This window comes from Nelumbo lutea, chromosome 4 (genome assembly GCF_056320005.1).
Source record: "Nelumbo lutea isolate HS-2025 chromosome 4, American lotus-T2T, whole genome shotgun sequence".
Classification (NCBI taxonomy): domain Eukaryota; kingdom Viridiplantae; phylum Streptophyta; class Magnoliopsida; order Proteales; family Nelumbonaceae; genus Nelumbo; species Nelumbo lutea.
The window spans coordinates 38,253,761-38,384,320 of NC_142687.1; the positions used below are offsets into that span (position 1 = coordinate 38,253,761).

The 130,560-nt window shown below is 37.5% G+C and overlaps 1 protein-coding gene and 1 long non-coding RNA gene across 3 annotated transcripts; both read right to left on the reverse strand.

Moving 5' to 3' along the window:
* Window positions 1-19,893: 19,893 nt before the first annotated feature.
* Window positions 19,894-21,197, reverse strand: LOC148855295 (uncharacterized). The gene is made up of 2 exons (XR_016095124.1): window positions 20,950-21,197; window positions 19,894-20,082 (listed from the first exon to the last, which is right to left on the reverse strand). It is a non-coding gene; the product is annotated as an uncharacterized LOC148855295 (long non-coding RNA).
* Window positions 21,198-23,054: 1,857 nt separating this feature from the next.
* LOC148855296 (NAD(P)-binding Rossmann-fold superfamily protein) lies at window positions 23,055-77,858 on the reverse strand. Of its 2 annotated transcripts, XM_088941269.1 has the most exons (11): window positions 77,394-77,858; window positions 77,089-77,135; window positions 69,789-69,897; window positions 67,341-67,488; window positions 63,008-63,220; window positions 61,903-62,037; window positions 48,038-48,172; window positions 47,344-47,559; window positions 37,702-37,826; window positions 36,432-36,489; window positions 23,055-23,470 (listed from the first exon to the last, which is right to left on the reverse strand). In XM_088941269.1, the coding sequence occupies exons 1-11, from the start codon at window positions 77,483-77,485 to the stop codon at window positions 23,360-23,362; spliced, it is 1,389 nt and encodes a 462-aa protein (XP_088797395.1). In that variant the 5' UTR covers window positions 77,486-77,858; the 3' UTR covers window positions 23,055-23,359. The 2 variants fall into 2 exon arrangements, with proteins under 2 accessions (XP_088797395.1, XP_088797396.1); XM_088941270.1 differs by lacking the exon at window positions 61,903-62,037 and having other exon boundaries at window positions 77,394-77,749.
* Window positions 77,859-130,560: the final 52,702 nt, after the last annotated feature.

Here is a 130,560-nt window from a genome sequence, read left to right on the forward strand (position 1 = left end):
CGACACTTTGGCTAAATAACATCGACTTGCCACATTAGCATGAAGAATGTGTTTTCGGGCACTCAATGCCTCCGAAATCCCTAGGAACGTGTCAAGCGACTAACGGTAATAGTAATAGCCTCCCCACTTCTTAGGGAAACAACGAGTGTCTCATCTAGAGAACGATCCCATGTGACCCTAAGAATCCGGTCAACCAAAAGCCATTACTTCCAAGAATCTCGAAAGAGCCTTAATCACCCCCCATCTCTATAAAGGGGGGGGGGGTAAATTCGGCTTCACAAGTTACGATCTCTAATAGTAACTCTAGCTTACATTGCTCTCTTTGCTCAGAACTCTCTTTCAATTTGTTTAGCTTGGCACTAACTTGATCGCCAGAGCCTCTGTGCCTAGTGTAAGTTAGGTGGTAGTTAGGCTGAGGGTGGCGGTCTCCTTGAAGGACAAAGGAATACCGTGGATGAGGGAACAAACAGGCGGTTGAGACGGAGAAGGTAAGGAGACGACTAAGCAAGGAGTCTAAGGATAGGGTTAACTAATGACTAGATTCTTGAGTTTCATTACGAGGAGAATCTCTCTTTATGGGGGAGATCCCGAGATCCTGAAAGGAAGGAGCCAGAGGTGTTCGTTGCCTACCAGGAAAGGGAATATTGGATTCACTGTCAATCATTAAGGGCACTGTTGGGGTCTCGCCACATGTCCCTATGGGGATCTATTCGAGGATTGGCTTTCCTTTCACTCAGGGATCCTCATAACTCATGTGTGCTACTACCTTTTACGCGCCTTGCTTAACTGACATGGCGCCCATGACATCACCGTTTGGAGGGTGGCGTCTCATTAGGTCTATGTGGTTCCTTGTCATGTTTGTCCCTTCGACATTACATGCATAGGTGGCACCTGTACACGGTTCTCAGCGGACTAGGGTGCCATAGTGATTGAGGATTTATTGAAGAGTCGAGTGCGTGTGAACCTCATCGCAGGCTGAACCCGGGTTTGCATTGGCTCGAGCTAAGAATTTTTTCATCGCAAATATGCGATGAATTGCAAGTTAATCGTAGTCTTGCGATATGCGTCGTAGATTCATCGCATGCCTTCGATGCAATGTGGGTTAATCTCAAAGGTAGGGTTAGCTACAGATCAATCGCAAGCGTCCATGTGGTATTAATTTGGTGTTAACTATGCTCTGAGGGTCTGAGTGAGCACTATATACCTACACTTGGGCTCACAACCCAGGCTCTTTGACATCCTCTCTCTTATAGGACTCGCGCCACTATCCACTCTCACACAAGGACCTGAGTAAATCGAGCATCATTAGGATTTATATTTGAATTTGAACAAGATCTTCTCTATTGGATTTATGTCAGATTTGAGTTTAGTTTAAATTATCAGATATTGAATAGTATAGATATGTTGAATTATAAATGATCAAAATATTATATAATATTAATAAGATTAAATAAATTTGACTTTATATATATTTTATGAATAAAATTAATTGAAAATTACTTATATAAAACTTAAAGTTATAAAAATTTAGTAAAGATACAACGTTCAAATTTTAGTTCTGTTTTGTTTGTCCTTGTTTTGTTTTTGTTTGATTTTTGAGTGGGGTAAAGTGGGTGAGGGAGAGTTTTGTAAGCTGGGTTTATGGGGGCAAGGCGGGCTATGTTCTCGCCTGTAATGAGAATGATGTAATTTATGAATTTGATTTAATAATTTTTTAAGGTGGGTATCCCACCTGGAGTAAAGTTTGAGGCTCTAGATTAAAAAAAATCAATTTTATTAATAGATACAATATAAATTTTAAGTAATATATTTATATCAAATGGGATAAGAGTGAATCCATATTTTATTAATTATAAATTGATGGAATATGGGTCACCCTTAATGGAGTCACATTCAAATTCGAGTTGGGACAAATAGATACTGTTTGCAGCCTTATCCTCATTTGAATGGAAACTTTTTAGCTAATCCTATTCTAATGCCACAGAAGCTCCTTCCATAGAAGGGACTAGCTCCTCCCATACCAGGGACTATTGGTCTGTGTTTGGTTTGATAGAAAATAAAAAAGGTAGAAAATTGATGGAATTTCTATAAGGAATCTTTGAAGTACCATGCTACTTATATATATATTTTTTATCAATTCAAAACAATAGCTTTATTAAATAGGGAGAATGGTATTTAGCTCAGAGTCAGAATTTGTAAGTTCAAAATACATTTGAAATAGTATCGGTTCGGAATTGATGCCAATTCACATATGGATATGGATATGGGTGTATAGAATGTGCAAGGGTTTTGGACTTTCTACTAATAACTAATTAATGGATAATTGACTTTTGAAATATTGTAGATCTGTAACGAATTTGTCCGTACTTTTCCGTATGCTAGTGCTGTGTTCCATAACCCCAAAAACCTGTGAAACACGAAAGGACAAAAAAATCCGACGAGGTACTAGGTATCAACTCCCATAAACTGTAAGCATATAAAATCAGTTTACAGTTTTCTTTTCGGCTTTACCGATTTACAAGGGTCTTTGAATTTATGAGATGTGAAGTGATGACGTGGCAAATCGAGGCCCTGCATCTGATAAGAATTTGAATAGAAAGCACGGTTCTAATAAGTATTGTAAAAGCAAGAAATCCAAGCTTGATAAGGAACAAATGGGGTGCCATAATTGATGTTTGATTGTTTGTATTGTTTCCATCCTTCGTGGATGTATCTTCACTCAGAGTCCCAATTCAATGTATCTATCTTGGCGGGTGGAGAGAGATATTTGTGTTTAGACAAGTTTCAGATCTGTCCAATACAAAGGATATCGCATTGATATGCTCTCATGGCTGCCATAAAATATTGTCCACCGGAATAACCTAAATCCTTTTCACTCACAATTATGATCGATGATCTTTCCTGACTGTCCTTCGTAAAAGGGCAAATAAAGCTCCACCTGTAAGAGCCTTAGACAGTTAGACATCTTTTAGGCGGTTAAGTCACAGACCCGATCAGACCCGGTCTAATCTGTCCTGAGTCGATCCAGTTCAGTTCGGGTCAGAAAGCATCTATCTATCTATCAGTAATTTAATGTTATAATTATTTCTATTATTAATATTCAGATTCATTATTAATCTTAATTATCGATTTATAATTACTAACATTATCAATATATAATGAAGATTACTTAATATCAATAATTATAATTAATAACATTATTTTTAGCAATTAGTATTAGTAACACTATTGGCTTTCAAATCATTAATATTAATATCTATATTATAATATCAATAATATAAGTATTTATTCTAGTAATAATATAAGATGATAAATAGGAAAATTTTATTACTAAATATGACTTGTTGAAAATTACTGAGTTTGGTAATTTATTCATTTTACTCGATCTAGTTTCCAACAAACCCTTGTTTATATGTTATACTGATCATTAATTAATATATTATTAATATTAGTGATTTTATAATCACTAATTATATAACTTTGTCGATAGGAAAGTTTAATTTATAGAAATTACTTGCTGAAAATTACTGATTTTGGTACTTTAATTCCATGAAGTGTGTCTAAATTAATTATTGAAATAAATGATTACTATAAATTAATAATTAATCAAAATATTAATTAATATAAATTTCATAATTAAAATTTATTGATAAGAAAATTTAATTCAATAAATATAAATTTATTTCATTTTTAGATTTACATTATTTTTGATATTATCACTAAATTTTTAGCAAAAAGTAGTTATTGATATTTTCAGTAATTTTGTTCAAATTAGTAATAAAAAATTCTACTTTTGGTAATTTAATTTAGTGAGAGTTATATTATAGAACTTTGAATTTTTTAAATAAACAATTGAAAGTTTTAATAATTCTCATAAGTATTGGATAGTACATTTGTAATTACCATACTTATTGGAACTATATTCATGGTGTTGGGGGGATGACCCCCTTGGTAGGAATGGCAATGGGCACGTTTAGAGGGTAGGGATCATACTCCCCGTCCCGACCCCAAGTTTTAAATACATAATAATAATAACAATTTATAAAAACTTAATTAAGTAAAGAAAGCAATTTTAACAATTTAATTACTTAGTAAAGACAATTTAGTTTAATACTTCATAATAACAAATTATTACTTAATAATATTATTAATTATAACAAATTAAATACTTAATAATAACAAATTAAGTAAATCTATTATATATATATATATATATATATATATATATATATATATATATATATATATATACATACGTACATACATGGCATCCTATTAATTGTCGGGCTAAAGTCCTCCCCTTTCAAACACATGGCATCCTATTAATTCAAGAAATAAGATTCAAAAATTGAGTAGTTTCACTCTGAAACATTCTCAATAAATAGTTATTTATTAGCTTAACACATGTTTATCCATAAAATTTAATTAAACGCGTGGCATTCTAAAATTTAATTAAACAAAGTAGCCTCATCCACTCCTAAAAAACTGTCAAAGTGGTTACCTTCAGTTGTAAACAATACTCAGTTATGTAAATTACTGATTATGCATTAAAGTTATGTAAATTACTAGAATTTAGTGTAATTAGTAAATCTATTATAACAATAATACTCAGTAATTGAATACTGATTATTAATAAGAATATAAGAAGATAATCATCACCATTACTAATTAAAAATAATATTAATCTTTAATTAAATAGTTAAGTAAATATTACATTTTGATTAATCTTTAAATTTTTACAATAAATATTTTAATTGTAATAATTATTATAATTAATTAACTAAATATTACAATACAAATAATCTTTAAAAAAATAAAGAAATAATAATAAAAAGTTAAACATTTTTTACTTAAACAAAACAAAAATTATCAAAAAATACTAGCCTCGTACTTGGTGGACGCTTGAGTGTTCACTAAATGGTATCTACACATGCAAGCAAAAAATTGAGTGTGTGAGGTCCATTAAACAGTATCATACATGTTATGTCATTCGAGCATGTGACTCAAGTTTCTACTTTTACCTCCTCCACCTCTCTCTAATATTTCTTTGTTGTTATGCCTTTCTGTTGCCTCCTCCATCTTCTCATCTCCTCCGTCTCTTCCTAATTGGCTTTGCATACTCCGATTCTCTGGTTTGACATTACTTAGTAGCCTGCCCATTCAACGGTGTTCACTCCAGTAAATGGATGTCCTGAGTGTCTAGTAAATGGAATCCCCACAAGCAAACCATAAAGTGTGCGTGCAAAATCCATGAAGTCATATTGCACGCATTACCCTATCCACTCGTGCGGCTCAAGTTTCACATTGTAACCTCCCTCTCTCTCTCTCTCTCTCTCTCTCTCCATCTTTGTTTTGGCAAAGCTTTTATCTCGCCCCCATCTTTCTATTCTTTTCCCTCTTTTTTCTACTTTTTAGGGTTTTTTTACATGGTTTTAAAAACACAACCCGAAAACGGAACTATTTTGGCCACCGGTTTTCGGGTCGACGATTCGACCGTTTGGTTCGAATGGATGACTTGTTCTAACAAAAATTAAAAAATAAGCAAATGGTCAAAAACCACTGAACGGGTCAACTAGTCGATGGTTCGACCGCCCGTGCCAATGGGTCACTGACCAATTCAACGGTTTTTGGACAGGGACCAAGATTGGGGTAAAATGAAACCAGTTGCTTGGACGGTTCCCGAGCCGAAATGTCCTACTGTTCAGGTCAGCAGTTCGAAAACCATGGTCTTTTATACTTTTGGATTCACTATTCAAAGGTTTCTTTTACTGTGGGCTTTATTCGAGCGTGTGCAGTATGTTCCTTTTTTTCATTTTTTGTATTTATTTATTTATTTATTTTTGTGTTTGGTTTCTTTTTCAAGATCCTCCAAAATGGTCTAAGATTTACCACTATTTTATTTCTTCCCCTTTGCTTTTCTTTGGGTTTTCTTGTGCAATGTTTTTTTTTTAATTTTCTTACAAGACAATCTACTTTGTCTCTTTCTTTGACTGCATGTATGTCTAGCTTCATCTCAAAGCGGAATTTTGGACTCGATTTTCTGATTTTTTCCTTGGTATTTCCAGTTTGGTGGATTTATTGTCATTTTTTTTTACTGTGTTTAAGGTCACTTTGGATTTATCTTTTAAGGTTTTGGAATCCCTTGCAATGTCCACCCTTCCCATGACTATGACTACAAAGTTATTTCGTCTAATTATTAACATCTAAAAAAACGACATGGAAATGGAGCCATTTTGGCCACCTGTTTCCAGTCCACGGTTCGACCGTCTAGTTTGAACGGATGACCCATTCTGACAACAAAAATTAAAAAATAAAACGGCCAAAAACCGTTGAATGGGTCGACGGTTTGATTGCCCGAGTTAACGGGTCGTTGACTGATTCAACGATTTTTGGCTAGGGACTGGGTTTGGGATAAAATGGAACCGATTGCCTAGATAGTTCCTGGGATGAACGGTCCTACCGCCCGAGTCAACTGGGAGTTCTCGATGTGAAACAAATGACAACTATGAAATAGAATTAAGAACTATCACTATATGATTGTGTTTAGAAAATGAGCACATGAAGATATCTTTTAAGTCTTTACTAAGCATGACTCCTATACTCAGTACGGAGCAATTAATTTTTTTTCATTTTTTTTAAATTATTTATATTAAAAATTTAGATTAGATTTTTCATTTGTTATTTTGATAGATTTTTATTTGATTTAAGAGACTTACCATATTTTATCTAATATGTGAATCCGTTACGACGCAATCACACATATCTATCATTTTGGTCTTGATACGAATTTTAAGACTTAATTACTTATAATTACAACTTTTTTTATTAACAAACTATTATTTTTTTAATATAGTAAATAACAATATAGATAAATCATATGAGCGCCGGTAATTGACAGCTGGCTGCAACATGACATCAATTAATAGGTGGAAGATTCTAGAATAATTGATATTTGTAAAAGGATGTGATTAATTATATAAAGGTAGTATGCATACACCTTGGGAGTTTGTTCCAACATCAACACCGCACATCCCCATAGGTCGCATTTTTGTCATGAAAGTCCCAATCTCATGATGAAATGTAACATGTCAGATCATTTTGGTAGGGTGACATAATACGAGGAGCCGTTTGATAAGTTGTTAAACTGAAATAATGATTATAGGCATGTTAAATTAATTAATTAATTAATTAATCTTAGCAATTTTATTATATAATTATTTTATTCACTAAAAGACTAATCACTAGGTCGTTGAGTTCAACCACTTCCTCACCCGTTTATCGAAAGGCCTTAAGGGACGCCTAACTTCATTTCATCATTAAACAGCCATATTAAATTGTGGTTTTTGGCTACTCTTTTTTATATACATTAGGGCTCTTCACAAATAAATATAAACCGATCAAACCGATCAACTCGGCCCGATCTAATTCGAGTTGATCGGGTTTTCTCTACTATTGGTTGGTTTCGGGTTGTAAAGATAAATAAAATGATAATTGTTTTGGTTTTAGTTTTCATATGTGAAAATCGAAATCGAATTGAATCGAACCGAGTTGTGTGAAAAAAATATATGTTCTGAAAAAATATCTGTAAAATATAGCTATTTTAGTTTTAAATAATAAATATATATCTGAAAAAATATATATTCTGAAATATATCAGATATATATTTCCAAAATATATATTTTCAAAAATTAAAAAATATATATTTTGATATATTTGTATATATGTTTTGATTTTAAATATATATTTCTAGAAAATATATTTTGAAATATTATATATAATATTAGCACTTTGACTTTATGTGCATTGTACAAGCTCGGAGTTGGTTGAAACCCAAACTGATTCAAATCGATTAGGTCGGTTTTACTTAATAGAGGGTCGGTTTCGATTTGATCTCTAGATAACCCAACTGGGTCGGGTTGGTTGAAAAAACACTAGTAAACCGACTCAACCCGACCCGTAAACAGCCCTAATATACATTGGGTGCAAATGGCGATCTGATTCAAGATCCGATCCTATTTGGTTGGCATCACCCTTGTTTGGATCTTCGGGTTGGGTCAGATTGGATAATAGAATTTGATCAGAAATTGGATTAGATTCAGATTATTCCTATTTGATTCGAGAAGATCCAATCCAATATATATTATATATTTATAAATATAAATATATAATACGTATATATGTGTTTGTTATTTATTCATTTATAAATATATCTCTTATACTATATTTTTATAAATTTGTTATATTATTTATTTTTTATAATATATATATATATATATATATATATATATATATATATATATATGATGAAAATAATTAGAAGACTTGTTTTTTGTTTTTACTTTATTTAAATGAATATATTTAAAATTTGTTTTAATAATTTATAATTAAAAAAACAAGTCAGGTCATATCGGATTTAACATATAAACAGTGTTGGATCGGATTCGAATCCGATCCGTTTGGATCCCTACATCTGCTCCTAATTTATGACTATTTCCGCATAACCCCCTACGTCATTGAATTCTTTGCATTTCTTGCCCCATTAAATAGGGTGCCGGCTGGACCGGTCCTAATGCCTATGATAAGGGATATAATTCGGGCCAAGTTGGGCCAGGCTTTGGACCTATGTCATTAAATGCATTATATTTAGTGCAACTAAATGTATATGTATTCAGCTAATCCGGTCTCCATCCTAAAATAATTCAGTATATTAACAACTCAGGCCAGGCTGGTCACAAGGTATCATGCGTGACAAACTTGGTGCATGAGCTCTCTATCATTTTGCACATCCATTGCTTACTAGTTATCAGCTTTTTTATTTAGTCCATACCAAAGATCCAATAAATTTCCTTCCACCTCTAGATTGAAGAATGTAAAATGAAAAAATAGCCGATCTTTGTGCCACATGATAGTTCATATGAACTCAAAGGCATGGTTGTATAAAAATCTGTCATATAAAATTTTTTGGCTAAGTACCTCGTTATTTGACCTGGTGGTGGCGTGCGTTAGTAATGAGCTACTTGGTGGTGAACTGCCTACTGGCGAACTGCTCGGTGGAGAATTGCCTGGGGACAAACTGCCTGGTGGCGAACTGTCTGGTGGCGAACTGCCTAGTGGCGAATTGCCTGGTGGCGAGCTGCCTGGTGGCGAACTGCTTGGTGGCGAACTGCCTGGTGGCAAACTACTTGGTGGCGAACTGCCTGGTGGCGAACTGCCCGGTGGCAGCTGCTCGGTGGCGAACTGCCTAGTGGCGAACTGCCCGGTGGCAAGCTGCTCGGTGGCGAGCTGCCTGGTGGCGAACTGCTCAGTGGTGAGCTGCTCGGTGGCGGACTACCTGGTGGCGAACTGCCTACTAGGCGACCGATGACTTAAAGAATGCTGGAGCTCCTTGGTGCGGCGCAATCCGATTGCCCTCAGCATGAGGTTGTCTTCTTTCCTTTGTAGGCTGCGGGAGCTGAGGGACCTGCGAGAACTTCATCTTTTCCTCCTCTTTGTAGGTGGCGGGAGCTGAGAAACCTGCGAGAACTCCTTCTTTTCCTCCTCTTTGTAGGCGGTGGGAGCTGAAGGACCTACGAGAACTGAATCAGAGGTCCCGAGGGTATTTTCCTGGTGGGGGCTCTCCGATGCTTAAGTTAGCACTCTTATTGTAGAGAGCTTTGAAGATAATATGAGAGAGCTAGAGAGCAGGGGTTACTTCCCTTTTTTCATCCCCCTCCCCTTTAGGGGGTGAGGTCTTTATATACCGGAGTCCTCGCGGGTTAGGTGGGTGAAAAGCCTCCAAACGGTAAGACTCGTCGCATCCTGTCAGAACCGGGGTACGGTGGTGAACTCCTCGAGGTCGTCAGGCTGGCGCTTGTGTCAGGTGGTCAGGTCGGCGCCTGGGCCGGGTTGTCAGAGGGGCGCCTGCGTTAGTCGGAGAGTCAGTGTCTAGGCTAGGTCGTTAGGTCGGCGCCTGTGTCAGTCGGCAGGTCAGTGTCTAGACCAGGTCGTCAAGCTGGCGCCTGTGTCAGTCGGCGAGTCAGTGTCTAGCCAGGTTTGTCGATGGGCGCCTTATGGGCGGCTTGGTCGGATCATGCGCTAGGTTGGTCCAGGTCGGCCAGGTCGCGCAGGCCGCACGCAGCTCGCGCAGGCTGTGCGCAGTTCGCGCAGGCCACGCGCCCGCCGCGCAGGTCGCGCGTGCCGCGCACAGTTCGCGTAGGCCGTGCGTGCGCCGCGCAGTTTGCGCGTGTCGCGCGCAGTTCGCACAGGTCGCGCAAGCACGCATCAGGCCGCATGCAGGTCGCGCCAGGCCGGCCAGACTAGTGCCCGGGTGGGTCACCAACATCATAAGTTTATTGGTTGAGTGTTTTCCTAGTTGTCACAAGGTACCACATGTCACAATTTCACTGGATGGCAAAATCTGCCCTCATCATCAACATTAAACAAAAGTCGCTTAACCCCAAATATATACATAAGGTACATATATACACTGCACATGGTAGTAATCGTGGATATGATAGATGACAAAAAAGGTATGCATGCTTTATCTAGCCTCTAATGGAAGTGGGATATTGACTTTAATTAAAGATCTATAAATTATCATTTATATAGATACAGGTTGGTGACTAGTACATTCCATGTGTGACAAAACTGTGGTGCATGTACTGTCTCTTTAGTACTTTTGCACATCCATTGCATACTAGTTATTACTACCTTCTTGGAGGGTTGGTCAACATTTTTAAGTCTCGGTTCAGTCTCTCTAAGTTCGTATGAAATATGGGTTATGTTTTGAATTTTGCTAATTTGGCCAGTGGAAATTGGGGTTGGCATGAGAGAGAGAGATGGGTTATGTTCTTAAATTTGTAAATGGGGCTAGTAGCAATGAATTGAGGTTGAGGTTGGCATTAGTTAGATAGTTAAGAGAAAGAGAGAGACGCCTCATTTGGGATCAATCAAATGAATCATTTTCTCAAATTTTTAATGGGCACAATCACTCTCTCAATTGGGCATCAACATCAGTGGCAGGTTGGTAATAGTATTAATTTCTACTTGGCAGCTTGGTTAAGCTTGTATGGATGGGTAGTCCAGACCAAGGTTTTTAAAGCCGGACTGGACAGAGTATTTTTGGGCCCGGTTTTTGGGTCAAATGGTTTGATTATTTGATTCGAATGGATGATCTGTTTTGACTTAAAATGATAAAAAAAAACAAAAAACCATTATTTGAATTGGTGATTCAATTGCCCAGATTAATGGATTATTAACCAAATCAATGGTTTTTGGCCAAAAAAACGATTTTAAAATGAAACAAAAGTGATTACCTGACCGGTTAGTGGGTTTTTTGGTATGATTTTGAAGAAACTTGTAGATTGAAGAAAGGGAAATGAAAAAAAAAATTGGCTGTTTATGTTTGACAGCCGTTTGTTGTTCACAGGGGCAAAAGAAGCCATGGCCTCCCCTATAACTTGAAAAAATTCCCACAACCCCATTGATATGTCATTTATATTTTTATCTCTCAATGCATGTTTATTAACTTTTGGCCCCCATATTATGTTGAGAGAAGTTCTAATAAGGAATTTTTGAAAATCAAAGAACTCTCCAGATCTCCCGGCCCTGCTAGAGTTCTACCTATACACTTTTCCTACACCCCTGCCCACAGCTACTACCGTCCTGTATTGGGAACATCTCCCATGATTGATTGACAAGGGAGATATTCCCAATATACGTTTTGTGGCGTCCGGTGGGTATTCATGTGAGAAGAGTTTGAGGGTAGAAAACCGGGCTCAACTCTCTACGCTCTTTATCAAACCAAACACACCTTATTAAAAAACCAGTAACAGTCCCAACAGGAGATTACATCTCCGCTCCGCAACGTCTTGCCCCACAGCACATACCTGCCGTGTATTTGAACATCTACTGATGATGATATAAGAACTGATGATGTCATCATCAAAAAATGCTCTTAATACACGGCGGGATGTACTGTAAGGCGAGACAGTGTGGGGCGGCGATGTGAACTCCCCAAACAGATATTTTGCTTATAATTTATGCCAGTGCTATAACTCGTGACCCCACAAACCTGTGAAGCACAAAAGGACAAAAAATCCGACGAGGTGCTAGCTAATATGACACCCATAAAAGTAAGCACATAAATCAGTTTACGGTTTTCTTTTTGGCTTTTAGGGATTTTTTTAGGAAAATAACTATTCAGTCTACCTTAGAATTCTTAGCCCTATCGTATAGTAGGATGAATCTAACCGTAGATTGATGCCAAATCTATGGGCAGAATGTGGTTTATAAGGGGGCTATTAATAGATTAGTAGACTATGGGGGCTGTAATTTGAGATCGGCTTTAGTCGGTGCATGGCCCATTCAAACAGCCTTTATAGCCTTGTATCGGGAACATCTCTATACTTCTATGCTTTATTTCATAGGGAGATATTCCCGATGCAAGGCTATGATGGTTGTTTGAATGGGCTTTGCACTGACCAAGTCCCATTTCCTGTAATTTTAGAATTCTGAGTGGACTACAATGTACTCTGTTTTTTTTGGAGGTTTTACTATTCAATCCACCCTCACAAATCTTAGCTCTAGGTACAGTTGGGGCATGTGCCAGTTTAGAATTAATTTCATTACACGAGAGTCAGGATTTGCTCCTCACAATGGGGCACCTCATACTGTCCTCACAAGAGATGGTTGCACTACACGTCTCTGTGATTGCAAAACACGCCTCACACCGTCCTCACACATCCTCTGGAGGTATTTGAAAATTTGAATTGTTGTATGTCTGTCTACTTGGAGTTCGACTTAGTCAGGGAAAATTCCATTCGAGCAGCCTTTACGGCCTTGCATTGAGAATATCTTTGTATTTGTGTGATTTATTTCATGGGAAGATATTCCCAATGCAAGGCTGCAAAAGGCTGTTAGAATGGTATAGGCACAAGTTTGCCATGATGGAAGCCGATTTCGTCTACTTGTCCCCCTTTTTTTTTGTATTAAAATGTGTTTATTAGCATTTTTTTTGGTATTACAGTGACAATGAGTAATGAAGGCATGGTTATATAAACAAGTTGCCACTAGAAAGAGTCGGTGGAGGGAACATAGTCATGGACCTTCAAACCTTGACAACTAAAGCTAAGTGGTGATCTACTCCCAACACCCCGTTCTAATATGTTTCCAACATGATCTGACACCACACATATAACCATATATAACCATGAGACCGAGACCCATCATACAAGACAATATGAGGTGTGGTGTAAGATCATGTTGAAAGTGTGTTGGAACATAATTTGTTGGGAGCTGCAGATCTGGATATGCTAAAGTTTTACTTGAAGAAGGATCGTAAGTGTCATATAATAAAATTAGGGTAAATTTCTTAAATTACCCTTATGGTTTAATTAATTGACTAACTGTACTCTTGCTGTTTGAAAATTAACTAACCCTACCCCTATTGTTTCTAACAATTGACTAACTCTAACCTTACTATTAAATTCTGTTAATATTCTGTCAAAACTCATTCACACTTAATATATATATATATTTAAAACCTAATTTTACCCTCACCTTTCTCCCCTTCTTTTTCCTGTTGGGTTCAACGTGGGAGTGCATTGTCAATGAGTTTAAGTTAATAAAGCCTTTTGCTGTCTCCGTATAGGGGAGGGGATGTGAGAGCGACCTCCATGGCGTATTTGTCTTTCCGCTTATAGGGCTTTGAGATTCTTTTGATTTTCCCCCCTTCTTCTGGAGACGCTTCGGGTGGAATAACTACAATTCTTTCTAGCTTTCTCCTCTTTTTTGTTATTCACCTTCGTCGAATTTAAATTACAAAACAGTCTATTCCTTTCAGTCTTTGGTCTGTTTTTCTTGGGTGCGAGCCTTTTCATGGCTGATAGGTCGCATTTGTGTTTGTAACAGTAGCGGATGTGTCTTTCTTCTAGTCCTTTTTTACCCAGGTGCTGGAGTTATTGGAAATGTGAATTTCCATACGTGGTCTTAAAGCTTTTTTTTTTTTTTTTTTTTTCTACTGAGGAGATAAACCCTTTTCTCTGCAACTTTTCTTTGTTTTAATGTGACCTGCAGTTTCCACGATGGAGCTCAGCCAGTTTTTACTCTAGCATTCGGTTATATTATCCTAGTCCTTTGAAACGAGTGAAAAAAAATGATGTTCAGTTTAGATTCTTAAGAGTTTCCTTTCATTTGTTCCCAAATGGCGTTTAGGTTTTAGATTCTTTGAGTAGGCATGGCTTCTAAGAGGCAAAAGGATTCGCCAGAGGAGGAGAAGAAGCAAGCTTCGTCGTTCCCAGACGAGGTCTTAGAATGTGTTCTTGGTTTCGTGAAATCCCACAGGGATAGGAGCTCTGTTTCTCTGGTTTGCAAGGACTGGTACAACGCCGAGAAGCAGGCTTCCGCCACTCTGGTTAGACTGCCACTGGCAGCCCATTTCCTCTCGCTGTCAGAAATCCTGTTGCAGCGGCGGTGGTACTCGTAAGCTCAGAACACTTCCAGTGTTCAACGGTGGTTTTCCTTTTCCTTGTTTTGTTTTAAAAATTTGAAGAAAAATAGAGGGTAAAATAGTCTTTTTCTGTCTTTCCGTTAACTAGACATTGTTTAGGAGTGTTTAGAAATAAGTGCTTATTTGGGCCATTAAACACTTATTGGTATTTGAGAAATAAGTCCGAAATAAGTTATGTTAAAAATAAGGGCTTATTTTTTAAGCCCAAATTTCCAGCTTTTTCAAGTATTTATACAATAAGCACTTATTCAATTTTTTTCTTCAAAAATTATCCTTAGTCGAATTTTATAAAAGTAATTTTGAAAAAGTTCTTTTATAAAAGTATTTTTATGAAGTATTTTTGTAAAAGTGTTTTAATAAAGTACTTTTATAAAAACACTTTTATGAATGATCGTTTGCAAAAGCACTTTTATGGAAATTCTTTTATGAAAGTATTTTTATGAAATACTTTTACGAAAGTACTTTTTATGAAAGCACTTTAATAAAAACACTTTTACGAAAGTACTTTTATAAAAGTGCTTTCACAAATGCACTTTCTTACAAGTGCTTTCATAAAAGTACTTTTATAAAAATGTTTTTGTAAAAGTGCTTTCATAAAAGTACTTTTATAAAAGTGCTTTCATAAAAGGGCTTTTATAAAAGTACTTTCATAGAAGTGTTTTTATAAAAATACTTTCATAAAAGCGTTTTTATAAAAGTAATTTAATAAAAGTGCTTACAAAGGGTATATTTTAAAAATTTGAAAGAAAATTAAGGACAAAATAGCCACAAATGTTTATTTAATTGCTTATTAGAGAAGATGACTATCAAATGCCCAATATAGAATAATTTGAAAAAATTGGGTACCAAATGCAAATAAGTGCTTATTCAAATAAGCACTTGTTTTTAAGTATTTATTTTTAACTTAAGCACTCCCAAACATGCCCTTAACATCAATTATAGAATTCTGAAATTACAACCCCCCATAGTCTACTAGTAGCCCCCCATGAATTATATCCTGCTTGTGGATTTAACATCAATCCATGGTCATGACTCATCCCTACGGTGGGGTTAAGAATTCTGAGGTGGGCTGAACAGTCATTCTCCCAATATTTTAATAGTATTATTAGCCTCTACTTCATTTACTTCTTAATATACAAGAGGGAAGGTATACATACATTGCACATGATATTAATGGTGGATGGATGACAAAAAGGTATTTATGTATATATGTATGCATGCGTGTATTAGCAACTTGATGTATGCACTGTCCCTTACCAGTTACAGGTTATTAGTAGCTAGGTTGCTCAACATTTAAGTCTCGGTTCAGCCTCTCTAGGTTTGCTTATGGAATATGAGCTATGTTCAGAATTGAATTTTGCTACGGAGCTAGTGGCAATGAATTGAGGTTGGGGAGAGAGAGATGCCTTATTTGGGATCAATCAGATCTATCATTTTCTCAATTTTCTTTTGATGGGTACAATCAATCTCTCAATTGGCTATCAACATCTATTGACAGGTTGATAGTATCTGTCATATATCTTAAATCTCTAGCTGGCTGGTTGGTTACCAAAGATCCAATAAATTCCCACATGTAGATTGAAGAATGTATAATCAAATAAAATAAGCTCTCCATGTGTGACACGTAAAGTCCATATGAACTCTATGCAACATAAATAAAGTGTCACATAGAAAGAGCCTGTAGATTATGGCAGAGACTCTCAGACCTGGAGAACCAAAGGTTTGTTTGAAGAATGATTTGCTTATCTAGTTGTCATATAAATAAAACAAACTTAATCTTCGACGCTGAAGTGGCAATTTATTATAAAGATTTTCTCAAATCACCAAATATTCTAGTAAGTTGTCGATATATGTATGATTATTTCATTTACTTCCTAATTTATACAAGCTTGAAGGTACATACATAACATAGATTTAATAGTGGATAGATAATAAAAAAGGTATATATGCTTTATATACCCTCTCATGAAAGTGGGGTATCTGCTTTAAAGATCATTGTTATTATCATCTAAGCCTTATTCCATTTATACGAGGTTGGTAATTCGCTTTAGAAATCGACCAATCGACAAATTATATTATTATAGATATATGATATGTATGTATTCGTTGATGTATATGGTTCAATCGTATCAATTTTTAAGGTTATCAAGACATAGAACATAAGGAATTAGAGTTAATGAATGTTTTCAAATGTCAATACCTTCCTTGATGTCTTTTTTTGCAATTAAGGCTGTGTTTGGTTGCAATTCGAATAAAATTGTATTGATGCAAAACCATGACAGTGCAAATGATTTGAGTGTAAATTTTGATTTATTTTTGTTTTAAATTTTAGCTTATTTTGTTTGATTACAGTACAAATGAAGTAAATTAAGACATAAAACATAATAAAATAAAATCCAAAACAAAATTAAATAAGAACTTACATTTTTTACATTTGTACTAATACAAATAAATTTGCATACAACCAAATGCAGCGTAATTGACATGATTGATATAAACGAAAAATCAGTATTGAATGTATCAATACTTTGAATATATATCACATTAATCTACCATAATAAACATATAAATTGGGATTAAACATAAAGAATTACATAATTGATGTTAAATCTAAAAATTGTAGCAGAATGAGTTCAGGTGAATCATCTTAGGCAGGAGAATCATCTAATAGATGTACCTTATTGGATTTTTTTAGTGGGTTAAAAAGTTGAACCTTCAAATGAAAACATCCTTATCCTTTTTTCTCTTTTCTCCCTTTATACTTTACACCACAAAGCTAAGGAAAAGGAAACCTCCACGTACTATCTGTTTGTATGGTGTATGTTGCTGTAAAGGGAGTTCCCTAACTTGATTTCTCTTAACCTTTTTGTCTTAATCCTTGCTTTGTTTTAACTTAATTATTTGTCTGATCATTTATGTAGAGATCACCTCTTAATTGATCTACTTTGCCCCCTTCATTCCAGCACTGCTAATGGAAATTTAAATCAGAACCCAAAACCCAAAACCCAATTTCATTCTCCTTTCCTTTAAAAAAAAATCCTGTGACGCTTATCTTTTTAAGGACCCACCACACTCCATTATTAGCCAAAAGATTTGGATATATGAGAGAGAGAGAGATGTGTTCCCACATCTCTTGGAAGCTTTGAGGATCATAATCTTTAGAAGAAAGCCTTCTGATTAGAAAAGTTTTCTTGCAAGTTGACACTACCTGCTCCTCCCCCATTAATTCCATAAGCAAACAAACAAACAAATGGATAAATAAAATAGAAGAGATGGTTCGTTGTTTGGTGAACCTAATTGTCGCACTTGAACTGATTCCATGCAATCCAAATGCATGACGAGTGGGTTGGACTGTCACATCTCATCCTTCTGGAGATGAAGAAGCTCTTTATCTTATCCTCCATCAGATAGAAATAATCTTTAGTTTTAACCACAAACACAAAGAAAAAAGAAAAGATGGAAATAATCATGTCGTAGTGGGATGGGGTCCAGTTTGTTAGTGGTGGTTAGTAGCCAGTAGCACACGTAAGAATAATAGAAATTTGAGTGGGATGTTGCATCAGAGGCACCACAACTACCAGCCCCACGCCATGCATTCAGCCACTAACAAAAACTAAGCTTTCAGTGTCATCTCACAATATGATGTGTTCATGGTTATCGATCTAGATTTAGTCCTCCTTTTCTCTTGGCAATAGATCAAATTATCCACAGTTCAGATGATTTTTAGGTACCTCCGTGAAATTGATGAAACCACCTAATTGGTTACTACTTGTATGATGCCCGTTGATTGGTTTTAAGTTTTTTTGGTATTATATCTTTGAAAAAGACTTTCAATTTAAAGTACTGTTTATTTTGTTATGAATTTCAAAGATGAATTAAAACCATGCGTCAGATTTAAAAACAAATTGGTTCTTAAAACAAAACCATGGAAGACATGTTCTTGGTTGTATGTATGCCTTTTGTTTTAAAAACCGAAACAAAAAAAAAAAAAAAAAGCATGTTCTTGTTTTAAGTCATAATATCTTTCATCATCTTTCATAATAAATCATAGATTGTCGTCTGTACCTTAAAATTTGTTTTTTGTTTTAAAAACCGCCATTAATTTTTATGGTTTCAAAAACATGTATTATTTCCTGCAATAAAATCAATCTGTTTTTGCTTTTCAAAACAAATGAAAACAAAATCATTCACGTTTTAAAACACCCACTTAATTAATAACCAATATTCCACGAGATAGATATTTTGAATTGAACTGAAGGGACAACATGGATTTTGTTTTCTAGCAGATTGGTCCCAAAATCCTTAGATGATCCAAATTCACATTTTGCACATGTTTAGCTTTTTACTTATTTTTTGCCTTGTCTGTGTCCGTAGAGGTGGAGATGAGCGAATGTGGGAATCTTTCTTTGCCTGTTTGGGGACCTTAGGTCGGTCATTATTGAATTAAATAGATCGAAATTCTAGGAAGAAAAACTGAACCAAGGAAATTCTGAAATAACCAAATCGAATTTCTTCTCTAGTTATTTCAGTTAAAACCAAATTTCATTACTAAAATCAGAAAAAACTATTTTTTAAATTGGTCTTTTTGATTAATATGATTCTTCTCAGATTTCGTTGGATCCATATGTCAAGGCCGTTATGAGCAGAGGAGAATATAGTGTTTTGGGTCATGAGGGCAATTGCTGGCCACAAATGGCTGGCATGACAGTCAAGGTTTAAAATTTCGCAAATTATCACATTTAATAACACGCTATTAAAGACAAATTAAATAGTGCATTTAAGCAATGTTCAAAATTGAATTTGAATTAGTATGTTACTGACTATTAAAAATCACAAATAAAAGACAAAGGCATTTAAACCCTAGTCATTTATTAGTAACAACTACAAGTTTACCACTATGCCATACCACAAGTCGCTACAAGAAATTTGACTTCTAACAACGGACAAATCAATTGCTAGAAGTCCTTAAGACCATTGCTACAGACCTATAACAATGGACTATCAACAGACACAAAACCGATGCTTCTTCCACCGTGGCAATAGGTTCTAGCAACAGTTTTTTAAAACCATTGCAAGAGATATCATTTAGCAACAGACATGACCGTTGTTATAATCTTAACCTTTTGCAACAGACAATAGACTAACCGTTGTTAAAAAGGTTATAGCAACGGACAAAACCGTGGCTAATAGAAAATTGTTTGATATGTAACTATGGTCATTCTATAAGACCGTTGCTAAATGATATCTTTAGCAACGGTTCATCATGAAATCCGTTGTTAAAGGCTATTTATAACAATGGTTTTCTTGATAAACCGTTGCTATAACATGATTGCTATAAATTAATCTTCAAAACCCAATACTAGAAATTATCTTGCAAAACTATGATTTTCCATTGTAACCATTACTAAAGGCATACTACTCAAATAAAATTTTTATTCAAATTATCAAATGCAATTACAAAGCACATTTATCATTTGTCAAGAATACATGAATAAGTGTCCTAAATAAATAAATAAATAAATAAAACTTCAACGCCTTGCTCCTATGTTCAACCAATAATGGCTGCTTTAATGTTGTACCACTTCCTTTTGAACCTGCAAGAATTAACAAGTAAAGCATGAGTAATATAGGCAACAAACATCAAATGTCCTTCCCCCCAATAATTTTCTCAAAGAACTACATAAATGCAAAATATTATTCTAATTTGTAAGAGAGGACAGGATAAAAAATGAAGTCATTTGAAGGAACTTGAAGAGTAACTCAGATTGCTAAAACCATCACTAAGAAGAGCTTGACAACAATCTCTTAGGTCATGCTTGGTTCAAAGAAAAAGTAGGGAAACCTATGCTAACCTAGCATAAGGTTCCCTACCTTTCTTTCAAACCAAAATCAGCCTTGTTGAATACAATGTAGTAATACAATAAACTCTGGTGATTCACTCAAGACAAGGTAATCTAAAATAGGAATGTTAGAAAATGGTTCCATGCATTCAAGAATGTTAGTGAAACAAGGGAACAACATGGACACATCCCACAAAGGTCAGGAAAAGAAAAGATACAAAAAGAAAGAAGATAAAATAAGGAATATCTTGAATAGAATCTGACAACCCTAATACATTCCTAATACTAATGGTCCAGCCATGTACCGGAGTTTCATTGTGAAGAAATCAAGTGGGTCCCTCACTTTCCAAAACAACTTTCTTTTTCCAAAAAGAAAAGAAATGGAGCACTTGAAACAACTCTCAATAAACAATAAGATCATTTTAGATTTGGATCTGAGAACAGTTTGACATTAGGTAACAAGGTGGAGATCCATGGGCCTAGGTCTAACAGCATCACAAAACCCAATTTTACAAGGGCAACAAATGATCAGTTTATCTAGAATTGGAATTAAAATCTCATCCAGTTGGCAGAAAAAATAATTAAAAGAAACACCATAACAACCCAAACCAATAGCCTCACCTGTTCCTAATTACCCTTGCTTGTAGCAACCAAGGGAAGTTTATCAGCTTTCCATCCAAAAATACGAAGAATTCCAACTGAAACTACGAGTAAGCTAAAAAGGTACAAGAAAAAGACATGAGAAAAGCTTAAAATGAATTATTGCCAAAACCACAACTAGAAAGAAATTCTTACTTGATTGTTAATATTGCACAATGCATCCCTCCAAATAAAACCATTTTAGTTCTTTTAAATGGACAAAGCAATGAGTTATGATAATAGTTAAAACCAGAAAAATTTGGTTTACTGAATCGAAAAATTCAAAACCAAAATTTTGGTTCAGCTTTTTGATTTCAACTGAAATATGCTCTCCCCTACCACTATTTCAAGTGATAGAGATATGAATTGGGAGTAGCGGCCGGCTGGTTTGAATGTTTATAGTCGTTCTCTAGCTGTTGTTTAGTAAGAGCAGTGACTGAACTAAATGGCTTTTTGTACTATACATACATGTATTTTCTTTAATGCCATACCAAAGTTGAATAGGTAATTCAGTTCAGTAACTTCAGCTGTTATCAAATGGCTCCTCTGAGTTGGACTCATTCCTCGTATGCATACTTGAACCAATATCCAATCAACTTTATTCACTTTAATGAGTGTTTGGCAGCATTGTAAAAATGTGTAATCCAGAATACTGAATTTCACTAGGGCATAGTATGGCTGAAAAGTGAAAACTATCATGCAAACGTCTCAAGGGTGTTGTGTAGTTTGTGGTGTGATTATGTTTTGAACCATTTAACTTCGAAGTCAAAACCAAGGTTCAAAGTATGATAATGGGTGATACAGAAAAGTTGAATATTACCCGATTCTAAAAATGTTGCTAAATATTTCAAAACAATCATTGAAATCTTCATGTGTTCTATATTATATGAAGCAAAAACTTGCATTGAGTTTCGTACAGATCATATAATGGGAAACCATAAAATCTTCATATGTTCTATTTTATATGAAGCAAAAACTCACCGCTGCGGAAACCCCCAAAAGAGTGAAGTCGGCTTTTTATACTTTGGGTGATCACCCTCCGATACAACTCTCGGCCCTATCTCTGCTCGCTGCTATTGGAATTAGACTGCTGTCGCCGGTCTCAGCCACCAAACCACCGGAAACCATCATTGGAAGCATGAATGGAGTGCTTTTACCAAACAGGAAATGGTTGCTTTGTTTTTGAAAGCACATTTTACAAAATTTTTTACACAAACGGTTTCAAAACAAAAATACCAAAATAAAAGCATTTTATGTACTATATACCAAGGTTCAAAATATTGATACGCCTGATACACCGGGGGGTGTATCGGGCGTTTTGATACTCATTCTTTTACCTTTTCTTATTTTTATTTTTTTCAAAAACTGGTTCAGGGGAGGGAGCCAGTCTAAGATCCCTCCATCCTCTGAACTGGTCAGACCCCCAATACACCCACTGTAGGGGCATTATCGAAAGGGTCCCAAAATGATACAAATCAGCCGATACAGGCCGATATGTAATGATATTTTGAACCTTGCTTTATACTTTGATACTATTAAAAATACAAAAGTAGAAGTCTATCCAACAGTACCTTAGTGTGTATGGATGGTAGTGTTCAATGTTAAATATCATATAAGGTGTAAATGTGATGGGCCAACTAGGTTCTTTTTACCAAACGTGAGCTGAAATTTCGGCTATATTGCCCTGAACTGAGTCCCGATCACGCCCAAACCAATCTTGGCATTTATGAAATATTAATATATTACAATGTGTACTCTAGGCCTGGTTTGTTTGAAGTGCAATTTCATTTGCACTGGTGCAAAATTGTGAGTGCAAATGCTAATTTATTTTTATCTAACTTCTGCCTTATTTTGTTTGCAGTGCAGATGAACTAAAATAAAACCTGAACCTGAAGAAATGTAAAGTAAAACCCAAAACAAAATTGAACCAGAATTTGCATTTTTCTCATTATAGTTCAAATAAAATTGCTCGGCAAACAAATGGAGTTTTATGTGATTGGTATATTGCCTATGAGCCTAAAACTCTAGTTATATTTTTGGGCTTGAATGAATCTAATACTAATAAATTCCAATGAACTGGAACAATATTGAAAAGGTCACCAACTCTGCAATTAGAAAAGTTTAGGGCTCTCCCAATAAACAGAACAAAATTTCTGTTGCAACAGAACGTGCTAGACTAGAAATATGGTACAAAATTTACGGCCCCAAAAGCAAGGCCATGCCAAAAAACAACTCAAAGAAAATCCTTACATTGAAAAAAAATAAAAAATCAAGAAATGGGAAGTCCTAAAGGCCTACTGCAAAGGCCTGTAAGCCCATTGATAGTTGATTCATGTCACAAAGAAGTTGAAACTTAATCTGTTCCCATTTGATTGGTGAATGAAAGTTCCACTTATAAATCGTACTCTATTTCAGCTCGCTTCAGTACAGATGTTATCCGCATGAAAAATTCTGGTTCCTCTTTTTTTATGGCATCAAGTGTCCTTGATTCATGTTCATCAGCCTATACCAAAAGCAGAGTCCATTTTAGTATAGAAATTGCAAGTATATTATATTTATTAAAAGCAAATCTACATGAAACCTTAAGCAAAAAACATAGAATGCTGTCAGATGTATAAAATTCTACCAAAAGAATAGTCACAGAAGGTGTGCAGCTTTGTAGAATGGTAATGAGAAGCCCCTCAGTCCAATGTTGTGTTTAAAATGTGCATAACTGACTAGCACTGAAGATGGAAAATAGTTGCTTGGATATATTTTATTTCCACGATGAAAATTATATTTCCACTCTACATCATTTCCAAGCGTTCTTACTTTCTACTCTAAGTAGTGGTTTCCCTGTAACTATGCATGCACTCAAAATAACCAATAAATTCTGTGGTTGTGTTTTTGGCAGTGTTCTTTCCTGAGAGAGATAAGAGAGAGAGAGAGAGAAGAGAAGAAAGAGAGGTTCGATTGAGAACCAAAGACGTGGGCTGGCTCCTACCAGCTTGCTATTTATATTCTCTTAAAATAATATCAGAAATTACAAGAATGCCCCTGGTGGCAATTCCTAATAATAAACAAATAACAGAAAAAGAAAGAAAGGAAAAACTAGCTGACAGCACCTAGGATGACTACGCTGACAGCATACTAACAGCATATTAACAGCAAACCAATAAACAAGTTTCACAACACTCCCCCTCAAGTTGGGCTGTATATGTTTATCATGCCAACTTGTCACACAACTCATTGTATCGCGAGTACGGAAATCCTTTTGTGAGGACATCAGCAAGTTGTTCCTTGGAGTTGACATAAGGGATGCAAATTTCTCTTTTTTCCAAATTTTCTCTTATGAAGTGTTTGTCCACTTCAATGTGCTTGGTCCTCTCATGTAGGACAGGATTATTGGCGATGTTAATGACTGCCTTGTTGTCACAGTAAAGAGACATAGGGTTATGAATAACAACTCCAAGCTCCCCTATAAGATTTTTTAGCCAAAGAACTTCAGCCTCTATACTCCGCTTCAGCACTTGACCTTGCTACCACACTTTGTTTCTTGCTTTTCCAGGTCACTAGGTTTCCTCCCACAAATGTGCAATACCCACTTGTAGACTTTTTGTCATCCACAACACCTGCCCAATCAACATCTGTAAAGACTCTCACCTTTAGATGATTATTCTTACTGAATGGTAGACCTATTCCTGAATACTTTTTTAAGTATCTAAGAACTCTTTCTACTGCCTCCAAATGATGTTTCTTAGGAGAGTGCATGAATTGGCTTAGGACCCCAACTGAATAGGCAATGTTTGGACGAGTCATGGACAAATAAATTAACTTCCCCACTAACCTTTGGAACTGTTTTACATTTCTCATAGGTTCACCATCACAGTTACCCAATTTATGATCAACATCCATAGGAGTATCTGTTGGTCTTGCACCTAACTTGCCTGTGTCTTGTAACATATCAAGAGTGTACTTCCTTTGAGAAATGAAGATACTCCTTTTTGAGTGGGCAACTTCAATCCCAAGAAAATACTTTAGAGGACCTAGATCTTTCACTTCAAATTTAGATGCAAGGAATTGTTTCAATTGTTGTATTTCTGAACTCCAATTTCCTACGATGATGATATCATCCACATATACTATCAAAACAGCAACATGTTCCTAACATCTCTTCACAAAGAGTGTCTGATTGGACTGGCATTGCTTGAACCCTACTTGCTGAACTGCCATATGAAACTTACTGAACCAAGCCCTAGGAGATTGTTCCAAACCATAGAGATACTTTCTTAGCTTACACACTTTATTCTCACTTCCCTTGGCACAGAATCCCGAGGGTTGAACCATGTACACCTCCTCCTCTAAGTCATAATTTAAAAAGACATTCTTAATGTCTAGTTGATGCAATTCCCAATCAAGATTAGTAGTTAATGATAGAAGAACTCGAATTGAGTTCATCTTAGCTACTGGAGCAAATGTCTCATCATAGTCAACTCCATACACTTGAGTATACCCCTTGGCTATTAATCTTGCTTTATACCTTTCAACTGTCCCGTCCACCTTGTGTTTAACTGTAAACACCCACTTACACCCCATTGGGTCTTTTCCCCTTGGAAGATCCACCAATTCCCAAGTTTGGTTTTTATGGAGGGCATTAGTCTCCTCCTTCATAGCATCTGCCCACTTAGGGTATTTTAAGGCTTTTGCAACATTTCTAGGTACAGAGATGCAATCAACTACAGATAGGAAAGCTCAATATGAGAGGAAAATGTGATCATAGGAGACACATTGGGTGATGGGATGTTTGGTAGTGCATGACCTGACTCCCTTTCTTTGAGCAATAGGAATGTCAAGGTCATCCATAGTAGGAGCAGGGGTGTCAATAGGTATAGTAGGGTTTGGACTTACCTTGTAGGAATTTGACGGTGTCAGATGCTCAATGTTTGGTAGCTCCACATCTCTATCAAATTGCTGATCTCTACGGCGTGTACATTGGAAGACAAGGAAGGGGGCCAGGTCCGGAATAGAAGAGAGATTTGGCGGATTTAAACCTGCTTCTCCTCTTCACACTACTCTCCCTCTGAGGAGTAGGGAAGAACAGTTCAGACTCAAAGGACACATCCATAAAGACAAAAAATTTATGAATAACGGGGTCAAAGCACCGATATCCCTTTTGAGAGGAAGGATACCCTAGAAAGATACAAGGAATGGACCGAGGGTCTAACTTTCCTCGAGACGGAGACAAATCATGGACAAAAGCATGACAGCCAAAGACTCTCATGGGAATGGAAAATAGAGTTGAATGAGGGAATAACAACTGATGAGGGGCCATGTAGTTCAACACTATAGAGGGCATGCAATTGATGACATAAGTAGCTGCAATTATAGCATCCACCCAAAACCTTTTTGAAACATTCATGTGCAACATCATCCCTCGAGCTACCTCAAGGTGTATGTTTTTCTTTCGGCAACACCATTTTGTTGTGGTGTTCTTGTGCATGAGCTTCTATGAATAGATCCATGGGAGGCAAAGAACTCATTAAGTTCATTGTGGAAGTATTCATTGGCATTGTTTGATTGAAAGATCTATTTTTAACATGGAACTGCGTAAATACCATTTGCTGGAAGTCTTGCACGATCTTTGGAACTTCATCTACTATGCATCAGGAATACCCATGTATAGCGGGAGAAATCATCGGTCGAAGTGACAAAGTACTTATACCCGCCCTCAAAGATTATAGTAGTACGCCCCCATACATCAGAATACACAATATGAAAAGGAAAATTGGATCTTTTATTACTTGAATGAAAAGTTGTTCTATATTGTTTGCTCAACTGACATGTTTGACACTGAACATGACTTAAAAAAAAACAAAAACAAAGACTTCACTATTTCAAAAGAAACATGACCTAACCAACTATGCCACAAAAAAAATTTGACTCTTATTTGACTGACTATATGACTCCAAGGACGACACCGAAAGACCAACTTTGTTGTCAAGAATATAAAGACCATCCATTAGGCTTCCTCTACCAATCGTCCTCCTAAAAGTTAGATCCTGAAAAACACATGAACCAAGAAAAAATGTTACACTATAGTTTAAAGAGTATGTGATGCTACTGATTGAAAGCAAATTTATAGGAAGTTGGGGAACATGCAACACACTATTTAGGTTAAGGCCATGGGGAAGGGATATTGATCCTTGGCTTGCAATGGAGGAGAATGATCCATATGCAAGCCTCACTTTATCCCTTCCTGACAAAAGGCTATAAGTCTAAAACAAATTTGGCTTACTGGTCATGTGGTTAGAGGCCCTTGAGTCAATGATCCAAGGGGAATCAGTGGTAGTGGTGACATGGAATGCAGAAGCCGCATTACCTGACGTAGATGCAAATGAAGGAGTACCAATAACTGAACTATCCATCTGTTGCAAAGCCCGACCATATGACTCCAAGTGATCTTTGAAGGAATTCATGATATCTTCCTTGGGATTAGAACTAGTAAAGTGATCTCGGGTAGTACCAACAGCTTAAGTATCTTGGGTTGCCACATGTGCTGCATTATGTGTTGTATTCGACTTTTTCTGACCTTGCACTTTACCCTGTTCTTGGTTCTTCACTGCCCACTTGGGCTTCCCGTGAATTTCCTAACGTGTCACATGTATGTCACAAGCGCCAACACTGGGTACAAAATAACTTGTCTTTATCATCAGCCTTTTTGGAGTCACTTTTCTTCACCATATTTTTATTACCCATTGTAGTCAAAGCTATCTGTTGCTCCCCCTCAGTTGTAACCATCACACTCCGCCTACTTTCTTCAGATTGAACAAGGGCATATACCTCTTGAACCGAAGGCAACTCTTTGCTTCCTACGATCTGGACTCTCAAGGGTTCATAAGCAGGGTTTAGTCCCAACAAAAAAGCAAACACCTGCGGCTGAGAAACCAACTTCTTATAGGCCTTAGCACCATCATCATGTTTCCACTCTATGGCCTGATAGTGATCAAATTCTTTCCATACGGAAATAAGGGCTGAATAATAGGCAAACAAACTATGATTTCCCTGTTTGCAGGTTGAGGATTCAATTTGCAACTAGTAACTTTTGGCATAATGCCTTTGCTCAGAATAGGTGGTTTTGGCCTGTTCCCAAATCTCACTAGCGGTGTCTGCCCACATAAAGTTCTTCGCCTTGGGTTCTATGGCTGCAAGGAGCCAAGACATCACCATACTGTTTTCATGGTCCCACCTGTCATATTCAGCTGTCTCACACTTGGGTTCTTCCACTCTGCCATTTATGTAACCAGCTTTTCCCTTTGCTGTTACATAAAGTTTCACACTTTTAGTCCACTCTAGGTAGTTTAGGCCATTTAAAGGGGTAATTGGCATGGGAAACATCATGTTTTCACCCCCCATACCAGCTGTACTACGAGTTGATGTAACTCCAGATGATGTTGAATCATAGCTTGCCATTGAGAAAAAATGGTCATAGATATACCAGACCAGATCCCACACAACAGAATGCTAAGCTTCCAAGAATTTTCACTTCTGGAAAGAGAAAAAATACTGCTGAAAACAGTCCAGCAGTAGTTCAGCCTATAGAATAGCCTAGTAATCAGTCCAGCAACTAGTCTACTAACAGGCTACTGAAAACAGTCTATTAACGGCAATAGTTTGGCCACAGGGAGTCATTAAAAAGGCCTACTAACAGTTCGACAACAGCACATGATTAAAAAAACACATACCCCTGTCCAGCACAAAGATGAAAACCTCAAAACCACGGCCTTCACAGCTCTTCACAGCATAGACCACAGAGAAAGAGGGGACACATACCCCTGTCCAGCACCTGTACGAAGGTGCAAGCCCGGAAAGTCTTTTTCACAGCACCGAAGAACCCAGAAAATAGTCTTCACAGCACTGAACTACCCAGAAAATATTTTTCACAGCATTGAAGAACCCAGAAAATATTCTTCACAGCATCGAACTAAGAGAGGAGAGTCATCCCAGCATCGCCCCTCTTCTATCAAGGTTTCCTTGGTGTTACAACCAAGTTAGAACCCACAGAACAACAGCAGCAAGACTTTGACCAGTCCGATTAGTATTCTTGGTCTTCCATGTCCAAGAGATCAAGAGAGGAAAAAAAACTGAGATTCAGATGAGGAAAAAAAATTTTGAGCCCAGAATTATAGCTCTAATACCATGTGTTCTTTCCTGAGAGAGAGATACAAGAGAGAGAGAAGAGAAGAGAGAGGAGATGAGAAGAAAGAGAGAGGTTCAATTGAGAACCAAAGACGTGGGCTGGCTCCTACCAGCTTACTATTTATATTCTCTTAAAATAATATCAGAAATTACAAGAATGCCCTTGGTGGCAATTCCTAATAATAAACAAATAACAAAAAAAGAAAGGAAAAACTAACTGACAGCACCTACGATGACTAGGTATGTGTTTGGTTTCGTTTATGTTTATTGAATAAATGTTTGTATTTTATTTGCTGGTAAAACCGAGAAATGCAATAATTGCAACCGTTTATGACAATTAGGCACCACTTCAGCGTAACAGTGAATAAACACCTGGCTGTTTGTGGAAGCTTCAAAAAATAACTTCTACAAACGGCTGACATGCACATAAACCAAAGTTTACTTTTTACATTTTCGATATATGCAGAAGAGCGAGAGAGAAAATGCTGAGATGGCGCCTATGTGGCACCATCAATAAACGTTTACTGAATAAATGTAAACGGAACCAAACACCCTGTAGGCTGACAGCATACTAACAGCATACTAACAGCAAACCAATAAACAAGTTTCACAACAGGCAGTATAAGGATCACAAAATGTAAGTGAAACTTTACAGACAGTATTTTACAAGTAGATCTGTTCATGGGCCAGGTAGCCCAACGGGATGGCCCAGCCCAGCCCATTCTTTATCAAATAAGCCCATGAGCTAAGGCTTGGGCTTTCTCAAATAAGCCCAGCCTGATAATATTATATATAAAAAATATATATAATATATTAATAATATATAATATGTATTATATAATATTGTGTAAAATAATATTATATATTATAATATATCTGTCCAGATTGGGCTTAGGGCTTTATACAAGGGCCAGGCACAGGCTTGGGCCTGGTCATTTTCTGTCAATAAAGAGGAAAAGCCTGGGCTGGCCCGTGAACAGGTCCATTTACAAGTGCCATACATCATATCATATTGGGTATTTATGGTGTCTGAAATGTTAGGTATCTAAGTATCGTGCTCCTAACAAGTAAACAAAGTATATCTGGGCTTTGGGAAAGGTGTCAACTGTCTCAGTTAGTAACGTGTCTGGCTGGTTGTAGCGGAGACTTGGGATCCCACCTTAACCAGGGTTGGGGGATATATGCGTGGAGGAGGGCTACCTTGGCTTGTCCGGGATATATAATGTGGTTATAGCCCCTACTTGGAGTAGTTCTAGGCTTCTAGCCCTTGTCTTTCTTTCCTAAAACTTGGGAATGAATGGCATTGATCTTTCATGATGATATATTCATTCTTCTGTTGCTAAACACACACATACACACATGGTAGCAGAATGGCAATGTTTGGTGGGTTAGTTTCAAACTGAATCCTTCTCCACATCACACATATGTCAGCAGAAACTCTTTCCATTTTTAAAAATCCACTACATTTATATTATTGAGAAAAGAGGGTAGTTTTGAGTATCTAACAAACCTCATTTCCAATTCCCAAATCACAGATGCCCATCCTAACAGCTTCAACTTTTTTCCATTTCCAAAACTCAGAAAAAAAAGACAACTGTACCTGTGTCCTGAACACCCTCTAAGTTTTTGAATTCTTGATCAACATACTTTAGCATTCTTAGACACTAAAAAGTTTCCCTCGCAGGAATCATTCTTGACATTAAATTGGTAAAGAGGCTAGCATTGTCAGAAACAGACAGGGCATAGATTGAGTGGAGTTCAGATTCTTTGGAAAGAAAAATCTTGTAAAGCACACTGGATCTACTGTAGATGTTGTTGAATGAAAGACTACCTCAGAAACAAGCTCATTTCATTGTAAAAGAGGTAATACACACACAAAATCCACTTTAAATTCACCATTTCAATCACCGATATGTCTTGGATGTGTACCAAATAAAGGTCCAAATAGAGAAGTGAACTCGTCTACTCTGGTAATTGAAAGCAACAACCCTTTGATGACCAAACAGTTGACATCCATACAATCAACTTCAATTCTCAAGTAAATAACTAATTAAGTCTTCCTTTGTGTGTCTCTTATTTTGTTCACAACATAATTTTATTATTTGATGCCTTGAGAAAGTATGCTTCACAAAATGGATTCAAAATGTCATTCTGCGTAGCCAAGCAAACAGGTTTAATAAGTTTAACTGGTTTGGGACCAGTTCCAGTATTGAAGATTAATCACATTGCATACATGTGCCACTCAGTTACAGAAAGGCTTAAATACTTCAGTGGATTGATTGTTTCTCTTGGAGGCCCAGATAATCAGTTCCAAGTTCAAAGGTTTGGTGCAAATTCAACCTTTTGGGCCCATGGAAGATCAAGTAGAAGTAGAAGGTAATCAAAGAAAATAGCAGTTTTATTCAGGATAAAGGGGCATTAATGTGGTAAGTCAGGCACAAGGCTGCAACTTGGGCCGAGTTGGCCCAAACCCAACCCTAACCCAACCCGAAAAAGTTGAGTTGGGTTGGGTTGGGTTGATGCTCGGGTTAGGGTTAGGGTTGAAATTCATGAACCCGACTTTACTTCGGGTTGGGTTAGGGTTGACCCCTTAGCCAACCTGACCCAACCCGAATCTGACTATAGTATGTCATATATAAATATATGTTATATGTAATATATAACATACATTGATTTGTTTAGATGCATGATATTTATATAGCCCCCACCATATAGTATCATGTATTTCTTTTAAGATAGTCACTTCACTTAATTTTAATTAGAAAGACTAAACCTTAATAACATTATTTTTTGTTTTTTGAAAATTTTATTCTTCATCTCCTCTATGTTGTTTGCCGCCTAAGAAATATCTATCGTAAGTCATAACTCATAATAAACTATAGTCATTTCTGATACTTGTTTTTCGAAAATTTTGTAACAAAAGAACCAAAAAAAGTCAACAAATAAATACTAATGAAACATAGGATTAATATATATAGTGAGAGTTGAGTTAAGATCTAAAATCAAGAAATTCTATGAGGTTTTAAGGGATGGGAAGAAGGTTGGGTTGGGCCCAACCCGAAATTGACTTTGGGTTCGGTTAGATTGGGTTAGGGTTGATTGAATTTAGTTAGGGTTAGGGTTAGGGTTGGGTTAGTCGGGTTGAAGGCTCGGTTGGGGTTTAGAACTTAGGGTTGGGTTAGGATTGGCCTCAACCCGACCTAACCCGGCCCGACTTGCAGCCCTAGTCAAGCAATACAACAGCAAAAGCCAAATGGGAGGGCGATTTAGAGTTCATAGAAGATAATACAAAATGGGAGGAGGAACAGGAGGTGTGGCCTGATGATGTACAGGTGGAATTGACCAAGCTGATTGATGGGGAGATTGAGATTAGAAAGGTAATTGGCGTTTTTATATAGGAGGAAAAGAGGTAGCTAGACAACGGGAAAATGGTAGAAGTGTCAAAATGAGATAGCAGAGTATCAAGTGTGGAATGGGAGGGTTCAAGTTGAAGGGAGTAAGAGAGGTGCAAAGGGGATATGATTAGAAGACTTTGGGATGTTGATGGAGGTGGAGTGCTGTTGAAGGGAAAAGAGGGGGAGAATGGACAATTTTGCTAAGAAGTTGGCATCTTGTAAGAAAAACTATGTTTCATTGGGGGAGAATTAATCAAATAAACTTTTGCCAACCTACTAATTTATTACCTTTTTATCTTCAAATTTCCAGCCTTAGTTGCAAAAAGAATGAGGCACTACTACACTGATTAGCTTAGGTCAAGAGATGCAACACTGCTAGGCAAATGGTCATAGAGATTCCCGTAGAGTTGGTCAAATTGTACCATGCTGTCATCAAAAGTATTCATGGTTTATTGGCCAATAATTGGGACACAAGTTTGAATTCAAGAGCTCCCTTGGATATTCCTAGGATATGCTCTCCATCTTGCTAGATTCTTTGCAGTATATCAAATATGGTGTTCTTGGAGGTGAAAACAAAATTTTGGGTAGACTTTTAGAGGGAAAAAGATGCCCTTTAAGGGCAGATTTCCTCTTCTCTATTCACTTTCTATGCATAAAGATCATTTGATCTCCCACCATATTTCCACAACTAATTAGAAGTTGTCTTGGGATTTGGGTCCTCAGGAGAGGATTGAGGGATCTTGAGATTTCAGATGCCCTCTCTCTTATAGAATCTTTGGAGGGCGTCTTTCTTGTTTAGGAAATCTTACTTTCCCCAACAAGGAAGAAAGGTTAAACTGTAATGGAGATGCATTGGGAGAGCAAAACTTTGGTGTATATGGGAAGAAAGGAACTCTAAAATCTTTAAAGAAGAGTCAAACAACAAAGCCATCTTTTCTTTTTTCTGATCATAACAAACAAATTGAATTCATTGATAAAAATTCCTACTACCCAAAAATATGAGTGGCAAGGATGGAGTACAATGTCGTTCTGTGAGCAACAATCAAGCATCTATGAGGGTGGGTCTAGCAAAACGGGGAACAGTAAAGAAATGGTTATTTTGGAGCATAATCCCCCAGGATGGAGGCTTCATTTTTTACAGTAGGGGGGTTAGCAAAGGATAGCCAACATTTGGGGTGCTTGGTATGCTATATATAGAAGGGTGGTACTCGGAAGAAGTTGGGAGCATGGTTCATAATATTGATATTTATGAACATTTCGCCATGTAGAGTTGGAGAAATTTCGGAGATATTTTGCTAATTTCTCTAAGATATTTGGATAATCAAAAAGATCACGAAAATTTTCTAGAAACATTAAGGCTCAGTTTGGAAGGAGTACAAATACAAATATGTAGAGTACGAAACCTTATATTTTGTATGCATTTGCACTGTAGATATTTGTATTTGTACTCCTTCCAAACAGAGCCTAAATTAGTTAATAAGCCTTCAAGACATCATTAGAAGAAATATAACTGCATCTTTTTATTAGTAATGGAAAAATATAATTGCATTTTTAAAGGTCAAAAAACCATAGCAAAGAATTATATAAATGAAATAGGAAAAAAAAGCAATTGTAATAGGTGTGTTTCTCTTTGTCTCCCTTGGTCTTTAGCCATCTTTTATTCTTTATTTATGTCAATTGTTTGCCATTTTAACTTTTGCCTTTGTTGTTACCATGTATTTTGATTAGATTGAGAATACTCTTTCATAGTTATATCCATTTTTCTTGTTCTTTGAATTATAGTGACTTAGTAAGCAAATCATATCAAAGTAGTAAGCCAATTATCCAATCACTAATTCCTTGTTTGTTCTTTTAGGAAAATATTTTAAAAAAATATGACAATTTTAATGAAATATTGAAAAGTTTTTAGTAATATTTTAAAATTTTAAACTTTAAATATATAGTCTATCAATGAAATCGTTGATATATCAGCAAAGATATTTCGAAAAAAAAATCACGGAAGATTTCGAATCACTACATAGCAAATGGGGATATATTGGGGATCTCTCTCTCTCTCTCTCTCTCTCTCTCTTATCTTCTCTTCTCTTCTCTTCTCTCTGGGTGGAAACACCAAATCTAAGAAATTTTTTAAAAGGGAATGCCAGATGATGAAGACATTATGTTGGCTATGTATGACTCTTACAATATATCATTGGAGAGTCAGTTTCAAAGGGAAAAGAGGGAAAGGGGAAAGCTTTGCAAGCAGAGATCGAGGAACAGGGGAAATCTCACCCTAACCAATTGGCCCTTTGGAATCTACTCAGTTTGTAGAAGGCATTAAGGCAAGCTCTCTAGTGGTGTTATTTCGGTTATTTGAATGGAGCTGCTAACTAGTCTCTGCAAAAAGTGTTGGCCTTTGTCATTTGTCCAGGTTGGTTGGTTACAGCTGGTTTTAGGGAGTTTTCACTTTTCACAATGGATGGTCCTGTAGATAGCTGATTGAGCATGCTTCTTTTAAGTAGTAATGGTTTATAACATTGAGTTTTTTATGGGATAAATTTGACATGTTTTTTCCTTAGGTTTATACCTTTTCGTGGGGATAGAGTGCAAGGTGTTTTCTTAATATCTTCATTTGCCCTCTCGTCCTTTTTGTATACACTGTTGTATATTATCTCTCTTAATATAGTTTCCACATTATTAATACCTATAAGAAAGGAGAGCTCGATTTCTAGCAAACAATTCTAGAAAAATCCCAAGACAACTATATTTTGACTATGGTAGTGGTATTCTAATAGAAAGCATCCTTGAGATTGAGCTGGTGTACACCTAGTGTTTTAAAAGGCACACCTAGGCGCACAAGCGAGGCGCATTTTAGGGTAGGCGCCTCGCCCAGGTCCTAGGTGCAGCACTTCCAAAAGGCGCCTTGCGCCTTGGCCCAGGCAGGTGCCTTTTGGTAATGTTGTTCATTCATTCACCCTACTAAAATATCTTCTTAAAAAGCAATTAAAATTATAAAAGCATTATTTTTTGTGTAACTAAGAATTTAGGATCCTAACATGGACTTATTTTCAGGCTTGCCTCGAGGGGCATGGCACAAAGGTGACTCGTAGAATTAGGAATGTAGTATGTTTTACATCACATTAGCTACATGAAGTAATGCAATTGAAGGAAAAAAAGAGATTGTGGGCTTTACATGCCTGAAAATGTTTTATTTGTTTAATTTTATTTTTAAATTTTCATTTGAATATGCTATACATGTTATGTTTATGTATTTTAATTTTAGATAATAGGTTTTTTAAAATCATTAATTTTAAAAATTAAGTTTATATTTCTTAATAATACTATGTTTAATATTTTTTCGCATTTATTTGAACTTTTTGGCTTTTTTGTTGAATTTTCTGACATTTTTTATTTTTAGCAATTTTTTGTATTTTTGCGCCTTGCTTCAAAAAGGCGCGCACATCGCCTTGCGCCTCTTGCTTTGGGCACAAATTGGCCCTTGCACCTTGCACTTTTAAAACACTGTGTACACCAGAACCATCTGAAAAGCAAAATGATGGCATACCCAGCCTCGATATTATCAATTTTCTTTAAATAGGAAAGGAAAAAGGTCTTATCAATTTTCTTTATTTTTCTTTTGATCTATCACAAAAAAGAAAGATATTATCAAGTTTCTGGGTTCCAACATTAATTCTTCATTTAAATCCCTATTTGTCTTTCTTTTTCCGTTTTCCCTATTTCTCATTTTGCTGGGGGCAAGCTTGACTTGCACATGAATTCATGGCCAGAATGAGTTATATTTTGTATCAGTACCCATGAAAATGGAAATATGTTGTGGAAATATTAGATATGTAAACATTTTAAACCATGTAAAAAAAAATGTAAATAGTTTTAATATAAAATTCTATATATTACCTCCTTAAATTTTAAAAGAATCAAATTTGATACAGATGCTGGCTTTGCCTGGTCCCACCTGGAAAACACCAAGGAAGCATCAAGAAAACATTTAGATAAGTGATGGAACTCTCCTCATGTATACAATGCAATGCCCTGATATATAATTAGTTCTCTTGATTCTTGTTGACCACTAAGGTGCAGTTTCACTATAGATCAGAACATTAGTAATGGAACTATATCATCTGATAATAGAACTCTGCAAGCATTATTCTTTCTCAAATGCTTATGACTTGTTTTAACATTAAAACGTGTTAATGCAAATTGAGAGAGAAAAACCACAATGACAATTGCATAATAGCAACCTAAAATATTACCATCTTGCAAACAGTCAAATCATCAATGTCTGATATGATCATAATGGACAGATTTGTCAAGGGGTCATTACTTGGTATGATGGTAAAATCTCATCGAGTGTGAGAATGTGGGTTCAAGTCTGAGAGCGGCCCCTTTGTGCAAAATACGCCAAAGGTAAGAACCATATCCTGTCCACCCCTCCCAAGACCCCATATAGATGGAACCAACATTGGGTAATGGCCTCTTTTATGTTAAAAAAATTAGTTTCTTCAATTCTCTAATGTAAATGAGGAATCCCCATAGACAGAAACCAAATCAACCCACATCTGTGTTCCCACGATCCATAAGTAAGCAGCTTCTGAGTAGGTTACTTAGTAAATTTTTGCATTTTCTTCAGCTACCTTGACATAAGTTGTTTTGGAATCAAAATGAGAATATCTATTTGAAAGCATCACACAATTTGTATCTTCTTTCAATACTAGTTATTCCATAATGTGACAAGTTCCAATAATAAAATTGGATGCAAATGAAGCACATTTAGCCAGAATGGGTATATCGTGCATAGACACTTTTAATGAAGGGAATCTTATCATACTTTGTATTCTTTCGTTTGATAGGAATACAATATATAACAATATCCCTTCTCCAGATGAAGTGAGCACAGACTGAAACATAACCATGATTATCCTTCTTACCCTAATTCAAACACAAATCATGCCAGATGATGGAATGATGATAAAAAGAGCTTACATTGTTGACTTAACCCCAATATGGTTCATAAAAATCAATATAATTTGCATTTCCATGTCATTTTCACCAGGGCATAATAAGTACCACTCCCAGAAGAAGAAAGACCAATTAAATGCTTTTAATGCACATTCTCTCCCTGTAATACAATTAACAAATGGAAATTAAGTTAAAAAACACTTCTTACCTTACAAGCATTAACTCATTAACAGATCGCCACATTCCGCGTCCTACATCTTTTGGAGATTGATCTCTTGCACTTCTCCCATGCCACAACTCTTTTACGACATACATCACATCTTCAATATCTACCTTAGATAGTTGATCAGATCAACAATGAGATACAACAATAGAAACAGAAATATTAAAAGTTTATGCATGCAAGTGTATGCATTTTAGTATCTCAACTGTCAGCGAACATAATTCCACAATTAAAAGTTTATGCATACAAGTGTATGCATGTAGTACACATATGCAAATCAGTCTACCAGCAATATGAAGTATGGTAAACGAGAAGAAACAGAAGGAGAACAAAATGTAAAAGAAAATGCTAAGGATTAGTTATAAAATTTCCATGGAAGTTTAAAATAATGCCATATGTTCAAGATAGTAAATGGCTAGATATAGTCCAAAGTCAAAAGTTGATTCTGGAATGGTGGAGCAAAAGGAGCGGTCACCCCAACCTTTAGTTGGTTGAAATTATAGAAGATTTGGATAGGTTTTAGTAAGTTGTCTAGCCAGTTGATTTTAATACCTATGCTTAGTTTGTATCTAAAATTCGTGCCATCCAGTACATGGCATAAAGTCCAATTACTTGGGTATATCTTACTTTTATTTTATTGATCTTGGTATCTAGCAACAGATTGGTTAGGTTAAGGAAAGGTTTTAAAAGGTTTCTGAGAGAGATTTTACGCGCTTTAATATATTGTAAATAGCAATGTGAATGGTACCCATTAGAACCTTTTTGGTTGTTTTATTGATATTGTAATTCAGGCCAATTGCTGCTATAGTTATATGGTTTTGTCTAGAGAGAGAGAGAGGCATCAAAAGCTCAATAAAATTAGAAACAAATAGCAAGAATTTCCTTTCAAAGATACTCAATCAACCATCATAGACCACAGAAATCTTATTTTTTTATGAATGAAAATAATTTATTAAATCAGAATATTAGGCAATACAAGAAACCCATGAAAAGGCACGAGCTGTTACCTCTTCTAACAAAGTATTACATCAATTAAGAACCGGATAAGCAGAAATAAACAGAAATAAAATTGCATAGAAGCCCAAAACAAATGATCCTTTGAAACCCCTTGCTTAGCTAGTCCATCCGCTAAGGAATTTGCTGATCTTTCTACCCAAAGAGAGGTAACTGTCATATTTCTTGTGAGCCAATTGACTTTCCTCAATAAATCTCTATATCATCACATAGCTGAAGCTGGCTTTGTCAGCCATCCCACAACAATTTTAGAGTCTCCTTCAACTATCAAGTGTTGAACTCCTAACTGTTCAGCAATCTGGATGCCTTGTACAGCCGCTAAGATCTCTGCTCTATTTGAGTCTCCCATTCCCACAGGGCCTGAAAACAAAGCTAGGGTGTTGCTCTCTCTATCTCTCAGCACTCCTCCTATCCCCAAAGGGCCTGGGTTTCCTTGGCTACTACCATCAAAATTCAGCTTTGCCCAACCTTCAGGAGGAGGCTTCCACACTGCAACTGCCTTGTCCCTCCTCGTATGACTAGTGGCTACCGCCTTCCAGTTACTCCAAATGTCATCAAAGGAAAACGTATGAAAAAATCCAAAGTTCTTAGCCAATGAATGGCTCTAGTCAATATACAATCCTCAACAGTTTGTAAGCTTCTTTCCTTTTCTTTGAACACCCTAGCATTCCATTCTTCCCAAATTGTCCACAAGGCTGCTGCTCTAATACATATCCACATCGTTTTTCCTTTTTTTGTAGGCCACACAAAACAAGAAGGATCGAACAATGGTAGGAACTAATGCAACCCTTTACCCAATTGCACCACCTAGCTCCAAACCCACGGCACCCTAGGTCCTCTAGTAAAAAACTCCAATCCACAAGATCATAAGCCTTCTCCAAATCTAGTTTACAAACAAAACCTTGGGTTCTTGACTTTCTCATGTCCTCATCGCACTCATTTGCTATTAGGATCTGATACGTTATTTGCCTTCCCTGCACGAAAGCACCTTGTTCTTGACTGATGATGGAGGGTAGTACTACTCGGATTCTCAATGACAACACTTTAGCCAGGATTTTATAGATGCTTGTCACTAGACTAATTGGTCTATAGTCCTTAGGGTTCTTTGCATCTACCTTCTTTGGGATTAAGGCTAGGAAAGTAGCATTGACTCCAGGGCTCACCGTTTTTTTATCTGCAAATTCCTGAAACACCCCAACAAGGTCTTCTTTGACCACATCCCAACAATCCTGATAGAAATCCATTGTAAAGCCATCTGGACCAAGTGCTTTGGATCTATCCGTTGAAAACACCGCCTGTCTGACCACAGAAATCATTTCATGATAGCGAATTAAGTTGTGGATATAGAGAGTTATATGCTATAAACCATCAATTTGTCCCATGACCTCTTTTAGATATGTAGGGGTGAGAAAATAGGTAGGTTTTACCCAGAAGGTCGGAGTCGATCTCGAACCAACCATATCCAATATGGTACTAGGTAGGGTCTGGTTCCGAATTCTTGGAACCGACCCCCACCCAAGCTGGTTCTAAGGTTTAGAGGTTCACCCTACCCGAGCTTACCTAGAGAACCAGCCTTGGTGGAACTGAACATGCCTTAAAATAAGTCCCATAATACTTCGAAGATTTGAACCCAGGTACTCATGATTACAAAGTCCATGGTCTAACTTGACTGCTGAGCCACTTAAGTGAATTAATAACTTTTCTTCAATTTAATACTTGAATATGCTGATAAGTAATACGAAAAGTAATATTTATAAAATTTAAATCATAATGATAAGTTTTGAACTATATATTAACATATTATCATAATCTACAGATTAAATTACTTAATTTAATCAATAAATGTAATATAAGTTTTGAATCATATATTATCATCATCTTCTATTCTCTTCTACATTTCTATGGATGCTTCATGCTTCCATTTTTGAGTCTCGTCCTTTCTTCTCTGCCTCACCTCAAGGGGAGGTATATATGATTCAGCCCCCTAGGTTTCAGCTTCAAGGAAGTGGGGAGAAAGTTTGTCATTTGAAGAAACCATTATATGGGTTGAAACAATCCCCCAAAGCCTGGTTTGAAAGGTTCAATAAGGTAGTTCAACAAGTTGGATTTATGCAGTGTCAAGCTGACCACACATTATTTGTAAAATGAAGGGGGAGATCTCATTGCTATTCTAATTGTGTATGCAGATGACATTGTGATTACAAGAAATAGGGAAAAAGAGATTTAGAAGTTGAAAGAATTTCTAGCTTCACAATTTGAGGTGAAGGATGTTGGCCTATTTCCTTGGTATAGATGTTGCTTGGTCTGATAAAGGGAATGCTTGGGCAAGGTGTCATTGGTCTTTTCGTTATTTGTTTGTATATGGGTGCCCAAGTGAGAGTTTTCCTGTAATTTTTCCTCAAAATATAAATATCAGATTTGAGAGTGTGAAGAGTAACACACCTCTCATTCAACAGTCTCTCTCCTCTTCCTCCTCTTCTTCTTTTCTTCTCTCCATAAACCCTAGACTGACTTCTTGGTATCAGAGAAAGTAGAGACTCTTGGGCAGATTTGTTCCTTTGATTTTCTCCTATAGGATGACTTGTTGACATTAGACTGCCACTGGATAACATCAGCAGTGCATACAAGTGACGGTGGTAGTCCATGAAGCCTACCTAGTTTGGTTCAACCTGGTTTTAGAGGAATTTAGCTATGATTCTTGTAGTTGTTTGATGCTTTTGTGATTTTTATGGATTTTTCAAGAAAAAAGTTTTCAGAAATTCCAAAAGCTTTATATAGGACATTTTCCCAAGTATGTCCTAGAAGCCTTATCCAAACCAAAATGGAGGGATGCTATGATGATTGAGATAGATGCTTTGCAATAAAAACAATACCTGAGAAATTGTGGACTTTCCCGAGGGGAAGGAACCAATTGGCTATAAATAGGTGTTCACTATCAAATATCATTCTGATGGTACTATTGAGAGGTTTAAGGCTTGTTTCGTTGTGAAAGGAAACCCTTAAATATATGGTATTAATTAGCTGTAGACTTTTCCCCCTGTGGCTAAAATGACTTCAATTCGGGTTTTGCTATCTCTGGCTACAACTTTTGATTGGCCACTTCATATTTAATGTTAAAACTGCTTTCTTGAATAGAGAGACCTGCATAAAGAGGTCTATATGTCTTTACCTCTAGGGGTGCATGTGAAGGAATGTGTAAATTCTCTTTATGACCTCAAATAGTCTCCTAGAGCCTAGTTTGAGAGATACTGGGCTGCCCTTATTACTTTTGGTTACACACGGACTTGGTCTAATCATACCCAAGGTTCAAATTTTCGATATGATACGCCTGATACGGGGCATATTGTATCATATCTTTTAAATCAAGATACGGGAAACACATAGAAATCGTGCATACCGTATTTCTTTTGTGTATCATATGTGTATCGTGTCAATACGAACCTGTATCGAGCGATACGCTACCAATACGGGGGGCATATCGACTAATACGCCACCAAAATGATATGGGCAAAAAATAAAAACAGAGTATGGGGGAAAGAAGGCTTTTTTCCTCCCCCCCCCCCTAAACCGCTCCAAAACTTTGAAAACTTACCTAGATTATCGGATCTACCAAAAAAAAACACATCAAAGTTGAAGATTTGGAAATTATTGCGAAAATAGGTGAGTTATTCAACGTTTTTTTTTTCATTTAATCCTTTTAATTTGTTGTTTCTTTCTTGTTTGAATGCTTGGAAGTGTTCTATTCTTGGCTGATCTACATTTCCCATGTCAAAAATCACAATTTTTTATTATATGTGTAGATCTATGAATTTTTATGAGGAAAATTGGAAAAAATAAAAAATAAAAAAAATGAAAACTGTTCTTTTTTGCATGTAGGGACTGTTAGAAATCTATGGATGATCTACCATATCCATGTAAGATTTGAAACTTTCTGTGTGATATATATATATATATATATATTGTAATTTTCGAAATTAAAAATATATATTAATTATTTATTTTCTATTGTGATTTGTCCATAAGGACTGAATATAGAGTTAATATATTGCTGATCTATCATACCCATAGATCATTTGATATTTATTCTTCAAGTATGATTTTTTTTTGTAATTTTCAGAATTAAAAACAAATATGAATTATTTATTTTTTGTTGTGATTTGCCCATAAGGACTGAATATAGTGTTAATATATGGTTGATCTATCATATCCATAGATCATTTGGCATTTATTATTCAAATATGTTTTTTTGAATTTTTTTTGTAACTTTCAGAATTAAAAATAAATAATAATCAAATACATTTTTTATGATATATCCCTAAGAACTCAATATATTGTTAATACATGGTTGATCTACAATATCCATATATCATTTGATATTTATTCTCTAAATATGATTTTTTTATTATTTATAATTTTTGAAATTAAAAAATAAGTAATAATTAATTACATTTTTTTATATGCCCATAAGGACTGAAAACTAGATATAAAATTATATATAAAAGAAACTAATATATTCTGTGATATGATTGTATAATTTTATGTTCCTGTATATTGACTATGATACGGTTCCTCATAAATTCTATTAAAATATATTAATTTAATGTATATTATCTTATTAAAGCCTGATATTTAGTGTTATTGGTGTATTTTTATGTTATATTGAAGTTCTAATAGTGTTTCTGTGCATTTCCATGCATATCTTAATTTTTCTCCAACACACATGTGTATCCAAGGCATATCTCGATACGTATCTTAAAATTGCCTTTCCGATACTTTGAACCTTGATCATACCCTATTTGTCAAGAGGAGAGATTCCTTGGTGACCCTTCTAATTGTTTATGTTGATGACATTATGGTTACTGGTGATCACATTCAGGAAGTGGTTAATCTCAAAAAGTTTCTTAACACTGAGTTTGAGATCAAAGAGTTGGGTGAACTCAGATATTTCTTGGGAATTAAAGTTGCTTGGTCTAAGAATGATATATTCATTTCTCAATGCAAGTATGTCGTTGATATACTTGTAGGAGTGGGTGCTAAACCAGCTTCCACTCCTATAGACCTACATCACAAGCTCTCAGCTACTGATGGTGAACTATTGACAAATAAGGGGGTGTTCTAGAGACTACTTGGGAATTTGTTATATCTTTGGATGACTTGGCCAAGTGTTTCCTATGTAGTGAGTGTCTTTAGTCAGTTCATGCATTCTCCCAGATAGACACATTTAGCAGCTACAAAGAGGGTTCTGTGTTACCTGAAAAGGACTCCAGGGAAGTGTATATTGTTTGCTAAGCATGGACACATGAAGTTGGAAGCATACACTGATGCTGACTGATATAGGTGTATTGATGATAGGAGATTCACTTCCAGTTACTATGCTATGGTGGCAAGGAACATCGTGCTATGGCTTCCCACTTAAGGGCAGACTTGTAATTTGTTCAATTTTAGTAAGATTAATAAAAGATAAAAGAGGAAGAAGAGGTGACCATCTAACTCTCTTCTCCTTTCCCTTCTTCTCCATCTTCTTCTTCTTCTTTCTTGTTGTCTTCTTCTTCCTTTTTCTTTCTTTGCTATAATCTGAAATTATTTTACAGTTTTAATTGGACTAAATCACATCTGGGAGCAAAGCCAACTGACACTCCTACTGAGGTGAATCATAAACTACATAATGGTGAAGTTTTGTTAGACATCAAGCAGTTCTAGAGAATGGTTGGAAGACTTCTATAGCTCTCTATGACTAGACTATACATTTCTTATGTTGTGGAGGTCATTGGTCAACATATTCATGCACCTAGAACCTTCCATCTTGAAGCTGCAGAAAGAGTACTACTAAGCATCTGAAAAAGCACCTTGGATGGGGTATATTGTCTAAAAACATGACCATAACAGAGTGTAAGTTCATACTAATGCAGATTGGGCAGGATCCATTGATGACACGACGCCCACTGGTTATTATTACACTTTTATAGAAGGTAGCCTAGTCACTTGGAGTAAGAACCAAAGAGTTTTTGCTAGATGAGATCTAGTACTAATACTTTGGTGTTGCCAAAGTATTATGGATAAAGAACCTATTGGGGAACTTGGATTCATTATGGGGCACTCTATGTCACTCTATTGTGATAATAAAACATCCACCAACATAGCTGCAAATCATTTTCTCCATGACCAGACCAAACAAAGAAGTTGATAAGCATTTTGTTAGAGAAAAACCTGAGAAAGGAGAAGTCTTCACACCCTATATAAGCTCTAAAGAACAGCTTGCTGAAATACCCGCAAAAGGTCTGAATGTTTTTGCAGCACAAGTTGGATATGATTGACATCTATGACCCACCTTAAGGGGGGGTGTTGTAATTGTGTACTTTGTGCCACAAGGGCATTTTAGTCCTTTTACCTTGCATTATGTAAAGCTCCTTGTTATCCTAATATAAATAATAGATCTTATCATTCAAATTCAATAAAAATGAATTAAATTAAAAAAATGAAATTCATTCAAATTCTAAACTAAAAATGAAATTAATTAATTCAAATTCAAAATTAAAATTTCATATTAATTTAAAATTTCATATAGGTGCCACAATCCTAGTTTCTGTGCATCGAAATTTGTCTACTCTCTTCTAATTTTCTTAATCCTTTTCAGTTCTAGATATACCATGGAGAACAGCAAGGAGTTCAACCCTTGTAGAGTCCCTATTTCAATTGGACTTAATAAAGTCATCCTCAGGTGGTCCCTAATTCCTTTGAACAACAATCTTTTTAGATGAGGTTGCACCCTCCCCCCCCCCCCCTTTCAAAAATATCAACAGCCAAAATAGGTCAAAATACAGCCAATGATTTGATCCAATGCACCACTTGGCTGTGATACATTCAATTATTACACCTATTGGAGATACTCCTAGGTTCCTTCGAATGACTTCATTTCTGACCTTGTCCTTTCTAGTTTTCCTTCTCATCCATTGCAGCATTTGCACTTTTTCGCCACACTTTTTTTTTTTGGAGATGTTCCTTGACTGCCCAAAACACTGCACCAGAGAGTACACAAAGAGGTCCTCCTCTTTTACCCTTCATTTATGATTTATCTCTCTTTCTTTCTTTCTTCTTCAAGAGTAAACAGCTAAAATAAAACATAAGCAACAATATCTATAAAATACATGATAGATTTACCAACACATATACAATGTAACAATAGCAGTGATCTTCCAATAAGGTTCCCACCTTGTAACTGTCAGAAAGGTAAAGCACTGATTTATACTGCTAAAAAGTGATTAAAACATGTATACCACAGTGCATACAAAGAGGATCTCTACAAGAGGACCAAAGATACAACAATATAATCTCTAACTCAGCATAAACCAAAAAGAAAACATCAGTAATATAATAATTGAAGCTAGTCTAACTACTTTTCTTCAATTACCATAACCCTTTCAGATCTACATCCATCTCAAGCAAATGTTCTCTAAATTGGGATTGGTGATCTATACCAGTGTTTTAAAAGGTGTGAGAGGTGTACGCCTCCAGACGAGATACCCCCAAAATGTCCTGAGGTGTTTGCCAGAGGCGCTGACACCTCTGAAGTGTACGCCTCATGCACACCTTATGTAAAAAGATAGAAAAAAAAAAGAAAAAAGAAAAAAAGAAAAAGAAAAAAAAGGAAAGGAAAAGAGAAGAAAGGGAAGGGAAAGAAAAAGAAAAAAAGAGAAGAAAAATAAAAGAAAAAGAAAGAAAAATAAAAGGAAAGGGAAGGAAAGAAAAGATAAGGAGAAAGAAAGTGGATCAGGGGCTAAGCCCATGGACCCCTTTGGCTGTTCGCCCCCCAGAACCCCTTTTTGATGCAGCCCAATTTGGTTTTTTTTTTTTTGTTAGGGGGGTCTTGCTCCACTCCAGCTCGCTCGTGCTCACCTCCACTTCAACAAGACCCCCCTTTTAACTAGTGCTATGCATCTTCATTCTTCTTAATGTAAAAGATTTTTATTAAAAATAAAGAAAAATGAGATCCTCCTTCTCCCTCCTCCTTATTCCCTTAAGTAGGCTTATGCCTCCTTGTGTTCAGGAGGCTTACGCCTCTTACATTCTGAACTACACCTCACGCCTCTAGGTAGTAGAACACCCCGCATCACACCTCTGTGTTTTAAAATATTGGTCGTACCCTAGGCTTCTTAGTAATGCATGGATCTCAGACATGATTGAAAGATTCAGGCTTAGGCTCTTAGCTGGTAATTCCGGGACAGGAAAAGTAGCGCGCTAGAGCATAGTTGTTTGAATTTCAGATTAAACTCAACTTGGCCTTAGTCCTAACCATTTAAGGTTGGACAGTTGAATTTCAGAATGGAGTAAAAATAAATGCTTCTTTATAAGTTATGAAATAAAATGCTAGTAGGAGAGAATATTCTTATCCCAAGGATAGAAGGCCAATGATTCATTATTTCACATATCAACCAATAGATTAAAACTAATGAAACAGAATAGGTTGCTCATTTAGTTAGACCTCAGGTTTCATTTCTTTCTCAATTCTGCTGCTTGTTGGACTTCAAATACTAGAGGCCTTTCATGATTAAAGATTGTTTAATGCATCCAGAAGTAACTGTGTAAATGTAAATACGGAACAACAGACTTCAGTACCTGAACCTGCATGGTCGTGCCACACAGTAACTCCTCATGCTCAATAAGACGTTGATGAAGAATTCGATAATGATCTGTATCCAAATTCACCACTGGCTCTGTTTCTACTTGAAATCCTGCAAGCTGAGTCACAACATAGGAAGCCATCACCTGTCCAAAAATTGCAGGGATACTCCCCAGCACAGGAATGATACGGACCCTGAAACCGGGTACAATCTGATAACAGGATTTCCAAATTAGAATGTGAACATTTACCCCTACTAACCTGAACTGATACATCAACATAATTTCTAAAAGTAACTTTAGATTAGCAAGAAAATATTCTGAAAACAACACAATGTTATATTCAAGAAACAGCCAAGCAATAAACTGAATAAAGAAGGATTACACCCCTGGTCCCAAGCCTGAATAAAGAAGAAATACGTCAAGCTGGCAGTGACATTAAAACTTTTATCCTAAAGAAAAACAATCATCTTAACCTGCTTGGTGATATTAATACATATGATCGAAGGAAGTTCCTTTGATTATATTTTCAAAAGAAAGTATAGGACTGAGTTGAGTTGAAACAGCCAAGAAACAATAGGAATTTCCTTTCCTTGCACAAAACTTCGGGCACTCCAACTGCTTGGTGATATTAATATATATGATCAAAGGGAAGTAGTTAGCAATTCTAAAGAAATACAACCAACCTAACCTGATAATCAGAAGGATTTTCTTCTTGTGCACCTGGACCCTTGAATGGAAGCAGCTTTACTTTTGGTTTCTCCATTGAAAATACTACTGGTATTCCACCTTCAATACCATAATCTTTCTTCAAACGATGTCTTACCTGAAAAATAGGAATCTAATAAGGAATGCAAGAAAACAGGAACTGCTAGAAAAATCCTTACATCTGTATCAGAAATTTAAAAGGACAGATATAGGAAGCAAACTATGAGCATTCTTCAATAATCAATGACCAACAAATGAGCATGCAACAAAACCTTCTTATTTTTGTTCTTTTTGGTTTTATGATAAGAAAGAAAACTATATTAAGAAAAAAATTAAAGGAAACTAAAATTATCAACTCATTCTAAAAGGAAGGAGAGATAAGACCGAGAGCAACATACAAGAAAAGAACAAAAATCGAAACAACATCGAAGGCCCAGAGAGAAGTGATACAGAGAACAATTGCCATTGGTTAGATGACTTCTGAGATGGCCAAAACCACCTGTCGGAAATCGCCATGTGGCAACAAGCTGGGGGCAAAGTGGTCCAGCCAAGCCAACTTGATACCAGATAACATAGCCAGACCGAGCTAATAATAGCTAACCTGATGACAATCACCTCATCCTTGGGAGTAAGGCAAATGGCACAGTCAAAGCCAGTACTTTTCCCGGAAGAAAGTGCATGACTGACTGAGCTAATGCGTGCCTACAAGCTCATAACACGTGTGTCTAATCACCGAGGAAGCATGGACATCCATGTGGAAGCATGCTAGACACCATATGCAGAATCGAGACCGTTGGATGCTACACATGGCAGAGTTGATTAGAGCATAAACACTAGTGCATTCAATGCAGGCCCACTGCTGACCACATGCATATAACATGTCAACCATGGGCATGACAGGTGGAATGAGGCTCTGACCACGTGTGAGTACTGTTTTCATCCCAGGACGAGGATCCCCTCCTATAAATAGGTGAGTCCCCATTCATTCCCATACTCAAGACACTCCCACTACTCGCTCTACAATCACCTTGGCACATCTCACCTCATACAGCATTCACCAAGTTCTTCAGCTCATCTTCACTCCTTTCTACTTTACAGACATGACCATCGGAGTCCATGCAACGGGATATCACCCTAGGGCCCTCTGATGTTTGTCCTCTACGACTACAGGTAACTGAGGTCTTTAGCGAATTTTCAATTTTTATCCTTGTTGCAGATTTTGGCAGCAACAACTTCCATGTAGGAAGTTCCTGCTTTGAAAACCATGACCTCTATATGCTGCAAACTTCTCTTTATGCTTGGCAATGGTCTTTATATGGTTCAGAAAGATGTTGTTTCACTTCCTCCACCAGAAAGAACCATGGATATCTGCAATCCTTCTCAATGGATGATATCTTAAGAGAGTCAATGTGATAGCAAGCTTGTCTACCAAAAGAAGGGTATGCCAAATGAAGTGGCACACACCAAGTGATGACTACATAAAACTCAACTTTGATGGAAGTAGCATTAGTAATCCTTGTCCTTCTGGGGTAGGCAGGCATTTAGGGATGATAATGGCAGAATACTAGTTTTATTGTCAGCACCAAATGGAGTTGGGAACTCCTTAAAAGCAGAATTATTGGTTGTTCCACAAGGGATGAAGCTTACACATTTAATAAATATCAATGAAGTAGAAAAGGATTGTAAAGTGGTGTTCAGCTGGCTTAACAGCATTAGTCAGGTGATGAGACAATACAGGCAAGTTATTAAAGAGATCAGATGGCTGATGAGAGGGACGGAGGCTTTATTTCAGTTGTTTCAATGGAAAGGGGAATGGCAGATGCATTGGCAAAACTAGAGGCTAAAACAAATAGGCAGCAAATTTTTTGGGCTCAAATGTAATGTTTTGTAATGTTTAAGGAAGGAGATAGGTGGTGTATATCCAGCCTATATCTTGAGAAGCAAAACTTTTGTATATACTTGCTTTGTAATAATCAATAAGCATTTTACTTACCAAAAAAAAAAAAAACATTTTATCAAGTCTCCAGCATTCCATCTGCCCTTTTATCCAAACCATGACAACAAAATGGTATCCTTATTGAAAACATTCAGCTCCACATGCCATTCCCACTCACCTTGATGAGTCTTGTAGCTTGACCTTAAACTGTACTTATCAAAAGCAAACTGCACTGCAGGCACTGCTTGCCAGCCGACCAGTTTAACTATCAAGTCAATCCAGGTCAGCTTATATATATACACTAAAGATGATTTTATGACTTATATGAAAGATGTCTAGTAAATGAGGTTGAGATATTTCACACTAGTACCCAAAACAGCTGATGTCTATTGACCCCTTGTTTTTCTAATGAATCCGCCATCCCATTTGCAGCTCTTCTAACCTAAATATAGGAGGTGTTTAACTCCCTTGAGAGAACCTATCTCCCTAAAGACATGCCTGTAAATCCAAGGGACTTGGTATGGGCCTTTTGCCCAAGTGATGATCAGCTTTGAATCCCCCTCTACTTTCCAAGTAGTGAAAGCCAGATTGCTTTGCCCAAGTGATGACCAGCTCTGAAGGCTATCAATTCAGCTTTCAGAGAATCTCTCACTCCAATAGGTCCTGAGTACATGGCCACCACCGTTCCTGAGGAATCTCTGAACACCCCCAATACCTGTCAGCCTTGGAATGCCCATATAATTCCCATCAAAATTCAGCTTTAACATATTGCTTGGTGGAGATTTCCATTCCACAACCAACCTGTCTTTTTCCTTAGAGGAAAGCCCCAGCAATCTCTCTTTGATTGGATATTGTTGTCCCTTCAATTTCTAGACTTGAGATGAAATTTTCTCTCCTTCTCCCACTTGCCACAACATGAAAAAAAAAAAAAAAATTGGTATTTCTATCCCCCTACTTCAACCACCTACATCTTGATTTTTGCCACCAACTTATTCCCTCCTTGAGCAGATAATCCTCTAACTGTTTCCGCAATCTCCATCTTTGTTCTTTATCCACCAACAATTTGTGACAAACACAAATTGTTTCCTCTCCTCCAGTCTCCCAAACTCCAGGAGGTTCCATTCCTTCATTCTATCTTTCAAAAATTGGAGCTTCTTATGGAACCTCATTCCACACCATTCAACTACAAGGTTACTCTCTAGCCACCATTCTTTAACTTTCTCAATAAATCCTTGATGTCCTAACCACGTGTTTTCAAATCTAAATGGGACAGGTCCTACATTTCCCAGCTTTTCCTTACAAATCACAATAGGCCAATGGTCAGAAGTTACTCTTGGAAACGCTCTTGAAGTTAGATTCCCCTAATCTTCTTCCCAATCATTTGAAAATAAAAAACTATCCAACTTAGAGAAAATAGGGTTCAATTGGAGATTGGACCAAGTGAAGCAAGCATGTGACAATGGGATCTCTTTAAGCTCAAATGCATCCACAAGTTGATTAAATTTCCTCATGCTTGTATTTACCAACTGCCCAAGACTATCTATTTCTTCCACAAATCAAATTACAACAAAGTCCTAACAACAAAGGTCCTCCCCAACATCCACCAATTCCTCCCATAATCCCCTTCTCTCTCTATAGTCATTAGGTCCATAGACATTGATTAGCACCTAGTAAAATCCATCCTCCACCTGCCTGAAATTCAAGGAAATGGAAAATTGTCCTATTAACTCCTCCACTCCTATGAACAAATCATTCTTCTACATTATTAAAATGCCCCTTAAAGACCCCCAAGAAGGCAAAGTAGCGCAACTGATCCCCCTACCCCTCCAAACACTTTTGGCCCACTTAATATCAAAATCTGCACTTTTGGTCTCCTGCAACAATACCACATCTGGATTTATCTTTTTGATGGCCTCTTTGATTACTGCCCTCTTCCTTGCACTCACCAATCCTCTAACAGCCCAACTAACTACCCTCATTTTTATCCCCGACTTAGTGTTCTTACTTACTCCCTTTCCTCCTTTCCCCTTTAACACCAAACCTTTTGTCTCCTTCCACATCCTTCATCAGTCTTTCAGCCTCATTCAGTTTCCTCTTTTTATCTTAACTTCCTCTCTCTTTTATTGCAGGAACACTTTGAGGTCATTTGGATCTTTTAATTTGCACCCCAGTTTCCCCACATATGCTGCCACAGAATCCTCACTATTCAGATCTCTTTTATCAAACATCCTATTCCCTCCTTCCTGACTAGTTTCCCCACCCCTTCCTCCACCCTCTTTGTCATTTCCAATATTAACTCCATCTGCCCCTTCCTTCTGTAGAATGTTCTCTTCAAATTCATCCAATAAACCATCTAGAATTTCAAGATCATTTTATTCCTCTTTACCTCCTACTGTCCTCCATCTCTCTCCTGGCCCTCCCTAGCTCTACTGCTAACTCTTTCTCCTTCTCCCACATGGGGCTGCAATCTCTGGACTGGGATTGGTATCTAGCACAACAGATACAGAGCAATCATTAGTAACACAAACCGAAAGGACACAGTTACCTGAAATATGCTGAGGTGGGAGGGGATTGCTAGAAAGGGGAGCACAATCTGTCATGCCCTGTTTAGGGAGGCGGGAGTCGCCTAACTCCTTGGCTTGGTTCTGATGTGAATGCCTTCCCGTCTCATTTATTATACAGTGACTCCTTCCTTCACCCTCATGTATGTCCCTCACTGATGTACCCCTGTCTTGCCTCGGAGAAGTCACAAATACTTCCTTACACAGATCCTGCCTATCACAGTGAAATGGGAGTGGAGCTTTTGAGTGTGAGCCGAGACTTCTGTCCCCAGTTTCACGTTTGTGTTCTGCTCTGTAGATTGCCGCTTCTCTAACATGCTGAAGAGACTAATCTTTCAGCCAGCTGATTAACACCTTCGAGTCACCTTCCAAGACCAAGTGTCTGATATTTAGTTCCCTTGCTCTTTGAATTCCTTCCAGAGCTACAAGGATCTCAGCCCTAAGAGAGTCTCCTTCCCCAATGGGTCCGGAGAACAAAGCAATAATAACCCCCTCATTCCTGAACACTCCCCCAATCCCAGAGGGTCCTTGATTCCCCAAACTACTGCCATCAAAATTCAGTTTTATAAATCCAGAGGGAGGAGACCATGAGGGACTAGGAGACCTCTTACACATAGCAGAAGTAGTTGTCTCTTTCCAATTTTTTAATAAGTCAACCACAGGAAAGTCTGAAAACTGCTCTAGAGATTTTAGTCAATGGATAGCCCTTAAAAGTATTAGATCTAATAGGTTTGCCAGGGATCTTTCCATGTCTGAAAAAATTTGTAAATTTCTTTCTTCACAAAGGGACCAACATACAGCTGCCCTAATGCTCCTCCGCATAATCTTCCCTCTCTTCATAGGCCAACTAAAAAACGTAAGAGAGAACAGCCTCTAGACACTCTCAGGAGGATTCCAACAACACCCAAAGAGGGAAAAAGCCCACTCCCATACAGTTTTATCAACCTTACAAGAAACCATAAGGTGGTAAATCAAATGTGTTAAATCTTTCAAGGAAAATTTCCCAACAAAAACTACCAACCCGAGGAGGAATGGGCTTGCTCCATATCTCTTTAACCGGAAAGGACACCCCTAATGTGACAGGAGGCTGAGTTAGAGTTTCAAAAAATGAATCACAAGAGAAAGTACCTGAGGTGGAAGGAGTCCAGAATCTAGTGTCCTCCTTATTAGGATCCAGAAAGGCATTCTCAAGGATGGATAACAAAGATAAGATGTTGTCCAAGTTTGTATCCCTAATTACCCTTCTCAGTCCTAGGTTTCAACCAAAACCAAAGGTGGAATCTAAAGGACCTAAGAAAGAAGAAATAGGTTCATTTTTCAAGTTTGACAAAGCATACAAGGAAGGGAACTGGTCCTTTAGAGGAGAATCCTCTACCCAAGTCTGTTCCCAAAATTTTATTTGATTACCAAAGTTAAGACCATACCTGACCCAAGGGGAGAAAGCTAGAAGCAAATCATGAATGGATTTCCAAGGAGAAGTAGCTATAGCCCTTCTAGCGATTCCAGGATCCCAACCATTGTCTTCCAGCCCATGTATGCTAGCCACAATCTTAGCCCACAACTTATCTTTTTCCATTGTAAATCTTCACAACCATTTCCCTAGCAAGGCCATATTCCTTTCCTTAATGTTACCAATCCCAAGGCCTCCTAGCTTTTTACCTCTAGTTGCTACCTCCCAACTCACCCTATGATCTTTCTTTTCCTCTCCAGGCTCCCAAAGAAAGTCCCTCATTAAGTTTTCCAAAAGATTGGAAACCTTAGTGGGGATCTTAAAGACTGATAGAAAGTAGACAGGAAGGTTAGCTAGGATAGATCTAATCAAGGTGATTCTCCCCCCTAAGGAGAGATAATTTTTCCTCCAAGATGCAAGCCTCTTCTCAAATCTCTCCACTATCGGATTCCAGAAGCTTTCATTCTTAGGATTATCTCCTAGGGGGAGGCCCAAGTACTTCAAAGGCCAATTCCACATTGCACACCTTAGCACACCTACATATTCACTAAATTCCCTCTCCTCCAGATTCACCCCCACTACACAACTCTTATCAAAGTTCACCTTGAGGTTAGACATCTGCTAAAAAAGTTGTATTGCCAATTTCAAATTCCGGATCCAATCTATGTCCCCACCTTTACAGAACAGGATTGTGTCATCTGCAAACAGCAAATGTGTCAGTGGAACCTCCTCCCTTCCTACACACCAATCTTTTATTAAATTCCTTGAGTCAGCTCCAATGTTTTAAAAGCGCAAAGCACAAAAAAAGTGCAAGGGCCAATTTGCGCCTGAGGCGCAAAGTGCAAGGCGAGGCACACGCCTTTTTAATAAATGCGCAAAATTACCAAAAAAAAAGCTAAAAAATAAAAAAAAAGGTAAAAAAAAATCAAAAAATGGCAAAGTTAAAAAAAATGCAAAAAAAAATAAAAAAAATATTAAACATAATGTTAATAAAAAATAGAAACTAAATTTTAAAATAAATGATTTAAAAAACCTATTATCTAAAATTAAAATACATAAACATAACATGTATAGTGTATTCAAATGAAAATTTAAAAATAAAAGCAAACATATAAAGCATTTTCAAGCATGTAAAACCCACAATCTCTTTTTTCCTTAATTGTTGTAGAGAAGATGGGTCGAAAGGCCCATAGGCTGTTTACCCTTTTTTATCTTTTATGTTCTTTGTTGTAATGGGCCTTAATCTGGGCTTTATTCTTTCTTATGTTATGTCTTTTTAATTTCCTACCCAACTAGGGGCTTCTCTGTAAATTACTAAAGTTTAACTTAATGAAATACAATTAAGGGAGTAAGAGAAGAGACTATGTTCGAAAAATCTCTTTCTCTGAACCCAAGTTGCCACCACCTTCTTCTTCTTCTTCTCTCCTCTTGAACTTTGATTTTTGCTATTTTCTTTTGAATTTTGCAACTTTCTAAACAGTCTTGTCTTCTCAAAAGGCTGTTTTTCTTCTTGGTATAAGAGCAGGCTCGTTTTTCCCTTTTTTTTCACCTTTTTTTTCGCATACACAGTGTGTATGGAGAACTAAATCGTATGAATAGTTAAAGAAACCTGTTTCAGCCCAGTTGTTAGTGATTTCTAGAGAGAAGGAGACTAGTTTTGTCATCCTCTTGACAGATTCAAGTCTGTTGCCCGAAACCCTAATTTTCTAGAGAAATCTGATTGCGAGCCCTACAGGGAGTTTGACCTGGGCGGTCAGTGACTGAAGGCCTTCTCATTCTTCTTCTTGAAGATCGAATCAAGTGGATGGGTGTTCTGTGAAGTCTACAAGGAGAGGCTGAGTTTTCTCTGTTTCTCCCAGCTTCCGGGTGTGACGTAGGTTATCGGTACGGCTGCATAGAGGTTGGCTCACAACACAGTTTTTGTTCTGTCTTCATTTGTTGTTATTCAAAGTTGTTTGAAGTCATTTTTTGAAGTATTTAAGAAGATGAACTCCTTAAACTTTGAAAACAAGCATGTTGTTGAATCCGAACAGGTTCCAGGAGCCTCTGTAGACTCTTTACTAGTTGTGACCACAATCAAGCTGGATGGAACTAATTATCTGGCTTGGTCACAATCAGTAAAAATTCATGTTTGTAGTAGAGGCAAATGGGGTTTTATCTCCGGGAGCAAAAAGGCTCCTCCGGAAGATGATCCATCATATGAAAAGTGGATGCAAGAAAATTATACGGTTATTGGATAGCTTGTGAACTCAATGCAACCACAGATTAGTCAGCACTATTTGTGGATGAATTCAGCAAAGGAAATTTGGGATAGTGTTGCTGAAACCTATTCCCAAAAATTAAATGTGGCCAGGGTTTACAAGTTGAGAAGTGATGTGAAGAATTTGAGACAGGGGGAGAAACCATTAGTTGTATACTTCTCAACACTGAAGTCTTTATGGCAAGAAATAGATTTGATAGAAGTTGTAGCCCAGGACACCACTAATGATGCTGAGACCTACAAAAAACTGGTTGAGAGAAACAGGGTGTTTGAGTTCTTGACAGAGCTAAATCCAGAGTACGACATTACAAAGCAAAACATTTTATCCAAGGATAGTGTCTCACTGTCTCAAGCATATGCCTCGGTAAGTAATGAAGAAAGCAGAAGACTTGTTCAGGTCCAAGGGACTGGTCTAAATGATCACTTTGCTAATATGGGAGTGAAACCCAAGGGGGTTGCAGGGACTCCAAGCAACTCAGAGAAGAAAGAGATTATCTGTGAGTACTGTAAAAAGCCAAAACACACCAAAGACAAGTGCTGGAAATTGCATCCTGAGCTCCTACCACTTCAATTTCAGAAGAAGTCTGATAATATAAAGGCAGGGAGTGCCAATGTTGCTGTTGGTCCAGATAGTGACAAATACCAAACTGAAGCGATGACGGCTAGTGAGCAGTTAGCAGCTATGAAGGCAGAATATGAGAAGTTTGGGAGGATGATTAGTCACCTAGAAGGTGTGACCTCTTCTTCCAACCCTCCAGAAAATTCAACCTCTTCTGCATTTCCTCATTCAGGTATACGGGCTTTTGCCAATCATGCAACTAATTCAGGTAATCGTAGGATCCCTTGGATTATTGATTCTGGTGCTTCTAATCATATGACCAGCCTTTCTACTTTGTTTGTTTCATATGATTTACTTCCTGGACGTGACAAAATCGCCCTACCCGATGGCTCTCTTGCCCCTATCTCCGGCAAGGGAACCAACAAGGCTACGGACTCCTTGGTTCTTCCTTCTGCTCTTCATGTACCCAGACTAAATACAAACTTGTTATCTGTAAGTAGCCTAACTAAGTTATTAAACTGTTGTGTAACATTTTTCCCTTCCTACTGTGTTTTTCAGGATCTAGAATCTCAGAAGGTGATTGGGAGTGGCCGTGAGGCGAATGGAATATATTTGTTGGATACTCCTAGATAGTGCCATGAACAACCTAGAAAAACTGCTTTTGGGTCTACATCTACAGAGTCCATCAGCCGAGTCATGTTATGTCATTTTCGTTTGCGTCATCTTTCTTATTCTACATTAAGTCATTTATTCCCAAAACTGTTTAAGGGAATTAGTTTGTCCAGTCTTTATTGTGAGTCTTGTGAACTGTCAAAACATTGTAGAAACAATTATCTTCTAAGTAATAAAAGATCTTTTCCTTTTAATATTGTGCACTCTGATGTGTGGGGGCCTTACCACTTACCTTCTATGGGTGGCAACAAATATTTTATCTTGTTCATTGATGACTTTTCTCGGTTCGCTTGGATATATATATATATATATATATATTTTTTTTTTTTGAATTTTCATCAGCATTCTGCTAGTTTCTTTTTTAGGAGTTGCTGATTTGTCCTGTCCTTTTAAGTGTATCCAGTTTAACATGATAACCAGCAAGTTATACAGGTCTGACCACTTATTACATTTCTGATCTAATAGCTGAACCAACCAGGAAGAGTGACTAGTTTAAAGGCTTCTAAGTTCAGGTAGCTAGGCCAGTCCATTTTCATAGCTATACCCAAAACCTTCAAGACCATCTCTACCTTATGATCAACATGATCAATTCCCCCAAATTCTGAAAGGGGGTTAGGACTTAGGTGTATGCATTGTATATGAGCTACAAAGACAACACTTCTATCTTGTCTATATAAGGCGGATTACCCATCCATAGTGTTTCTCCATTAGGCTCCATTTGGAAAGAGTGCAAATGCCGGTTCAGTGCATATATGCACTCTGGTTCAGTTTTGCTGATGTTTGGCAAGAATACATTTGTGCATTGACAAGGACAGGAAACACAGTTTTCAAGGCACGTTTGCACCCAAAATGAGAGGGAATTTTACATAAAAAAATCAATGCACATTTTCACTCAAAGTTGATCAAATGTTAAAAAGGTATATTCAGTCTCGGGATTTGTGTTTGCATCCATTACAACTAAAATTTGTTTGACAAGAAAGAAAATTTATCATTTATCAAAAAAAGAAAGTAAATTTATCAATGCAAAACTAAACCAACTTTTCATTTGTATGGACCAGAATGCACTCTACATATTTGCATTTGCACTATATTTGCACTCTTCCCAAACAGAGCCTTAATAAATTACCTTCTGATTTCAAACCATACAAAGAAATAAAGAAAAACAGTCAAACACCCAAAATCCCCTTCTACAGCATATGAGAATGATCTCTCTCCTCTCCACTCATTCTCATGGAGAAAACCACTGTGCCAATTTTTTACCAATAACTGCAACTTTCATTGATTAAATAGAATGATTACAAGAAGAGGAGAGGTAACCTTTTTTAACTCTCCCCAATGAAAAACAATTACAACTGAGCCCAAAATAATTGACTTCTCCTCCACCCCTGGTTTTGCAAGCACATCGGCAAAAACATTAGCAGATCGTTTGACTCATTTAACTTTCACGTCCATATTCTGTGTCAGCCATTTGAACTTCTACTCACCATTAAAGTTCGAAAAAAAACATGTTCCTTCCTTTTGCAACCAATCCACCACCAACTTTGAATCACCTTCTATTACCAATTTGCTCAAGTTCAACTCTTTTGCCTTCTGCACTCCCTCCCTAACTGCCAAAATCTCAGCCACCAACCCCTATTGGACCACAGTCCAGGCCAATTACTTTCCCTTCACCATTTCTGAAAACACCTTCGATACCTGCAGGGCCTGGGTTTCCAGTACTACTCCCATCAAAATTTAACTTAACATGATCATTGGCTGGAGGAACTTACTTTCCCTTCACCATTTCTGAAAACACCTTCGATACCTGCAGGGCCTGGGTTTCCAGTACTACTCCCATCAAAATTTAACTTAACATGATCATTGGCTGGAGGAACCCAAAGGGGGATAGCAATGACCTTATGACACTCTGAATTAGCCACTTCCAATTTTTCAAAAAATCATTAGTAGAAAAATCAGCAAAGATCTCCAAGGATTTCATCCAGTGGACCACTCTAACCATAATAGTCTCTATAATTGCCTCTTTGCTTCTTTCTTCATTTGAAAAGATTCTTGAGTTCCTCTCCTCCCAAACAGACCAGCTTACCGCAGCCCTTACACACTCCCACAACACTTTCCCTCCTTTTTTAGGCCACCTAAAGAAGGTAGAGGAAAACAAACTTTGCACACTAGGCGAGGGAATCCACCTACAGCCAAACAAAGAAAAAACTATTCCCAAATAGAAGTAGCAACTAGGCAGGAGATTAACAAGTGAAGGAAAGTTTCTCCATTAGCCTTACACATAACACACCAATGAGGGGATAAGCACCAGTTGGGTCTTTTCCTTTGAAGGAGATCACAAGTATTTATTCTTTCCAGAAAGACCTCCTAACAAAAGCACCCAATTCTTGGAGGAATGGGCCGATGGGGTTGCACAGAACCTCTTTGAAAGGAAAAGGAGAGCCCAAACTATCAGCTGGTTGAATCAATGCCTTGAAGAAGGCAGCGGAAGAAAAAACACCAGATGATGAGGAAGGGGTCCAAATACGTCTATCAGAAATGGAAGGGGCCAAAAAACCCATCAAGGGCACAAATCAATCCAACACATCATTTAATTCTGAATCCCTTACAACCCTTCTAAGACCCAAACCCCAGTTAAACCTAGCTCTTGAGATAGAGGGAACAAGAAAGGTAGAAACCGGCTCATTTTTTTATCTTGATAGAGCAAAGTAGCAAACAAAGAGGGAAATTTGTCTTTCAAAGGAGGGATGCCCACCCAGATTTGTTCCTAGAATTAATATGGTTTTCAAAACAAAGATCGTACCTAGAATACAGCCAAAACGAAGGCAAGACAACATGGATGGCCTTCCAAGGGAAAGCTCTAGTAGCCCTAGTTGGCACACCAGCATCCCAACAATTAGCCGCAAGCCCATGGATGCTTACCACCACTTTAGCCCAAAGTTTGTCTCTATCCATAAGTAATCTCCACAACCATTTCGCCAATAATGCTTCATTCCTTTTTAGCAAGTTACCTAGACCTAGACCACCAACCTCCTTACTCCCACAAACCACATCCTAACTGACTCCATGGTCCCTTGCTCACTTTTCTCCTCCCTTGTCTCCAACAAAAATCCGTCATCAACTTTCCAATTTTCTTCCCACATTCACTAGCATCTTGAACACAGACATGTAATACATAGGTAAATTAGCTAGAGTGGATTTTAACAAAGTAATCCTTCCTCCTAAGGACAGGTAATGTTTTTTCCAAGAGGCAAGTCTTTTATCAATCTTTCTACAATTAGGTCCCAAAAACTACTCTTCCTTGGATTGTATCAAAAGCCATTGAGACACCTCATACCCCATGATATTGGCATACACCATCATCTCTGTTTCCATATTAATACCCACAATACAACTCTTCTCACAATTTACTTTAAGGTTCGCAATCTGCTCGAAGAGTAGCACTGTTAGCTTAAGATTCTTGACCCACCTTCTATTCCCTCCTTCACAGAACAAAATTGTATCATCTGCGAATTGCAAGTGTGTGACTGGCACCCCATCACGACCAACTTTCCAGCCCCTTACTAAACCTTGTGAATCTGCCTTGACAATCAACTTCTTTCCAAGGACCTCCACAATCAGGGTAAAAAGGGAGACGGCAAGAGGTGATTTCCAAGCATAAGCCAAAAGGAAGGGAGACAATCAACTTTCCAACCCCTTACCTTGATCCACAATGAGCCCTTCCTGCAAATCTTCCGAAGGCAATCCACCTTCAAATTCTAACACCACCTCCTTACCTCCAATATCAGTACCTTCCAACTATACCTTCAAAGACATTCTATGAGGAGATTACCTTGACCACATCTGAGACATATGCCTCTCTTTGTCTTGATCAATCAGACCTTGCCCTTCAACCACAAGCAACCCATCTCTAGAGCTTTTGTTAACTTCCTTACCACCAGCCACTGCTGACTCACCGGTGACAACATGCAAAACCTTATTTGGAATCCTCTCTTTGGAATTTTGGATTTCTTCCACCCAAACCATCTTCCTCTTACTGTTAGACAAGACATTGGTTTGGACATTGTACTTTGCCTTTTTAACCAACAAAAAAGATTAACTCTCCCTTTGTGCACAGTTAGGCACATCTGTTTCTTTTACTTCCTTTTCCCTTATTTTCTATTTCGACCCAATAATTAGATGAATCCAGAGATCTTTGAACCAACTGTACATACTAAAAAAATAAAAAATAAAAAGAGCATAAGAACTTATAAAAACACAAAGAACATTGAGTGGAAAAGCCTGATATATATATATATATATATATATATATATATATATATATATTGCTCAAATATCAGAATACCATAGAAGAACTAATTTTTTTTCTAAGGTATAACCAAAGAAGAACTAATTAGGGGAAAGAAATATTACAGATCTAGATAATGGATCATTTATTGATTCTCTTAAATCAGCAATACGAATTCGTGTTGGATCAGATCTAGCACCTGCACCTGTTGCAGAGAGTACCTTCAAACCCCTACGTACACATGCAGCTAGAAGAGCCACCTGATACATAAGACTAATTAAACACTTCTAAATCAGCAAAAGAAAAATAGTTTAACAGTGCCAACTTTGTTTATGTATGTTAATGTGGGACTGCACATATATAAATGATTTTAAATAAAAAGATTAAGGTGGGAAGTAAGGGTAGAACTTGGGCAGGACAGGATTGAGATTTTATTAAAATTTGATGGCCCGGGCCTCATGCAGCGTAAATTCTTCAAATCAGGTTACTTGATTTGCACCCCTAGAGGGAGGGACAGGAAAGTAGATTACAATACTTGGTTTCTGACAAATTTTCGTTTTGAAAAATTAAAGTGTCACCCTAGTCATGCATCACATCAAAAGATGCTGGCAGGTCTTTACAAGACAGAGTAAAAAGTAGGCAGGAAGATGTCTTTCCAACATTTAAACAAAACTATGAAACAAAGGTAAATCTTATTCATAGAGGCAAAGCTAGTTCCAAATATCAGGAAAAACAATATTACTTAGCTAAAAAGGAGCTGTATCCAAGTCCCCGAGTTATTGAAGAACAGCATAAGGTGAAGGCAAGCAATTTCTGCTTTACCAGGCAGTTGTAGATTCTTGGTTCTGTGGGGATTGAGGAGGCTTACTGCGGAAGGTGATCTGCGGATGATTGGGTGCTTGATAGATGTTTCCAATCTACCTCAAAGATTAATTTCATGCTGAGAGAGGCTAAACCTTTGGCCAATAAACTGAGTCTCTTTCACATCGATTCCTAGGCCTCTTGGCGACTGAGATTCCTAGGTGATTTACTGATTTTTCTTGTACTTTGTAGCTTTATGGATCTTCTTTCGTTGTATTTTCTGGATAACTTCATTCTTGTGGGAAAAAAGAAGCATGAGAAAATAGGGATAGGAATGAACCGGATTATCAGAAGTTGCATTTATGGAGTATTCAACACAGTTTGTATAGAATAGAGACTGCTACATTCGTTTGAACGCAATTAAACTACCTTTGTATCAATGTTATCAATGCAATCAAGAACAAAATCAGGCTGTCCTGAAAGAATTTCTTCTTCAGATGATGCATCATACAGTTGCACTCTTGCATCAACTTGGCACTCAGGGAAAATGGATGAAAAGTGCTTCTTCAGGCACAAGGCTTTTGGGATTCCAACATCCTCTCTTGTTGCCACAGCATGCCGATTCAGAGATGAAAGTGATACCTGGCCACACAATCAATTTAGTTATTAATGTAAATAATACCTAACATCACCACACCTAGAATTAATAACTAAAGGTGTTTTTATAGCTAGATGTGCTAAGTGCTATGCATTGACGTTGTAACTACAGAAAATGTTTAAGTAGAATTAGTTCAATAACCTGTTGGAATTGACTACAACAATTAGAGTCTGAAGCTTAATAACACCAAGCACTTCAAAAATATTCTTAGGGTGGTCTATGCTATTCAGATGGGATTGGTTTTTGAAACTCTCTGACAGAATAATTGAAAGCTCTAATTCTTTTTTTTTTTTTTTGGAGAAAAGGTAAAGGTGGAATTGACAACTCTAATTCAAGGTCTTAAACTGCTAGCTACACAGAATTGGAGGGATGTGCTAATAAGGGGATGACAAAGTTGTTATAACTTGGATAAACTCTAGAGAGGATCCTCCATGGTGATTCAGATTTTTGGTTAGGGAAGCCTTCATTCTGGGATCTGGGTAGAAGTCTGAACTGCCCATCCATGTGGATTCCCAGATCTGCCAATTCCCTATATAGCTTGGCTAGAGCAGGTGTTTATAGACATGTGTGTGATTAGGAATTCCAGGTCCAGGGGCCTTACTGTAAGATTGCAGCAGGGTAGCTTTTATTAGTCTGTTGTTCTGTGTGATCAAATTTTTGCTGTTTCTTTGAATTGTCCCTGCAGCCTATTTTGGCAGTTCAGATCTTGTTTCTCATCTTTAATAAATAAAATTCTTTTAATTTTCATCAAAAATACTCTTAGGGTGGCAATAGATAGGGTCATCTGGGTGGAATAATCAAATTCAGGTTAGGTTGGGAAATGGCCAACCAACCCCAAAACATAAAATCAGGTCATCACCAGGCAGGACCCCTGGTTCATGCAAAGACCAAGATGGGGTTTGCAAGGGTTTTACTAAGATCAGGTTAGATAAGGAAATGCCTGGCCAAATTTATGCAGATTGGGATTAACAAACATGAAACCTAATGTTGGACAGTGTATGTCCTCAGAATCCAATACATGATGTAAACTGCTTTTTTGTAATAAAAGAAAGAAATTTATTAAAATAAAAAAGAAGAATACAAAGGAAAGTGACCAACAGTTACCTAAGAGAAGAAAAAGGAACCCTACTTCTCCAAACGACTAAGACCAAAGTCAAAGAAAACAAAACACCCAACCACTGACAAAAGTAATCCACCACACCAACCAAAGCTCCCCTGCTAAACCAAAAAAAAAAACACAGGACACTAAAAACACCCTAAAAGTCAAAACAAGATGAACCAACAATCCATAGCTTAATTAGAAGATTCTCTACTTCTGCAAATGTCTTCCACTTCAACTTCTTAATGGTGAGACCCTACCTCATCTACTAATCTCTTGCTCTTTTGTATCTTGCATTTGGGACTACTTTTCCTCACTCTTTGGCTGCAGATGGGAACCCCCACAACATGTGGTCAGCTTTTTCAACTCTAATTCTATGCGGCTACAGAAAAAAGGGCAAAATGCTTATGGAAGGTAACAAGAGCAGCTGTAGTTTGGACCATCTGGGAAGAAAGAAATCAAAGGATTTCCAATGAGAAGAGCAGGTCAAGAGAGAGGAAGTAATTGAAACAATCAAAATCAGATCTGCACACTGGGTAAAAACTATTGGCATATTCAAAGATATCTCAATAAATGATATAATGAGAAAATGGAAGGAAGTGACTCAGATGGGAACACATAAAGAGATTAAAAAGATGAACTGGAAACCTCCAGAACAACATAAAGTGAAGCTGAACTTTGATGGCAGCTCCCCTGGAAACCCTGGGAGAGCAGGAACAGGGGGAGTATTCCGGAATCACAATGGGGAAATTGTGGCCTTGTACTCAGAACCAATTGGGTATGGAGACTCAGTTCAGGCAGAAACCATGACACTCCTACAAGGCCTGAAATTAGCAGAACAATTAGAAACTAGAGAATTGGAGGTGGAGGGGGGTTCACTTCTGGTTATTTTCTAAATGAATTCTTAAAATGATTTTTTCTCAAGATTCCATCATGGTAGAAGGCATAACACTGCTTATTACATAGTAGGGTAAGCCCTTCCTTAGTTTACAATGTGTATTAATGGTGGAAGGATCATGTTGCAACTTGCAAGTGTTCAATTAGGCCCAAAACCTAATGGACACACATCAGTTAGAACCATTGGGTCTGGGTTCTGAGGGTGGCAAAGCCTAGACATAAAAAGTAAGACTTAATGGGCTGATTCAAAGGCCCAATTCCTATGGAGTGCATTCTCCTTCACAATAAAGGAGAGTTCAGCCACAGTGGGTACCATAAGCTAGGACTAGATCCAAGAGAGTGTGAGACTTCTATTATGGTTTAAGCTGGGATCTTATGGGTCCCACACCTTACAAGCTAACTTTCTCAAGTTGCCTTTTGAGAATTAGAAGGATTCTGAATCTGGTTTGTTGAGACTTGAGAATTTTTTTTATCAGTAACAAAAACAATTCATTAATGAAAAATGAGAGATAGGTACAAAGGCATGGGGGAGATAAACTCTCTTAACTCCCCCCAATAATCTAAAAATTACAGATAAGCCCAAAACAAATGATTTCTTCCCACCCCTTAGGTTTCAAAATATCTTGTGGTCCAACTGCATTGACTGATATGGCTCCGCCCATAATGGTCCAACTCTTCAGCATCCTTCGATGAAAGGCCAATGACCTTTGACCCTTTGTCAGTCCTCTCCCCTCCACGTGTGACCCATTCCTCAAGAATAACATTGTCTTCTACCTTAGAATCTTTCAGCCATAGAGACGCTTCAGCTTCCAGCAGGACCCAGACCTTGAGCCAGAAGCCATCAATGAACAGGTTTATGCATCTAGGGAAACACCACAGACAATAGCTTGTGGGTTTCCATAATTTGGCTTTTCCTCCTTCAGAATCTCCCTAGAACTCAGTTCATTGCAAACTTCTGGGCTATTACAATTTTTTGAAACTTGTTTTTCTTCCAAATTAAGCATAAACTCCTGTAATAAATCTGCAAACGTTGTCCACCCTGTTCTCTTTCTCCCCTCCAGGACACAGCATCTGTCTTCTGCTATCACTAAAAATTTCAAAGATTACCGCAAACCAACCTTTTACATTCCTTCTCATTTCAACTTTGGACCTTTTCCAGCTACTCCCACCACACTCTTCCAACCATGTCTTTTAATGGAGAGTATTGTTCCATCAAAAAAACCCTTCAGCCACCAAGCACCTCTCAACTACTACAATGGTGGCTCTTTTTTCTTCTCTGATTTTTAAAATCCACTTGCCATTGTATCTCCCTTCTTCAAAGCAGAACTTTTTCGCTTTGATGCCCACTTCCCTCCTCCATCTCCATCCTTGTCGATCGGCTTGTGGATCCATGGATTCAATGTCCATCTAGCCTGTGAATTTGCTTACTACTCTTATAGTGATAGTCATGAAGTTAGTGGACCCATTAAGCTATTTTGTGACAATCAGGCAGCTATCATATTGCTCTCAACCCTGTAAAACTTCTTCTAACCAGATCAATACAGTCGATCTAAAAACCCTAGATGTTCCTTCAAATGCCCAAAAACAGATTCAATCAACAACAGGCTTGTAGCACATTCTCTGATACCATGTCAAACCCTAGTTCAAACAGAAGAGAAAACAGGTTCAGGGGTGTCGAATAAATCAGTCAACCCCAGACCCAAAAGGCCCCTAATATATTAAAAATCACATATTACATACAAGTACAAATAGGGCTGAAAGAAAATAAAGCTAAATAAAATACATGTACAATATACAACAAGGGCTATCCTAATAGGATATGTCAAGTCTCTTCACAAAGGAGGGGATCATTAGGGATCAGTCATGTCAGAGTTTCTCTCCACAAGCTTAGTTTGTTGTCCTTTTTGACCTTAACGTCTGTCAACCTTTGTCCTTTGGTTGACTTCACCTGCTGTTTTCTGGGGTGTGTTTTTGTTTTCTGCTTTCATAACTCTTGTATTCTCTTCCTCTTCTCTAATAAATTTCCATTATTCATAAAAATTGCATGCTTATATATTTTTCCCAATTATAAATATGCTAATAATTACAATACACAAGAAAAAGAATACCTGATCAAAATCCACAAGAAGAAGCCTGCCAACCCCTGATCTCAAAAGCATGCTAGCAGCATGACTCCCAACTCCTCCAAGACCAATGACTACAACGAAGGATTCACTCACTTTCCTTTGGGACTCCAGGCCAAAGAATTGAATGTTCCTAATGTTAAAAGAAAGAAAAAAAGCATGAAATATTCCCAATGGAATCAGGAATAGTTAAATGGAAGAATACAGTGAAATTCCTCTATTTGCAATAAAAAAAGGAATGCAGCAAAAAAAACCAAAGAGTTTGGACTTTGGACCTGTAGTTCTTCCACTTGATTCTATGAACAGATTTTTTCTTATGAAATCAAATAAAACAGAAATTGCAATTAAATCTTCAAAACCAATCAGGAAAGACCTAAACCATCAAATTCATTCATAAGCACCACTCTGAAAATTACCGCATTGACAATAAAAAGTACCTACTTATATAACAGAATGCACCATGGTATAAAGGCATAGTGCCCTTTAATATCACCAAAAGCACATAGGTAATGATCACTGGAAGAAAGCCAACACGCTCAATGTCAAACATGATAAGCCAGATAATATGGTGCAGACTTGACATATTAAAAATGAAACAAAGAAAGGAAAGCAAGGATGAACTATTAATAGATGGCAATTCCCCATGATGAGAATACATGGTTCTCTTCATTCATTAGCTCAGAAATTTCAAAAAATCAACATTATTTTTTTCTCAATTTTGAGCCAAGAAGCAATAAACACAAACACCTTCTATCTATCTATCTGCCACCACCAGGCTCAGCACACTTCAAAGTTCTGCTAAGTGCTGAATAATGCACAATAGCAGTCAAATAAAAGAGAACGTCCGATAAACCTCTCATTGGGAGTCCTAAGAGAGGAACTTTTTGATGTTGTTTCAGCTGTAAAAGGTTTTAGTATTACCGAATTGATGATACCTACCAGAAGAAAACATCAGTGATCTAGTATCTTTCTAGTATAGATAAATAACTCAAAAGATCATCTTAAGTCCACAAAACCAAAGATCCAAGTGAGTTTATAGGGGAACCAACTAGCAAAAAATGCACTATGATTGTTGTCTTCACATTCAAAACGTCTTTATCTTACAATTTGTCCACATTACATCCTTGCCTTGTTCATTTAAGATAGGATATGGGGAGCCCATTAAAGGGCATACACTAAAGTGCACCTGCATCTATTGCATGATGAATGCAGTATGGCATGCAGAAGAAGACTAGAATGGCTTAAAGAACATCTGGCTCATGGATTTTTCAAATGCACAATACTGTTCACCTCCTACCCCCAAGGGAAAATCTGGTGTTATCATGAAATAACATCTTGTAGCTATAGACCAACAACAAGAACCTGATGAGGGTGCACAATGAAATACGTGAAATTGATACAACGGAAACCTCCTTATGATGTCATAGTCATAGTCATGCTAAGATGTAAAGGCATGCCAAGGCCCTAGCCTAGAACCAAGGCATCATATTACAGGTTCCATATGATCCAAGTTACTGAGTAACATATGCATTCAAGACAGAAAAGCATAAATTCAAAAAAAAAAAAAGACGAAGAAAAAGCACCAGAGTAACAATTATAAAAAAAAAAAAATAGTAAGCACGTGAGTATGATTTTCTATCTTATTTTACGTTATCTGAGAATTAAAACTAGTAATTATTATGGTTCCATAAGATTTGTGTATTCCCCATGTGTTTCTCTGCATATCCACAATAAAAATATTAAAACTTACAGACATGCATTCAACACCAATAGTCTTTGATCATTCCCTAAAATGCATACTTTTTGACAATATTGCAAAAACTAAATACAATGGAGCAATTTGATGCTACAATACTCGTTTATCAGGAACATAAATTTTACTATAGAAAAACTTACTTTTTTTAATAGAAAATAACTAAGATTACAAAAAAGATACCAAGTGGGAAGTAAGGCATAAGCAGAAGAGACCAGTCCACCCTGCCCATGCAGCATTCAGGTCTAATTGTCCTCCCCAACAGGGCATATGTCCAGTATAAAATAGACCTATCTACTCCCTCCCTAGTTAAAAAGCCCACTAATGTATAGATTCTTATCCATCTAAATGAGGTGTTAATTCTGGAGGCTAATAATTTAATCAATGTTCCTTAACCCATGAACCAAGGCCTCATCATCATCATCTAGCATCCACTTGATTGAAATTTGATTATTGAACATGTAAAAGTATAGTAGGAAAGGGACTATCTTCTTAATCTTAACCAGTCTTGGTCAAACAGGTTACTTAAGATAACATTGATTATAAAATCAAGGTCCTGTAGTTCACTGTACAAGTACAAAGCCCAGATTGATGCATCACATTCTTGACATAAATGAACAGAAACTTGAACACTATTTTTCATAAAAACAAGAAAGTTCAGAAGCAATGTATCATACTACCTGGTAAGTTGTTCTGAAACTATTTCATCTTTCAATAGGTCCAGCCCAACTATTGTGTCAACAGCAATGCCAAAGCCCCCTCTACCTGTTCCAGAGCTGCATTCTTTATCTGCCATACAATTAAGAGCAGCAATAAGTATAGACTACATTCCTTATTCAATAATCAACAGATATGACAGGGACTAGGGAAAACATTATTTGCTAACAAAAATGATTCCTATATTAAATTATTTTAGGTAGATACTTGAAAATGCTAAGTTGTAAGCACTCAACACTTAAATAATGGAAAAAAAAAAAAAAAAACAAGCTAAAGACACAGCATTCCAATTTTTTTCCTGCTCACACTCCAAAAGCCCTGTCATTTCATAAAAATTTAAGCCTCTCTGCAAGATTCTTATCAAGGAAAAGTCAAAAACGATGAAATGAAAAGCTTTTCTAAATAGGCTTGGAGAGAAGTGGGAATGTGAGAGTTAAAAAAAACACGCAAATGGCTTGTTCCTCTTCATTTTCTTGTCCAGATCTGAAGCTGAGTGGGTGATCCAGAATGGTCCCTGGCTGTTGGGGGGATCCAACATGTTGCTAGTTTGGTGGGGGGCGAGTGCAGGATGCTTCTAAGTTCTATCTGGAAGCGGAGGACCAGTAGGAACCACTGGTGGAGCAAACCTGGATTAGGATTTATGGCCTCCCTCTACTGCTCTGGTGTCCAAATGTGCTAAGAGCTGTGGGGGATGCCTGTGGTGGGTTCATTCAAATGGACAATTCTCTCAGTGAACTAGTGACCTATGAATGGCTTCGGGTGAAGATAAGAAATGGTAGTAACATCCCTGAAAAAGTGGACATTGTAGCTGGCGAGGTGATCTTCACTGTTCGTGTTTGGCTGGAGACCCTTCCAGTGGTGCGTAGGTGGAAGCCAGGTTCTAAGGGTTAGGAGATCGTTCATTAGAGGCCGAGACAGCTGTTGGATATATCTAAAACAGTTGTTCTTTGTGAGGAGGGGGACAAAAGTTTCTCTTGCAAAGGCGGTCAAGAGAAGGGGCCGGCGACCTCCCCACTTTCTCAATCTCAGCAGAGGGTGGAATCTCTAGTCTTGGGCAGTGGAACAAGGTTGGGAGGTGAGGGAGGAAGATTAGACAGGGGCCATCCGATCGTTGCTTCATTGGTCAGGATGAGCAGGTAGGGGGGAAGAGGGAAGTGAGGGAGTTTCAATTTTTGAATTCTAAAAGTGAGGGGAATGATTTAAATGTCAACTCCCTAAAAAATTTGATTAAGTAATGCCTAATTGAATTCCAAGTGGTGTTTGGTGGGGAGGGATGTAGTGAGGAGGGGGTAGACCCAAAAGGGGGAGATTCTTTAGGGGTTGAGGAAGATGCGGGTTCTTTAGAGCAGAGCCAGAGCCCTATCACTCTACACCCAAATCACAAAGTGGGACCTAGTGGGGGCCATACCTCAAAAGCCGCCAGCGAACCAAGACACATCAACAGACCCCCGGTCTTGGTTGGTCCAAACTGGTTAACCCAGCCAAGGGTCTCAAGGGAGCCCGGCCCAGTTCGAAACCAAATTTGGTGTTTGGTAGGAACTTTCCCGCTAAAGCTGTTGGAATTGGAAGGAGCCCAACTGCAACACCTGATCAAGACAAGACTGCGAGTCTATTAAGGCTTCGAAAACAAGTAGGTCAGCTAACACGATGTTGCCTTCCCCATCTACCTAGGTTAATTCAAAATTGTTGGAGTTGGGAAGCTTTTAGGGGGTGTCAATGGATGGGGTGGAGGAGGAAACAATAAAATATCTAGAGGCAATGGATCGAAGGGTGTTAATGGAGAGGGGGAAGCTAGCAACAAAAAAAGGGGGAAATTCCATGAAGAAAAATCAGGAGATGTTGAGACTGACTTGGGGCCTAAATGACAGAGCAAGGAGTTGTGACGGGGTGTTGAGGGGAGGAAAGAAATATTAAGAAGGGGGTTGCTAGTGCTCTTCTTACTGTTTTTTTTTTCCTTATTTTGTTGATGGAGTTGAATTTTCTATCTTGGAATGTTAAGGGGTTGGGGTCGGGTAGGAGGAGATGCAACCTAAATTTCATCAAAAAGGGAAAATCTCACCAAGAGCAAATGCAACCTTCCTAGCCCTAATACCCAAGAAGAAAGAGGCAAGAACTCCTAAGGACTACAATCCTACAAGCCTTGTGGGTAGCCTTAACAAAATCATTGTAAAGGTCTTGGCAAGTAGGCTAAAGGTTGTTTTGCCCTTAGAAATATCCCAAAATCAAGGAGCCTTTGTTGAAGGGAGACAAATAGTGGACCAAATCCTAGTTGTAAATGAGTGTGTAGCAGCAAAGTAGGGAGGGTCCGGAGGGAAAGGTATAATTTGTAAATTGGGCTTTGAAAGAGCCTATGATATGGTGGACTGATCTTTCCCTTTATGTCTATTGGAGAAAATTGGTCTAGGAGAAAGGTGGAGGAAGTGGATCAAAGGTTGTGCTAGTTCAGCACATTTCTCAATACTAATTAATGAAGTGGCTAAGGATTCCTTCCTAGCAAAAAGAGGAATAAGGCAAAGAGATCCTCTCTCTCAATTCTTGCTCACCATTGTGGTTGAAGTTCTAAGTAGGCAAATCCTCAAGGCTGATCAAGAAAGTCTTTTCAAAGGTTGGAGGATTGGGAGATCTGAGGTGGTAGTGGCTCACTTGCAATTTACAAATGACATTATCGCTTTTTGCGAGGATTGTGGTGAATCCAACTTGAGGAATTTGAAAGCATTAGTTGAAGAGTTTTAAAGGACTTCAAAGTTAAAAGTTAATTGGGGAAAGAGTTCTGTGCGAGGAGTTAACATGAAAGAGGATGAAACCCAATCTTAGGCACAAATACTAGGCTATGAGGTGAAAAGATAGCCAGTGGAGTATCTTGATTTGCTGTTGGGGGGAATCCAAAATCGGAGGGCTTTTGGAAACCAAGTGTAGAGAGATTCACCAAAAAGATAGCCATGTGGAAAAGAAACTACATCTCAATGGGGGGAAGGATTACTTTGATTAAGTCCACCATAACAAACTTGCCCACTTACTTCCTGTCCACCTCTAGAATCCTAGCAAAAATAGCTATACAGCTAGAGAAGATAAGAAGGGGCTTCTTATGGGAACCAGGAGAGGAAAAAAGAGACCATTTAGTAAAATGGGAGCAGGTTTGTAGACCTAAAGAGGAAGGTGGGCTAAGAAATGGGAACTTGGTGAAGAGAAATACAACTCTACTAGGCAAATGGCTGTGGAGGTTTCCCCGTAAGGAAGATAGACTATGGCATAGGCTCATTGAATGCATTGATGGTGCAACAAACAATGGTTGGGATGCAAAAGTACTGTCTAATGCAGCTTCAAACTCCCCTCAGAAAGCAACCTCTAAGATCTTGCCTATTTTTACTAACTTCATCCATCTTGATGTAGGGTGTGGGAATAATGTTTTATTCTAGGAAGACCTTTGGCTTGGGGACCAACCCCTCCTTTTGTGACTCTTAACCATTACTAGGGGTGAGCATAATTTGGTTAAAACCAAAAAAACTGAATTGAAATTTTCGGTTTCGGTTTTTTCGGTTCGGTTTTCAGGTTTTGGTTAAGTTGGTTTTCGGTTTCAGTTTTTAGAATTAGAAATTCAGTTAACCGACCTTTGGTATATAATATATAATATGGAACATATGATGTATAATATATTATATTATTTATGTATTGAAATATAATATAATAAAATTTGCTTTTATAATATACATTATAATATATAATTTATATTATATGTTATAATATATAATATAGTATATACATTATTAAAATTCAGTTTTAACCACAAATTTTGGTTTCGGTTCTTTTAGTTTTTCTACAATTTGGTTTCAGTTATTTTAGTTTTTCTACAATTTGGTTTCGGTTTCAGTTTTTATTTTTTTAATTCGGTTTTAAAAATTCCGGTTTATTCAGTTCAGTTTTTAACCAAATGCTCACCCCTAACCATTACTCTTTGTCAAACCTTAGGGCTGAACCTATTGCTAGGGTTGGTGTGCCCTCAAACAATGGGAAAAATTGGGACTTCGGGTTCAAAAGGAACCTAAGAGATAATGAATAAGAATGGCAATAAGGTGGGTTTGGGGCAGGGCACCCCTTCCCCGTAGCCAAAATCCCTTGCCCCATCCCCGGTGGTGGGGTGGGGCACCTCATCCTTATCGGGGACAAGGAATCCCCAAATTTTCCCTGCCCCAAATCAACACACCTAAAAATACATCATATTTGAGGTATTTTAAAAATTATATTATGGGAATTTAGGAGTATTTTAAACATTAAATTATTGGATCCCAAAGGCTTTAGGAATTTGGGGAAATTTTAAAAATACTTTAGAAATTAATGTTAAACCTAGGCATATTTTAATAATTTACCATCAGGTTCGAGGAATTATATGCAAAACCCGTCTCTTCCCCGTCCCTAGTTCAAGGCAAAATTATTTTCCCCATCCCCGCCCCGTCCCCATCCCCATTTAAAATCGGGAAAACCCGCCCAATTCGAGGTGGGGTGACGAGCGAGGTAGGGTGGGGCCCCAGTTTTACAGGGAAAGTTGTCATACCTAATAATGAATGTTATTCTCTCCTTGTCCTACTATCAAAATTGGAGATGGCTTATATGGATCAAAACGGCTTTGATAATAGAATTTGGCATCTGGCTCTTAATGACTTGTTTTCTTCTACTTCCTCTATTAACCTACTTACCCGGTCTGCCACTATGGGGGTAAATTTTCCTATGAGAGAAATCTGGTGCAAACCAATTCCCCCTAAAGTACAAGGTCTTTGTTGGGAAATGTTCCTAGGGAAGATAAATACCTATGATGTGGTACAAAAAAGAAGGTCAAATAATTGCCTTTCTCCTTGTGTGTGTTCTTTGTAATCCTTGTGGTGAAACCCTTCCTCATTTACTAAATCTCCTGGTCCTTCGTGTCTTGTATTTGGGATTACTACTTCTGCTCTCCTTTTGGTTGTAGATGCCCCCCCCCACAAGGCATAGTGAGCCTTTTCGGCTCAAATTTCCTAAGGCAACAGAAGAAAAGGGGAAGATGTATGTGGAAGGTAGTTCGAGCAGCCTTAGTTTGGTCTATTTGGGAAGAAAGAAATCAGAGGATATTCAATGAGAAAAGTAAGTCAAAGAAGGAGGTGATTGAAGCCATTAAAATCAAATCAGCACATGGAGTGTAAGAATGGAGAGAAGTGGTACTTTCAGAAACACATAGAGAAAGTGTAATAATGGAGTGGAAACCACCATGTTTAAATAAGTTAAAGCTAAACTTTGATGTTGGTTCCTTTGGTAATCCAGGGAGCAAGAATAGGGGGAGTTTTTTGGAACCATCAGGGAGTAATAGTGGCATTATTCTCAGGACCAATTGGATTTGGTGACTCGATTCAAGCTGAAACTCAGGAACTTTTACAAGGATTGAAACTTGATGAACAATTAGGGGCAAAGGAATTGGAAATTGAAGGAGATTCACTATTGATCATAACTTGGGCAAAGCAAATTGACTCAGCACCCTGGAAACTCAGATTTATCTTCAGACAAATTGGCCAGCTTGCAAAGAAATATAATTCTAACTCTGGATGGGTGAAAAGGGAAGCAAACAAGCTGGTGGATGTGTTAGCAAAGCAGGGAGATATAGACCCATTTTGGGCTTTGTTGTAATCTATTGTATCCTGGGTTACATATATGTTGGATTGTCTTTGCACTGTAACCAGTATTTAATAATTTAATAAATGAATTTTCCTTGCTGATCAAAAAATATTCCCTAACTAGAAATAGTCTTCCAAAATAGGATTCCAACCCAACTCCCCATCATGCATCTCAAGGTATTGGCACCTAGCTCTACTCTCTTAGACAAGATGTGTGCTAAGACATTTCTTTTTTTTAATGAATATCTGTCAACTTATATTGTTTATAAAACAATAAAGCCCATATGTGTAAAAGTGCTCTTCTTAGAGATAAGGAGTCTTATCTCTAACCTTTGATTTTTCTTTTTCTTTTTATTATATTTGTGCCCAAAACATTTTTTTCTCCTTACCCCTTGCTTCGATAAAGCATCAATCATTCTATTGGCTGCTCTCGGAACCCACTGAACCCTCACCTCCATATCTCTAGTCAACCACCTAAACTTTTTTACTTCATTACTATAGGACCACAAGGCAGCCGCTCTTTTCTACTAAGACTTTTGTCACCAAATTATCTTTAACTTTCTTAATCTTACCATAATTTTAGATTATTTATATAAAATATAATATGTATTTATGGTCATATCCTTGTCTCCATAGGTTGATATGTCTGACACCCATGGACAAATGAATACTTGGCATCCATGCCATATACCAAGGTACCAACCAAGCCATTATTGGAGCATGTTTCTGAACTTCTACTCCATCAAAAATCCATGTGATTAGTTCCTTTTCTTCTTCCTCTTTTTTCCCATAGAACAGAGAATCCAAAGGTTCAGATGGTTCTCAAGGGATATGCAACTAACTATACAATGGATACCAAGATTAGAAAATAGTTTGGCTGATCATTTAGCAAAATAAGGGATCAAAATAGTGGACAGTGTTTTTGGGATCAGTTGTAAATAAAATGTTGTCGGGAGAGATAACAGGGGCTATGCTCTCAAAGACTATATCATGATGTATAAAATGTGGAAGGAGAGTGGGGGTAGCTAAGGCTACCAAAAAGTTATAATTTCTTTCATTCATAATTGATGAATATATTTTTCTTGCCTACCAAGAGAGAGAGAGAGAGAGAGAGAGAGAGGGGGGGGGAGAACCCAAAGGTCCAACATCAAGATAATAACTACATGCTAATTTTAGGACTATAACTACATGCTAATTTGGTAGTGGTAGAATGAATAGTCTCAATGAAATGATTGCACAGCCTTGCTTATATTTAAATGCATGCATGTACAAGTCCGCATATCTGAATAAATGCTTCATTCGAGTATGATGCACAACCCCAAAATTGGCCTAAGCATTTGCCAATTCAATCTAACTCAATTAGCTGAAGGTTTCTGTTATACAAATTTCATTATAAATGAGGGATTAAATCCCTAAAAAGACCTAGTCTTTGAGATCATATCAGCAATTAAGAACTGTTTCTCAGCTTCTCGTTCAAGGCAAATGCATTATATGAAATTCGAAATTTATGTTCTAATAAACATGAATGGATAGTAGAAGACGAGTACGGAACCATCCCCATAACTAGATACCCTCTATAAACTTTACTACTATTAACAACCTTGACGATCAAGGGAAATGGACTTACTGGTCAAATCATGTACTTTGCTAATACACCTATTTGCACGTTTTCTTCTGCAAAACACATAAACCATCAATTATCACCGAACCCAGAATCCGGAAACTTCGGAAGATGGATAGAAACGTCATTCAAATTAAAGATATAACAGAACTGTCTAACTAGGTTATGTTTGGTTTTTGAGACAGCGAGCACAGCGAATATTACAGCTGCTGCTTTCAGTAGAGTTCGAGTTGGAATGCAGGAGTTATTTTTCATCATTTCTTATTTGTATATGAGAAAAAAAAAAATGAGTGTTCCTACGGTTAATGCACCTGGAAAGAAGCTTCAGAAGACCGATAGTTGAGACAGAACCGAGCAGAGCTCCGGCTCCCACTAAAATCAGGCATTTCAATCTCTCCACCATGTTTCTTCTTTTCTTCTTTTTCCCGTTTTGTAGCCGAAACCTGTTACGTGTTTGGTAGAAGAATAGAAATCCTCTTCTTCGTTTGATAGTCTAGGCTCTATTCAGGACTCAGGAGTCAGGACTCGGGGGAGGCGGTTGATCGTCTGCGCTCTAATGGCCGCAGAACGGCAGAACCAGCCTTCATTCTAATTGAACTCTGGGCTTGCGTAATGGCCCGTTGTGGCAATTCGCCCTATTCCAGCCCTAACTTAGTGCATTTTCGTTGAATTTAGGCTAGTTTACATTTGAGATATATGCCTGGGCCTGGGCCATCCCTAATCTGGGCTGGACGGGCTATAACGGCTCTTGCCATTTCCTGCCTTTAGACTTGTGCAATGCCGGGCTTTAGTTCTATGTATTCATAGATTAGACACGTGCCAAACTTTGGACAAAACTTGGCCATGCATAGGAGTGGATCCAAACCAAGCTATTGCTAATTGAATTGGATTCAAATAGTGTGAGGCTCATGAGTCTAATTGAGTTTGCTATATATTTTATTAATTATTTTTTATAATATATAAAAAATAAATAAATAAAAATTTAAGGTTTTGAGTTGAATAGGCTATTTTTTATAAAATGTATGGTTTTAAATGTTAAATAATCTAGTTAGTCTTCTTACTTTGATGATAGCAGGCAATTTTGATGTATTTATTTGTGGTTTTAAAATATTAATATAAACAAGTAGGACAAGTTTTGATCAGTTCGAACTTAAATAGACTTGGCTAGTTGTTGAGCTCAAGCCTAATTGAACTCAAACATACGAGCCTTTTAGTCTTTATATTTTATCCAAAGGTAAAACATTCTTCATTCAATCAAGAAACTTGCATGAATACAAAGAATTGGTAATAGGACCGAGCAAGAAAGGCCAGATACAATTTCTTAGAAAGAACAAAATATACACAAGTAGTGGATAAAAGAAAAGATAAAGAATTTCTGCAACTGATAAACAGTGAGGTAAGAATCACCCACAAAAGAATCAATTCAGTGCATCTCTATCCACTAAAACTGAGAGAAAAAGACAATACGGACTCTCAAAGGAAAGGACAAAGTGTTAGAAATAGCACGATCTGAGAAACCACATATAAAATGACAAAGCCCCAATTAACTGCACCCATTACCGACAATAACACACGGTGGTGAACTGCAACCGCCACCAAGAAACTACAACCGCTACCAATAACTACGACCATCGGAGGAAAATAGTCAAGAAACATGGCCATTGCCCAACACCAAATCAATGAAGAGTCATCCCCTTATACCAAAATCCCTGCATAATAAGAAGCAAAGAAAAACATAAGAAGAATAAAGGAGAATAATGGGTGAGAGGAAAAATGATGGGGTGATGGGAAAAGGGTGAATAACTGAACAATGGAACGAAGTAATCAGGAGGAAGAGAGAAGTGAGGAGAGGGGAGGAGGGGAGAAGAAAAAGCAGGATAAGAGAGGGAGAAAGCGGGAAGAAGAGAAAAGGGAGAGGGGGTGGCGGAAGATGGACGATGAAAGGTGGACAATGAGAAGAAAACTCGAGGAAAACTTCGAGAGACAGAGAGAGAGTGTAAACCTTTGGATACCCCAGAACTATATATGACCCTTTGACTGATAAAAGGTGTCAATAGGAGAGATTGTTCAGACGAATGCAATTGCAATCCTCTTTTTTTCCTCTCTTCTAGATCTTTTGAAGCTTTAACATATAGTAAAATGCAAGGGTTCGATGTGTTGATGTGTTGTCATAATGTTGGACTCATTTAATGATAGTGGGTGGGCTGTCCTATTTCATGCCACCTTTTCAATCCTTAAAATTTGAGGCTAATAATGTAAGGGTCCAAGAAAAAGGGGCTTAATCTCACATAATTTTTAAATAAATATGATTTGGGTCTTACTACAAACCTGCTCTCTATTGCCCAATGCCATTGATCCCCATAGTCAAGATGGTCACTTGGCAGTTGGCACCCCTCCAAATAGGAGGCAAGGGATCAAACATGCAGAACTACAAGCTCTCCATGGTATGGCCAATGGGCCTCACGTGCATCCTCCCTCCCCCATGGAGGTTCCATCATAAAATCTTCAGTTGTACTTATATCTTAAACTTTATTTTATTCCTTTTTTATATATAAGGAAGATGCAGATGTAAGACAGTATTTTAGGGGGATGTTATTGGAAAGTGAATGGTTTTTGTTTTTGTGAGTTCCAAAAATAATTTAAAATCATATGATCATCATCATCATCCATGCCTTATTCCAACTATATGGGATCAATTACATTAATGTTGTTTTGCCAATTCGTTCTATTTAATCATATCCATTGTTAAATTATTGGTGATTAAATCATTTCTTATTGTTTCCACCCATGCCCCTTTCAATTTTAACAAATCACTTATATTAATTGAAGTTGTTGGTACTTGGTAGTCTTCTATATATGCATGTGACTAAACCATCTTAATCTACTTTCTCTCATTTTATCACCCATTGGAGTCATTCCTAGTTTCTATAAATGACTTTATTCCTGATTGTTTTAAGTTTTTCTACTCATCCACCCTATCATTCACATCTCTACTACAATGATTTTCTAGATATATTGTTTATTGACTATCCAATATTTAACTCCATACAACATAATTGTCCTTACAACTATTTTATAGAGTTTCCTTTTTAATCTAAGTGGTATTAACTTACCACACAAAAGACTAGATGCACCCCTCCATTTTATCCATCATACTTTAATTCTTTGGGTGGCATATTCTATGATTTCTATCTCTCCCTTGTTATGGATTATTGAACCAAGGTACAACTTAACACCATATGGTTCAAAAATAAATTGCTTCTTAAAACAAAAACATGTGAAATATGTTTTCAGTTGTAAATGTGTTTGTTGTTTCTAAAACTACGACCAATAACATGTTTTTGAATTTCCGGTTTGAAAATCATGGTTTTTTTTACTAGACAACAAGGGTATCCCATTGCCATATCCATAACCCCCAACCCTAGTGACAATGGGATTTGATCCCATGTTTTTTCTTTATAATAGGTAGAGATTGTACCAAGCTACCATCAATTGGTTTAATGCTTTTGTTTTAAATCATACAATATATCTCATCATCTTTTATGAAATCATACAATATCAGTGCATTTAACATCGGATTTTGTTTTAAAAGCCATCATTTCATGGTTAAAAATCATGAATTGTTTTATGAAAGAAAACCTTGTTTTTCTTCTAAAAAAGCACAATTCAATAACGTATTTTTGTTTTATAACTGACGTGGCACTTTTAAAAAAAAAAAAACATTCACATTGTAGAAAGCTCCTTAATATCCAATTAAAAGCAATAAGATAATAGGGCTGTCTTTTATAGATTCTATCTTTTTGGGCCAGTAGGTTCTCTTGATAGGACCATCCAATGGTGGGTCTTGATACTTAAACATGGGACAAATCACAAATAAGGGGATCCATACTGAAGATCTAGCCTGTTTTTTTCTAAGCAAAACAGATAGAATATTTTTCACATAAACAGAAACCTGATTAGAGATAAAAGGTATTTATGGGTAGTTAAGGGGCAGTTTTAGTACAGTGGTATTGGTTGCCAATGTGTTTTGCGTTGATAAACACAAATTTGTAAGAAATGTGTTACCACATAATACCATTTCAACTAAAATAATGCATGTATCTGAGAAACATCAAATTTGATGTTTTAGGTAAAACTAGCAAATTGTATAAACCAACTCAAAACATTTCAACACACACAAATTTGTATTGATCAATCCAAAATGTAAGAGTAGCTGACACCACTATACCAAATACCTCTTAAATTTACAAACAAAATGAACTAGCTCATGAGCAAGATAGTTTTCTGATCTAGGTAGATAGACAAAAAGATATAGTATCAAAATAAGTACATATAGATGTGATGCATGCATTCCATCTATCCAGTTTCATTTTTTTCATGGAGTTTTGTCTACTAATCGTTCAACATAAAAAAAAAAAGGCTTATAACCTGCCCAATAATCAGAATAGGGTGCAAATCAAAATCAAGTTGGTCCGAGTTAGCATTTTACATTACTTTGGATACAGGACTCGGGCCTTCAAGTCCAACCCATTTAAATTTTAACAAAAGCCAAACACCCGCCCAGATTACACCCATAAGTGGCTTCATTTTTTCAAGTGCTAGGATTACAACTGGATTAGTAATCTAATTTCTAAATGAGATTTATCCTTTGTTCACACACTCAAGACTTGGACATAAATTGAAATTGTATATATAAATATACGGTTGGATACGGTTAGGCATGGCTGTTTGCATATAACACATTTCCAACCTGATCTAAGCCCATTATGCAGTCCTAAGACTCCAAACAATTGCAAGTCCCACCAAAGTATTAGATCTTTCATGCTTATTATATCAAGAATTATATCCATGCAACGCTAAATGTTTATACTCCTATAGGTAAATGGAGACTAATAGCAATTCAAGACGTAGCCAACTGGGGTGTTTCAATCGGTACGTTAGCACTTAGCTGGTTTGTTCCAGCAGAGATTTTGGGGAAGGGGGTTATTAGTGTGGTGTTATGGTATTCAAATTGCCCCTGTGAGGGATTCAGGCGTAGCACTAAAATGTAGTTAACCCAACGGTTTAAGATTTTAGAAGTTTAAGGGGGTATTTTTTTTTCTAGATTTTGAGAAGGGGGGAAAGGTGGTCAATGAGATTTTGATTGTCATTGACAAAAAATCCTATATTCTTTTTTTCAGACTTATGTGGGAACTAGAGAAAGTTTATTTTCCTGGGTATCACTACTCGAGTAAGTGATACCTATCTCCTAGGTGGGTAAAACTTTCCCACCTTAGGGAAAGTTGCTAACACTTGAATGGGACAAAAATGCCCCTTATAATAATTGATTTTTATGAATAAAATAATCATTGCTTTATTTACATGGGAAATAAAATAACATGGGTAAATGCACTTACCTGGGTAAGTCTTTCCTAGGAAACACTTACTTGGATAAGTGCAATCACTCAAGTAAGTAGCTTACTGAAAAGCGAATGGGGCCTAAACCCAATCCATTCAACTGGACCAAACCCAAAGATAATTGGGTCAAGGATTATCACCCCTAATAATCAGAGCCCACATTTGCCCTTCTTGTTCCATCTATATTAAGGATGTAAATAGACCAATATGATTAATGAAAAGGGAACCTGAATTTGATCCAAAATCCGATTAGATTTGGATTTAATCTGACTCTACTTCACACACACACACACACACACACACACACACACTCACACTAGCGGGGGTCTATGTGATGCACGGGATGGGGCACCACTCCTTGTTCCTCGCCCCCATAAGTCAAGACACTCAACTTCATCCCCACCCTAACCCCAGTGGCAGGGTGGATTCGAGGTGATGCATTCATTTCTTGTCGGGGATGGGGAATCCCCAAATTTTCCCCACCCTAAGGCAACCACCTAAAAGAAATTTAACTAATGGATGTTTTACAAATAGGATTATGAGAATTTGGGGGTACTTTAGGAATTGGATTATGACAATTTGAGGGTATTTTATAAATGAAACTATGAGATCCTAAGATTCTAAGAATATGAGAAAAACTTAGAGATATTTAAAAATCAATATTAAATCTACAGTTATTTTACTAATTTACCATCGAGTTTGGAGAATTATAGGCAAACCTTATCTCTAATTTGGGGCAAAAATATTTTCCCTATCCTCACCCCATTCGAGGTGGGGCAGGATAAGGCCCCAATTTTATGGGGAAATTTGTCATTCCTACAATTCTAATAATTTCCTATAACTAATTAACAGTAAATTAAATAACAATAAATTACAATATTTTTGATATTTTCCAAAAAAATATTGAAATTGTTATTGATAAGTAGTAATGTATAGTAAATTAATTATTTGCAATAACAATAAATTAATGTAAATTATTTAATTTTTAAGCCTAAATTATTTACTATTAATAAAGGTAAATGTAATTATAGTAAATTAATCTAATTATGGTAAATTACATTATTTTTAATTAAAAGTAAACCATTTGTTGTTAATTGATGTAAAACTAGGTATGATCAAAGTCAACCAAGTGGTCTAAATCGATGTGGATAGACTTAAGAATTTTCCTAAATTATTTCATAATTATTTATTGAAATAATAATGGATTGTTATTTCAATAATTATGAAACAATTTCTGATAGATTAATTTCCTAATTCATTTTTCCTAATTTTTTTAATAATTATTTAGTTGAATAATAATAATGGATTACTATTTAAATAGTTTTGGAGAATATTTTTGTCATAGATTTTCTTAATTTTTTATTTACTTTTTTTAAATAAGTAAATATGGATTATTAGTTAAAGAGTTTCCCTAGATTATTTGATAATTGTTAACCATAATTATTGATTTTATAGAAATTAGTAAGTTACACTAATTAGTAATATCTTTTATCAATAAATTGTTATTGTAAAAATTTAATGAATTTATTAAATTACAATGGTAATGTAAGTTATGCTAAACGTTGACATTTTGAACATTTATTAATAACAAAAAATTATTAAATAATTGATTGTTTTTTAGTTTTTGGTAGACAATTAAATAATTTAACAATAGATTATTTAACAATAATGGAAGATGCCATGATACATAGGAAACATCAACTTCCCCTTATTCCCCTCTTGGTAATTTGCTTGAAATCATGTCTATAAATATAAATATTGGTTGATTTTGAAAACCAAATCTTAATAAATTGTGGTCTTATTTTTATGGGAACGTGGAGAGATAGAGGGGAATTAGAGATAGAAATGAAGGAGAGGATAAAACATATATTGAACTAATTAAGGAGATAAGTTAGGTTGTTATAGAAAGTGAGAGACGTAAGTTGGGGGGGGGGGGGGGAGAGAACACCCAATGGAAAGGGAGAAGAATGAAGAGAAAAGGTGCTGAGATGGCAAAGAGAAGCAAGGTAACATGGACCATCTTATTATATATATATATATATATATATATATATATATATATATATATATATTGGGTTCAAATTATAATTGTATAAACTTGCATCCAAATCCAAAATAATTGGATTGGATATCAGAATCTGTTGACATTAACTTAAATTCTATTTAATCTAATGGAAAGGGAGAAGAATGAAGAGAAAAGGTGCTGAGATGGCAAAGAGAAGCAAGGTAACATGGACCATCTTATTATATATATATATTGGGTTCAAATTATAATTGTATAAACTTGCATCCAAATCCAAAATAATTGGATTGGATATCAGAATCTGTTGACATTAACTTAAATTCTATTTAATCTAATGGAAAGGGAGAAGAATGAAGAGAAAAGGTGCTGAGATGGCAAAGAGAAGCAAGGTAACATGGACCATCTTATTATATATATACATATTGGGTTCAAATTATAATTGTATAAACTTGCATCCAAATCCAAAATAATTGGATTGGATATCAGAATCTGTTGACATTAACTTAAATTCTATTTAATCTAATTTACAATAAAAATACAAGAAAAAGGATTCAAATTGGACATTAAAATTTTTTTAACCCAAAACTTTAGGTGAAAGGATGGGGACCCTTGAACTTTATTAATCGTAACAACTAAAGAATTATCACAAGAGAGAGTGGATTTCCCAGCTTTACCATGAGAGCGACACAGAGATGAAAGACCTTTCTTCACATGGTGTTTAGAATAGCATTGCCACTGATTAAGAATAGGAAAAGATGAGTCACAACTTAGTCACTTTCTATCATTGTACACTATTCTAATCAATGCTTTATACATACTAAGACTAAACAAAGCAATACTTATTAAACAATGGTATATTACCAGCTACACAACCACAAGTTCTTGCCAAGCAACATAGCAATAAGACATCATTGCAAGGTTCATGGTGGCCACATTAGATGTTGGGTCAAGGTCACACCATACGTATTATCAATGCTTTATACATACCAAGACACACAAACAAAGCTTTATACATACTAAAACTAAACAAACAAATCTTTATTATACACTAAATAATGGTATATTATATCATCTCCACAAGTTCTTTAACAAGCAACATAGCAGTAGGACAATTGCAATCTAAATGGTGGCCACATAAGATGTTGGGTCAAGGTGATCACATTAGCCATACAAATTATCAATGCTTTATACATACTAAGACTAAACAAGCAAATCTTTTTTAGTAGTAAGACAGCAAGCTTCATGGTGGTGTATATGGCATCATTTTTATGCAGGTTTTATATGGCAAATGTTTGTTATGGGGGAGTTTGGTGCATTTTTCTGTGTGGTCTTCTAGGACTCAGCAAGTTGGGAAGACCAAATTTTAGTTTTGTTCCATTTATTAACAAAAAGTTGAGAATATTGAAAGACCCATGTCTAGGAAGACCTAGGCCCTGTTTTTTGCATCTTTTTGCATAGGCCGATGGTTTTTTATAAATCAGATAGCCCGCATTTTGGCCTTTCCTATTTGGTTGGGAAAAGATTCAGCCGTCAAAAGTCGTAGTCCCGAAAAAAACACAAGCAGCAAATTTTGGGCTATTTCCGAGAAAATCCAAATGGATCTTTTCGCCTTTTTTTTAACTCATTTTCGCACAGAAAGATACACGAACAAACGTGCCTTAACCAAACGGTCTTCAAGATGTTAAGATCTTGATGCAAAAGCTCACATGGTAAATGACCCCCTAATTTAAGAAACCAAAATCTCTGAATTTTAGGAAGCTTCAAATGAGACTTTTGAGTATTTTAACATGGTAAATAGCCTTTAACGTATTTTAAAAATCTAGTAGACCAAGATACCTACCATACAATCTTGATTTTTAAAGATAAAACCCAAAAAGCTTAGTACATCTTTTGGCCAACTGGACCATTGAAAGATCTATTTAAAAAAGACTTGCCAAATTAACACTACCTCTATCTTTTCGACATATCTTTTGATCATCAATAGAAAGATTGAAAATCGGTGCATTATCCAACAAAAACTAGCATACTGCTATTTATTGTATATGTTACCAAATAGGTCTTTATGACTTTTTTGGCAAGATTTTTCAATGAAATATATTACCAAACAATACTTGTATTTATACTAATAGAAAGTTTAAGTTATAAAATACCTTTTGCATGCATAACTATGTTATAATAGTTTGGATCAAGAAAGACCTATGTAATTGATCAATTACGTGAAAACACACATGTGCACATATTTTGGAAAATAGTTCTCTCTTACTAAAACCAGTTTTCAACTTATTCTACATTAGAAAATTATTAAACTTGTTTTGACTTTTTAAATAGGAGCTTATTTACACTCCTTAGAAAATATAAGAGGAGAATATGGAATTTTGCACCTATCAACGTGTGTGCATGCATATGTGGCGCAATGAGGCACTTTAGAGGAGCACTTTGTTCGCACCCACGTGGTTCGTAAAGAACAGCTATGATTTTGGTGTGAGGCTAATTGTTGATGTCTTAACGATCACAATTTGATCGGGTGTGATCAAGAGGCACTATTCAAAGTTAACAGTCATTAACTATTAACTAATTTTTAACAATCATAATGTATGAAATTGTGACTGTTCAATGAACCTTTTCTGAACCAACACATTCCTCTGCTCCATGACTTTTTAGAAATTATTTAAGCAATGTGAATCAAGCAAATGAACATATGAGCTTTTCGAAAATCACTCTTATCTCTCTCAATTCAATCTGTTACTGTCTTGCAGAAGGTTTTTCGGGGACTCAACTTTACTGGTTGCATATTCTCGCCTAAGACTCTATTATATCATGGGGACAAATTTGTCTGTAACCCAATAACAAATTCAAAAAAATTGAATAGGGGCAAATAACGTTTTAAAGACAATGTCTTTGAACACACCTCAGAGCTTCTCCTTCAAGTTTCCGTGACCTTAATTCTCAACCAGAGGTTGTGAAAAAGCTCAAGTTGAGCTTAAAAACCAAACACCCTCTACGTTTGCTCCCCTTCAAATTTCCGTGACCCCAATTCTCAATCGGAGGTTGTGAAAAATCTCAAGTTGCTTAAAACCAAACACCCTCTACGTTTGCTCTCTCATTGCAAGATCAATGTAACAAATTATTTAGAAAAAAATTTACTATCAAACGTTCTTTTTTTTTCTCAGACGAGCTTGAAGATGCTAGGACGAAAAAAAACTGCAAAGTCTATCTATGTTACATTTGTTATGATGAGATGTCACTTTAGATTGTCATATGCAAAGATTATTGTCATTATATTGACTTTTGGAGATAAAGGTTTCACTAAATGCTTCAGCCCTTGTAGACATTATGGATGCTTTGAAAAAACAATCAATGAATGGCTCATAAGCTGTCAAATTAACTAAGTCGATAATGCGTGTCAGATTAGGAAATGCAGTCTTTTTTTGGGGGGTTGGGGGGGTGTTAAAAGATCCCCGAAACCTGTGTTTTTAAATTGAACGACCTCCCTTTGACGTAACTGGACAATTACTTTACCTCTGCTAACACTCCATCCGGATTGGTTTATACATCACATTATTAGTCAGAACACTTGCAAAGCACAGGCTTTATTTATAGGCAAAATTGAAGATGCATGGAGTTCCAATGACATTTTACAAAAAGAAGGCATTTGTTAGGAGATCCCAATTAGCATGTTACAAAAAGAAGGCATTTGCATCTTTTTTCAAAATAATAGGGGAGATTTTTATAATTTTCCTTATTTTAAATAGAATTTAAATTGATTTTAAAATAATTAAATTATATGTAAAATTAATATTTTTTATTAATTTTTAAAATTAGTAAAAATTGAATTTATTTAAGTATATTAGGTTTTTATTAAATATAAATTTCTTATGAAATTTAAGTTGGTTTTAAATTATTTTTAGTGAAACTTAAGTTGGTTTAATAATAATAAAATTTAATTATAAAACTAATAATTGTTTGATAATTTTGTATCAGTTTTACATTAATTTTAAATTGATATTAGTTTTTTATTTATCTTATTCCCTTTATTAATTAAATAATTTTTATTATAATAATAAAAATATTTTTATCAATAACAATAACTAATAATTATTTTATTTTATTTAAATAACTTACTAAATTATTTTCTGTAACAAAATTGAAGACAAAGAAATCTGATGACAATGTGCCAAGCTAGCACTTTAGGAAGAAACCAGGAAGCAAGAAAGTGCCAACTTGGCACATTGCCTTTTAGTGTGTATATATATATATATATATATATATATATATATATATAGAGAGAGAGAGAGAGAGAGAGAGAGAGAGATGGATTGGTTGTTATATTTTCAAAACCCAATTTTGTCCTAAACAAAATAGTTAGTGATGGAGGAAGATTTGGCCCGACCTCTTGGCCACCCAACACGTGGAAGCAACCGAGGGTGACCTGGCAGGAGCAACAGCTCGGCATGGCAATGCACTCAAGGCACGAGCTCCGAGAAGAGGAACCCGCAGTCCGAGCTCCCCAAAAGGAGCCCAAACTCTCCCTTTGACCCCGAGCCTTACGAGGACTGCAAGGGGCAGCAACCCGAACTGGCTCACCCCAGGGCAATTCGGGCCACACTTCTATCCGAACTCAAGACTTCACCTCGCACACCACTCCAGCACTTCGTCTCCAGGCCGCCGAACTAAACAACCGTACCTGACACCAAAGGAGTCCGTATCCTGAGGCGGCGTGCCTAATTGACTTAGGATCTTACGCTTGACAGCCGCACTTCAACAACCACCTGTTACCGCCACCTCCAGTTACAGAGACTGCTCCGACAAAGAGAGCAGTGGCGGTTGTCTGCCCCAGTAGAGGTGATGACACCCGAACTGGCAGAAGTGCAGAGGTAATGATACCCGACTTGACAGGAGCTTGGGAGTAAGTAGGTGAAGTGGTTATATAAGGCCCCCTTCCCCCCAAGAATAGAGGTACATGATAACTTTGCGCCATCTAGTTTTTATCTTGCCTTTGAGAAAATACTAACTTGAGCTTCGGAGCACTCTCACCGGGTTCCTCCCCGGAGGCTACTCACTTTCTTCCCCATTTCAGGCACCTTTTGCTCCAGTCAGAGGCAAGATCGTTGACAGCTAGGACCGACTGGATTGCACTCCATCAATTGGCGTCGTCTATGGAAACGCTTGTAAAAACCTCCCTCTAAAACTTTCATAGCACCTTTTTTCCAAGAAACCCCAACACTCATGGCTTCTTCCAACAATGCCGGACGTGGCACGGAGATGAACGCCACCGGGGAACAACTTCAAGTCCCTGTGGTGTGCATCGGACAGTTCACCATCCCCCTTCCGGTGGATGGGGTCCCCAGCCTGAGTGCGCCACGAACAGTGGCGCCCGTCAGACCTGTTCATGGGCTGGGTCGGGCCGGGCTTTTACTATGTATTAACAAATTTTTTAAGGCCCAAGCCCGAGCCCGAGCCCGGCCCGACCATTGGGACTACAACTTGGGCCCGAGCCCGGCCCTCATAAAAAGCCCAAGCTTGGGGCCGGGCCCGAAATATAGCCTATACTACTATTATTATTATTAATGTTGAAGCAGCTGAATATAGAGAGAGAGAGACAGATTGAAATTATAAAGAAAAGAATAAAAAATATATATTAAATTATAAATATATATTTTAATGAATATTATATTATTTATATATTTTATATAATATATAAAATACATATTATATATTTTATAAAATATATAATACTGAGTCGGGCCGGGCCGAGCTCGGGTCAGGCTTTTTTGACAAACCCGAGCTTGGCCCAAAACACAGTCGGGCTTACTATGTTAAGCCCGAGGTTAGGCCCGCGGGCCTAATTATATGACCAAGCCCGACTGGGGTGCGGGTCGGGCCGTCGGCTACCCAGCCCATGAACTGGTCTAGCGCTCGTGAATCTTCCCGCCATGAACGTCCCCCTTCCTCCCTCTGTTGGAACCACCTTTGCTGAACCAACCATTGTTCCCCCGACAACTAGCCAGAACCAGCTTGATGACCTGGTGCATGGCATGCAGGCCATCCAAGCCCAAATGCAGCAGCTTCAACAACATCAAATCTACCAGCAGTAGATGCTACACCATGTATCCCAATACCACTACCAACAGCAATTTCCCCAACTGCCTCAAAGTCAGCCGTAGCTCCCACCTCGGCACCCCGCCGTTAGACAAGCCAAGCCCTCCCCTCAAGGCGGGCGCCTCCACCAGGAGGCTTCCAAGCACAGGCCTCCCAGGCTCGGAGCCCCTCTAGAAGCCAGGCCTCATCCCCTGGTAGGAGAGAGAGAGAGAGGTTGCCCCCGCCTCGCCACGCGCCAGCGGACTGGGAACCCGATCTATCAAGTTAGCATCACCTCAGCGCTCTTAGGACGGGCCCCTGCACACCGAAAACCGGTTCAATGCCTTAGCCGTGGACTACCTCCAACAGTTCAGGCCCATCGAGCTCGGGAACACTGAGGCGAGCAGTGCCAACGTCGAGCCTTCCAAGCAGCAGAGGCACCGCCGACGAAGCCGCCAAACTGCAACCCGCGTCTTGCCCGAGCTCCGAGGTAAAGAAGCGAGCTTAGACGAGGTAAAGGTTGCCCCTATCCTCTCAGTCCCTTCCCCACTGTCATCAGAACTTCTTGCAGTTTCTATGCCCTGAGACTTCAAACTCCCCCCACTCGACAAGTATGATGGGTCCTTTGACCCCAGCGACCATGTTAATGCCTTCCAGTCCCAAATGCACTTGGCTAGGGCCAGCGAGTCCTGTATGTGCGTAGCCTTCACTACCACCTTCAGAGGAGTGGCTCGACCTAGTACAGGAACCTGGCCCCCGGGCCAATAAGGAGCTGGGCCCAGTTCGTGTAGGTCTTCACCGCGCACTTCGTCACCAGCAAGCGGTGCCCCCAAACCGAGGAGAGCCTCCTCGGCATGGTCCAGAAGGAAGGGGAGCCCATCCGTAGCTACATCAAGCGGTTTGACGATGCATGCCTACAGATCCCACGCTTGGACCCCGCAATTCAGCTCACGACGGCCAAGATGGGAGTGATACACAAGAAGTTCAAGTGGCACATAGTGGCCAACCAGCCCGCGACCATTGCTGAGTTTCTTAAGCTCGCGGACAAGTTCATGCGAGCAGAGGAGGAGATCAACCAAAGGACTGGGGGTGGGTTTGAAAAAAGAAAGAGAGAAGAACTCCCCAATCAAGGAGATAGTCGGAAGGATCCAGCTCAAGCGTTGAAACCAAGCTAGTTGTTCCGAGCTCCCATGGCAGCTCGGACAGACTACACGCCCTTGAACATGAAGCGGGCTGAGATCTTGATGACGATCAAAGACGTGAAGTGGCCACCTCACCAAAAAGGGAACCCAAACGAGAGGAACAAAAGCTTGTATTGTAGTTTCCATAGAGATCATGGTCATCGTACCGAACATTGTAATAATCTCCATGACGAGATATACGAACTCATCCGTCGCGGGTACTTAAGAAATTTTGTACAGCATAATAATAATAATAAGACAGGTCGGCAAGGGGAGCACGGTAAGGATGCTCCCGAGTCCAGCAGTAGGCCGGTCGAACAGTCACAAAGACAGCCTCCGGAAGAGAGGCCAATTCGGGGAACCATCCACGTGATAGTGGGAGGTTCGGTAGTAGCAGTTCACGAAGCTGCCCGAGAAGAGCAGAACCCTCCGAAGAGGCCGAAGACGGAGGAACTGATTTTCTTCACAAAAGATGATGCGCGAGGGGTCCACTACCCCCATGATGATGCGCTTATCATAAAACTAAGGATCAACGATTTCGAAGTCAGGTGCGTGCTTGTTGATTCAAGCAGCTCGACGAACATTCTCTTCAAGTTGGCATTTGACCAGCTTCAGTTGCGGGGAAGCGAGTTGAAGCCCGCAAACACTCCTCTGGTGGGCTTCAGCGGAGAGGAAGTCAGGCCCCTCAAGAAAGTGACAGTACCTATGGAAGTCGACACATGGCCCTATGCGGTCAGACTCAACCATGATTTCCTGGTGGTTGCGACCCCCTCCCCATACAATGCCATAATAGGGCGGTCAATCACTCATGTCCTATGAGCAGTGGTCTCCACCTACTACTTGGCAATGAAGTTTTCTATAGACTTCAGTGTGGGAGTAGCGCGGGGTGACCAGCTCGAGTCCCACAAGTGCTATGTTTTCGCCCTAAAGGGAAAAATCAAGGTGGCTGACAACCTTGAACTGGAGCGGCCTACGGAGCAAGGCGAAGTATGAGCTGTGCCCACAGAAGAAACGGTCGTCATCCCAACTTCAGCTGCGGACCCAACTCGGACGCTACAGATCGGTGCTTCCGTCCAGGAACCTCTACGATCCAAACTAGTAAGTTTCTTACTTCAAAATTTAGATATTTTTGCATGGTTCGCGGCAGATATGCCCGGTATTAACCCCTGTCTTATAACTCATAAATTTAATACTGATCCCGAAGTTAGGCCCGTTAGACAGAAGGAACGCAACCTAGCCCCAGAGCGATGGAAAGCAGTCAACGAGGAGGTCGCAAAACTTCTCACAGCCGACTTCGTGAGAGAAGCCCATTAACCGAGCTGGGTAGCCAACCCCGTTCTGGTAATGAAGGCCAACGGCAAGTGGTGCATGTGCGTCGACTACACCGACCTGAACCGGACCTGCCCAAAAGACTGCTTCCCACTGCCCAGAATCGACCGCTTGGTAGACACAACCTCGGGGCATGAGTTGCTGAGCTTCTTAGATGCCTATCCGGGCTACAACCAAATCAGAATGGATTCGGCTGACAAGGAAAATACCTTGTTCATCATAGAGTTCGGCCTATACTATTACAAGGTTATGCCCTTCAGATTAAAAAATGCTAGGGCAACCTTTCAAAGGCTTCTGAATAAGCTATTTCAACCCTTAATTGGCACAAAGATAGAGTGCTATGTAGACGACATGGTCGTCAAGACAAAGTTCTCGCACGAATTAATACACTATTTGTGTTCTGTATTTCAAATCCTGAGACAATTCAACATGAGACTAAATTCGAACAAATGTATCTTCGGTGTCACCTCGGGCAAGTTTCTAGGGCACATTGTTAACCGGCGTGGCATTGAGGCCAACCTGGACAAGATTAAGGCAATCATAGACATGAGACCGCCCCGGAAATTGAAGGAGGTCCAAAGGTTAAATGGCCGCATAGCCGCCTTGGGCCTCTTTATGTCCAACTCGGCAAACCGCTGCCTGCCTTTCTTTAAGAAAATTAAAGGCAAAGGGTTCGAATAGACCCCAGACTACCAACTCGCGTTCAACGAGCTCAAGAAATACCTCGCTATTGTGTCGGTCTTAACCAAGCCCGAGGAGGGTGATGTCTTAGAACTGTACCTCTCAGCAAGCAACGAGGTGGTCAGTTCGGTACTAATAAAAGAAAGTATATCGGATCCAATGACCCATCTATTATGTTAGTAAAATTTTGTAGGGAGCAGAGACGAGATACCCACAGATAGAAAAATGTTGGCATACGCACTAATAATTGCAGCTCGAAAACTCTACCCATATTTCCAGGCTCACACTGCCATCGTCTTGACTGACAAACCTCTCAGGCAAGTCTTACTCAAGCCCGAGGTCTCCGTTTGATTGGCAAAGTGGGCTATCGAGCTCAGTGAGTACGACCTCCAGTATAAGCCACGAACTGCTATTAAGGCCCAAGCCTTAGCAGATTTCATGCCGAGTGCACGTTCAGCTCCGAAGTCTCCAGGCCGGTTGAGCCCAAGATCCCCAGTTCGGGTGAGCCCGGAGCTCCCAGGCCAATAGAGTTTGAACCCCATGAGGTAGCAACCAGGGTGGCATCTCTCATAGTTAGGCCAAACGCGAACTAGGATGAGGAGCCCTAGATCCTTCACGTAGATGGCTCCTCGAACCAACAGGGCAGCAAGGCTAGAATAGTCCTGCGCGGCCTGGGTGGCACGAAATTGGAACACACACTATGCTTTGAGTTTGCGGCATCCAACAACGAGGCGGAGTACAAGGCATTGATAGTCGGGCTGGCCCTAGCACAAGAGGTAAGAGCGAAACACATAGTTATCTGCAACGATTCCCAGCTTGTAGTCAACTAGGTTACGGGTGAATACGAAGCACGTGAGCTAACTATGATCGCCTACTTGGCAAAGGTAAAGGAGGCTCTGCTCAACTTCCAGTCACACTTCAAGCAAATCCTGAGGTCAGAGAACACTGAGGCTAACACTCTGTCCTGGTTAGCCAGCACCAGTCACAACGCCATGAGAACCATGTACATAAAGGACTTACCTTGACCTAGCATTCTCGGGGGGGCAGAGGAGGTCGCTCCCGTCCTTAAAGCAGAGCCGAGTTGGATCGACCCACTCGTGAGCTTCTTGCTAGAAGGAACCCTCCCTGTAGATTGCAATGCAGCTAGAAGGGTGTAGTGCCAGGCAGCCAAATATGTTATAATAGACGAACGGCTGTACCGACGATCCTACATGCTCCCCTACGTGCACTGCTTGCGACCTGCAAAATCTGAGCACGTACTCCGCGACACTCATGAAGGTCTGTGTGGCAAACACTTGGGGGGCAGGGCCCTTACCCAGAAGGCACTTCGACAAGGGTACTACTGGCCAACGATGAAGGCAGAGGCCATCGAGTTCGTCAGAAAATGTGACAAGTGTCAGAAGCATGCCAATATCCACCATCAGCCTGCCACCGACCTCAAGTATCTCACTAGTCCATGGCCCTTTGCGCAATGGGGCATCGACATCCTGGGGCCATTCGCGCCAGCAACAAGTGGGAGGAAGTTCCTAGTGGTGGCGGTAGATTACTTCACAAAGTGGGTAGAAGCTGAACCTCTTGCAACAGCCACAGCTCAAAACGTACATAACTTCTTTTGGAAGAACATAGTATGTCGCCTTGGGTTACCTCGGGTACTGATCTCCGACAATGGCAAACAGTTTGAGGACATCAAATTTCAGGAATGGTGCCAAGATATGAGGATTCGACAGAACTTTACATCGGTCGTGCACCCGTAGACAAATAGTCAAGCAGAAGTTATGAACACAGCTATCCTCTATGGGCTGAAAGCGCGATTAGACCGAGCTAAATGGTTGTGGGTGGACGAGCTACCAAGTGTTCTATGGGCTCTCCGAACTATGGAAAAAACTGCAACGGGAGAGACCCCCTTTAACCTCACCTACGTCACCGAATCAATAATACCAGCAGAGATCGAAGTACCCACACTACGACTAGAAGCATACGACGATCAGACAAACGGAGACGAGCTACGTACCAACCTCGATCTACTCGACGAGATAAGAGATATCACATACATCCGGACCGTAGCTTACCAGCAAAGAGTAGCTCGGTACTACAATGCTAGAGTAAAAAAGCAGAACTTCCGCGCTGGCAACATGGTTCTCCGTAAGATCATGGCACCCAAGCCCAGCATGGGCAAACTTGGACCGAATTGGGAAGGGCCCTACCGAGTAAAGAGAGCACTCGGGGGAGCATACGGGCTCGAAACCATAGAGGGCAAACAAGTACCCCGAGCGTGGAATGCCGTTAACTTAAGACGATACTACCTATAAATCACCGAGTGAGGTGGACTAAGTCGCTACCAAGGACCTCGGCATGGGCAAGCAAAGGCAAAATGCTAGCACTAAGTTGACGAGGCAAAGCACTAACAATGAGCTAATAAGGACCTCGGTAATATAGTCAGTTCGGAAAAAAGAGATGGTGACAGAACAACACTTAACTAAAAGGAGGACATTTCATTACAACATACTCTATCTACATTTCAAAAAGAAAAAAAAGAAGCGAAGTAGTTATGACATTTCATTACAACACTTAAACAACAGAAGCGAGCTCACAGACCCGGAAGTACATCTTTCTCGCCCTCAGAATCTGGTTCATCATCAATCGCATTAGCCATCTCCTGAGTAATGCGCGAAGTAGTTATGGCGTTGATGTCGAGCTCGGAGTACGTGTTCTTGATCATCCACCGGCTCAGTTTAAAACCCCTCCTGTACGAGTTCACCATCAGGTCATCAAAACGCGACGAGGCAATATAGTCATCGACAACCTTCTTCTTGGCATCCTCGATGCCTTGAGAAAAGATCTCAGTCCTCTCCCTAATATCCTCCTGAAGGTATTTGACCTGATGCTGCAAGTCCAGCCTTAGGTCCGCCATGTGCTTCACCACCACTCCCAGGGCTTTGGTGTCTCTCTAAAACCTCGCTAGCCTAGCCTATGCAGTGCGAGAAGCCGCTTCGGCAACGCGGGAAGCCTCTTTGGTAGCTCGTTTCCGCCTCGAGCTCCTTTCTGCTTGGGTCGTTAAAAGAGTAATAACGAGAAGGGTAATGACAAGGAGCCCGACAAGAAGTCGCTGACTTACCACCATGGCATAAGAGGCAACATGCCCGGCTACGTGGTTCAAAGGAAGCTTGGCCACGCCGCGACCTCCTCAGGGTAAACGACCTCCTTTATTTTTTGAAGAGCGTGGTTCAGTGACAGCTTGCTCTTGAACTCGCGTTGGCCTCCCGAGCCTGAAGGCCCAGCTCGGGTATAAGTAGCCTCAGCGTAAGGAGCCCTCGTATAAGCAGCCTTGGTGTAAGGGCCCCCTGCCGATTCTTGTACTGGAGGGGCCATCTCAGGCTCCTTGGGCGGTTCCATTGGCGGAGAGCTCGGTACCTCGGGCCCTGCATCTCAGGGCGGTTCGGCACGGGCCCATTTGGCAACTCGCTTCCTCATCTTCATGACATGAAACAGGTTCCCATCGCGAGTCTTTTCTGCGTTCATCACACCTGCAAAAAGAGCTCGGCATCAGGAAAACGAAAGAATGGAAAGCAAAACAAAGGCAAGCCTCTGAGCAAGGAACCTACCCGAGCTCAGGCCGGCCTGGATGAGCTTGGCCTCTGTTAGATAATGGTGGCATTTTAGCCCGAGCCGGGCACAGTCCCGGAGGCCCTTCGCCGCCTCCCTATCTAGCGTAACACCGGGGTCAGGGGTAGCCAACCCCCACCCAGTTTGGAATGACCACCCCATTGCACTTCGTACCACGAAGTAGTCTCGTTTCCATGCCAGGACCTTGTTGGGAAGATCGTGTAAAAGCTTGAACCCCGAGCGAGGAGACAGGTAGTATGCCCGGGAAGGGGACCCGCTTGCTTCTTAAGCATGAGAATAGAAGGGAAGATCTCTAGGTCTAAAGGCAGAATGTGCTCACAAAAGAGGGAGATAGTCCCAACTAGGTTGCGGATAGAGTTCGGGTGGAGCTGACCGATGGTGGTGCTGAAGTGGTTCATAACCTCAATGATAAGAGGATGGAAAGGTAGGCATAGCTTGGCGATGAGCTGCTCCCGAAATATCATGATCTCGTCTGAACCGTGTTTCCAAGGGAAGTCGCTCGAGGGTATAAAGTAAGTATACTCCCCCAGCAGGTTGAACTGGGTGATAAGGGAGTAAAGCCCCTCAGGTGTCATGGTTGAGGACCCGAACTTGTCTAATGTCCGATCTCGACGGGAGGAGGACGCCAAACTACCCGAGGCGACTTAGCCTACGGGTTCGAACTCTTCCTTGAGCTCTACCTCGGGCTCACTAAGGCTATCAGGGGCCGCAGCTCAGTTCGTGGAACCTGCGTTCGACACCCTCAAGAAGCTGCCTAAGCTGTCCAAGCTAGACATCAGGAGGAAAAGAAAATCAGGAAGAAAGTACTGACTCACCCGAAAAAAGCAAACGGACTACGGAAGGTTGACGCAAGCTCAAGAAGCGAACGCAGGAGAATGGCGATGGAAAGCGACTAGGGGTCCCCCACTATTTATACCCACAGTGACTGAAAACCAACGGATTTGATCGAGGCAAATCCAATGGCTCACGATCAAGTTGACCGCATGCCTCCTAAGACCAAGACGTGACTGACCGCACATCTTTGGAAACTGAAGCGGCGCCAGCGCACGTCTCCCATCATTGAAGGCAACAATGACACGTTTTTTAAATTTGAAATAATGCCCGCCATCACGTCTCCCAACATTTAAAGATGGATTGGCACGTTTTTTGACTTTTTGGCGCTCAAGGAATTCGGGAATCTCCTAACATATGCACATTTCACGCCATCAGTCAACCAGTTTGAAGTACGGGCCAAATCAGCCCGTCACCTCACGAACTCCCCGCGCTAGGGGAAGACCCTTAGTGCGAGGAGTGGGGGGCAATTGATGGAGGAAGATTTGGCCCGACCTCTTGGCCACCCAACATGTGGAAGCAACCAAGGGTGACCTGGCAGGAGCGACTGCTCGGCACGGCAGTGCACTCAAGGCACGAGCTTCGAGAAGAGGAACCCGCGGTTCGAGCTCCCCAAAAAGAGCCCGAACTCTCCCTTTGACCCCGAGCCTTACGAGGAGCGCAAGGGGCAACAACCCATACTGGCCCACCCCAGGGCAGTTCGGGCCACACTTCTATCCGAACTCAAGATTTCACCTGCACACCACTCCAGCACTTCGTCTCTAGGCCGCCGAACTGAACAACCGTACCTGACACCAAAGGAGTTCGTATCCTGAGGCGGCGCGCCTGACTGACTTAGGATCTGATTCTTGACAGCCGCACTTCAATGGCCACCTGCCACTGCCACCTCCAGTTACAGAGACGACTCCGACAAAGAGAGCAGTGGCGGTTGTCTGCCCCAGTAGAGGTGATGACACCCGAACTGGCAGAAGTGCAGAGGTAATGATACCCGACCTGACAGGAACTTGGGAGTGAGTGCGCGAAGTGGTTATATAAGGCCCCCTTCCCCCCCAAGAATGGAGGTACATGATAACTTTGCGCCATCTGGTTTTTTTATCTTGCCTTTGAGAAAATACTAATTTGAGCTTCGGAGCACTCTCACCGGGTTCCTCCCCGGAGACTACTCGCTTTCTTCCCCATTTCAGACACCTTTTACTCCAGTTAGAGACAAGATCGTTAACAGATAGGACCGATCGAATTGCACTCCATCAATTAGCGAATTTTTCAATTTTAAATTCTAATATTTAGATTTGAAGTGCTAGTGGCATGAATACATTGAGTTTATAGAAAGAAAATTGATCATTTTGTTATGGTTCCAAAACACAAAACTGTTATTTGAAACAGATATGCTGGTAGATTCATACGTGGCATCAAGCAAACCATATTAATACACATTTAACACATAGAAGGTGTTGTAATTGATCTTGGAGGATATGATGGTTGTAAAGATGTAAAACAATCAAACGTTATTTCATGAAATAAGCCATGATTAAATCAAAAGGTTCTGATTTCTGAACAGTGGACTAACATGCTTGGTTTAAAGCAACAAGGCTACGACAAAGTTTATAATTCAAAAATGTGAATTCAATTCTAATATCTCAAAACACCATGTAAGCACTGGTCCATTTATATAGATGATCATCTCATTGGATTTGTAAGCCGTATCTTTCTTTTTCCGTCCTATATTTTTCCTTGGTTACAATTTGGTGGTTTTCTTTAAAAATTTAAAGAATAAAGAAGGGTAAAAATGTTATTTTATTGAATCTGTTAAATATGACAGTATTTCTTGATGACAAGGGAGGTGTAAGTCCAATTAGAAACCAAAGGGGTTGTATAAGTATTTATCTTAAACCTTAGGGAAGGTTTAAGTCTTTTACCATTTTTTTTAATAATCCGTTAACATCACTAGACAGCATTGGAGGCGCAATTAACGATTTTCCTCTCTATCCTTATGCCACCTCCTTGAATTTTAAACCTTTTGACATTTATGGCGATGAAGTCACAATTAAAAATTCTCTAAGGATTGCTAGATTGTTATAGTATATGATAAGTGGGATTCTTGATGGACTTCTTTGTTGGGAAATTAGTAGACCAGGGGACTTTTGCCAACTTTCTATAATAGAAGAATGTGTACATGGCTTCCTGGCATATCTTAGAAAAGGAGGTATCTAAACAATGGGGTAAGGTGGGGTCGGATTTTGCCTGTCTCGTACCTAGCCCCAAACTCAAATGCCCCACCCCGTTTATCTTAACCCCATTCCCGTCCCTATGGGTAAAGGGGATCTTTGAATTTTCCCACCCTGCCCTAGTCGTCCATATTTCTATACTTACAAATTTATTTTATTTTTTTAATTTTTTGAAATCTACCTAGAAATATTTTATATTTTTATATAATATAATATAATATAATATATAATATAATATAATATAATATATAATATTAAGAAATCAAAAAATATATAATATTATAATATAATATATCATATATTAAAATTTATTAACCTATATATATATATATATATATATATATATATGAGGCTAGTTTCAGGTTTCTTTGAACCTACCCTGAACCAGGGTGGGGCGAGGCGGGCCTTTAAATATGGACTCAATCTTGAGAACCTAAGCTAACTTAAAAGGATTGTAGTTCTTTTCGACATAGACATTATATTAGAATTTAATCTTGCCTGGTTAGAATTTTCACACAAAACTAACCTGTAAAGCTTGGAAAGGTGGCTTGAATCAGCTTAAGTTGATATTATTAATTAATATTTCAATTTGGTTCACTCAGTGATTTGATGCAATTTAAAGTGTCTAGAATCTTTAGATCCCAGAAGAGCTAGGGAAGGCCAAAATTAGTATATATCTTGAGATAGTGATAAATGATTTGACATGGGTTGATATGGATATTGATAAATTTTCATGGCTAAATAGGATTCCTATAGACAACTCCATAGATTTGGGATTTGGAAGTTTTTTATATGAATAATGGTTTCACTTAAGAGTTTTCTCATTTTTTTTTCTTTTTTGGTATGACATAGCATGGTTTTCAAAACTGTACTGAACCGGATGATCAGACTGGAAAGACCAGGACCATTTCACCCCAAAATCGCTATTTAGCCAAAAACTATTGATTTGGTCAGCGGTTTATTGATCAAGCCATCAAACCATTTGACCGGGGAATAAGTTTGGCAGTTTTTTGGGTTTTTAAAATTTTATTTATTTTTGCCGTCTATTCGGATCAGGCAGTCTGACCGTTCGTCCCTGAAACTAGACCCAAAATAGTTCTCTGTCTCGTCTGATTTTAAAATCCTCGTGATATAGCCTACAAGGCACCTTGTCTCTTAACGGTTCACTGGCAACATACTCCTCCAAAGTGTGTGATCAATGCCCCAGTTTATAACAATGCAGCGAATAGAGACCACAGATTCTTCCACTGCCCCATCATGAAGTCAATATGGTTTGGTTAGCATGTTGCATTGACAACCATCCAAGCTGGACATTCAAAGAATGACTTACAGATTGGTTTCACTTAAACACCTCTTCAAACTCTTCTCACATTCTATTAACTTTCTCAGTAACTCTTTGGCACTAGAGATAATAATTTTTCCCATTTCTCCGATCCTTATAGGGTCCGCCTCAAATGGGGCAGGGATGGGGATCGGGGAAATGGGGGAAATTATCATCCGCATTGGTAGGGATGGGGAGAGCAGTTCCCTATCTATGAGGTCCTCACTATCATATGTACATATATATTTATATATTAATATTTTTAAAAATATATTTAAAATTTTTCTAATAGGATAGGGATACCTATGGAGATGAGGGTAAGGATAACCTTATTCCTATTAGTGGGATGGAATGGAGAGAGGCTCTCTGCCATGCCCCGCCCTATTGACATTCTTGTATGGCATTCATGGAAATTGAGATGCAAAAGAGTCATTAAAGTTATATTTGATTTGAAAGAAAAGATAGTGAAAGGAAGGAAAAGGTAGGATGTCATTAACACTGCTTCAACTCATCCCAGCGGACATATTATCTATTATCCAGTCACGTGACCAGATTGGTGCCTCTTCCTCTAATCAAATCTCAGATATCTACTCGTTGGGTTTTGCCTCGTGAACCTTACCTTAAGACCAATACTGATGGGGTGGTCTCGTAGTTTACATGTGGAGCACGATTTGTTATGTACACAATTCCATATTCCATATTGTTGTCACATAAATTCCAGATTTATGTTTGATAAGACATAAATTTATGTCTCAAAAAAATGTTGTACACAAATTTATGTTTGATAAGACATTGTTTACCTTGTTATCACATCAATTCTAAATTCAGTAAATTGAATCATTGCAGACAATGATTTATCATAAACAATGTTTAGAAAACCAAACCTATAACCGGAGAAGGGAGAGATTCAACTGCAGTTATTTTAAAACAAATGATTAGGGTTCAAGTCTTACTAAACATATTTTAAAATTTCACTTATTAAGGACCTAGGTGGTTTCACAAAATTAGGACCGGTTCATTGGTTCTAGTCAAACCAACTGGTCAATCCAATTTTACTAATCTTTATCAAGTGTGGTTATTGGGGTATGACCGAAGTGTCCAAGGTCTTGTGTCATAGTTCAACTACTCCGACCCTGGTCCTGTCTGAATTTTTAAACACTAATCATAACAACAAATGCCGTGACTATTCTCTAGGGTTTCCAGAGATTCCCTCTCTCCCTTTAGAGAAAGTCTTCCTCTCAAAGTCTTCTCAAGTTTCCTTTCATTGTCTACCTTCTGTCAATGACCTTCATTTGGGGCGGCTTCCTTTAGGGAGTTCCCCTCTCTCTTTTTCTATTCTTCCCCCTTTCTCCCTCTTTTCTCCTCTCCCTGTTCTTTCTTCTCCCCTCCCCTTTCCTTCACTCCTCCCTCCTAGTTAATCCACTCCCTTATTCAGCTATTCCCCCAATTGTTTATTTGTTCATCCTTTTCTCTTCACCCTATCGTTTTTTCCTCTCGCCAATTATTCTCTTTTGTTTTTTGTTTCCTTTTTTGGTTCTTTTGTGAAAGGATTTTGGCATGGGGGTCGATCCCTCTTTGATCCTATGTTGGGTAGTGGCAACTGTTAATGCTTTTGATTTCGTCGGCCATGGTTGATTCCGCCTTTTGTGGCAGTTGGAGTTTTACCGACGGGTGTAGTTTTGTAGCAAGTGCAGTTATTTAGGGCTTTGTCGTCTTTTGTGGCTTTTCTCAAGTCATGCGATCACCGACATTTTGTACTTTCCTTTGAGTGTAAAAGTACTGTCATCCATCTCTTAATTTTGATGGGTGGAGATTAGACCTATTGATGGGCCAGGCCAGGTTTTTATTCTGTATTAACAGATTTTTTTAAGGTCTGAGCATGAGCCCGATTTGACCATCGGGCCTACAACTTGGGCCCGAGCCTGGCCCTCATAAAAAGTCTAAAGCTCAGGTTTGGGCCCAAGCCCAAAATTTATCCCATGTTGTTACTACTGCTGAAGTGGCTGAATAGAGAGAGAGAGTGAGAGAGAAATTATAAAGAAAAAAATAAAAAATGTATATATTAAATTATAAATATATATATATATATATATCAATAAATATTATATTATTTATATATTTTATATAATATATAAAATACATATTATATATTTTATAAAATATATAATGCTGAGCCGGGCCAAGTCGGGCTTTTTTGACAAATCCTGAGCCTGGCCCGTAACACAGTCAGGCTTACTGTGTTAGGCCCGAGGTCAGGCTTGTGGGCCTAATTACATGACCAAGCCTGACCAGGGTGCGGGCCGGGCCGGTCCAGGCCATCGGGCTACCCGGCCCATGAACAGGTCTAGTGGAGATGCATCAAATTATATGGCAGAAATGATACCAAATAACAAAATTTATTGATTTTTGAAAAAAAAAACACTGATTTCAAAAATCACCAAAATTTGAAAAATTAGTAAGAAAAAATCAATTATCGATGCCAAACACCAAATAAGTGAACTAACTCATTAAAAAAAAATATAGGCAAGTACTTTTACACCAAATGTATGTACATAGTATTCCAATTATTTTGGGAAGTCTTCCACATTTTTTTTTCAGTACTTTTTCACGTTGAGAAAGCTGAAAGCTACTCAGAAAATCAAGTTATGAAAAATCTTGAAATGAACTTTTTGAAAATACAGAAAAAAAAAAAACAAAACACTAGTCACGTCATAAGTGATCTTAATCAAATGATTTTTAAATAGCACGGTTTGGGTTATTGTAAACGGATCAGATCATGATCCGACTTAAATTCGAACCTAATCCGATTATCCCTCTTGAATTTTCGGATCTGATTGGATCATAAAATAGGATCTGTTTTGAGGTTGGGTCGAGTTCGAATCACCCTAATGGAATATCCACTTGGGCCAGTCCACGGGTCTTATACTTAACCATAGGGGATCCAGACTCAAATCCATGTCCTTTGCTCACACTTTCAAGGTCAGTTATACCTGCTAACCTGCAAATATGTTACTGGGCTACAGTTAGCTATGGAGTTTGGACGTATAACCCTTACACACGCCCAACCTGATCTAAGCCCATTCTGCAGACCAAAAAAATGCAGGGCCCATTAAGAATCAGGTCTTAAGGCTTGGGTTGGATCTGCAAAATTTCGCTTCAATGATCCGTATTCAAGAAATACATCAAGCCTGTGACAACTGCAAGCAAGGCTGTACAGCCCATAGGTTATTAAAGGAAGACTAATAGCAAATCAAGAAGTAAGCCACGTTAATTATTATTATTATTATTATTTAATTTTAACCAACAAGAAAAAGTGGGTCACGTAGCGGTTTAAGATATAAGCAGCCAAACCCAACCCAAATTTCAACTGTGCTAGGTCCAGCGAAAATTGGATCAGTTTTTTTTTTTTTAATCAACCCATGCCTCTAAATATGAGGATGTCTTACGACCAACTTGACATAGTGGTGATTGGCAACTGGGTCAAGACCCCTGATAATTAGAGATCACATTTCATTTCTTAGAAAAAATTCTGCCATTCTTGACGTCCATATCATTAACTAGCTTTTGCTACGTTTAATCTAATTTCCACTAAAAAAATATAGGAAGTAGGAATCAAGTTGGAAATTAAAACTTTTTTGACCCCAAACTTTTCTCCTGGTGGAAGAGTGGGGACCCTAACGCCTAATAACTAATACAGTAATACTTACTAGCATTTGGGGACATAGACCTTCGCCAAATGATGTTTATAGTAGCAGTACCACCGATTAAGAATGGGAAAAGATGAGTCACAGCTTAGTCACTTTCTGTCTTTGTACATAATACTAATCAATGCTTTATACATACTAAGACTAAACAAAGGAATCTTTATTAAACACTAACTAATGGTATATTATGTCAGCTAGCTCCACAACTTCTTATCTTTGTATGTCTTTGGACAGTAGGAGACAACATTGCAAGCTTCATGGTGGACACATAAGATGTTGGGTATATGGGTCATGGTCATATTTACTAATTTACAATACGTAGGTAGGCATGTGCATTGCACGTGATATAATAATGAAGAGAAAGATAAGAGGATCTTCTGCCTTTGCTCTCTTATAAATGGGGTATGCACACTTTATATAGTAATATGATTAGCATAAGCAAGATCGGTGCAATGGATTATTTGACAAATTTCTTCATTATCAAAATTATTTCTGTTTTGGACCGATTAAGATGGTTGGGAAGCGTGATTTAAACTTGGGTTGTGGAGCAAGGTAGGTTATGGCTACCTCCTCGGTGTAATTTGGTCTATCGGTTTGTGGAAAGCTCAAAAGATCGAAAAACAGTATTTTTCTGTTTAGTATCACGTAGACTGAAAGATAAGAAGTTGAGCGAATGAAAAGATTAAAAAAGCTGAAAATTAAAAGAAGCTTCAAATGAATTTTTTAATCTTTTTATACTAAAAATAACCTTCTTAACTGTTTTTAACAATCCGATAGATCATGACACAAACCAAACGGTATTAATCTTTAAAGACAAAATTCCAAAAAAGGCTCAGACCATCTTATTGTGTACTGGGCTTTTGAAAGATCTATCTAAAAAGATTTGCTAAACAGTACGCCGCCCCACCACCTCAAGTAAAATTGGGGGTTTTGAAAGATAATTTTTTTTTCCATGCTTTAAAAATATATTGCAAAGTCTATGCTACATTTTTTTAGATGAGGCAACATTAAATGAAAAAGGGAGTTAGATGCTTCGATTTCCAAAGATCACGTCATTCTATTGACTTTTGGAGATGCAAATCTCCTTCTCCTTGATCATTAAATGCTTCAATTCATCTCTTCTGGATGAAAATATTTTTGTTGAAGACAGTATGGATACCTAGGATAGTTTGTGAGCCATTCATTGATTTTTCTATAAAATAAGATCTTGAATCTAAGTTGGCAATGCGTGTCAGACTAGGAACTGCAGAGTTGGTGTTGTTTAAAGTCGTTGACATCACCAGACTGCATTGGAAAGAAAGTTCCCTTCTAAAAGACTTTTGTAGCAAAGTTGTACATAATAAGTTGGCTTGTAGGACGTATTTCCATCCTTATGCCATTCATATTGAACTTTAGACAAAACTTTCTATGTAATTAATTATAGCCGTGGGGTATAATGTCAAAGGATTGCTTATATTGTGTTGTATATGTTGGAAAATGGGATTACTGAAACTTGGAGGAGAAGTTTTGAGGTGTGTTTGAAGATATTGTTTGTAGAATGTTATTTTTCCCTATTTAGTTTTCATTGAATTTACTATTGGGTTATAAGCAAATCTGTTCCCAGGATACAATAGAGCCTTGGGAGAGAATCTGCAACCATCAAAATTGAAGAGTCTCTGAAAAAAACCTTCTGTGAGGCTATAGCAGACCAGATTGAGAGAAAGAGAAAGAAAGAGAGTGAATTTCGAAAATGTTGTGTGTGAGATGTCTGATTCATGCCCCTTAAATAGTTTATGAAGAGTTATAAAAAAAAGGTAGCAGTTAATGAATGTTAACTTTGAATTGTGCTTCTTGATCACACCTGATCGAATCATGATCGTTGATCAATAGTCAACATCACACCAAAATCAAAGTTGCCGTTCGCGAGTCACATGGGTGCGAGCAAAATGCGCATCTAAAGTGCCTCATTGCGCCACACATGCATGCATGGTACCAAATCTCCATACTCTCTCGTTTACTTTTTTTGAGGAGTGTAAATCAGCTCCTATTAAAAAACCCAAAACAAACTTGTAAATATCCAACGTGGGAAAAATTTAAAACTGATTTTAATATGAGAAAAATTATTTTCTAAAACAAGTGTGCAAGTGCAATTTCTCATGTAATTGATCAATTAAACCCATTGGATTTAATCTCTAATGAGATTAAAATCCAACAGTATATGAGAAAGGATTCAAGACAGTCCAGTAGGGAAGTTAATAGACAAGGGGACTTTTTTACCGACTTTTTATGCTAGAATAATATAAACATGGTTTTTAGTGAATAGTCTATTTGGCTTATAAGGAATCTGGCAGATCTCCTTTGCGCTATGTTTAGTTTGAAAAAAAAAAAGTAGGGAAAAGAAAGGAAAAATAAGGTACCTATACAAGATTTGTGAAGATTTTCCTAACTTTTCTTTCCTATCCCTACTTTTTCCCTCAAACCAAACATAGTTTTAGGGGGTCCAATGGTATTGGTTAATTTCTTCCAATCCTACTTTCGTGTTTCAGTAAAGGTGGATTGAATGGCAAACTAATTTTTCCTTATGTATACCAGGTAAGTGATAATTATCTTGCAAGTGGATAAATAATTATTCAACCTAAGGGGAGAAAATGCTAAAATTAATGAGACAAGTTGTCGGTTAAATAAGCTTTAAATATAAAAAGCTAAATCTAAAGTATTTTTTTAGTAAGTAGCTACAAGAGTAAAATTGGTAACACGAAAAACAAACCTGAACAAAAAACGAACACAGATAAAATTAATCTGGATAACTGTTAGCTGAATAAATACATTTATCTGGATAAATAGATAAATAATATACCCAAAACCAAATATGGCCTTAAATTGATTCAACTTTCAATGAATCTAAGCTAGAGGATCGGAGATGTTCTTTTTTAGATTCCATTAGAAGTCGATCTCACACTATTTAGAAATTTCTCCACACGAGCTAACTTGGAATATTGGAAAGGGGACTTGAATCAACTTTGAGTTGATATTATTAATTAATATTATTTTCAGTATTTATCCGCTGATCAGGATTTGATCCAAAAACCATTGATTTTGATCAACAAATTGCTGAAAATAATATTAATTAATAACCATCAAACTGAATTGAATCAACTTGAATTTGTTGATCGGAGATGTTCAATGGATCAAAATTGCTGACCCAGGTGACTAATCGTTCGAACTGTTCAACCTGATAACCAGACCCTCACTGGTTGGGTCTCTGAGTCAGTTTTAAAAATGATGCTTGAGATAGTGAGAAATGATTTGACATGGGTTGATGGTCCTTGGTAAATTGGCATGGCCAAACAGGATTTACGGCTGGGATTAAGGTTCATAATATCATGAATGGGTGCATGTGGTACAATCTTTTGCCATCAATTTCTCAAGGCTTGCTTCATCTAAGAAAGATTATTGATAGCTGTTTTATAGGCTATGGGACCAATCGTTTTGCTCCACCCCAGACATAAATGCAAGCCAGAGATTAAATAATTATGGGCCATATGTGGCTGATATGGAGCAAAATTATTGCTTTCACTTTCACACAGCGTGTAAACAGCTATCAAGTTCATCTAATCAGTTCTCTTTTTTAAGTGTCTCTTGAAAGGCATCAACAAAATAAGGGATGATCCCACTCCATACAGTATGTTTATAAATGAGGACCACTGCCTTTCATCCACAGGCTTGAATGATAGCTGATATCGAAGGAGACTCTGTCTTAGTTGTTTCGTGTTTGAAGAACCAGTCTGACATCCCGCGGAGGCTGAAGAACATCATTAAAGAGTGTTGGAGATTAGCTGTCAGTTTGGATCGTGGAGTTTCGTATGCCCACTCATTCAGAGAAACAAATCAAGTGGTTGACTGGTTAATGAATCAAGTTTTGTCTGCATAGATTCCTCTCTCTTGTGTTTTCCCTCACTTCTTTTAAATTTAATGATCATTTGTAAAAGTGACGCTCCGCCTGGTGTAGCTCCTCCTGTTTTCTTATAAAAAAATGCTCTCTTTTTAAAACTCAATGCTTCCACAAAGCAACAATGAGGGTCATTTTCTAAGGTACATTTTTTTTTATTAAATTAAGTTAGAAACTTCAATATCAGTGGCATCACTTGGACGAAGATGTAATACTGGGGGAATTATATGGGAAATTAATACAATACAATGGTTCATTATCTCATCCCATTGGAAAAACTTTGGCTGTTACCGTTGGTGTGGGAGTATTTGTAAGGAAGATTCTTTAACAACAAAGATGAGCAAGGAACTGAGTGGGATAACATGTCATGGCGGGAGAAGCTTTGACTCTCATTCTCAAATAGCCTAAGCTATTTTTCCCGAACAGCCCATCCCATTCATGGTTTGGAGTCGCCTAATCATCCCCGTAGGAAGTAATAGGAGAAATGGCATTTCGGATCTACTGTTAACCTTGGCGGGTTCCCCAATAGAAATACACCCTTTTTTTGACAGGTAGTTTTTGCACATTCATAAGGGCTATAACCTGGGCTCAGGCCCGGTTCGATCCAGGTTCCGGGCTTGAAATAGTAAGCCCAACCCAGGGCCTGACGCCTATAACTTTTATCTAAAGTACTATATATATGCATGTAATATACGTACAAAATTTATTTTATACATTATATAATATAGAATATTATATGTAATGTCTATTATAGGTGTCGTATTTTATATATAAAATATAAAATATAACATAGAATAACATGCACACACATATGTATAAAGTATGAGTTTGAATATGATATTGGAAAGACATGATATTGGAAAAAACTTACAATCAATCAACTGGTATCATAAAGAGGGTGATCAATCAGGTGGTATTCATCAAAGTTCATGAGGATTAAGGCTGCAACTTGGACCAGATTAGTTCGAACCCAACCCAAAAAAGTCAGGTTGGGTTGGGTCGGGTTGATGCTCGGGTTAGGGTTAAGGTTGAAATTTATGAACTCGGGTTTACTTTGATTGGGTTAGGGTTGATCCCTTGGGCAACCCGATCCAACCTGAACCTGACTCTATAGTACATATCATATATAAATATATGTTACGTACATGGTCATACATTGATTTGTTTAGATGCATCATATTTATATAGCCACTACCACATACTATCATTTATTTCATTTAAGATAATCACTTCACTTAATCCTAATTGAAAATGTTAAAACATTGATAACATATTTTACATTTTTTGAATATTTTATTCTTTATCTCCTCTCTGTTATTTGCCACCCATAACTTGTTGCCCATAAAAAGATCTATTATAAGTCATCATAATAAACTATAGTCATTTCAAATACTTTTTTTTTCCTGAACTTTGTATTTAAGGAAACAATAAAAACATCAACAAACAAATTCTAATAAAACATAGGATTAAGAAGTTCTACAAGATTTTTAGGGATGGGAAAAAGGTATGGTTGGGCCCAACCCGAACCCAGTCCAACTAGGAGTTAAGTTTGGGTTGGATTAAGGTTGAAGGAATTTAGTTGGGGTTAGGGTTAAGGTTGGATAGGTCGGGTTGAGTTAGGGTTAGGGTTGGGGATTTAAAACTTAGGATTGGGTTAGGGTTGGCCTCAACCAGATCTAACCTGGCCCGACTTGCAGCCCTAATGAGAATGCTTTGATTGGCCAAAAGTCTTTTGATACCATGTCTTTTCGATATTATATCAGACTGAAATGATTAACCCCTAATTTATACATTCAAAGATACACTCCTATTTGGATCCACCACTAAGAAAGAGCCCAAAAGAAGTGACTTGTTTAGAATTTACAAAGATCTCAAATAATATACATTCTCTATACAACTTGTATTACTCATTTTATTTTTGTTTATTGGAATGCCCTAAGAATCAAACTAGGGATTGGAACCATTGAATATGAAATTTCTAGTGATAATTGTCAAACATTGGACCTGTTCATTTGCTCTAAGCAATCAATTGTTTGAATTGGCTGGATCATGTTTGATGATGCCAAACCTTTTCAAATTAAGGCCATGTTTGGGAGTGCTTAAAAATAAGTTTTTATTTGGACGGGGACTACACCATTCAACACTTAATAGTGTTTGGGAAATAAACCTGAAACAAGTGCTTATTTTAAAAATAAGGGTTTATTTTTAAGCCTGAATTTCTATCTTTTTTCAAGTGTTCATACAATAAGCACTTATTCAAAATTTTTCTCCCATAATTATCCCTAGTAAGTTTTTAGAATACCAATTATACCCTTTTGTAAAAGCACTTTTACAAACTTTTATGAAAGCATTTTTACAAAAATACTTTTACGAAAGCACTTTTATAAAAATACTTTTACGAAAGCACTTTTATGAAAGCACTTTTATACAAGTGTTTTTACATGAAAGCACTTTTAAAAATTACTTTTGTGAAAGCACTTTTATAAAAGTATTTTTACATGAAAGCACTTTTGTAAAAGTACTTTCATGAAAGCACTTTTACAAAGGTACTTTTATGAAAACATTTTTATAAAAGTATTTTTACATAAAAACACTTTTACGGTATTTTTACATGAAAACACTTTTGCAAAATCACCTTTATAAAATTGATTTTATAAAAATATTTTTACAGAAATACTCTTGTCAAAGTACTTTTATGAAAGCACTTTTATAAAAATACTTCTATCAAAATACTTTTATTCATTCACTTTGGATTAGGTATTTTGAAAATTTGAAAGAAAATGAGGACAAAGAGTCACAATTTCTTATTTTAGTGCTTATTGGAGAAAAATACCACAAAACGCTCAATATGAAATAAATGCTTATATTTTAAAATAATCACTTAAAAAATCTGAATGCCAAATGCAAATAAATATCTATTCAAATAAATACTTATTTTTAACATAATCCCTCCCAAATATAACCTAAATCTTAAAATTTTCACCAACCATTGGCATGGAAAAAAGCAAAAGGACAGCGACCCAGTTGATAAAAGTCAAAAGCAAAACCAGAACAATTCTACTGGTCCAGGAAAACAGAAGAACAAACCATAGGATTGATCCCAATATATTCTGTGGGAGACAATTTCAAGTGGAAAATAAAAAGGGCCAACTTTTCGCCTTGTGAAAGGAAGAGGAGGTATCAACTAGCAATGGGCATCATGAAATGAATGAAGGTTGATTATAACTTCAGAGAATCTTTTCCTTAATGGTAGAAGAATATAACAAAAATGCAAAAATATTCATGACATGAAAAACCATGGAATAGTGGAAAGTAATAGCAATGGATGGATCGGATTGCATACTGTCTCACTAGTGCTGTCAATGAATAGGTCTACTCTGGGTCAAGACAGACTGACCCCAAACCAATAAATAAATGTGCAGGATCAGTATTAGATCCATGACCAACCCAATTAGGACTATTTAAGACCCGATTATAATTGATAGTCATATTTTTTATATGTAATTTGTAATAAGTCTATTTATTTATTAAATTAATATATTTAAATATGATAAGATATAGGTATTAAATTAAATTGGGGAAAATTTTACATGTATTAGTATAAGGGACATGCTATGTACGTGTTAAAGGATAAAGATATAAGTAGCATCAAAACTAAGGTATGTATCTGGTCTCAATCCCTTAAATAATTTTGAAAAAAAAAAATTAAAAAGATAAAATTACGAAGCATCGAAACACCCAATACACCTGTTTGTTCGTAGCGAATATATCAATACTATAAACCATGGTCCCAACCTAATTTTTACATAATGTATGTGTGGATGTATGTAGCTGGTTTGAGTTTTGATTGGTTTGGAAGAATCAAATACTCTCCCAAACTAATTATGATTGAGACATGCATGTAATGCAGACCCAGACTTAATATATAATTGGGTTGATTCGGTTGGGGTGAATAGCAATTTGTTAAAATTTGAATTGAATAAACCGAATTAGCTAAATGCTTAAAAAGGGAAAGTTTAACTGAAGTCAAATTAAGGCAATACCGAAATAAAATTTGGATTTTCAATTAACGAAAATTTTAAATTTGAGATCCAAAATCAAATAACTGAATTCGAAAAATCAAAATCAAAGTTTCAACCGAAATATATTTACCCTTACGTTCATTGAGTCTTCTTGACTCATTGACTACCCTATGCACTACTCAATCCAACCCTAGATTTAATTTGGTTAGCTAGGTGATGAAGGGTAATTTGGTCCGACCAAATAAAAAGGGGACATGTAACGATCTGACTAAGAGATGACAACTTAGCTTAACAAGTTTAGTTGGCTACAAGAGATGATACATCGGCACAAAGGCCGCCTTGGCTTAAGGCTCACCTCAGTGCAGAGCCACTTCGGTGCAAGTCTCACCTCGGCATCGAGGCACCTTGGTATTTAAGTCATTTCGAAACTAAAAGACCGAAGTATTAGTTTGGAACCAACAACTCGAATCGCCACGTAACTAACTCCCGCGTAGCCAACTCCGGAGGTCTCTCCAACAAATTTTGAATCCCTCGAGATCATGATGAGCTAACAGATCCCAACTTTTTTGGGATCACGATGAGGACTTATCCTAACTCCGCTAGAATCGGAAGTGGAATGAAATAAGCCTTACCTATATACTGCTCCTTCGAAAGCGGAGCGAACTCTATCTCTACATCCCCGATATCACAGAGCTCTTTCATAAGCTCCACGACTAATTCAATATATAAAGGCACCAACCCCAATGGCTCAAAGTATGCGTGATTTTTCTGCTCTCTAGCTCTCTAGCTCTCTAAACTCTCAAAGCTATTCAACTCGCATCAGGATTACTAACTTAAGCATCAGAGCGACCTCGCCAAGTTAGTCACCCCGGATTCTCTAATATTGTCTTGTAGATTCACCTACCTCGCCATCCAACTGGAAGCCAGATCATCCTCCAGTAGGGAGCAGCCAGATCGCGCTACATCACTAGGTAAAAGGATTCTTTTATATATAGAAAAGTCTAAGGCCCTATTCACTTTTTGATAAGTTATTTATCTGGATAAATGCAATTGCATGGACAGGTTTTTTTTTGGGAAACACTTACTGGGGTAAGTGTATTTACTAATGTTCTGTTATTTCTCAAATAAGAAAAAAGGAAATGGCCATTTTATCCATAAAAATCTATTATTAGAAGGTGCATTTTTATCTCATTCAAGTGTTATCAACTTTCTTCTTAGGTGGAAAAGTCATTTACCCACCTAGGAAATAGGGGTAAGTAATACATAGGAAAATAAACATTTCCTAATCCCCATGCTAACCTGAAAAAAAAGAACAAAAAATCCTTAGTCAATAAGAATCAAAATCCCATTGACCAATTTTCTCCCTCTCAAAATCAAAAAAAAAAAAAGAAAGAAAAATAGTAACACGCGCCCTTGAAAGGGAAAAAAATGAAGTATTTGATTGAATTGGGCTACGACGGCTGTCTGAATATTCCTGAATATTCCTGGCTATAATTTTGACTTAATTTATACTTGCCAAGGAAAAAGCAAGTAGTTCAATGTCTCAGCTTATCAGTAATGCTTAACTTTAAAAATACTTTTTCATCCTTATTATATTAATTTGATCTTCTTATTATATTAGTCAAATAACAATTGAAATTAATGATCACCGAAAGGCTTTGAGCTGAGAGTGGGAGTTGGGTTTTCAGGTGTTGTCACCAAATGATGTTTTAAGAAAATGGATTTTTGCCAAATGAGTGCATGCAACTCGTTCAATGACGATTTGTCACAATTCAGCTATTGTAAACTAATGCCGATTAAAGGTATATTATATGATAAAAGCGAAAATTTCTACTCTAACTACAACAGCTTCATTAATGAAATCCCTCTTCCAATTGGGTATTCGTCATTTGATTAATTATAGTACTAATTAATGTGGTTGGAATCACATGGTGTGTCACTATGCCGTGTGTGAGAGTGTGCAACAAGGCAGTCAAACAATATTTAAGCAAGTATATATGAAGCCACAAAGCGACCTCAGCTCAACGTCGGACAGTTACCATCAGAGTAATTAAATTAATTAATTAAAACAATTGCACTATGTTACATGAATGTAAATGCATGAAGAATATGCGAATATGCAAGTAGGCTTGAGTACTGTAAATTCTGGTTTATTTTTACTTTTATCTGGGAATGGGATGAATGGGATAGGATACAAAATGTAGTCTCCACTTTATTATGAAAATTAATTGAGGGAAGACTTAGGAGAAAGGCGGTGCAAATTTTGCATTTAGTTTTTTAAAATACAGAATTTGCGGCACCGTCAGGATTGCAAAAAAAAAGAAAAAGAAAATTCAATTTTTGTATCAGCTTGGTAAGAAAGCAAATCATAATTTCAAGCAAATAAAAGCAGAACTGCACCAGGTGCAAATTTTGCATACCGTCAAAACTTGCACTGCAACCAAAAGCAGCGTTAAAAATCCCTTATCAAGATTTGTTTGCTAACGGGAGGCTCAAAATCTATATTGTTAGAGTTCAGTGCTCGTCTCTGATGCTGTGACACAGTCACTTTGTTCAATTTTGTTATACTCTTTCCAATAAATTGATCTTGTTACACCATCTCTGCTAGCTGGTGCCCTACTTCTCTCAACAATTCTTTAAGGAATAAGGATGACTTGTTTTGTCTTTTAGTAGATAAAACAATCAATAAAAAAAGCTATAGAAATCTAGCAAACTTCAGCTTCAACCATTAAAGAGCCCATACACTCTTTAAAAATAACTAAAATACAAAGCAATTGAAATGCTTTGTAGGAAAAGCAATTGAAATGCTGCACCTGGAGAAGAAAATCAAAGAAATTTCTTAGTTATCACAGCCATTGGTTCAGTGAGATTCCCAAACTGGTGATGTTTTATGTCGGGGACCTCTATAATCTAAATTCTAATGTGGGTTATGTGGCTTTGGCTACACAAGGAGACCCAGTGGAGGAAATCTGCATGATTCTTACCGGTTCAACTAACCAAACTCATTTTATGCTTAAATTTCATGGTTTAAGGATTTAGAGTTTAGTTATAGCGCTTAGGGTTAGAGTTAGCCTGCATTTGGAAACGATGCAAATGGAGTGTAAATCTTAATTTAGGGTAAATTTGCATTCTGGTTCACTTTTGCCTGTGTTTGATAATATTACATTTATACATTGATAAATGATAGATCAATGCATATTTACATTGATAATAAGATGTAATTGTCTTAGTTTGGAAAGAGTACAAATGCAAATATGTATAGTGCAAGTATATATAAAATAATACAAAATATCAGGTTTTGCATTCTATAAATTTGCATTTGTACTCCTTCCAAATTGAGTACATCAATAAAAAAGAAGTAAATTTGCAATTAAATGGGCATTTGATGAAAAAAATCATATGTTTTATTGGAATTCATATTTGCATCCATTACAACTAAAAGTCTGTTTGATAAAATGATAAATTTATCAGTGTAAAACTAACTTATTTTTACAATTTATATGAACGTTTTACACTCTACATATTTACATTCACACTTATTTGCATCTTTTCCAAATACAGCCTTAAGACTCCACTTGGAGGAATACAAATATAAATATATAAAGTGCAAAATCTTATATTTTGTATTATTTTATATGTATTTACACTGTATATATTTGCATTTTTACTTTTTCAAAACTGGTTTAAAGATTTTAGCATTTAAGATTTCAAAATTTGGATTTAAATATAAAAATCAAAAGGTGATCGGATACTATCATAAATAACGATGGGAGCAAATTAAAGCCCGACCCAATCAGTGGGTTGATGGATTGGTAACAGGATACACGTATGTCCACTGACACAATGCATAGAACCCGCCCATATGAACCTGCTCCTCATTCTCCTCATTGATGAGTGATTCCGTACAATCACACTGTACTATAAATGGATTGCAGTTGGAGATTTAAGTCTGTTGACATTATCATCTAAAAACCAAAGTCCTTTCACACCACCGATGATGTTCAAATTTCATTAATGGTACATGGTATGTTGCGATTAGTTTCCTAGGTTGGGTCCAGGAAATCTATTATATATCCAAGTCGGTCGTCAGCCTACCATCTTTCCTTTTTCTTTTTTTCACTTTGTCCTCTCACAAATTTTGTAGTATTTTGAATTAAAAATGAAAATAAATAAATCAATTCAGTTACCCCTTTAAATTGGAAAAACTTTCGCTGTTTGTTAAAAACAGCGTGATTGTTTTGGGGGATTGCTATGAATAATATCTCATAACGAGTGTGGGTAAAAAGAAATTCACACTTAATATTTTTTAGTTGAAAAGACAAATAAAATACTGAATTAGGTAAGGGGTCATGTGCAGAGAAAAAACAGCCAAAATGAACTCCTTTAAATTTACTAATTCTTATTATAATATGGACAGTTTTTAACGCCAATCTATGCATCAGGAAGGGGTCCTTGTAATACAATTTTGAAATGAGTCTATTTTTTGTCTCAAACTGAAGAAGAACTAGAAAGTAGCAATGCCTCAGAAGTTGGAACCCTAGTAAGTAGGAAAAAAAAAAACTTTTAGGGCCTGTATGGTTTGTAGGAATAGGGATTTAGAATCAAATGGGTGGAATTGAAATTCTATTTCCATTCCGGGTGGAATGATATTCCCCTATTTGAGGGAATGGTCATTTTCTCCTCCTTTAGAAAAGAAATCTCATTCCAAATTATTCTAATTCTCATTTTCATTCATATCTAGACCAAACAAACTATGGGAATTAACCATTCCGATTCCGATGCTGGCCGTAAACCAAATGGGCCCTTCTTTTAAAAATAAGGAAACATTCCAATTCAAAATTTGTGTACTTTTTGGATGAAGTGGATTTCACAACATCCACCTCATCTAATTTAAGTGGTTTTAGCGCAGGATTAAAACCGAGAATCATGAGTTGTGACCTTCTCATTTCATCTAATTCAAGGTGGGAGGGTTCTCTCTCTCTCTCTCTCTCTCTCTCTCTCTCTCTCTCTCTCTCTCGGCGGGAGGGTTTCTCTTTACGTGAGGGTATCTCTCTCAATGAGAGGGTTTCTCTCTCTATGGGAGGGTTTCTCTCTACGTGAGGGTTATCTCTTGGCAGGAGGGTTTTTCTCTCTACAGGAGGGCTTCTCTCTCACATCCATGGATGTGAGTTTTTTTCTCTCACACTCTACGTGAGGGTTTCTCTTTCACATATATGAATGTGAGTTTTCATTTATTTCTCTTCATATCGGTGTTTGTTGGAGAGGTTCTTGGGACAGGTTTGAGAGACAACAATTTTTATCCAGGTCTATGGAACAGACTTTGGGATCTTTGGTTCTATTCATTCTAATCTTCATTTTCCCTATTCATTCTATCCATTTGTTTTGTAATGATGTTATTATTCATGGCAAGCCTTTTTCCAACTGTTTCGATTTCTATAATGACATGGATGGGTGTTTTTTTTTTTGCACATTTTACATCCATACAGTTACAAGTTACAACTCCTTTTGTGCACTTTTGGCTTTTTGTGGGACCCATTCCATGAATGTTTGGACGGTGGAGCGTTAGGGAGAGTTTTGTAACTGGAAGTGATCTTGGACCTCTCCCGCTTTCATGTTTTCAATATTGTCATGGTATCTGTTTTCTCTATACCCCTTGAGGGTTTTGCATAGTTAATCCAAACTCATTTAGTGGGGAAACACACTTGCTGGTTTCATCTCTATTAGAGGCATTTAGCCGACCTTTTTGGCGTTTCTTAAATTTGCACCAATTACAGAGATTTTCCATACCGTTTTTCTCCCGGTGCTCGTAGTTACCTGTTTTTGTCTCAACACACTTGACATACTTTTTTGGTTGTATTTTTCATTACTGTTATTTTTTCTACTTTATAAACTGAGTATTGACGAATGAAATTGCCTTTAGACGTAAAAAAAAAAAAAAAAAAAAAAAAAACAAGGTGACACCATATTGGGACGATATTGATACATCATAGGCTTTGATTTTGTCATAGCAAAAGTGGTTTGTCAAAAAAAAAGCAGCTAATATTAGCGCCGCACTTCAGAAAATCAGCATGTTTCGATGACAATTAATTTAGATACATCTGATTGAGTATTATTTTATAAGCTTTCTTAAGGGCTTCTCCTTTCTATATCTGCCATTTAATGTATACTGTTGACACAAACAATTAAAGTCCTCAAGCTGATCATTGACTTAGCCAGTTGCTACAGCGGGGCTCATTCAATGGTGGCTCCTGCTTATCCAAATATGGAACACGTGACAAGTAATGGGGTCCAGACTTTTCTACATGCCAAGCTTGAAGTTTTAGTCAAATTAAAAAAAAGGGTCATTTACTAAAGGGCACCGCTGTAGTTTCATGAAATTACTAAAACCTACTCTATAATTTATGTTTTACTAAACATCCCCTCTACTTTGCAATCTATTTATTTAATCGACTTTCCATTAGATAAAAGTGGAAAATGATAGTTTGATCCCTAACAATCATTTAAATAAATTTAATTAAAATAAATTTAAAATAAAATATCATTTTCACCCCTAGTAAAATACAGAAAACCACTATATTTTCTCTGTTTGGTCAATTTTGTTTTCTATACCAAAAAGTATTAGGGGTATTTTTGGAATAAACAACCATGGGTCCATACCCTTAAACATTTTCCACTCACTTTAGGAGTATTTTTGGAATAAACAACCATGGATCCATGCCCTTAAACATTTTTCACTTAATTCAAGTGATCATGTTACTATTTTTAGATGGAAAAACAAAAGTTCTTAATGAAAGGTCGATTAAGTAAACAGGTTTCAAACTATAAGGGGTGTTTTAGTAAAATGCAAACTATAGGGTAGGTCTAAATAAATCTATGAAACTGTATATAGGGAGTGTTCTAATAAATGACCCTTAAAAGAATATCTACCATTCCTATTGGGTATCCCTTAATTAAGGCCCCATTTGGTTCGTGGAATAAGATCTGCAATCAGAATCGGAATAGCCCATTCCGATTCTAACTGTTTGGTTGGATGGAATTAGAATCCCGTTCCCATTCCTTTTGGAATATCGACATTCCCTAAATCTTTAATCTAATTAGTATGAAATAAAAGCACAGAGATTGACAGAAAATAAGAAGAACCAATTAATATGAAACAACATTGAGGCTAGGTTTGATAGAAAATAAGATAGAAATAGGAAATTGAGGAAAAGTTATTAAAGTAACTTTTACAACTAGGAATGCAACTTGGGTAAGGTTGGGTTGGGAATTTGCCAAATTTTTAATGGGCCCAAACCTTAATCGGAGCCAGATGTAGTTGAAGTTCTTCAAATTGGGGAACCTGACTTGCAACGTACCCTATTTTCAACTTTATATTTCTCTCTTATATCTTATCAAACCAAGGTTCAAAGTATATGCAAAATAGGGGATTGTGAGTTTTCAGTAAGCATAGGAATGTTAGGATGGGGATTAACATTTTAAATTATTGAAATGCCCCAATTCTCAGTTTTATGGTTTGTTATCCTTCAATATCAATATGCACGATACAATTCAATATGTATCAATATTTTAAACCTTGTATCAAACCAAACATAGCCTCAAGGAATGACGAGCTTAACCTTGGAAATGGGATCACAGCTTTTACGATGATTGAGGAATCAAACAAGGAACACTCACTGTATTGGCTCCTATAAAATTAATATTAATTAAAGGTTTCTTATACTAATACATGAATCCTTACTCTGAACAGGTCAGCTTCACTAGTAAAAATCCCATCTAAATAGAATGCCAATTTATTAAATTTTACTAGTGAAATTGAGATCATGTGGTGAGCAACAGTGCAGTCAAACTATAGTTTATCATCATTAGAAGATCAAGGCTGTCTTTGGATAGACTTCAGAAAGAAGTCCTTATCCAAGGTTCAAGAGAGTCATCTGTCCCTTGTTAAATAAGCATCTCAATAAATAAATAAAAACTTGTTCAAATGAGATACATCTAATGAGCCACCCTTTTTTAAGCAGAAAATGATCGACCCGCTTGCTAAATTGGATGTCTATATATTGACTTTCAAGGTTAATTAAACCCTAGTTCCAGAACCTGTTTATAGCTTATGCTGCATTTATTAGAGCACTTTGTATGCAACTAAAAAAAGATTAATTAGTTGAGTTTCCATAAAAAAAAAGGATGAATTAGTTGTCAAGAGAAATAAAAGAAGGAACCTTCCAATGGGTCACAAGGATGAAAGCTTGGGAGTTGATTATTCACCCATAAATGAAAATGCAACAAATGAAAGAGAAATTAAGGGTAGCTTCTTTGTTTTAAGTACTCGATTTCTATTGAATTCCAAGAGTGATGTTTGCAAATGAATTCATGGAGTTCGAATTGTTTGGGATATACTCAAAAGAAATAAAGGAAGTACTACTCTAGTAAAACCGTTCTCTCCATTCAAAGTTGAAACAACTTGGGCTGCAGCACGTAGTATTCTATTAGTTATGCATGGATTTGCAACTTTGAGGGACATGAAATCGATGCCTTAAAAGGCAACAACCTTTTCTTTTTGACAACTCAACAGCTTTGAGATAACCGTCTTTGACTCTAGTCCTCCTATTCAACTAGTATATCTCAGAGTAGACTTTCTTGCTTTCATTGTTACTCTGAGAAGAAACTTCACGTTCCATGTGCACTAAAGTTCAATAAGTTGTTTATCTACATTCGTTGACCTACGTGCCTATCAAGACCTTGATTGTTAAGTGTTAACCCATTTCTACTTCTGAGACATTAATGATATGCTTTTTGTGTGCATTGCTGTGTGCGTGCATAAGAGAGAGTGTGTTTGGTTTGAAAGAAAAGGTAGGGAAAGGACAAACCAAACACAGTCTTAATGTACCTGGTATGGTTTTAAATGATACCCTACTTGTATTCTGAACCAGTGTAGAGAAATTAAGTAGAGATTTGAAAGAGATCTAGAGAGAGAGAGAGATGGGCCCTTTGATGTACCTGGATTTAAATATGGTTTTAAATAATACCATACTATTGTGTTCTGAATCGGAGTATGTTTCCATTGTCAAAGCAATACCTGGATTTTAAACTGTGTCCTAATAAACACCATCAGACAAGACAACGTGTGTTAAGCAAAAAGACAGTCAAAAGATTAGGTATACATACCCTAGTTGCACAAAGGATCTTTCTAACTCTTCCATTGGCCCAATTCAGATTGACCACTAACATATTGGATTAAGATGGATTAATGATGATGGCCCATTAGAGAGTCAACATGCATATTGCATGGCACCACCCAATGATATAATCTTATCAAACTAATGATATATTACAGTGGGGCTTAATGACCTAAAGAGTGTTAACGAAGAAAAGAAAATGACCTAAAGATTTACCTAAATTTCCATATAGAGATTCCATATATTCCATGGCACCACCCAATGATATAAGCTTCTAACTGAACTCAAGCTTAAAAGGGAAAACCCCACTAACTTCGTAGTCTTGAGAGCTTTACATGTAGCCAAAAAAAATCTCTGTATATAACTAGAAATGGAGATATCAAACAAAGGTCACATTAAGCTAATAATAAGCTAATGCTACTCATCATTAAGACCTAAAATTGGGATGTCCACATTCTGTTATTTTTTGTCCAAACATTTGTTGCCAGGTATATAAGTTGGAACCATGTCCACTGCCTTGAATAATTGAGTCAGCTGGCACTTTCACTCCAACTCTAGCCAAATCTGTATCCGTTTGATATCAAATTCAATCCGGTTAAGGGTGATTATTTTGATTCGGTTTAAATATATGTTATATATATATATATATATATATATTTATTTATTTATTTATTTATTTATTTATATATATTGCATCTATTATTAAAATCGGTTTGAATGTTTGTATTTAAGTCTGCAGGAAATCAAACTTCATACAAGTTATTTTCAATTCATTTTATTTATTGCAATGTCAAAGCTTTAAAGTCATTTTAATTCATTTTATCAATAACTAGTTGACTGTCATGTAAAATGCATATATAGAAAAGATATTAAGCACTAATCCTTTAACAGTGGATATGACTTTAAATCGATTGGATTGACGAAATAAGATTCATGTAACCGACTCATGTAATTAATAAGATAAGGTATGGATGACGGTGATGATATAATATATTGATTATTTTTAGTTTGATTTATTAATGCTATTTAATATCTGATTTCTTGACAAGTCATATCAAACTCAAAGATCCACAGGTGGCCAGTGGGCCTTGGTCTATCTCCACCCCTGATTCCCCTGTAATGTGAATTATGTAATACCTCCTACCAAAAAATATTATGTAATACCAAAAAAAAAAAAAAATAGAGAATGAAAAACAGAAAAAGAAACCAAATGTTACCGAGCATTGAGTTCAAATTGTCTATGTTTTGTTTTACTTGTACGATGGGCCAAACATGATACGCCTGATCAGCTCTGTACACACGGGCCCACATGTTATACTGACATGGAATATCATGATTGGCCATTTATCAAACCCTTGATCTAGTCTACATACATCATTTTATTAAATCCGTTCGTGGCCTGATTCATGGATTACCTTAATCAATGCAACCCAACATTAATTCTGTGCCGGGTCAAAGATTGGAACTTCCCGGTTCATCCTTGATCACCTTGGACAAAACCACTAATCTTTTCCACAGGACCCTGTGAAAGTGGCCTGGTTGGTTAAGGGGGCCTTGGCTTTAAACTTACATAGATGATAATGACTGGCCGGGAAAAGGCAATAATATTTGGTAGTGTGGTTTCTATAATGTGTGGCGTGTTTGATCTTATTGGCCCAACTGTGGTGCGGTTGAAATCACATATATAAGGTTTGAACCACACCCAACTATAAAGTGTTTTGCACTGTGGGGGTGGGTGCACTATCAGCAAGACAGAAACATTTTAAATAAAATATTTCAATCATTTATTATATTACATATAATAATCATTCAATTTATCATGGTGCATATTGATTCATGAGGTGTAAAAGAGAAATTTGATATCTCGGTATTTCAAAACCATCCCGAGTTGAGATAATTTCAGGATTCGAACTGTGAAGAAATGCTTGTAAAGTGGGCCTCCCATCTCTTGTTCCTCTAATAGATTTCCATGGTCTGTATTAATTACTTGATCTCATTTAAAATCTAGATCTGACTGTAACAATTCAATTCTACCGCCCTTCTCTCAGGTGTCACATAATGGTTGATCATATGAGCCAAAATTTGATATAGATCAGGTTGGCACTTGTACCAATCCAGCCATATCCAACCCAATTTTTTTTCATGGGAACAAACAGAAAAGGAATTGGTGAAAGTAACAAGAAATAATTTGATATTTTTTATTTTAAGGATTCATCTCTTTTTGTAGTTAAAAACTTTGTATTCATAGGAATATTTTAATTGCAAAAAGGAAATAAAATCCTTAAAATAATGAATGCCAAATGCATCAATAATCACTCATGATACTGAAAAGAATGAAATGGTGAAACAGGATTCATGTAACTGATTCATATAATTGGGATAAAGCTGAATTGATGGTGGTGATGATGATGAGAGTGGCCCCGTTGGCCCCTCTCAAGTCTCAATTACTGTGAAGTGTCAATAGAAGGTAGAAACTTCAGTTAGTTAGCTCACTTGTCAAAGCGTCAAAGACAAGTTTAATCTTAATTCCTAAGCTAGAAAAGACAGAATCGGCACCAAATGAACACTCCGGATCTGCTACCACAACCTGTTCCCGCATCCCTACCCATAGAACACAATCATTGGAAACATCATCCAGTGAATGATAAGATAAATATTCCCAATGCACATGCTGAACGGAAAGCTGTGTTTTGGTCCAACTGCCAACCAAACGGACCCTGAGTCATTGACTTCACCTGAGGTTATTTAGACCCAAAGGATGTGTTTGGTAAGATTGCACATGCCGAACCTAACGAATTTCTACTCTAGTTCAGTTTTGCATGCATTTGATAAGAATGCATTTATACATCAAAAATGACAAAGATCAGAAACTTCAAGACATTTTTATATTTAAAATAGGAGGAGATGGATGCAAACTTGACACTCAAGTTGGTCAATTTGCTAATGGTTGGTCTATAAATGCTTTTAATGATCCCTAATTGCCACATGGTGTGGATCATTATATGGGTGCCCTTTAATTAACCCTCATTTAAGGTTGCCCAATTTTTTTACCTCGGTGAGCACCTATACATAGATCTAAAACATATTTAGTCTTTATAGGTAGAGAAAAAAATTACATTTTCAATTTTTTTGTTAATTTATATTATCCCCAAATATTTTCATGAAATTTCCATAAATTTATTGATAACACAAAAAATTATGATTTTGAACGTAAGATATGTAGATTAAAATAAATTTAAACATTCAAATAAAAAGAAATCACAAGATATTATAAGAAAATGAAAAAAAAAACCTATTTTGTCTTATTTTTTCAAAATCTTAAAAAAAAATTAATGATTTACACTTGTTTCTTGCAATTTTTTGCAAATCTAGCACTCTATGAATGGGGTTTGGAGTTTTAGAGTCATTTGGGGGGTGAAAGAAGGCGTATTTCAAGGCAAATAAGCTTATTTTCCCCCTTTATTTTTTTTTCTAGTTTTTGACCATATCTTTTTCGTCATACACTATCAAGACGCCCTCGTACGCCCTTGATACGGTCCGGTACGCATGAAAAAAAAAAGAGACACCTAATTTCCATGCATATCCTATATCTGTTTTTCAAAGGTATGATACAATACTCCTCATATTGGGCATATTGTATCGAAATCTTAAACTTTAGTTTCTCTTCATTTTGCTACTACTTCACTTATAGCTCAATGGTGCAAACTAGCTCCTCATTGGTTTAAAGTTATCTTTGATGGTGCACTGATTGTAACTCATGGGGGAATTGTTGTAGCTATTTGGGATCACTTTGGAGAATTTGCTTTGCTTGTGCTATGAAGATTATTCATTGTACCCTAGAGGAAGTTGAGGCCTATGCTACATTATATACTTCGCTTTTCTCGAGAGCTAGGTTTCTCTTCCATTGAATTTGAAGGGGATTCTTTATTGATTCTTTAAAGTCTGTTAGAGGAACGTTCTCCCCCTAGTGCATCCATGTGGTAATCGCTGATTGCAGACTACTTCGAAGTTTTCCCTATTGCTTGGTTTCTTGGAGAAAATGCAACATGGTTGCTCATAAATAGGGTTTCCAAATTTTCTTTGACTATATCTTATTGTTTTACTTGGAACTCTATCCCTACTTTTTTGCTTCTTTGTGTAACTCAAGACATTACAACCGAGCATCATAATAATGCCTGATGTTTGATTAGCCATTTTTTCGAAAAATGTTTTTTAGACATCTTGGAAATCGAGAAAGGTGTGGCCTAAGAAAATGCCCTTTTGGTGTTTTCTTTTTTTTTTTTTTCTATTGTTGCTATCAATAGTATGCTAACATGGCAATGAAAAATACCTATGCGGCAACAACAACAATGGTACCAAATTGAAAACTTGAAAAAATATTCCCTATGAAAACGACATGTCTATGCAACACCATTTTTTAAGAAAATGCCTCTCAAGAAACGACATTGGTTCCAAACACTGCCTTAATCAATGTTGCCTCCCTGACACACTATCAAGGATTCCTCCCATTTCAAAAAAAAAAAAAGTTGGTCAATGTAAAAGAAAGGTGGATTCGAGTTTTAGAATTCATCACAATCAAAGCATTTGGTAAGAATACAAAATTTATCAATGCAAAACTAAACTAACTTTGCATTTTCATGAACCATACATATTGACATTTGCACTCTTATCAAATGTAGACAAAGAGTTGGGATTAATGTAACCCAACCTTTAAGTTTGGGCTTGGTAGCTTGGATCAAATAAAGTTCTTTTATTCATCCTAGATCGCTTCAGATAGAATTAGATATGTTCTACAATGTCCTTGTAATTGGTCTAGCTTTCTGGCTTGGCTAACATCGATTATTAGTTTAGTTGGTCATTTTCAAACTTGACTTTAGTAACCCTTTCTTATGAACTACAATGATGAGCCCAAATTAGATGCACTTACAATGTATTAGCCCATTTGACATGTGTGGCTGGATGCCAAGTTTTTAGTACAATTTAAAATATGAGAAATTGTTAAAAACATCCCTTGAAGTTGAGTAGTTGTAATCACCTCCCATAGACTTTCTAAGTCAATTGCAAGTAGACCCTTTTCTCAAATTCCTCTAATGAGAGGAATGAAAATGTCCAAGACGTCTATGTAATTACTTTTGGCCAAAATGTTTATTTTCTAAATTTTTTCTTCATATCGATTACTACTCTAAACCCTTCCAAAATATTTTTCCATAATTGATTTATTTTCCAAATTTTCCCTTCATATCAATCATTCAAAGGTAAAGCAACAACTTTAAACTCTTAATTTTTTTGTTGTTCATAAAATTTGTATTGTTTATTTTTTAAAAACCAACCTCAAATATAATTGCACGGCATTTTAGACATTTTATACCTCTTGTTAGAGGATTCTAATAGAGGGGGATCTACTTGCAACTATGTAAGAAAATTTAGGGCAAATTTCTTAAATTATCCCTAAGGTTTAGGAAATTGACTAATTATACCCTTACTATTTCAGTATTGTCTTAAAGTATCCTTACTATTTTGTGACAATTGTCACACAACTCCCTTCTTGTTAAGTCTCCCTCATAGGCCGTTTACACATGTTTGATTTAATTTTAAATTATACCCAAAATACCTTTCCGACGAAAATCATCATCTTCTCTACTCAAACCAGTGGAACCTTCCATCATCCTCCTCTCTGGCGTCTCTCTCTCTCTCTCTCTCTCTCTCTCTCTCTCTCTCTCCTTCCCTATATTCCCAACGATATGGAAACACTTGTCTAGTTCTGCTCCCTAACCGGAACTTTGAATATTAATCGTTCTCTCTAGAGTCTGGGAGTTCTTGGATGGAAATTTGGACTTTGCGGTGTATTGATGTTGTCATGTAAAGGAGAAATGCTAGCATCATAACAAGATAGAACCTAGTTTCAATGCAAATCTTTTTGGATTCTTGCTACTTATCAGTTTCAGTGCTCCAAGAAACGATGCCTTTTAGTTGTTGCATTTTCCATTACATATAACAGAGGTGATAAGGGAGATGAACATGTTTGTGTACGTAACAGGGAAATCATGGACATGTTTGTATCCCCAAGCCTCCCGTAGCTCTAGAGAGTATCAACTTTGTCAGCCTTGTTGATGGTGCACGATCTAGATACTCCTAGTTGGAGGGTGATCCGAACTCTGGTTACGCGGCAAGGTGGACCAAGCCGCAAAATAGTAGACCAGAGAACCTGGGGTGGCTAACCCGACGAGGTCGCTCTGATGCTTAAGTCAGTATTATACTATGGATGCGAGTTGAATACTTGAATGCTTGAATGCTAGTGAGTAAATAATCACACGTACCTTTGCCTTGGGGTTTCATGTCCTTATGTAATGGAGTAGCCGTGGGACTTACGAAAGAACTCCAAGATCTCCAGGTTGTGCGGATAAGGTTTGTTCCATTTTTGAAGGAGAGCAATGTGTTGATAAGGTTTATCATTTACCTCTGATTCAGACGGAGCTAGGACGAGTCTCGTCGTGATCCTGGAAAATTCGAGGTCCGTTGGGGAGGCCTTTGGAGTCGATTATGTGACGTTTCGGCTCTTTAGCTCTGAACTGGCACTTTGATTCTTTAGTCCCGAACTGGATTGAGTGTTGATGTGTCTTTACGCCGAGGCGGCTGAATACTCGAGCTCCGAATATTGCGAACTGTGTTCGTTTGATTAAATTGTCACCCCTCGAACAAATCGCGTCTCTGTGCCCCCTTCTTATTAAGTCGTGCCAAATCACCCTTCATCACTTCTCATCACAATAACAAGTCCACAATTCAAAAGAGAGAGAGTGCCGGTGATAGAGGTTAACCGTTGAAGTTGGACTGAACGTATGAAAACATTATTGATTGATGAAGACAATATCAGACAATATCAAACAGTGGTCCGTTTTCATTTCTTTTAAAGACAAACAACTACCACGCATGCACGCACCATTGTGATTGCCTAATGTGGTTGTTGTCATAGTTATAGTTCCGGTTGTTACCGTTGAAAGCAGTTGCTTTTCATCTCATGCCTTTTTCAGATTCTCTGTCTTTACCTTTGAGAAGTGCTACTATCTTTATCCCTTACTTTCGGTGGTTGAAGATGCCCTTAATTGTTTTTTTCTCTTGGGCTGAGTTTAAAAGGAGTACAAATGGACATATGTAGAGTGCACAATCTTCTATTTTGTATGTATTTAGTGCATTCGTACTGCTTCGCCTCGGTGATTTTGTCTCACCTTATATTGATTGCAGAATTTCTTTAATTTTTCTCCTTTATCCCGTATATCTATTTCATTCTTTCTAATAAATCGTATCCTTAATACTGTTATTACTTCTTTATATTTATACAAGTTTCATGACCTATTGACCTCCGATACGGCGATACTGATACAACTAGCATGATACAGCACGATGCCTATTGAACCATTGATGATGCCTAAAAGTTAAAAGCTTGGCTTTCAGCGGGTCCACATGTCAGATCCGGGCTCGTGTTAGGGGGTATTTGATCGATAATAATTCCCCACGTCAACCATCAAGTATATATTCCCAACGACCTCTCACGCGTTGCGTTACCATTGGTTAAACAGCCTTAGCGCTGCTGATCCGGATTTAGGAAATAATAAGAAAATGACTGCGCACAAGGACAAATTATATACACCACAAAGCAGAAAATGTGGCGCCAATTTAACGGTTAGTACCGTTTACCAACAGGTAGGGCCCACGCTTTAAGCCTATCTCTAGAATTTAGGGCCTATACACTTCCACCAGCCTATCTAATAGCATCTCTTTGGGCTAACGCAGATGCGTACCAAAATTCCCCTCCTTTTTTCAACAATCAACGGTATACAATTCTTTATCTCAGATAAGTTACAAATTATATTATCAGCAGTTAACCTTGGCAAATCCACATTCAATTTTTTTTTTCAACCTAGGGCGCATTTTAACGAATGCCGCCACACCCAGCTCCTAGGTGG

Excerpts from the sequence above, each read along its gene's own strand:
- LOC148855296 (XM_088941269.1), bottom strand. The coding sequence starts at position 77,485 with ATGGTGGAGAGATTGAAATGCCTGATTTTAGTGGGAGCCGGAGCTCTG. Across the intron at positions 77,136-77,393 it reads CTTCTGAAGCTTCTTTCCAG|AAGAAAACGTGCAAATAGGT; the intron begins GTGCATTAACCG and ends TGTGTTTTGCAG. Across the intron at positions 67,489-69,788 it reads GTTTCAGAACAACTTACCAG|GAACATTCAATTCTTTGGCC; the intron begins GTAGTATGATAC and ends TTTTAACATTAG.